General features: G+C 43.9%; 2 protein-coding genes across 7 annotated transcripts in view; both read right to left on the minus strand.

Moving 5' to 3' along the window:
* Nucleotides 1–4,303: 4,303 nt before the first annotated feature.
* On the minus strand, nt 4,304–106,553 carry LOC117883289 (vesicle-associated membrane protein 2-like). Its single transcript, XM_034782460.1, has 5 exons — nt 106,426–106,553; nt 15,001–15,124; nt 10,751–10,909; nt 8,845–8,896; nt 4,304–6,710 (listed from the first exon to the last, which is right to left on the minus strand). Coding segments are annotated over exons 1-5 (354 nt in total). The 5' UTR covers nt 106,428–106,553; the 3' UTR covers nt 4,304–6,693.
* A 20,980-nt stretch (nt 106,554–127,533) lies between these two features.
* The window catches only part of PIK3CB (phosphatidylinositol-4,5-bisphosphate 3-kinase catalytic subunit beta), a 205,981-nt gene continuing 189,335 nt past the window's right edge, over nt 127,534–144,179 (minus strand). For all 6 annotated transcript variants that reach the window (XM_034780765.1, XM_034780766.1, XM_034780769.1 and 3 more), the window contains 5 exons: nt 141,688–141,855; nt 140,479–140,602; nt 138,680–138,825; nt 131,839–131,971; nt 127,534–129,045 (listed from right to left, as the gene is read on the minus strand). In XM_034780765.1, the coding sequence (XP_034636656.1) occupies nt 128,908–129,045; nt 131,839–131,971; nt 138,680–138,825; nt 140,479–140,602; nt 141,688–141,855 (709 nt within the window). In that variant the 3' untranslated portion in view covers nt 127,534–128,907. The remainder of the gene's footprint in view (nt 129,046–131,838; nt 131,972–138,679; nt 138,826–140,478; nt 140,603–141,687; nt 141,856–144,179) is intronic.

Raw genomic sequence — 144,179 nt, forward strand, 5'->3', positions numbered from 1 at the left:
CAAATTCTAGTGCAGTGCCTGTGTAGGGAACGCTCTGAAGAATGCTGACAATTATTTTTCTGTACAGAGCTAGTTAAACTATAGGCTTTTAAAATGAATACACTTAGGGTTGCACTGTGCCCAGTTCTGTGTGGTGACAAAGGGAGGGAAAGTACAAAGAGCTTCCACTTCCTCTGTATGGCCTGATCCAATGGCTACTAAACTCAATGGGAATTTTTTTCCATTGACTTCAATGAGCATTGGATTAAAGCCCTATACCCCCGCACAGGTGATAGGAGACATGCTTGTGCACAAGGACAGGTGGAATCATAGGCTTAATATTGGATAGAGCCAGATGCCTAGCAACTGGTAGGATAGAGCTCCTAATGCAGAGCGTGGACCTAGATCCTCAAAGAGGGGAGTAAGGGCAGGGCCGCCCAGAGGATTCAGGGGGCCTAGGGCAAAGCAATTTCGGGGGCCACTTTCATAAAAAAAGTTGCAATACCATAGATTATTATATTCTCATGGGGGCTCCTGAGGGGCCCAGGGCAAATTGCCTCACTTGCCCCCCCCCCTCTGGGCAGCCCTGAGTAAGGGAGAGGGTGGGACTCTACACACACACCTCTCTCATTGGTTAGAAGAGCTAGGTTAGCATGTGGGTGGAACAGAGGCCAATTCACCCTGTAAAAGGGTGAAGAAGGGGCCACTGAAGCCAATACTTCCGAAGAGTTCCTGGAGGCATTCTGTCTGCCATAGCAGATATACACCTCTACCCCGATATACCGCTGTCCTCGGGAGCCAAAAAATCTTACCGCATTATAGGTGAAACTGCATTATATTGAACTTGCTTTGATCCACTGGAGTGTGCAGCCCCGCCCTGCCAAAGCGCTGCTTTACCGCATTATATCCGAATTTGTGTTATATCGGGTCACATTATATCGGGGTAGAGGTGTACTTCTGGAAGAGATCACCATTTCATAGCCCCCTACTTACCTGTCACCCGAATAAGGATAGCGGCTTAACGCCACAATCTTGCCCTAAAATGATAGCACTGAAAAAAGAAATTGTAATTTGAGCTTAATACAAATTCTATCATGCAAACGATGGCACACATCAGGAGCAGGGCTAGACTGCTAATAGGTTTGTGGGAATTCCCCTTGCTGTCAAGCTAGACATGTACTGGATTTTAATTTTTATATTTCTTTCCTACTGTAATTATTACTGTGTTGTTCACTCATTGCAGGTATTTTAATCACTCATTCCAGACCTTGGTTTAAAAAAAGAAAAAGTGCCAAGAGCTCTGCATGCTTATAAAAGACCTCATCAGCCTTGAACTGCTATAGGATTAACATCATACAAGATCCCAAGGAATTAAAAATGCCAGCTTTAAAAATGATTAAACAGTGTCTTTAAATAGGTCTTAGTCCTATGGGGTCAGGGCTATAGTTCGGATCTTTACAAGATTTTTTTAATTATGCCACTTACAACGTGTTGACAGTACCCTTGCCTAATACTATTAAGTGAAGAAACCTATGTTATAGCAACATATTTAGACAGACAAGTCAGGAAGTGCAAAGGTTTGGGTTCCCAGAGCAATGTTAACTCACTCACATTTTACATAGCATATATTATATTTTAGTGCCAAAGTAATGCAAGGAGAGTTGTGTTACAAGGGGAGAAAGTAAAATACCCAAGCAGGGATCCTTGGAAATATGATGTCTGTGCAGAACAGGAGCAGATACCACCACTGGGGTAATAACTGGAACAGCTTCAATGGCACCCCCTGTAACAGCTATGGAATAGGGGCAGAGCTGCTGTAACAGGTGCATGGTAGTAAGGGAAGGGTCCCTGGCCACACCCCTCCTCAGCCATCCACCCTCTGGTGTGGTGTACCCTGCTAACAGTGCTAGTTGGTCTTCAGGGTTGTGCATGTGTAATCCAATGGTCAGGGTCAGCATGTGTTACAAGTCCCCCTCTGCCTGATCCCCAGAAGATGAGCGTTTGGTACAATTGTCAGTTACAGAGCCTGACTCTTTAGCTCAAACTGTACAGACTCATACTTTCAGAACTGAAGTTCCCCACTTCAATCCCTCAGGTGGTGACCCTCACAAACAGCCAAATTATGGCTGCCTCCTATGTGGAATTGCTGGGGTGTGTATGGGGGAGAAGCGCCCCATGAATCCTTTTACCAGCCCCACCCATGCATATATGTGCTAGAGCAATCATAACTGGGCCCTTTACACTCTAACCAGTAATAACTCATCCTTGCTCATACATAACACTTATTGGATGTTCACATAGGCAGCTGTAGTTCTGGGTTGACTTATATTTTAAATTTAAATTTCTTTTTTTTAAAGACACGGTGAGTAGAAAAAAAATCATGGCTCTAAAACTAATGAGATGTGCAACTGTGGTTTGGTGGGTGCAGTGAGTTTTTTGTTTTATATCTTCATAGATTGTAACCTGCATCACGCTACAGCTGCAGGGTTCCACAATGCAGAAGAATATAGCATTTCACAGTTCCATGTTACCACCGACTGAGCAACTTCATCCCTCCATTTGGAAGCCATTCAGCAGTCCCTCTCTGTAAACTATGAAGATGAGCTGGGCAGGGAAGGAGGTGCTTGCTCACTCATCCAGTCATGAACTAGAAACATTGCTGTGCGACTTATCTTATCAATCACAACTAGCCAGTACAGCACAAATAGCAAGGGTCAAATACTCACAAGTGACTTATTCAGGATGAATCCATAGAGTTAAAAACATTAATTTAATACATTCAATTACCAAAGGTGAGGGTATTTTAATCTGTTGGCAGGCATTTTGCAAGACACAAGAGGTGACATTTGGTGGATAAACTGTTCACTGTGAATTATTTGCTTCTCTATGTGGGGAAACTGATAGGCATAGCTATTCCAGAGTATCTGCCCAGGGGGTCACTCTAATCCAAAATAAAAGTGACTTATTCCAGAATAATTACTCCACTTTCAAAGCTAAGTAATTATTTAGGAATAAATCACTTTTCTTCTGGAACAGATGGTCCACCTGGGGTTGTTATTCCAGAATAGCTAAATTATGCCTGAATAGCTATAGCAGTCATTCCAAAATAGCTAAACTGGTTAATTTCTACCCTTGTAGAATTCTACCATTGTAGACCTTGTAGAGGTCTAGCAATGATCCACATTACAGTACACTACTTAAGAGATGCAGGACACCTCCATACAAGGCCCGAAAGGAGAGCGAGTACACATTCTGCAATCCTGGAAATACAAGTCAGTCAGGATTTTCTAGTGGGATTTACAATGTGCATGAGCTACTCAGGAACACCAGCTCCCTCTTTCCACCCTCCCCTAAAGCTCCTACTTTGGTTCTGTCCCTAGTTGGGATTTGTTACCTTTTAGATTTATAGCTTTGCCTAGAGTAGTGGTTCTCAACCTTTCCAGACCTATACCCCTTTCAGGAGGCTGATTTGTCTTGAGTACCCCAAGTTTCACCTCATTTAAAAACTGCTTGCTTACAGAATCAGACATAAAAATACAGAAGTGTCACAGCCACACTATTACTGAAAAATGGTTACTTTCTCATTTTTACCATATAATTATAAAGTATATTGATTGGAATATAAATATTGTACTTATATTTCAGAGTGACACGTGAGCCTGTTTTTCACTTGTGAAGCCAAAGCCCGAGCCCTGTTGCCCATAATTTAGCTTTGCAGGGCCCCCTGTGGCATGGGGCCTTGGGCAATTGCCCTGCTTGCTATCCCCAAATGCCAGCCCTGTGTACTTTTCTGTGATTTTATTTATTGCCTGCATCCTGTCCATGCCAAAATCATAGCCTTATATAGAGAGCAGTATAAACAAGTCATTGTCCATGTGAAATTTTAGTTTGTATTGACATCATGAGTTCTTTTTATGTAGCCTGTTGTAAAACTAGGCAAATATCTAGATGAACTGATGTACCCCAGGGAAGACCTCTGTGTACCCCTGGTTGAGAACCTAGAGAGGCTAATTCTGCTATCCTTACTCACAATGAGCAGTAATTTAGGCCTGTGTATACAGGTTGGGGGGGTTCCCCTATTTAACTGTTCTCAGTGTAGATGTTCTGCACCAGTGCAAGCCACATTTTGTACCAAGGCAGTGTGGCTGCATTCAGGGCCGGCTCCAGGGTTTTGACCACCCCAAGCAGCCAAAAAAAAAAAAAAAAAAAAGCTGCGATCGCGATCTGCGGCGGTAATTCAGCGTGAGATCCTTCGCTCCGAGCCGGAGTGAGGGACCGTTCGCCAAATTGCCGCCGCATAGCTGGATGTGCCGCCCCTCTCCGGAGTGGCCGCCCCAAGCACCTGCTTGACAAGCTGGTGCCTGGAGCTGGCCCTGGCTGCATTAGGGTTTTCACTGGTATAGCTACATAGACATAATTACACTAGTGCAAATTTCCCTCCTCTATACAAGCTTTTAGCAGTCTCATGGAAATAAATCAGTTTACATAGGGAGTAATGTACTACTAAATGTTAGAGTGGCAGTTATTTTTTACAAGAGCCAGACAATTGTTTTTCTGGTTAAAAAAAAGTTTCCAAGATGGACTGCAGTCCCCTATCCTGCAGACTGCCAAGTCAATGGGAATGGCACTCAGCACCTCACAAGATCAGGTCCTTAATTACTTTAGAGTAAACAAACGTTCTATCCCTAGTCAATGAGCTTTTGGAGTTTGTGCATTTATTCCCTCACAAGATTGAAGTAAGCAGGACATATCATTAAGCCCAGTAATACATCAGTAGCTTTCAAAATGACATTTCCATTTCATTAAGGCTGTGGGCATCTGCTATTTCTCTATGTCATATGGAACATGTAAAAATAAAGCAATAAATAGACAGCAACCAATAAAGTAACTAGAGCCTTTCAACTAGCCATTATTTTCTCTTCAGAATTCTGCTTAAGTACAATTTGTATATATGTCCATTACAATGTCACATTAGTGTATATATACTGATTGGCTTAACTATCTGTTTTGGGTTTTCTCTAACACCATATTTAATGGTGGTTTACAATGAGAATATTTACAGGCGTATCAATACGTTTACAAATTTTGGCTATGGCAGCCAAAGATAAAAACAAAAAAACAAATACTTCTTCGGGTATTTATTCCAACAATTACCCTTTCAAAATCCTGCGGAAAACTTATCAGTTAACACTCTACATGGACCCTGTCAGGATCATTAGGCCCCAAATTTGACACGTCTTTATTTGTATTTGTTACATTTGTTTGAAAACAAAAACTAATATTCTCTCTGGATAGTATTCCCTCCCTCCTCTAAACAAATTATTCAGTGCTTAAAAAATCCTAATGCAAAGCCAGAAGCTCACCACTTGTGAGCAACCCTATAACAACAGGCCAGTGTGTGTGTCTGTGGACAATGGGAAAAAAATTTGAAATGAAAATCTATTTCAGTTTCAAACTTCCATAATCAACAAGGGCCATTGTAAACAGAATATAAACAGTGAGTTTTAAAAAAGTATAAAAAATATCTCAACAGAGCCCCTTTAAAAAGGGGATGCTGTCAGTTTAAGACACATATAGATTGCTTACTTGTGTTACTACTAACAATGCCTCAGATCAGCAGTTCTGTGACATTTTCATTCCATGGACCACTTTATAAAAGAACTGTCCTTTAATGGGTCCTCCCCGCCACAATTCTCACCCACAATCTCCCACTGATGGATTTTCAAATGGTTCATTTGGTGAGATTCCATGGAAAAAGGCCCCCAATCCTGAAAATTGATGCATATGGGCATATCCCTGCAACTGTGCAGAGCCCCCTGACTTCAGTAAGATTCTCATGTGCTTAAAGTTAAACATGGGCATAAGTGTTTGCAGAACTGGGGTTCAAGTGCCATCAAATTAAGCATAAATCTGAGGGCCGCCATCTTGGCTTATTAATGATCTAAGGTTTTTTTGGTTATTTATGATATTTGTTTTCTTGTCAGTATCATTCTTGCTTCTCATCGGTTCTCCTTCCGGTTCTCATACACTAGCAATGCTGCCACAGTGTTTGTATAGGAAACAACCCAATGGAAAGTTTAAATCCATGAAAGCATTCCTATTGTTGTACAGAACCTAGACCAAATAGTTTCAAACCTGGATGCCTAAAATTAGGCTCCAGAGTCCATATTTAGACACCTAAATACAAGTAATTTGATATTCAAATTCGTTAAACATCTGCAGCTCCCATTGCTAAAACAGAATCAGCAGGTGCTCTAGATGAATCGGGCCACATTTATTTGTATGTTTAGATATGGATTTTGAAGTGTAATTTAGGCCCCCAGGTTTGAAGATTTTGGTCCTACTATTTAATAAAAATCTTAATTTGGGGGCTAAACTACATGACAGTGTCCTTTTAAAGTAAGGACTTTCCCCATAACTGTTCTCTTATTATTCTGAAAAGTTTAGGATGCTTTTCATATATTACAGTTTCTGAAGGTCATTGCGGATGCATTTTAAGACTCAATGATAAGACAACGCATGGAATTACTTGGCAGTATTTAGCTGGTACAGTTTCATGTGGAAACAGCATAATACCAAACACACTACACTGAATGCTTACGGATTATTACAGGCAAAACTCCCCAAGACACCAGGAATTAAAAAGCAGAGTTCAATAAGAGAACATCAGAAAAGATGAACCAAGCCATGCCAAGCCTTCCCCTCGTTGTTTTTTCAAGTGCAGAAATAAACTAGGAAGGAAAGAAGGAAAAAGAAAACAACAAATGTTATCATATAGTTAATATTGGACTTCAGTCCACGGACATGAGCATATGCAGTCAGAGAACAGGCAAGCGCATTAGCACAGCCCTGCCTAAGGAGCACACTATGGTGTCATTACAACAACAACTTGTATTTGGTACCCCAGTGTCTGGGAATGGGCAGCGCTGGAAAGGGTGGTGGTCTGAGCTACAGGATAAATGTGCTGGGTAAATCACTGAAGGTGTGATCCTGTCTTCATTAAAATCAAGGGCTCCACGCCAATCAATTTCAATCATAGCCTGATAAAGCTCTAACTACACAGCAATATTTAGCCCAGTGAAATGGATGTGACTGCACCAGACACTGTGCTTTAAGGCACCAGAGAAGTCACTTAGATCCCTATTCAGGACAGCACTTAAGAACACACTTAACTTTAAGCAAGTGCTTAAATCCCTTCAATGGGATTTAAGTAGATGCCTAAGTGCTGTCCTGAATAGGGATGCTGTTCTGAATCAGGGCCTAATTTCTCTGCCCCTCGGTTCTCAATTTGTGAAATAGGGATAATATTTTCCTTTCTACCACCCATATCTGATTTGTCTATTTAGATTGATATTTCTTTGGGGCTTGGACTGGCTCTCATTATGTGTATGTACAGTGCCTAGCACAGTGGAGTCCTAAAGTAAGTTGAGACTTCTAAGCGGTACTGGAAACAACAACAACAACCTGGAGTGCAAAGAAGTATTTATGAAAAAATGTATGCCCCTGAGCCTTAAAGCATTGATTCTCTCAAGTATTGCACTAGGCCTAACAATTATATAAACAACCTCAAATCATAGCCTATGCCTACACTACGAGCTAGGGGTGTGATTCCCATGCTCGCATACACATACTCATGCTAGCTCTCGCTGAGTTAGCATGAGTATAAATAGCAATGTAGTCGCGGTAGGAGAGGCATGGCTTAGGGGTGTCGAGTACAAACCCACTGAAACCAGTGGGCACATACTTGGCATGGCTAAGCCTCCACTACCTGTGCTACCATTTCCATTCTTGTAGCTTCAGAATTATGAAACCCAAAAATCATTCTGGGTCACATTGGTGCCAGCTTTTATATAACCCATACATTACATCATGCACCTAACTCATGTTTACTGATCATTTGTAAGTATAACAGAAGCAAACATACACAGACTGAAGGTAAAGTAGGTAATCTGAGAAGAAGGTATTAGTACATGCCCATAACACAACTTGCTGTTAAATCTCTTTTGGATTACTGGCAGTATTGTCTGACTGAACAACCCCCCAGTTTTAATATGTAGTGCCATATTAAAGTTACATAAAAGAAAGCAACAGTTGTTATGAATGAAGTTGTAACACAAAGTTATATATTAAAAAGGAATCCTTCCTTTCTGTAATCCTTCTTTTGTGATACTAATGTCTCTATCTGTGTATGAAATCTGAACACAGAGTCCTGTTATTATGAGATCTCTGCTTTGCCGCCTTTACGATTGTGACCCGTTGTTCATATTCTATTTCCAGATGTTATATAGATATGCGGAATACAAGACACTCCCTATGTAACCGAGAATTCAAGGCAGCTTTGGGCCAGGTTTTAGATATCTAAAGATGCAGATAGGCACCTCGTGGGGTTTTCAAAAGCACCTACATGCTTAACTGCCATTGACTGGCACTATTGAAAAATCACACTAGGCACCCCTATGTACCTTACAATGTGGCCTGCTGTCCAGATTCTATAACAGAGAGTTAATTTACAGGACTGAGTCTTCTCCCGCTAATGTAGATAGGGTTTGTGTCATGGATTTTAATGATAGTAGGATTGAAGCTCTTTGAGATTGCATAAAAATTTACCTAATCCTGAAATGGTGACATTTAAACTGGGAGAAACTATGTAATATAACAGAGTGGGTGCCATTAAAACTCGGATGTTTCCAACCCATAGTCAATTAATGTTCAGTGAAATTTACAGTATATCTCCTTATAACAGCAGGACACTTGAAGGGGATATTCACAGTCAGACTATCTTCCTAAATGTTCTATTTTCTTTGACATGAGGACATTGGAAATCACAGAGCTATTTAGATTGTAAATAAAAAATGAATTACTTACTTATAATTACAATAAGAATGACTGCACATACTACACCAAGGATGATCATCATCTATAAAGAGAGTTAAAGAAAGAAAAATGTGGTCTTTGCACTGTAAAAGGTCGCTCCTGGTTTTGTCTTTAGGTGGGCTGTTCACTCTGTCCCAGTGTTCTTAGTCCTTGCACAGACACCCAGTAATCAATTTTTATAGGCCCCAAATGTAGCATTTCCTAGAACCGAGACAATCTGAGAGAGAGCATCTGTTAAGATACAGACTAACACGTTTGCAGCTGTGTTCGCTGGCTGTGTTGTAGCCTAAGTTACAACATGGCCAGTTAATATGGCTTCAGATGTATTCACCAGTATCTCAACAGGACTTTTAATCATGGTAAAATAACTGGATTAGACAACATGATTGAAAAGCACATACTTTGTGAGAGTCAAGATGGGCCCTAATGTGTGACAGGAAGAAAGAGCCAACAATTGGTACTGGCCACCTCTCCTCCGCTCTACTCCTCCTCTGACTCCTGAGTCTGGAAGCTTTCTTCACTTTACTTTCTTTTCAGGGGGAGCAGGGAGGACCTGGGGGGCCAGGGTAGGGGTCAGGATCCAGCCCTGGAGACAGCTGGTCTTACTTGGGAAGGAGGTGAATTGCCAGTAGCACCACAGGTTTCTAGGGGAGACAGAAATGAAGCCAGGCAACTGGGTTGGGGCTTGCACTGGGGAGGCACATAGATGGGTGTTTGGCATGGGTACAGGGAGAAGGAGGGCTGAGGGGTGGGGGTTGGAAAGGATGATACTGGAGTGGAGGACTAGGTGGTTTCAGGATGGGAAGAAAGAGGGGTCTTCCTTGTTCAAGGGAGAGGATGAGTCTGTTGAGGGGTAGGAGCAAGATTTTGCTGAATTTAATCTTTGCTTAGCCTTAATCTGGCCCTGCTGAAGAGATTCTCTTCTTCCTTTATTTCCTATGGTGGCCTGAGGAGGCCCTGGGTCCGGTGGCTTCCTCCTCCAGAAGCTTACCTCCATGAAGGAGAAAGAGGTTCATCAATCCCCACAAGGAGAAAAAGGCTCTTCCACCCCACTCCTCATGTATGCTATGCAGATACTGGCTTTGTGCATGTTTTCAAGTGTATTTTTATTGTGTTGGGACTGAGGTTTTTGCACGTTGTATCAATTTCTTCAGTTTTTGTGTCACATGCTCTCACACTTAGATTTTTATATTAAACAATTTTCCCCATAGAAACAGTTGGGTTTGAATTATGTGAGACGAGGGTGGGGTGGGAAATTCTTGCAAAAAAAAAATCTAAAAACTTATGAAACCCCAACTTTTAGAAAATGTTCTAGAGAGTTTGTGAAATCCAAAAGTTGGCTGGAGTTAAGATAGTAACTATTGACACTTAACAAGTGCTTTGGAAGGGATATAACTGCTCAAACTTCAGTATAGAAGCCAACTTCTAATTATTTGGGGGAAGTTAGAAAGAAACTGCCCCTTGGGAAAGCTTATTCCATAACTGCCTATTGCAGGGTTTCTTGTACCTTCTTCTGAAGCTGCCAGTGCTAGACAGTTTCAGAGGCAGGATACTGGGCTAGATGGATCCCTGGATTGATTCTGTATTGTAATTCCTATGTTCTCTCATTCCTGTCTCCAGAAATTGGCTGAAGCCTCATAATTACGATTCAAATTTCATATATCACAAAGATCTGTGGTTCTCTGAGCTACAGTGCAGGTTAATGCTATCTCTATTCAAAGTCACTATAGCTTCCAAAGACTATCCTATTGGTTTAAAGAGTAGCATATCTTACTTTTCAGCATTAAGAAAAAGGGTAATTTAAAGTCAACCTACTATTACAAGGGCTCATTAAAACAAAGTGAAAGTAAACAATTAACATGTGGCAGATTTAACAAGAGATACCTATCCTCTTTACCTTGCAGTTTTTCCACCAGTATTTTCTCTTCAATTTGGCTGCACTAGTTTCAAACTGTGAGGCACCAGCTTGTAATGCATCTGCCCGGTTGTCAAGCTCTGAAAGCTTTTGGTCTCTTTCTAGAACCTTGTCTACGTTCACACGCATGATGTCCACCACCTGAAAAGATAACCTTCAGTTAGCACACTCCATACATGGAAAGGCTGTATTCATAGGACTGACATATCATGGCAAGTGGGAAGGGTCCCTTTGCTATCAAAGTAAAAATTATGGCTTGCTGTTATATAGACAATTCCTCTATATCGGGGCTACTCAAGGGAGCCCTAGATAGACAGTAAGGTGCACATAATCATGCTGAGCTCAAGTGTCCTTACAGACTATAAAATACTAAGACATTAAAATGTACTCTAATTATTTCCATTAAGTTTTGTAGAGGAACATGCACTGGTGCTTTAACACAGTTAGCTGCTTTGCTATTGTTACAGGAAACTGGCTGACGTACCTATCACGGAGCAGACACCAGCACATTTGCAGTATGTGCTAGCTCATAGTGCTGGTTAGGAACACAAGCCTAAAACTATTGTTTTCACTGCTGATGACTTAATAATATAGTTGCCCTATCATAACTATAAATTAGGCTTGATAAGAACTTCTTATAGGAGCTACCACAACCTATGAGCTCCTTCTCAGACAAGATGATCTTCCAACTGTAGTCTGAAATCCTATTTGGTATTGGAAGAGGGGAGAACATTTTGCATAGAAAAACTCTTGTCTTTGTTAATTTCACCATGGACACCAGCACAAGCCTGATGCCCAAAAGAGCATAGCTTGGAAGAGACACACAGAAGGTACGGGGAAAGGCACAGTAATTCAGTTATTTTATACATATTGAAATATATTTTTACATCGATTGGGCATTTTTAGCCAATTAATGCTTAAAAACAGAAATCCTGATCCAACTTCATCAACGGCTTATATAGGCACAGCCTCTGTTGAAGTCAATAAAGTTGTGCCCACTTATGGCAGCAGTAAATGTGAGACTGGCTTGCAATTCTTTATAAATTATTAATACTGCAGACTATGTCAGTTGTACTTAATCTAATTCAATCTGTTCAAAATAATAATAATTAGCAGTAAAAAACTAGAGTCAAACACACACTTTGAACACAGTGAAACCCTACACGCTGGATTAGTTATAAAATGCATCTTGTATTTATGTACAAGAGAAAACAAAAAGATAGTGGGTCCAGTCCTGCTCCCACTGGAAGATAATGGGATTTTTACTTTTGACTTCAATGGGAGCAGGATTAAGCTCTAAGTGTGAAATCCTGGCCTCACTGAAGTCAATGTGAGATTTCACATCTACTCGCAAGTGAAGATTTGTTCCCGTCCTTGTGAAATGAAATGGCTAGTAAAACCATAACTTCTCTGCTGGATTTCCATAGTGCAAGTGTTTGGTGCCACCTAAAGGATGCTTTGCCACAAGACACACTGAAACAAAAATATTTCCTAGGAAAAGACTGCAGTAAATGGGCAAGATAAAAGTAAAGCATGATGAGTCAGATCCTCAGATGTGGAAATCAACACAGTTCCATTAAGTTCAAGGGATCTGGCTTGATACATATATCCTATTCCTGAAAATCCCAATAGAGTTTTGCCTCCTTGATTCTAGTCAGCCTGTGATTTAACCATTGACTGAGCTCTCCTCCCCCGCACATAAAACCTGAGTTCTGCCTGCTCCCTCATATGTCTCCTCTGGACAACCGACCTACAGCAACTTCTATCCCTCAAGTCTGAACTAACCATGGAAGTGAACCTGGACATTTCAAGTGCACCCTGGGATTGATGGTCACCTGCTGTCCACTTACCAGACTCACCAGGTAGTGACTTCCCTGACAATTGGCCTGATTCTGCCTCTCCATTCAAACTCCTCATCACTATGAAGCTGACTCCTGTAGGCCTGAGTTAAAACATATCAGAACTAAAGTGTGTCTCAAGCCACAAAGTTCAGAACCAGGTCTTCAGAATTTCAAAGGGTTCTAGGCTTTTGGTTTGGCCAGTCTATTATTGGGACCTATTTCCATTCTCCTGCTTGAAGAACCCCATTAGTGCGTTTGAAGTAGCTCCTTTTAAGCAATAAAATAATCACATTTTAGGAGGGCCATTTGCTCTGATGCTGAGCCATGTAAATGCTCACAGCACCCTCATAATGCAGTCTACTTGGGTAGAGAAGTTTATTTTATGATTCTGACCAGAGGTAGGGTCCCACCAGAGGCTGAGACACAGTGGACTTGATTCTCTTCTCACTTTCCACAGTGAGAATGAGAAGTCACTCCAGTAAGGTAAGTGCAATCACATTGTTGTAAAACCAATGGGAGAGAAGAATTGGGCCTAGCCCTTTCTGTAGCTGGATGCTATTCTGATCTGCCCCAAATATCGGCAGAGGAGCATCCAGGACATGAAGCTGAAGAAGGTTCTAAATGAGGCAAACTCTGTCTAAAATAGAACATTAGTTGTATGTGTAATGAGCAGCTCAGGTTAGATGATTTCTGTAAACATCTTTCCTATACTTGTTAGGTGCATTTGGAGACAATCCCAACACTAGCTGAATGGATATTATCTGGTGTTTGTACATCTGAATTGGCATTAAAGATCCACAGAGAGCAAGAGAGAGTTCTGTACAACTAGTTGTTCCTAACAATGTGGTGTTCAGTTAGGTAATGGACCATGACCTAGGAAGTCTTCAGTGTACTGTACTTAGTACACACATCTAAAGTCTGCACTACATAACTGGCCATACTGCCAGTCAGCAGCTCACCCATGATTAATCCCCAAGATTAGCAATCAAACCCCAAGATTAGCTGGAGGGGTTGCACCCAGGATTAGCTTCACTAGTTCAGTGAATATGGTGGTAAATGAATGCTGGCATGATGAGTGTGACTGAGTGGGAATTTTCTGTAATATTTGTATGAATCATGGGAAAAGGTTATTTACTCTTGGGCAGGCTACGACAAAGGTGTCAATGGCACCTAGGTGTCCTGAGTTTGGCCCATATCATTGGGGAATCCATGAAGCCAAACCTTGGGATATTTGCTACCTAGCAACTAATGACCATGGATGGTTCACTCCTCTTCCCTGTAGGAAGCCTGCTGTGTTTGACCAACTGGAGAACAAAGGGCTGAGGAGGGGCCAGGTAGGACTGGCCTGGGAACTTGAACAAGAAGGTACACACTCAGAGCAAGAGCCATTGGGGACACACCACTTTAACAGCATGGTCCTCTCTGATTAGCCCAGAGCCACTTTCTTTTCTCTATGCTAACCAAGGACTTTCTACACTAGGTTCCTGTTGACTAATAAACCTTTCTGTTTTGACAACACTGCATAAAGGTCACTGAAGATGCTGTCGGAGATGTGCTGCTCCCTAAAATTTACCAATCTTTCTTAGAGGTCCACCTCAGTGGGACTCACTGAAAGGAGTTAATGGTGGGAAGCAGGACTGCTGAAGGCCCAGAAGTCAAGGCTACGGAGGCAGTGAAGCCATACAACTTACTCTCAAGGAAGAGTGAGACCCCTAGGTGGTCTGACTCACTGAAGGGGTCCTCCCAGAAGCTGTTCCAAAGCAGGGGTCATAGCACTGATCCTGTGCATCCGTAACAAGGAGTAAGACTGTTAAGGGGAATTATCACCCCAGTGAAGAGGGGATCCATGCTGGAACCAGGTCTCATACTGAACAATCATTCAAAAAGTAGCTGGGGACTTCTTGGAGCTGTTGCTCTGTGGACATGCTCAACTGTTTGTCTTTGCCTGAATTTAGTTTTTAATAGTAACCAAATAAATTAAATAAAGCCCTTATTGCTAACTACAGTCCTGACCCTGGAAACTAACCCAGGCTTTCAGACACAGGATCCTTCCCACAAGGAATAGTTTGCAGGGGCAAGGCCTATGCCTTTATAATCCCAGAAAGGGTTTATATTTATATTGGGTAGTTGCAAACAATGACAGAGGTAACATCTAAGTCACCCTTGTTTTGTGAGCAGAGGTGTTAGGGGTATAAAGATTATGAATGAGCTCTTCTGCAATCTTCCTATTAAAACCCTTATCTCATGTAAATCTCATTCCATAGACGACGACCCGACCCGACCCCCCCGACTTCAGTTGAGTAAAGGTGCCAGGATCTTTAGCTGGGCAAACAGTCATTTAATCATCTTAAAAAATAAAATCTCAGCAGTGCCCAGATGTGTGCAGCTCACCTCATCGACCTGAGCTTGTGTCTGCTGCAATCTTCTGTTACTGGTCACATTGGGTGGGGGAGGAGGCCCTCCTGCCCCAGGAATTGTGGAACCTCCGGCACCTTGGGTGGGAGCTGGGACTGACCTAAACCAGAAGCACAGAAAATCATTGAGCATGCCTTGAATTTCATTCACCTTCACTTTTCTACCAGTCCAAGGTGCGTATATGCACAGATACAGAGCAGAGTTTTCTAGCCTTCCATCAATTGTCAGTTACTGCTGGTGTCCAAAGTTAGGCACTTAACTCTGTACTTAGACACTAGGTGCCTGACTTTGGGAAACCAAGTTTGAAAATTGGGGCCTTCTGATTTCTGTCCAATTTCCCCTTGTTTTCCCCATTAAACAGTTCCGATTCAGGCAAATCTACTGGAGTCAACAGGAATCCTGTGTGCCTTGGATAGGGCCCTTTGATTAGCTATCAATCATCTTTCTTCCCTGGCTGAGCAGTGGAAGTCAGGGAGGAGGAAATGCTGCTCAGAATGTCCATGGAATAATGCATAACGGGCATCTTACCAAGCAGTCCAGTTAGCTTCTGTGCAATTAATTTCCATGTTTTCACTGACCATAGTGTGCCCTGCTTGCAATGCAAGATACAGTCTAGCAAAGACCATCTGAGGGGTTAGGCAGATGCACTAAAGCTTTAGAAAACTCTCCCTTGGCAGCGAGGCTAAGTCCATTAGTTTGTCAACTGCAGAACTAGGCATCAAACAAACCACAGCAACAGTTCTGAATATGTGCTCCAGTGAGCATGTGTAGGTGGGGCCTAACTTCGTTACAATGGCTTAAAAATAAAAAAAAAAAGACTTGAGGCTTGGTCTCTAAACCACCTTGCACCGGTGGCACAACCAGGTGAACTGAAACAGTAGATTCAACTCTTTATAAAATGGCTGGGTTTGCAGTATAAAGAGCAAAACATGGGTGTGCCTAGTTCTATAAATCTGGCCCTAGGGTTCATAAATCCTCAATTCAAGTGATCTGATTGCAATCAATGCACTGGGGAGGGCAGTGACTCAGACTCTTATAAGCATTAGCTGTGTATAAAGTGAGAGAAAATACATGACATGCTAAGTTTTCCTTGGCTGTTTTGATTCTCTTTCCTCCCATCCTCTCCAGTTTTCTAATAGTGATTTAGAATAGTCCCTCCCTTCCTCCTCTCTTGTCCCGTGTTAGCTTATCTTAATTTCTCAGCTTCCCCATCCCTGTCTCCATCCTGACTCTTTACCACCAACCACCCATGATCCCATTCTCCATGCATATCCTCATCTGTCATTAGCCACTCCCATCCTGCATCACCCACTTCAAATGCTCCCCACCAGCAACCCTTACCCGCATTCTTCACTTTCTGCTCATCATTCTCATTCTGACTACCCCCACCGTCCAGTTTTCTTCCACTGTTATACTTTGCTTCACTATCGGCCCCTTCTGGGGCCTTAAGCTAGCTGGGCAATGTCAAGCCGTAGACCTACATTTCTCCTTTTCTCTCAGGCTGGGAGGATTTTGCCCTGCAGCTAGGCCTACTGACTTAGGTTACAGCCCAGCTCAGCAGTATGGCCAATCACCAGCAGACAGAGCTTTGGAGGCAGGGAGCAGTTTCAGAGCTCCTTCCCTCCTCCAGCCAGTGATCTAAATTAGTGATGGAGTGAGCAGGAAGAGAGCTGATGTGCTCACTCAGCATGGCTCCTCCCCTCATCTTTGAGCTGCTATGGGGAGATAGGGTTGAGACCTACCCCCTGTACTCAGTGTTGTGAATGTAAAACCACCCTGGTAAATCAGAATGAAGCTGAGAATGAGCTAAGCAAGGAGATACATCAAGAAAGAGGACAAGTAACAGCAGAGGAGAAAGGGCTGGGAGGAAATTTAGGCTGAGGATTGTTTATGGCAAGGGGGAGGATCTCTGAGGAACACTGTAGTACTTAACCAGCTCAGCCTGTGCAGTATCAAACACCAACTGCCACTCCAGAGCAACAGACCTGGCTAAAATCATTTGCCCAAGAGCACAGATTACGTGTGGCAGAGCTAGAAATAGAACCGCATGGGGAGAAGGTGACCAGCCCTCTGTGGAGAAAGAAGTGGTTTGGGACTATTTAGAAAAACTGGACGTGCACAAGTCCATGGAGCCGGATGCGCTGCATCCGAGGGTGCTAAAGGAGTTGGCGGGTGAGATTGCAGAGCCATTAGCCATTATTTTTGAAAACTCATGGCGATCGGGGGAGGTCCCAGATGACTGGAAAAAGGCTAATGTAGTGCCCATCTTTAAAAAAGGGAAGAAGGAGGATCTGGGGAACTACAGGCCAGTCAGCCTCACCTCAGTCCCTGGAAAAAACATGGAGCAGGTCCTCAAGGAATCAATTATGAAACATTTAGAGGAGAGGAAAGTGATCAGGAACAGTCAGCATGGATTCACGAAGGGGAAGTCGTGCCTGATGAACCTAATTGCCTTCTATGATGAGATAACTGGCTCTGTGGATGAAGGGAAAGCAGTGGATGTGTTATTCCTTGACTTTAGCAAAGCTTTTGATACGGTCTCCCACAGTATTCTTGCCGCCAAGTTAAAGAGGTATGGGCTGGATGAATGGACTGTAAGGTGGATAGAAAGCTGGCTAGATCGTCGGGCTCAACGGGTAGTGATCAATGGCTCCATGTCTAGTTGGCAGCTGGTTTCAAGCGGAGTGCCCCAAGGGTCGGTCCTGGGGCCGGTTTTGTTTAATATCTTTATTAATGATCTGGAGGATGGTGTGGACTGCACTCTCAGCAAGTTTGCAGATGACACTAAACTAGGAGACGTGGTAGATACACTAGAGGGTAGGGATCGGATACAGAGGGACCTAGACAAATTAGAGGATTGGGCCAAAAAAAAACCTGATGAGGTTCAACAAGGACAAGTGCAGAGTCCTGCACTTAGGACGGAAGAATCTCATGCACTGCTACAGACTAGGGACCGAATGGCTAGATAGCAGTTCTGCAGAAAAGGACCTAGGGGTCACAGTGGACGAGAAGCTGGATATGAGTCAACAGTGTGCTCTTGTTGCCAAGAAGGCTAACGGCATTTTGGGCTGTATAAGTAGGGGCATTGCCAGCAGATCGAGGAACGTGATCGTTCCCCTTTATTCGACATTGGTGAGGCCTCATCTGGAATACTGTGTCCAGTTTTGGGCCCCACACTACAAGAAGGATGTGGAAAAATTGGAAAGAGTCCAACGGAGGGCAACAAAAATGATTAGGGGTCTGGAGCACATGACTTATGAGTTGAGGTTGAGGGAACTGGGATTGTTTAGTCTCCAGAAGAGAAGAATGAGGGGGGATTTGATAGCAGCCTTCAACTACCTGAAGGGGGGTTCCAAAGAGGATGGAACTCGGCTGTTCTCAGTGGTGGCAGATGACAGAACAAGGAGCAATGGTCTCAAGTTGCAGTGGGGGAGGTCCAGGTTGGATATTAGGAAACACTATTTCATTAGGAGGGTGGTGAAACACTGGAATGCGTTACCTAGGGAGGTGGTGGAGTCTCCTTCCTTGGAGGTTTTTAAGGCCCGGCTTGACAAAGCCCTGGCTGGGATGATTTAGTTGGGAATTGGTCCTGCTTTGAGCAGGGGGTTGGACTAGATGACCTCTTGAGGTCCCTTCCAACCCTGATATTCTATGATTCTATGAACCCACATGTCCCACCTTACATACAAGACCAGCAAGGTCATTCTCAAAATTGCTTTTAAAAAACATTTCCTCAAGATGATCTGACAGATCCAATCTGTCCTGGTGATTGCACTTCAGCGGGCAAATCATCCCACTCGCCTGACAGGTCCTAATGATTCCTCAAGCCCACACATCAAACCTGTGACTCTCTCCCTTTTCTGAAGGTTCCCTATCAATTCCTCCTGCAACAGAAATAAAATCTTCCAATAACTGCTGAGGAAATCCCTGAACATTCGAATTGGGGTCCCCACCACAAATCCCACTCTTACATTCCCAATGCCTCCCCCGCAACGACAGCCTGAGGGAGCACAGTGTCTCTCTAAATCCCTCCTTTCTACCAGGGCTTGATTAATGTTACTGGAATTACGTCCCCATCAGAAAACTGCCACAACACCTTGCATTTCATAGAGATGTGTTGATTCCTCAAATGTACCCTCAGTGTTGATTTGTCATTATTTGTCAAGTCCAAGAGCCCCTCAGAAAGATTGTTGTTCACTTACTGAGATTAATGCTGCATATTACACTTCTTTTATTATGATAAATCATTTATCAAGCTTTGATTGAAAGGAAAGGGCTTGAGTCATATGATAAATAGCAAATCCTTTGCGAACTTCCCATCAGTTGCCATGAACACAAAAAGCCAGATTGTGAACTCATTTCACCAGCTCAAATCAAAGCAACTCCAATGAAATCAGTGGGGGTACTCTGAATTTACACTGGTATAACAAAGATCAGAATCTGGACCATAATGTACAACTGATTCAAACAATACACCCTGTATGGATAGTGTTTTGGGAGGATGTTTTGGGATCCTACAGTTGAAATTGTAAAATATCATCATGGCTCTGGAGGAAAAAACCCTTTTCCCCTCAACCCAACTATGCAATTTATGTGGAAAAATTGTGAGATACCCATTCGCTAGTTTAAAAAACACAATAACGCAGCCATCTCCTTGCTATATTTTGTTAAAATCTCTGAGGCTACAGAATGCTAAAACATGGAAAGAGGTATTATTTAAACCAGCCACTTGCTTTGGCTAGTAAGGGTAACCTATAGAGGAGACATTTCTTCAAGGACAAGCTGGGTAGGGTTGCTACCCGTCCCCCACACTGCACCCAGCCTCAATTTCTGATCACGCTTCTGCATTCCAATCTTTGTAGGACCCCAAAATGAAAGCACCCAAGTTTGGCTAAAAAGCTGGGTGGTCGGTTCTATACACATTTTCTGCCCAATATTTAAAAGGCACTTTTGCCTCCCTATCTGTGCTTAAAATGAATTTGCATAAATCAAAAGCACTCCCTAATTTGCTATATCATAGTCTTCTCGACAGTCTCATTGATGCCTCCTTATTTGGTTGGAATTAGAGTTCAGTTGTGTGTTCAGGGACCACACTGTCCCCTGTACAGGTTAATTCAGCCAAAAGGACTGGAAGCACTCACAGAATTTTCCCCACATCATTCCAGAGCTCCTACACTCCAAACACTGGCAAGAAGGAGGTGTTCTCTTTACTAGAGTTGGTCGGAAAATTTCCAGCAGAACATTTTTACACTGTAAAATCCTGATTTATCAAATGCAAAATGTTTTGTGGAAATGTGTCAATTTCAACCAATCTTCCAATGGAATACAGGCAGGTTTCAAAACTTGTCTGCTTTCCTGCCAGCTCCCCCACCTGGCTCCTCAGCAGCTCATGTGAAGGGCTACCTCAGAGTTATGACCCTCAAGGCTTCCTTGCTAAATGAAACAGCCCAGATTGGTCAGTTTCACTGCTGCTATTCAGTGTTGGGCAGCAATTAAACTGACCAGCCTGGGCTGCTTCACTTAGCAAGGAAATCATTTCTGTGAGGTATTAGTCAGCCAAAGCAATTTGTTGTGATACATGTCAGCACCCTGAGTTATATAACAGCTGAGGATTTATGTTTACAAGAGGGTTTTGGGTTTTTTTAATACATAAAATGTCACAATTTTTGAAGTCAAATGTCTCATTCCTTTTAGGGCTAGAAACAAATGTTGAGTCCTATCAAGATGCTGGGTATGTGGGATGAAGCTCTCATTTTAGATCCTAAATTCATTACATTTTTAGGTACAGAGAAGCAATCAACTGAGAAGCTGTTATTAATACAAGGCTGAATATTGCCCATCCCAGATCTTGGGCTAGATTGATTTTTTGTGGGAGGGAAATTTAAATTGCTGAGGGATAAGGAAGAAACATATCTTTGGCAGGTTGAGTTTAAAAAAATGGTATCTGCTCAAAGCCGCCCAGGGATTGGAATGTTAGAGTAAAAATCCAGGATGAGATGGATTAAGGACAGATGAGGTAGTCACAGGTATATGATAAATAGATGTATCACATAATATCTCAATTCAATCAGGGTGGATGTAGTCCACTCCCAATAATAGATGGGGAGGTGTCAATTCCAGGAGAGGAAAAGCTGCTTCTGTAGTGAGCCAGCCACTCCCAATCCCTATTCAAGCCCAGATTAATGGTGTTGAATTTGCAAATGAATTTTAGTTCTGCTGTTTCTCTTTGAAGTCTGTTTCTGAAGTTATTTTGTTCAATGACAGTGACTTGATTGAATTGGCCTTTTCAACACTGGTTCGCCACTTGTGAAGTAACTCCCTGCTCTCCATGTGTTTGTATATAATGCCTGCATCTGTAGCTTTCACTCTATGCATCCGAAGAAGTGAGGTTTTTACTCACGAAAGCTTATGCCCTAATAAATCTGTTAGTCTTTAAGGTGCCACCAGACTCTTTGTTGTTTTTGTAGATACAGACTAACACGGCTACCCCCTGATACTTGACATAATATCTCAGTATGCAGTATAGGTTTTGATAGACTTTAGGCATTTTACCAAATTAGTAGGTAATTCTTTCCATAATATAAATTATGTACATGCCACAGAATGCAGAATTTTGCTCTCGATAACACACATGCAACCCCATTGACAAAGAGCACACTTTGCCTCTGTGTCTAATTTAAAGCATTCAAAGAACATTCTACAAATTTGGTAGAATAATTCTAGTGGAAACAGAGATGTACTAGTTTTCTATTACATGCTGTAAATGTAGACACCAAGGTAAAGTTGTGACTAATTTCTCAGTCTACACAGCTTAATATGAAACCATTTTGCTTTGTTTCTAGAGCAATTTACCATTTATTTTTAGAAGTTAAACAGATGCAACTACAGACCCCTTGTGGCCAAGATAGAGTCTGCTCTTAAGTGCCTGTAGGAACACAGCTGGGAAACTCCCTTCCACCCCAAGTACACCTATTCCAAACCCCCTAGCTACACACACACACTATAGGAAAGGGAAATATTTATTTACAGAAGGATGAATGGAGAAAAACAACAGGGGGAAGACAGGGGGAGCAGTAAAACAGAAAGGACCCACAGGCCAGTGGTCCCACAATACGAAAGGGCAGACACCGAGCAATGCATCTATACTCAAAGTTCAGGAATCTTGGGCAGAGCTCCAGTCCATCAGTGAGCCTTGGGTACTCCTGCTTTTTCTTCAGTGCCAGTGAACTTTCCTCAACAAACCCTTCCTGTGCCCTCTTCTGCCGCTCTCTGCAAACCCACACAGAGTGACAACCTCCCCACTTAGCTACTATAGCCTCCCTCCTTATTCCCAATGCAAAGTCACAAGCCCCAGTACTCAAGACCCCAGACAGTTCTGGGTGACAGTGATACTGGGTCTGGCTCTGGTCTTTCTTGGGTGATTCCTCCCTGGCACAGTGCTCATGCTGGCTCCTGTCCTGGGGCATCCCTAGTCGGCTGCTCTGTTCCTCCTAGGCTTATGGCTGGTTCTTGCTGCTTTACTATGTGAGGGCCTGCTTGCTGTAGACCCTCTTGTCTGGAGTTACAGACACACACCCCATCGCTCTCCCTCTCTCGACGCCCCTGCCACAACCAGTACTTCCTCCACCTCCAATTAAAAAAAAAAAACAATTGGCGACACCCACGTTTCACTGAGATTTCCAATTCAGCTTTGGTTGAAGGAACAGTTCAAGCATTAAGGGAGGTCATCCATCAGATGTTTAGGAAGCTTTCTGACATGCACACTTTTGCTCATCTACAAGAGCTACAAAGGGAGAAGTTCTGTTTCATTTTCATTATCTGGTCCAGTCAAAAGAGGGCGGGTAAAAAAGGTAAATATGCCGACTTCCTAACAATAAATTTGTCCTAAATATCATTGAAACTGAGTGGCAGTTTTCAGAAATTTTGCTTTCTCTATAGACCTACGAGCATAGTAACTGAGCACCTTATGATCTTGACTATATTTATCCTCCCAGTTCCCCTGTGAGGGGGGCAGTGTGAGATTCCCCATTTTACATATGGGGAAACTGAGACTCAGAAAAACTAAGCAACTTTCCCAAGGTCACACCGGAAGCATGTGCTGGAGTAGGGAATTGAACACAAGTCACAGGCTAGTCTCTTAACCACTCGGCCATCCTTCCTTTCATTCTCCCTATGGTAGTAACTTTAGATAAAAGATAACCAGACATGCCGATGGTATAAATTATTTTCTTTCATATGTATTAAAAGAGGGTGAGGAACACAAAAGTTAACAAATATAGCAGAGCTGAGGCAGTAAAGGGTCTGAGGGCTTGTCTACACTGGCAATTTATAGCGCTGCAACTTTCTCGCTCAAGGGTGTGAAAAAAACACCCCCTGAGCACAGGAAGTTTCAGCGCTGTAAAGTGCCAGTGTAAAGAGTGCACCAGCGCTGGGGTCTCATGGAGGTGTGTTTTTTTTAGGGCTTTAGCATTGCCAGTGAAGACTAGCCCCGAGTTACAGTAGCTATACCTAACTGGGCCAGATCTTCAGCTGGCATAAATCAGTATAGCTCCAGTGAAATCTACAGAACTATGCCAATTTACACCAGCAGCAGATCTGGCCTATTGTTTTTATAGAGTTATACCATTTTTTTTTTTTTTTATAATTTCATCCTATTTGGCTTGTCTTGCCTCAGACCCTTCAGTTACTGTTCTAATAAAGGCAGTAAATTATTCATTTTCTCTTCATTATCATCAACCACATTTCTATAGGCAGTATTTATTTTTGCAACCATAGAGATTTAATAGTTAGGCCCCAGCCTATGTCTGCACAGACCTCCTTTGACTTTAATAGGGGTCTATCCATGTGGAGTTCGTGGCAGCATCAGAGCCATATTAATTGCAGTCCCCAAAAGGTGAAACAACCTTTGTTCAAATGCAGCAAAATCAGGACAATTCCTTAACACCATGTTCATGGAATTGGGAGGCTCTATCCCTTAAATAATGATGGCGTTAATTTTCTGATGTCATTATTATTCATATTAGAGCAGTGCTTATGGACCCAAAGAAGAATAAGGACCTCATTGTAATAGGCACTGCACAAACAACACAAAGTCAGTCTGTGGCCCAGAAAGCTAGGTTTTTTAACACCGGAAGGCTTTAATTTGGGATAGTTTCCAAAAAAGGTGAAGGTTACTTTCCTTTCCCATGGCATTCACTCTAGCATTTTGCTTTTAATTTGCTGTCCATTTTGTTTTGCAGGACTGGTGTGTGAAAATATCTAATCATAATTTTTCACCAGCATTCTCTTCATGATGGGGAATTTGTACTGCTCCTAATGGCTAACATTATGTCCTTCCAATCCTCTGGAGAGATTTCCTGGTTCATTTCCTTTTCCAAATAAAACTTCACTATGTTAGGAAGTTAAAAATAATCTGTTTGGTGGTAATGAGATTCAGATAAATTTTGGTGCTCAGTACTACGTGAGAAGGGACCATATATGCAGGGCTGCCCGGGGGGGGGAGAGGAGGGGGCAAGTGGGGCAATTTGCCCCGGGCCCCACAGGGGCCCCCATGAGAGTTTTCAGGTGCCCCCACGAGAGAGTTTTCGGTGGGTCTTCGGCGGTAGGTCCTTCAGTGCTGCCGAACACACTCGGAGCTAGTGAAGGACCCGCTGCCGAAGACCCGGAGCTTCTTCCGCTCCGGGTCTTCGGCGGCAATTCAGCGGCGAGGGCCTCTTCTGCTCCGGGTCTTTGATGGCAATTCAGTGTCGGGTCCTTCACTCACTCTGGGACCTGCTGCCGAAGTACCCCAAAGACCCGGAGCGGAAGGACCCCCACCGCCGAAGACCCCAGGCCCGCTGAATCCTCTGGGTGGCCCTGCATATATGAACCTAGATAGCTAGAAAAAATAACTAGGCTTTCCCCCCTCCCCCTCATGAGAAAATTAGAGGCAGGCCCAAAACAAGGTTGGGTTCTTTCCATCTTGTTGTTAATACACAGTAATTACATATAAAAATATGCTAAAAGAAAGTTATTCAGGTTACAAAGTCAAGTACTCTGAAGTTAGGAAATGCCAGATTTACAGTTGTCTGTACAATCTTAGTTCTGCCCTCTTGTGCCTCCAGCCTGTACACTAAATGAAGCAGGGGCCCTGTGGAAAAATAGCTTATTATCATGTAATTAAAAACTATATCAGAATGCATAAACATAAGAGTCACAATTAGGGTTTCACAAGCAACTGTAAATTGGCATTTCCCAACTTTGGAGTTCTTGACTTTATAACTTTCTTTTAAGATGGTTATTTGTATGTAATTTCCTATGTTGTGTGGGTGGTGGTGGTTTTTTGTTGTTTTGTATTTTCTGAAGAAGGTAAAATCAAGTTATATTAAGTATAACTAGTGGAAAGTCTTAGGCAACCCAAAAATAGGTGGTGTTACCAGCTCCACCTATAATCAAAACTCTGCAAGCCAAATAGTGCCTTGAGCTACACTTGGGTATCCTTACTAGCTTCAAATTAGGTTGCACAGGTGCCACAAATAATCTGAAGATAACGGGGTTTCACAGGTGGATTGGAAGAGCCTACCAGAATCTTTATTATTGGACATGATAGATGAGTAGGAAAGAACCCAAGTTAACTGTTGGAGCACCACATTAATTTGTGGAACCAGAAGGTAGAATTTTCTTTTAAATTGCAAACTGAGCAATTTAATATTGAAATCAGTGAGAATGTGCCAGTTTATCAGAGTTTCTTGTCAGAGAAAAAACACATTTTAATTCTGGCTCCCTCTGCTTAGCTCTTAAAATATGGTCTCTCTTCTTACTGTTATATTTATCACTTAATGCCTTCAGCAAGTTGGAATCAAGCACATATAGGCTTCAGACTTGGCTTGATTTTAATTCTCCATATGATTTACAAACCAAGTGAAGTTTATAGAAAATCGGTTCAGTATAAAATGATTACTGTTTAAAACTGAATGGTCTCAGCCAAGTTTGAGACTGTCTTGAGATGGAAGAATTTTCAATGTGTGTTTCATCTCCAACATTAGACACACACTCTTTTGAGATAGGCTGAAAGATTGAAATGATCTTACATAGCCATACATTCACACTAGCTTTGAATAAATCTGAAAACTGAAGTACAAAGTTTCAGCTTGCGGATTTAACTCATTCACAAGTGGAGTTAGTAGGAAAAAACAGTTAATTTTCACCAGTCATTTTGAGGTTGTTTCCCTTTCACAGGGTTTTAAATGGGCCCATTATCCATTTTGTATAATATTTTCCATTATATTTTTTACCAAAATCCTGGTTTATAGTAAGAAAAACAGTTTACTAAAATTATTAGCTAACTGGAAACAAATATTGTAGAACATTTTGTGAAAAAAGGAAAATTTCTATGATAAACAATTGTTTATTTCAAAAAACAAACAAACAAAACTTTTCACAAAGGCCACTTTTGGACAAAAGCTTTTTTGAGCAGCTCTATTCAGACCTTTAAAATAACTAGAGTGATTTTCTTCAAATTTGGCTTGTACTTGTATAAAAATAAATTTAACATGAAAAAGAAATATTGAAAATTTATTGGCATAAACCTATATGCCATCTTAGTAGGTAGTTTAATTAATATCTGTTCTTTACAGGACAATGTTGTGACACAGATAAACAAAGGGGTCAGAATTAAGATTGTGCCCAACTCTGAGTTGCTCATTTCCTGTCTTTCATGTTCTTAACTGTACAAATTTAACATTAGTATAGAATTGATATTCTGTATGTTAAATAGAGTACATATATATGGTTATGAATATATAGTAGACAAAGAGACACCTTATTTTAGCTCTCTGTATCTTGGCACAAAAGTGTCTGAAAACACCAAGACATGTTGTGCTTCTTCATAACTAGGTGTAAAGGCGACAAACTAAGAAATCCCTTCAAAGCAGAGACTGACTCTGCCTGATGTTTTTGGAAAGAAGCCAGTCATCAACTTCCAATTGACCAGATTCGATGGCCAGAAAGATTGGCTTTATGTTCTCACTTTAATACCAGGATTTTATTGTGCTCTTTGCTAATAAAGGTTAGAAGAAATAGATGTCAATGGCAATTTGTCTTGTAGATACAGATTCAGCCATGGTATTGTTCATTAGATAATATGAACTCTCCTTAGTTTGAGGTAGCAATATTCAATTATGGGCTTTGTAATTCACCACAATTACCAACTAATTGCACCTAACCATGAATTCTAGTTTATCATTTTCCTGTACCAAAGCACACACTTGCACTGTACCAATGTGAAGATCACTGGGATGCCAACATCTTGCAGCATGAGCCAAAGGGCTGACTTGTCAACCAAATCAAAAGTTGCTTTGTTGTCAATATATGAAGCAGTGCCATGTGAGAGTGCATGCTGGTCCATGGCTTTCCTCGCATTTCTACACAACCTCAGGTGTATGACAGGGATGATTCTCACTCTGGCACTATTCTGTCAAGCTATTGACTGGATATTAGGACTTGCTGCTCCACACATCGGAACCAAGGTTGGTCAAGAAGTGTTCTCTGACCAAAACTCTGGTGATGACACCGCTTTGCTTGTGGAGAAGCCAGAGAACTTCAGTCCTGTCCTTCAAGTTTTCCAAATCACCAGCCACACTATGGGATTGTACGTCTCATGACAGAAGACCAGAGTCCAGAACCTCACAGCTGGGCCACCAAAAACCTCAGTGCAGGTGGGGTCAAACATTGAGAAGAACATTGACAAGTTCATCTACCTAGGCTGCAACCAGATTTCAAGTGGTCGCAGTAAACTGGACATCCTCTGATGAATAGATCTCACTGACTCCTGAATTAACTCCATGTCTCAGCTATGAATGCAAAAACGTCTTTGCACTGAGACAAAGTTCAAGACCTGTCAAACCTGCCTATACTGCTAAACATGTCAGAAACCTGGCCCCTCCCTACAGGCAGACTTGGAGTGGTTAGAGGCAGTGCTGACAGTGACAAATCCTGAACATAAAGGGGTTTCATGTTGTGCAAAATGCCATAATCTCAGAGAGATCTGGCCTTCCTCCAATTGCTCACTACATTCAAAAGAGGTGTTTGTGTGCTCTTTAGCCATGTCACCAGGATGGACAAAAAAGAACAACATACAGTATTCTTAAACTCTCCATCGACAAGTGAAAGTGTACAGGCTTTACCTGCAGGGCTGCCCCCAGAGATTTTGAATTTTCTGATTGATCCAGATGTGGGAATTTCATTCTACAATGCCTAGTATCATGCCATCAACCACGGTCACTGTGGCTGGTGCAGCAGACCTCAGTAGAGTATGTGTGTTTGATGATCTTCCTGGACTTGTTATCTAATCCACTTTGAATGGTTCAAATTCATCGGTGGTTTAACTTCACTGGGCTTGCTTCTGATATCATATACATGAGTGTAAATCAGGAGTAAACTACTGAAGTCAAAAGGGTTAGACCATTTTAAAACTGATGAGTGAAAAGAGAATTTAGATCATTGAGACCAGTGGACTTACACATCAGGGAAGAAATTTGTGGTTATGATGGTGTCTTCTCAACACCCCAAGATATCATAGGAATGGTGACAATCCTTCCCAGTAAAGGGGCAAAAAATGGAAATTCCTGTGTTGTTAGGGAATTTTGACTATTTTAATGGAGACATATTAAAAAACCCTTTTTCCAATGTTCCATTAGATGCCTTCAGCAGGTCGGGGCTCTAAGGGTATGTTGATTTGTTCTGGTGTTAGTGTAGGGAGTGTCCTGAGTAGATGGTGCAGTTTCCTAGTGTATTCCTCAGTGGGATCTGAGGAAAATGGCCTGTAGAATTTGGTATTGGAGAGTTGTCTGGAAGCCTCCTTCTGGTAGTCAGACCTGTTCATGATGACAACAGCATCTACTTTATCAGCCTCTTTTGCTGCCAGACAATTCTCCAATACCAAATTCTACAGTCCACTAACACAGGAACAAATCAACATACCCTTAGAGCCCCGACTGGGGTTATTCTATCTACTACCCAAGATCCACAAACTTGGAAATCCTGGACGCCCCATCATCTCGGGCATTGGCACTCTCACTGAAGGACTGTCTGGATATGTGGACTCCCTACTCAGGCCCTACGTCACCCGCACTCCCAGCTATCTCCGTGATACCACTGATTTCCTGAGAAAACTACAGTGCATTGGTGAACTCCCATAAAACACCATCCTAGCCATCATGGATGTAGAGGCTCTCTACACAAACATCCCACACACAGATGGAATACAAGCTGTCAGGAACAGTATCCCTGATGATGACACAGCACAGCTTGTTGCTGAGCTCTGTGACTTTATCCTCACGCACAATTATTTCAAATTTGGTGACAATATATACCTCCAGACCAGTGGCACCGCTATGGGCACCCGCATGGCCCCACAATATGCCAACATTTTATGGCTGACCTGGAACAACGCTTCCTCAGCTCTCGTCCACTCACGCCCCTTCTCTACCTACGCTACACTGATAACATCTTCATCATCTGGACCCATGGGAAGGAGACCCTGGAAGAATTCCACCATGATTTCAACAGCTTCCACCCCACCATCAACCTCAGCCTGGACCAATCTACATGGGAGGTCCACTTCCTAGACACCACAGTACAAATAAGTGATGGCCACGTTAACACCACCCTATACCGAAAACCCACCGACCGCTACGCCTACCTTCATGCCTCCAGCTTCCACCCTGGACACACCACACGATCCATCGTCTACAGCAAAGTGCTGAGGTACTACTGCATCTGCTCCAACCCCTCAGACAGAGACCAACACCTACAAGATCTTCACCAAGCATTCTCAAAACTACGATCCCCACACAAGGAAATAGAGAAACAAATCAACAGAGCCAGATGTGTACCCAGAAGCCTCCTGCTACAAGACAGGCCCAAAAAAGAAACCAACAGAACTCCACTGGCCATCACCTACAGTCCTCAGCTTAAACCTCTCCAACGCATCATCAGTAATCTACAACCCATCCTGGACAATGATCCCTCACTTTCACAGATCTTGGGAGGCAGGCTAGTCCTTGCCCACAGACAACCCGACAACCATAAGCATATTCTCACCAGCAACCACGCTCCGCACCATAACAACTCTAACTCAGGAACCAACCCATGCAACAAACCTCGATGCCAACTCTGCCCACATATCTACACCAGCAACACCATCATTGGACCTAACCAGATCAGCTACAACATCACCGGCTCATTCACCTGCACGTCCACCAATGTTATATATGCCATCATCTGCCAGCAATGCCCCTCTGCTATGTACATTGGCCAAACTGGACAGTCACTATGCAAGAGGATAAATGGACACAAGTCAGATATCAGGAATGGCAATATACAAAAACCTGTAGGAGAACACTTCAACCTCCCTGGCCACACAATAGCAGATATAAAGGTAGCCATCTTACAGCAAAAAAACTTCAGGACCAGACTCCAAAGAGAAACTGCTGAGCTCCAGTTCATTTGCAAATTTGACACCATCAGCTCAGGATTAAACAAAGACTGTGAATGGCTATCCAACTACAGAAGCAGTTTCTCCTCCCTTGGTGTTCACACCTCAACTGCTAGCAGAGCACCTCACCCTCCCTGATTGAGCTAACCTCGTTATCTCCATACTGATTTATACCTGTCTCTGGAAATTTCCATTACTTGCATCTGAAGAAGTGAGGTTCTTACCCACGAAAGCTTATGCTCCCCATACTACTGTTAGTCTTAAAGGTGCCACAGGACCCTCTATTGCTTTTTACAGATTCAGACTAACACCGCTACCCTTCTGATGTTTGTTCCAAGTTCCTGCCTCTACTTTTGATTTTCATGTACCACCAAGCAATATTCTGCAAGGGCTTCCTCTTGTTACACAATATTTACTGTAAGCATCAGCCAAAGAATGCAACTCTACATTTTATGCACTACCAACACATTAATTAATATTTCAACCCGTTTATTATGACTGCCTTAACCATCTGGTATGCTATTAGTGCGGCTTATACAGTTAAATATACATGGAGGGGGGAAGAGATGTACCCTGAGACTTTTTTTTTAAATTTGATAATAATTTATTATGCTAGTATAGACAAACTAATTTATCTTCTCATTTGGTTTGACTGGAAAATAAACAAAGTATGATTTATAAGGCTAAACACACCCAAATAAAACAAATATTATTTCAGTGCAGTGTTTTGGGGGTTTTTTAGAGTCAAAATTTGCCACATTGATATCTGAGTTATTGCACTCATTTCCCTAACTCAGAGTTTCCAAAATCATCAGCAATTGCTTTTAGGAGGGGTTTTTCTTAGTCTGAAATTTAAGATGAGGCAGGATTTTTTCTTCAGAAGTATTAACTTTTAGATCTTTCATTTCCCTTGCTGTCATCATTTGCAAAGCCTGGGATTTAAGATAATCTGAATGTAAGGCGGGGTTTTCATTTACAAGTTAGATTTTGTGCTTTGCAAAGTACTGATGGATTTGTTCAGATAGCAATTAAGGTTCAGCTGGGAAATGGGTGAATTAGGTTTATAAAATAAAAGATCAAAACTATATGGTCTCCTTTATGCATAGAGGAATAACTGTGGCATCTCTGATCCAACTATGTGGCAAACAGTGATATTAAATAACTGTATACCAGAAAATAAGCTTCTGTAAATTTGAATTATTGCTATTATGTCTTCAGATTCTAATAAGACAGTCACGCCTTTATAATTAATTACAATGGCTTTAACTGGATGAAGCAATACAAATAAACCAAACTAGCAAAGTGAATGGTTCCTTGTTATAACCTACCCATACTGTGACATAGGACCTTTCATGGTTTCCCCACACAGCCACAACACCTTCCCATGGCTCTGCTCCCCACATCTGGAGTTGTGGTGATGGGGGTCCTCTTCCCTACTCAGAGAGAACTCCCCTTATATCCTTTAGAAGCAGCAGGGTCCCCCCCCCCCATGGGAGCAGTGGTGGAGAGCACCACAGTTTAACCTCAACCACCAGTATCTGGTTGAGCTGTGGGCTGGGTCCACTGCACTCCATTCTGCCTACCACAAATGCAGCCCTCCATTGGCGAGGTGCTGGCAGGATGTCCCAGAACAGTGGGCCTTGGACGGGGGTGAAAGTAACTTAAGGGACTTACCAGTACGCAGGGCCGGGGTCCTAAGCAAAGGGTAGGGCCTCAACTAGAATGGGCAGGGCCTTTAAATCCCTGAGCTCTTTAAATCACCACTGCTACCCCGGGGCTCCAGCAGTGATTTAAAGGGCCTGGGGCTCTCGGCTATTGCTGGGAGCCCAGGGCCCTTTTAAATTGCCAGCATGGGGAAGCTTCCCCTTGCCGGTATGGTTGGTTGTGTACTGGCTCTTGTCGGTGCACCGTACCGTAGCAGCTTACTTTCACCTCTGGCCTTGGGATAAAACACCCTATTCAGAAGAATGGAGCAGCTCACTCTTCTCAGAGTGATTGTGTCAGGCTGTCTGCAGTCTCAGGCAGGCATCGCTGTATTGGTTACACTTCTAAGATTTTCTTCGCAGCCATCAGGGCTAGTATTTTTTGTAAACTGAAATTCTGATGTAGCCACACTCTGGGATCTGAGGACCCATATGCCTGTTGTGTCCATGCCATAATCCAGCCCCGCTGTCAACTGACATGGCTTTTGAACTCTTACCACATAAAAAGTTCCAGACCTTAAAGGTGCAGTCGTCACACAGTCACCACAGTGAGTACAATTCCACCTACCACACCATCAACTAAGGCGACTTCACACATGAGGAAAAATAAAATTGGAACAGTGAACTTTCCAGTCAGAACTGGCTTTTCTCCAAAAAATGGAATAAAGAGAATTTCAATTTATAAGTAGATGGTATCCTTTATCCAGCTTTAAAAAAAAAAACTCCCAGCAAACCAAATCTAGTTTGGATAATACAAAACCTTCATTTTCTACCAGCTATTTGAATTACAGACCTGAAAAAGGGGAAGGAGATAAAACTATTTGAGAACTGAGACAAAGGTGGATTATAGCACAAAATCCCCCAAAGCAGACCAGATTTTGTAAGGAAACTTATAACCTAATAGAGTGAATGCCATTGCAGTAAATAGCTGAGAACAAAGTGATAACACATTGAAAACACAGTCAAGATAACTGCAGCAGATACTGTCCCCACATTTCTAGTAAATACCAGAGCAAAAAGACTAGCCCTTCTTGAGAGACACAAGGTAATCGTATCAAAGATGAATGAGGACTTTGCAAGAACGATCAGATATTTCATGAGCACAGCACTGACAGGCTGTGATTTTCCCACATTTATCAGACACAAATGTATTCATTTTTTAAAACTACACCGCTGAATTTTACACTCTGGAATGATCACTGTGGCCACAATTCAGCAGTCCATCCCTACTGAGCCAAGCACTTACATCAGTGCTTAGATTTAGGCCTGTGCTTCAAGGTAGGTGTATACTACAGTACATGTGGCGTGACTACAGCTCATGTAGACATACCTGAGCTAGTTTTAATTTAGCTAGCTCAGATACCAGAGCAGAGAAGCCGCAGTAGTTTGTACTGTACAAGCTTGCCTGGAACTGTGCGCAGTTACTCAGGTGGCTAGCCTGTGTTGCCATGGCTCACTGCTCTGGTTCCAGAGCTAGCTGGATTAAAGCTAGCTCAGGTCTATGTGGAAGATGGCTGTTCACCACCCAAGTGCTCCCTTGTGGACAGAGGCACCTCTGCAGTGCTCTGTTCTATATTCTCCCGCTTCCAGACCCTTTTATGCAGACTCCACACTTTTTTGCTCATCCAATCACAACAGTCCATCTTGGGATCTGGTTTGTTGAGATAAAATAAACTCAAAAGTAAAACTCAATGTCCCCAAACCAGATCCATCTGTTTTACTTTCTTGTTGGATCCTGCCCAAGCCTTTCCTGCCTGTTGCTTCAATCCCACATTCCCGGAATCTCTGCTAGAGCTCACTCACTCCTAAAAGTTTCTTACCTCTCTGATGTGTCCCTCTCCCTCCTCCCCCTGCAGCTTCCAGCTGGTCTTCATAGGGGAATCACTTGATGTGGCTTGTTAGGCAATCAGGCTGGCTAGCCCCAGGCTTTCCAGTGTGTGGGGCAAGTCATCTTGTTACACTACACAAGCTGCAGTCACACCCTGTGAGAGCAGTGTAGACATACCATCGATCCCATGGATGAAAAGGAGTTGACTTAAGCATGTGCTTAAGGCTATGTGGAATTGGTGTATAAGGGCTAGGGCTTGTCTACACTATGAAATTAGGTCAAATTTATTAAAGTCGACCTGTAGCCACCGATTTTACAAAATCGATGGTGTATGTCCCCACTATGCACATTCTGTCAGCGGAGCGCATCCCCACTATCATGGGTAGCATCGACTCAGGGAGCGATGCACTGTGGGCAGCTATCCCACAGTTTCTGCAGCTGATTGGAATTCTGGGTTAGGCTCCCAAAGCCCGATGGGACAAAAACATTTTCATGAGGTGTTTTGGGTACATATCGTCAGCCTCTCATGATGTACTTGGCTCCTCCCTCCTCGAAAGCAACAGCAAACGATCATTTTTGCACCTAAGCCTGGGTTACTCGTGCAGACGCCATACTACAGCAAGCATAGACCCTACTCAGCTGTACGCTGTTGTTGTGAGCATCACAAACACCTGGCGCATCGTCCTGCGGTATTTGCAGAGCCTAGCCGGGAGCAGCCGCACCGAAGAATGTGATGCCACACAAATAGCTGTGCTGGAAGCCATGGAATGGAGCAATTCGCACATACTGCCAATAGTTATCCTTGGAGACCCAGCCTACCCCCTTGCTCCTGTGGCTTATGAAGCCATACACAGGCAGCGTGGACAGCAATAAGGAGCAGTTCAACAATAGGCTGAGCAAGTGCAGAAAGGTGGTAGAATGTGCCTTTGGACATCTACAGGGGCACTGGCGCAGTTTACTCACTAGGTTAGACCTCAGCAAAAGCAATATTCCTATTGTTGTTGCTGCTTGCTGTGTTCTACATAATATCTGTGAAAGTAAGGGGGGGAAGTTTCTGGCAGGGTAAGGGGATGAGGCAGATCGCCTGGCTGCCAGTTATGAGCAGCCAGGGCAATAAGAAGAGCACATTGAGGCGCACTGCATCTCTGAGAGGCTTTGAAAACCAGTTTCATGAATGATCCAACACTGATGTGACAGTTCTGTGTGTTGTTCCTTACCAACCTGCCCCCTTTTTCGAATGTACTGCCCTGTAAACTAAACCCCCACAAACTACAGTGTTCACGGTGAATAAAGAGCCTCTTGTACTCAATTCATGCTTTTTTTATTATGCTAATAAACACGGAACAGAGACAGCAATGAATAGCAATGATAACCAGGTAAGGGCCTGATAACACAGGGAGGGAGGGGCAAGGACACATAGCTTATTACAATTGCACTGTCTAGCAATCAAAGCTGTGGGAATGGGAGCTTTCTGCTCCATGAACCATCCCCGGGAGTTGAGTTCAAGGGATAATGGAGCTTCCCCCTGCCCTGCATTCTAGGACATCTGGGAAAGGAGGATATGGAACTTGGTGAAGAGGGCAGCTCGTTCATCATTGGGTGCAGTGGGACTCTAAGGTTTAGCTGCCTTTCCTGCACCTCAACCAGATGCCTCAACATGTCTGTTTGCTCCCCTATAAGCCGCAGCATCTCCTCTTGCGTGTTACACTCTTGTTCCCTGCTTGCTTTCCTGCCCTCTTGGTCATGCAACTGGGCCCTGTCAGCCTCGGAGGAATGTATCAAATCACAGAACATATCTTCCCTTATCTGCTTTTTTCGCCTTCTAATCTGGGACAGCCTTTGTGCTGGAGTGGGGAAAGCACCAGAGAAAATGTTGCAGCTGCAAGGGGAAGCATACATTGTTGAAAACAAACTGTTGCAATGAATGAAACAATTCACAGCAGTAAATACATTCCCTGAGGTACTTGGCCAAATTTTGTGTTCTAAAAGAAGAGCCTGCCAGTGAGGTACAACACATGGCAGAGCGCTGGGCAGCAGATTTTGGTTTGCAGAAAGCATGGTAAGCACACACGAAAGGGTAGGCAGTGTGAGGGCACACCTGGGGAAATTTTTTAGTGTGGAAACTCTTGGCACATAAACAGGCTTTTCCGGGGAGCTGCACTTTGCGTGGCTGCACTGGCCGCCACTGCATCCCAATTGTTTACTTCAAATTAAACATTAACCACAATTGCATTTAACCCCTGTAGTGTTATTACAAGTGTGCACTCACCAGAGGTGCCTTCCCTGCCATCACAGTCCTGCACCAGTGGGTCCTGGGAGGGGATGGCTCCAGAGTTAGGAAAAGGACCTGGCTGTCGGGGAGAATGGATCCTCCGCTTGCCTGCTGTGCATTCTCCTCCTCCTCAACAGTGTCCTCCTTGTTGTTGCCCATGGCTGCCTGGGTCCCCTGGGAGGTATCCACGGAGAGTGTTGGGGTACTGGTGGGGTCCCTGCCTAGAATCGCATGCAGCTGCTCATAGAAGTGGCATGTCTGTGGCTCAGCACCAGAGCAACTATTTGCCTTCCTTGTTTTTTGGTACGCTTGCCTGAGCTCCTTTATTTTCACACGGCACTGCTGTGTGCCCCTGGTGTAGCCTTTTCCCCCCATGCCCTGTGCGATTTTGGCATAGATGTCAGCATTTCTTCTGCTGGTTCAGAGTTCTGCTTGCACAGACTCTTCTCCCCACATAGCAATCAGATCCAATGTCTCCCATATGCTGCACGTTGGAGACGTCTGCTTACCTGGGCAGCCATGGTCAGCTGTGGTGGTGAGCTCTCCACGCTGATCAAACAGGAAATGAAATTGAAAAGTTCCAGGGACTTTTCCTGTTTACCTGGCTGAAGTGCACTGGAGCACTCTGGGACACCTCCTGGTGGCCAAACAAGTCAAAATACACTGTACTTTTTCTACACTACCCCTAATTCGACCCAGGAAGGTTGAATCTAGTGCTACTCCTCTCGTTGAGGTGGAGTACTGGCATCCATTTTAAAAGCCCTTTAGGTCAGCAGAAAGGGCGCTGTAGTGTAGATAAGCACATTATAAATTCGACCTAATGCGGGAAATGTCGATCTAACGACGTAGTGTAGACCAGCCCACAGACTCAAACTACATACCTGTGAAAACGAGTAACAACTCCCATTACTCCCACCAGACCTCGGATCTGGGCACAGAGTAGTAAGCAGGCAGCAGGGGGTAGGAAGGGTCAGGGGACGGATGGACCCTGGGCTCTAAACTCCTCTAACTTGTAGCTAGCATAGCTAAACTGGTGTCATCATTTGCTGCTAGGATCAATAAATCACTATGGCACCATTCCCCGGAGCAAAAAAGAAGCTGGAAGGGATTGTAACTGTGTGGTGTGAACCTGTTTTGTGATATTTTGGGGGCTCCAATTACCTTTCGGCACATTTTTTGTAGGTCCAGTTTAGGATCCAGATTTTGAAAACATGTGTCTATGTGGTTTCTGGGCCTGATAACTACTGAACCACAGAGCATGCCTTCTTGTGTGGGTAAAAAGACACAGACTTTGAAAAAAAATCTTTTTAAATAACAAAAAGAAACTGTGGGAATCAAAGAGAAAAAGAGTTCATTGTGTGTTCTTCCATCTGCAGTCAAAAACCAGCAAGAACAAGAACACTCTTATATCTTAGCTATATATTTTGTAACAGGTGCTAAAACTGGTAGCCTACTTTAGCACCAGCTAATTTTATAAGGAAATTACCAATCTTATCAAAATTAGAAGATGATTACCAGAGACTTGTGAAGTTTAAATTCTCATTAGCCACTTGACCAGAGGTACCTAAACTGGACATTTTATCCTGAACAGCTCAGTATTTACTTATTTAGGTGGTAGTTACACAGCTTTTTAACAGTTATGAGTAAATAATTTCTTTAGGAAACAACCACCTTTCCCCTCTGGTCCCTGGCAGAATATGGAAGTATAGAATATTCTTTATCACACAAAATCTTATATATACCAATTGCATGTTCAGAGAACTGAATACAACAAAACCACCATTTGCAAGTGCCCTTGTATTACATTTCAAGTATTTGCTCCTTTTCCCCCTAGTGTCAGTGTACTTTAAGCTCATCTCAGAACATTAACATTTTACAGTTAGTAAGTTTTCTTCCTGTCACTGGATTTTATTTAACCAATTTAGTTATTTCAGAAAAGATAATGGCAGTTGTTAATTAGCAATCTTAATAACTCTTCCAAATTAAATTAACATTACAAAAAATTCCTTAGTTTGTCACAAAATAATCAAATAGTTAATGTCTGTCAACAGTTAATGGGACCACTGGATGACTGAGGTGCTAAAGGAGCACTCAAGGACAATAAGGCCATTGGGGAGAAACTAAACATTGGTCTTCACAGCTGAGGATGTGAGGGAGATTCCCAAACCTGAGCCATTCTTTTTAGGTGTCAGATCTGAGGAACTGTCCCAGATTGAGGAATCATTAGAGAACGTTTTGGAACAAATTGATAAATTAAACAGCAATAAGTCACCAGAACCAGATGGTATTCACCCAAGAGTTCTGAAGGAACTCAAATGTGAAATTGCAGAACTACTAACTAGTCTGTTACCTATCATTTAAATCAGCTTCTGTACCAGATTACTGGAGGATAGCTAATGTAATGCCAATTTTTTTAAAGGGCTCCAGAGATGATCCCAGCAATTACAGGCCTGTAAGCTTGACTTCAGTACCAGTTGAAACTGGTTGAAACTATAATAAAGAACAATATTGTCAGACATATAGATGAACATAATTTATGGAGGAAGAGTCAACAGGTTTTAGTAAAGGGAAATCATGCCTCACCAATCTACTAGAATTCTTTGAGGGGGTCAATAAGCACGTGGACCAATGGGATCCAGTGGATATAGTGTATTTAGATATTCAGAAACTCTTTGACAAGGTCCCTCACCAAAGGCTCTTACGCAAAATAAGTTGCCATGGGATAAGAGGGAAGGTGCTCTCATGGATGGTAACTGGTTAAAAGATAGGAAACAAAGAGTAGATATAAATAGTCAGTTTTCAGAATGGAGAGAGGTAAATAGTAGTGTCCCCCAGGGGTCTGTTCTGGGACCAGTCCTATTCAACATATTCATCAATAATCTGGAAAAAGTGGTAAAAAGAGTGAGGTGGCAAAATTTGCAGATGATACAAAACTACTCAAGATAGTTAAGTCCCAAGCAGACTGCGAAGAGCTACAAAAGGCTATCACAAAACTGGGTGATTGGGCAACAAAATGGCAATTCAATATTGATAAATGCAACTATACATATAAAATGATGGGGTCTAAATTAGCTGTTATCACTCAAGAAAGAGATCTTGGAGTCATTGTGGATAGTTCTCTGAAAATACCCACTCAATGTGCAGCGGCAGTCAAAAAAGCAAACAGAATGTTGGGAATCATTAAGAAAGGGATAGATAATAAGAAAATATCATATTGCCTCTATGTAAATCCATGGTATGCCCACATCTTGAATACTGTGTGTAGATGTGGTCGCCGCATCTCAAAAAAGACTTATTGGAATTGGAAAAGGTTCAGAAAAGGGCAACAAAAATGATTAGGGGTATGGAACAGCTGCCATATGAGGAGAGATGAATAAGACTGGGACTTTTCAGCTTGGAAAAAAAACAGCTAAAGGGGGGATATGATAGAGGTCTCTAAAATCATGACTGTGTGGAGAAAGTAAATAAGGAAGTTATTTACTCCTTCTCATAATACAAGAACTAGGGGTCACCAAATGAAATTAATAGGCAGCAGGTTTAAAACAAACAAAAGGAAGTATGCTGTCACACAACACACAGTCGACCTGTGGAACTCCTTGCCAGAGGATGTTGTGAAGGCCAAGACCATAACAGGGTTAAAAAAAGAACTAGATACATTCATAGAGGATAGGTCCATCAATGGCTATTAGCCAGGATGGGCAGGAATGGTGTCCCTAGCTTCTGTTTGCCAGAAGCTGGGAATGGATCTGTAGTGAGGCCGTATTGGCAAACCGGGAAGTGGGCGGGCTTAGCCGCCCACTACTAAAGGCCCCTCCCCCAGCCTAGCGGGAGGGACCACTGGACCCAGTACCAAATGATTACGTGGGACAAATAATAAAAAAACAGGGAGCGAGGTGACGGTCAGAGGTTCAAAATCAGGGAACCAGATGGGGACACCGAGCAGAGAACCCCGGACAGCGCCCACTGCTCCTCGAAGGTGGCAAGGGAGCCAGCGGACGCTGCCCAGTGGAACTCCGCACGGAGACGTGAGACCAAAGAGGTATAAAAGTAGGCCCCACAGTCGCAAAGCACCCCCTCGTCCAACATCTTCTCCCTGGTATTATAGATGGTGAGTTTGGCCAGGGCCAGGAAGAGGTTGACGAGGAGGTCTCGCGACTTAGTGGGGCCACGAACAGGGTGTGCATAAATAAACAAGTGCGGGGAAAAGTGTAGCCAGAACCTTAACAAGAGGTTCTGGAGAAGCCGGAAAAGAGGCTGCAGCCTGGCGCACTCAAGGTAAGCGTGCGCCAGGGTCTCCCTAATGCCACAAAATGGGCAGGCCTCAGGAATAGGGGTGAACCGCGCCAAGTACACGCCCGTGCTCACGGCCCCATGAAGGAGCCGCCAACCAATGTCCCCGGCGGGCCTTGGAACTAAGGTAGAATAAAGGCTGGCCCACCGGGGCTCCTCACCCTCCACAGGTAACAGATAGTCCCTCCACTTGGTGTCGGGGCGGGACACGAGGGTGAGGTGATGCAACGTGTGAAGCACGAGCGTGTACAGATAGTCCCTAGGCGCGGTTCGAAACTGAACCGGCTGCAAAGCGCGCAGCCGGCTCGGGTTATGGGAGCGGGGGAGCCGGGGGGGCTCATGGAACAGGGGCCCGAGAAAAAGGGCCGGGGGGCCCGGGGGGGGGGGGGGGGGGGGGAGCACCCTCCCGCAGGGCCCGCCACAGGAAGCTGAGAGCAGGAGGTGACAATGCAGCGCCCACCTCCTGGAGTACACGCAGAGGGGTCGCGAGGGTGGAGAGCCCCATGCGCCGACCAAGCGCGCGGGGATCCACCCAGTCCCCTCTGGTGTAGTCCAGGAGGTCTCCGACCCTGGTGGTTTCCGCCAGGACCAACCTCCGGCTCACCGAGGGCGACTCCGCCACCTGCACACGAAGATCGGGATTGTGCAGCAGGGGCTCCGCGAGGAGATCTGCGCCCTCGGTGGCCACAATGGACCTGGTCGCCGAGAAAAGCTTCCAGGTCCGGAGAAGGTCCTGGTAGAAGACCGGCAGCTCCGAGAGGTCTCGCGGAAGACCTCTCGGATGAAGAAAAAGGAGCTGCCGGTCGTATCGGAGCCCTCGGAGGCGGCGGAGGAAGGCGTGCGCTAACGTGCTCCATGCCGGACTACCTTCACCATAAAGGAGCCTCTGCAGGGCCTGGAGGCGGAAGACATGGACCTGGCTACGAAGGCAGACCAGGCCCTGTCCCCCCTCCTCCAGGGGAAGACTCAAAACCCCTGCAGAGACCCAGTGCAGCCCAGGCCAGAAGAACTCCAGGGCTATCCTCTGGAGCCTGGCCAGGAGTCCCGGGGTTGGGCTCAGGGTGTTGAGCCGGTGCCAGAGCATGGACAGGACGAGCTGGTTCAGCACCAGCGCCCTCCCCCGCAGGGAGAGACACCGGAGCAGTCCCGTCCATCTCCGCAACCGCGCACGCACCCTGGCCTCCAAATCCAGCCAGTTCTCCGGCGGAGAAGGATGCGTGGCGGAAAGATAAACGCCTAGATAGAGCAGCGGACCCGCGCTCCACCGAATGGCTTGAAGCGCGGGTGGGAGGGAGCCCGCCTGCCAACCGTCCCCGACCACCAGGCCAGAGCTCTTGGCCCAGTTGACCCGGGCGGAGGAGGCGGTCGAATAAACGGCCTGGCAGGCCTCCACCCGCACCAGATCCTCAGGGTCCTGGACCACGAGGAGCACGTCGTCGGCGTACGCCGACAGGACCAGCCGCAGCTCCGGCTCCCGGAGCACCAACCCTGCTAACCTCCGGCGGAGGAGGCAGAGGAAGGGCTCGATCGCCAGAGCGTACAGCTGGCCCGAGAGGGGGCACCCCTGCCGTACTCCCCGCCCAAAGCTGACCGGCTCGGTCAGGGTCCAGTTGAGCCTGACCAGACACTCCGCCTCAGCGTACAGCACCTGGAGAAAGCCCACAAACTGGGGCCCGAAGCCGAATGCCCGCAGAGTGCCCAGGAGGTACCCGTGGTCCATCCTGTCGAACGCCTTCTCCTGGTCCAGAGACAGGAGGGCGAACGACAGACCATCCCTACGTCCCAGCTCTAATAGGTCCCGGACCAAGTACAGATTGTTAAAGATGCTCCGGCCCGGGACGGCGCAGGTCTGGTCGGGGTGGACCACGTCCGCCAGTACGGACCCCAGCCGCAGCGAGATGGCCTTCGCTACGACCTTATAGTCCGTGCTGAGGAGCGAGATGGGACGCCAGTTTCGTAAATCGCGGAGGTCCCCCTTCTTCGGCAACAGGGCGAGCACTGCTCGCCTGCACGAGAGAGGAAGGACCCCGCTCTGCAAGGACTCGGCCCAGACGGTGACGAGGTCTGGGCCGAGGACGTCCCAGAACACGCGGTAAAACTCCACGGTCAGCCCGTCCATGCCTGGAGATTTGTTAGTGGGCATGATCTGGAGGGCCGCCGAGAACTCAGCCAGAGAAAGAGGCAGCTCCAGCCGGTCTCGGCCGCCCGCGCTGACCGTCGGGAGCTCGGTCCAGAGCACCCTGCAGGCCTCGGCGTCGGTCGGATCTGGGGAGAAAAGAGCGGCGTAGAAGGCCCTGGCCCTGCCACGCATCTCCTCCGGATCCGTGAGGGGGGCGCCGTCCTCCGCCAGGAGGCAGGTGACATGCTGTTTGGCCCCCCTCCGTTTCTCCAGGGCGTAGAAGAAGCGGGAGCCGCGATCCATCTCCCGAAGGAGACGGATGCGGGATCGAACAAACGCGCCCCGGGCCCGGTGGTCTTCCAGGGCCCGGAGCTCCTCCCGCTTCTCCTGGTACGCCGCGCGGAGGGGCGGATCCTCGGGGCCGGAGGCCAGACGCCTCTCCAGCTCCAAAACCTCCCACTCCAACTGCCCTAACAAAACATCCCGCCGCCGGCTGGCGCCCCGGGAGTAGTTCCGGCAGAAGAGCCGCGCGCGGACCTTCCCCACATCCCACCACCGCCGCGCCGAGGGAAAGGCGCGCCGCTGCCCCCGCCAGGCCAGCCAAAACTCCCGGAAGGATGCCACGAAGCCCACGTCCTCCAGCAAACTATTATTAAAATGCCAATAGGCCGGCCCCGGCCGCTCGGAACTGAGAGAGGCCGTCACGGTCACCAGGTGGTGATCTGAGAACGGGGCCGGCCGGACGCTGGAGGCATGGGCCCGCGCCAGATGAAAACGGGACAGATAAATGCGGTCCAACCGGGAGTGGCGCGACCGGTCGTCCTCCACCCGGACATAGGTGAAGGTGGTGTCGTCGTCCGGGTGGTGTTCGCGCCAGACGTCCACCAGGGAGTGATGGTCTACGATCTCCCTGAGGACGCCCGCGGCTGCCTGGGAAGACTCAGGCCCGGAGCGGTCCCGGTCCTCGAGGGTGGTGTTAAAGTCCCCGCCCAGGACCAGGCACTCGCGAGAATCCAGAGTGCCGAGGAAGGCCGCCGCCCGCTGATAGAAAGGCACGCGTTCCGAGCCCGTGGTCGGGGCATAAACGTTGACCAAGTTCAGAACCAGCCCCTCCACACGGGCCCGGACGTGCAGCAGGCGGCCTGGCACGACTTCGGCGACTCCCAGCACCTCAGGCCGCAGCCCCGGGGAGAACAGGGTGGCCACTCCAGCCGAATGGGCGCTGAGGTGGCTAAAATAAACCCCGTCTCCCCACTCCAGCCGCCAGCTAGCCTCGACGGCCGGAGCCGTGTGGGTCTCCTGCAGGAAAATCACAGAGTACCCCCCCTCCCGAAGGAAGGAGAGCACCTGGCTCCTGCGGAAACCCACCCTACAGCCCCGGGCGTTCAACGACGCAAAGGTGGTAGCCGTCATGCGGAGGGCTGGGGCAGATCCTCACGGGCGGAGGGACCATCGGCCCCCAGCGGGCCCCGCAAGATCCCGGTCTCGACTCCGAAGGACAAAAGGGAGTCGCGGAATTTGCGGGCCCGCCGATAGGCCGCGATGTCCCGCCGACCGGACCCTCGCCCCTCCCCCAAAAGCGCCTTCACGGTCCGGAGGACGAGATGGAAGTCCCCCCAGCGCTGAAGGGCGAGCTGCACCTTACCCGTGGAACCTCGGGAATCCGAAAGAAAGAGGCGCAACTCATCCCGCAGCGCGGAGGGGGAGGCAGCGGCCAAGCCGCCGCCAGCCTCCGGCGGGGCCCCTGAAGGGTCCTCGCGGCCCACGGTAACAGATAAACAAGGGGCCGAGCTCCGGCGCTGCTGCGCTAGGCAGCCCGTCCCCATCCCCGGCAAAGGAGAGAGCGGCTGAGGGAACAACACAGCCCCAACAGTGGCAGGAAGGGGGGGGCACGAAAACCGCCCCCTGAGGGTTGTCTGCAGGCAACGGAAATGCGACAACCCCGGGGGCGGCAGTAACACCAGAGGTGGCAGAAGGAGACACCTCGGGGACAGGATCTGGGGCAAGGGCGGGAGTAGGGGCGGGGCTCGAGGCGGGAACAGGGACTTGGGCAGGAGAGGGGACAGGATCAGGGACGGGAACGGGAACGGGCTCCCCATCTCCTGCTGCCAAGCCGCTAGACTGCGGCTCCCCTCGGCCAAGGTCAGCATCCGAGGGGACGGAGGCAGCAGGGACAGGGGAAGCCTCAGGGGCAGGAACGATGGAAGGGGCAGGATCGGGGGCAGGAACCGGCCGCTCAGCAACGGCCGTCGCCCCGAGGGGCTCGGCGGCCGTGCACGAGATGGTAGTCGCGGCCGGGCTGGCAGGTAGGGCTAAGGGTTCCCCCAGAACTAAATCGGGGGCAGCAGAGTGGGGCGAGGAACCGGGAGCAGGAGAAGGGGGCGGGACTAAGCCAGCACCCGGATCGGGGCCCGCTGGCGAAGGGTCGTCCTCCCCCTGGGTAACCGGGGTCAGACCCAGGGCCTCGATCTCATCAAAGATGGAGGCGAAAGCGGTCCCCTCGGCCCCGGCGACCTCCCCGCCAGTCACGGAGACAAAGGCCGCCCCGGCATCGGCGGCGGCGGCGGGGGGCACGGACGGAGCAAGGGCCGGGAGAACCGCTACAGAAGCCTCCTCAGGTGTGGGCTCAACAAAGGGGACAGAAGTTTCCCCAGCCGCTGCCACAGCATCCACGGTCTCCATGGCCGGCACCTCCTGCTGGGCACCGTCCGGGGGCGCGGAAACAGAACTAACAACGTCGGCCCCCCGCGGCATCTTTCGGGGGGCCTGCTCTCCCTCCTCATCAGAGGGGAGGGAGAGAGCCCGCGACCTGCGGGCGCCGCGCTTCCCCCGGACGGTCACCCAGCCCCCCGAGGTGGAAGAGGAGGTGGAGGGCCGGTCAGCAGGGGCAGGGCCAGAGGGCAAGGGCGATGGCTTCGGGGCTTGGGGCGGCAGGGTCGGAGGGACAGCAGGGGGGAGGGAAACCTCCCCCTGGGGCGGGCCCTTCCCCGCAGCCGGCGGAAGCTGCCCCGCCCTCTCCTCCACATGCCCCGCCGATCCAGGGTCGGCGACGGCAAGGCCCGCCAGCCCGGCCGTCTCCGCGGCCAGAGCGGGAACCGCGGCAGAAGGAGGAGGGGCGGCGGCAGCAGCAGTGTCTGAACCGCCAGGGTTGCCGGCGATGACAGGGCCGGCACCCTCCCGGGCCCCGGGGGTCTCGGACGCCCCTCCAGGCCGGGCTAGGGGACAGTCCCTCCGGACATGCCCCGGCGCCCGGCAGAGGAAGCACCGGGCCTCCCCCGTCGAATAGTGGACCCGATAATGGGCCCCCCGGTAGGGCACCAGGAAGGACCCCTCGAGCGCCACTCCGGCACCCGCCGCCGGTGGCAGCTGAAGCTGGACCTGCCGGCGGAAAGACAGGATGTGCCGGAGGGCAGGGTCCTTACAGCCCAATGAGAGAGAGCTCAGAATGGAAATGGGCTTCCCCAGGGTGGAGAGGGCCGGCAACAGGGCAGCGTTGGGGAGGTAGGGCGGAACGGAGGTCAAGAGCACCCGTACGCCCAGGTCCTCCAGGGGTTCCAAGGGCACAAACACGCCTCCCACCGCCAAGCCTCGTTCCACCGCCTCCTGCGCAGCGGCCACCGACGCCAGGAAGAACACGGCCTTCCCGTACATCTTGGAGGCCGCCACGATGGCCGTAGGCCCCACCACCCTCGCCAACGCCCGCACATAGGTCTCAATGTGGGGCGAGGCAGGCACCAAATGGCAACGGACGCCATGCCTCCTAGTCAGCGAGGGGAAGGGGCCGTGGTCACCAGGGACAGGTCCAAAGGCGGCGGTCGGGGCGGACGACGGGGCGGCACGCAAAGAGGCGGCGGCCACCTGGGCGTATGCTCTGGGGGCCGGAGGTGGAGCGCCACCAGAGCTGGTGGAAGGGACGGCAGGAGAGGGAGGGGCCGCGGCCGGTGTCGGGGCCGCAGCGGGGACCGTAGCCCCGCCCGCAGGAGGTCTAGCTCCACGGGCGGGGCCCTTGCCCTTCTTCCTCCCTTGGCCCTTCCTGCCGGTGGAGGGGGCAGCCGTGGCAGCGGCGGTATCCGGGACAGGGCCAGCCGAGAGGCCGGCCACTGGGGTGGGCGGGGACAACAGGGCAGGGGCAGGGGCAGGAGCAGGGGCAGGGGCAGGGGCAGAGTCCCCCGCCATCACAACCAGCAGCCGCTCCTCCCCTCTAGGCAAAAGACAAAACGAGGGAAAGGCAACCACTCCCCCCCGCTAGGCTGCAGGCTGGGGAGGAGGGTGCCAATGGAGAGGGCACACAGGAGCGAAAAGAGAGGGGTGGGGCACAGGTGCCAAAAAAGAAAGCCGGCTCCCCCGGCTACACTGGGGCGGGGGGGGGACTACAACAACAGTAAAAGGGGGGGGGTGAACAGTGCAAAAGGGGGGGGCAACAAAACGGGGGCACAAGCGCGCGCGGGGGGACGAAGGGGGGGGGGTGCACCGGAGCAGCGGCTCGGAAACAGAATGGAATGTCCAGCCAGCTGCAGCCCAAGGACAAGGAGGGGTAGGAGGAAAAACTCCAGCCAGCCGCAGCCCAAGGACAGGGCCGGGAACACAGCCAGCAGGCTAGGAACCAAGGGGGGGGGGAAATGGGCACCAAAAAAATAAACCGAAGGGGCTCAAAAGGAGGGGGGTAGGGTAGGGCCAACTAATACAAAGGGGGGCTACAGGGAGGGGACCCCACCAGCGAAACGTAGTTGGGGGGCAGGAGAAGTCCAGGGCGAGGGAAAAGGTGCACCCACAGCGCTCGCGAAGCGCAGGCTCTGCCGTTCACTGCTGCAAGTAAACAGTCCCGGACGATGGAAATGGCGGGGGGAGCAAACAGCCCCGCCGAGGGGCGAAAAGCAGGTCCAGATGGCACGCGGGGCGGTGGAGGGGTCGTCGGCAGCTGTCGGCGGTGGGGGTGGTGGCAAAGGGGGAGCAGATGGACGAAGGGGGGGCACCGCACCCCCCCCCCCGCGTTCCCTTCAACAGTCCGCTACGGGGGACGGGACAGCAGGCTCCCAAGTCGACCTCGGAGTTTTCTGGCAAGCGACGGCTTCCACTCCGAGGAATCACGAGCGAGAGGCTCAGGTCCGTCCGCACTCCTAACGCGACCGGGGGCACCACCACCCCAGGAGTAAAGATGGCAAAGTCACTCGAAACACAGTCCTCAAACAACCCCCTCCACAATCTCTCGAACCAGGGACGCAGTCTCTTCGCTCTCCGCGACGGAGGCAGCGGCTCCCACACAGGAACAACAGCAGCAGCGAGCGGCAGTCAGCCGGCCGGGCAACCGGCCAGGCAGGCAAGCAAGCAGGCAGGTGGGCCCCCAGATGGTATCGGTGTTGGCGTTGGGGGGCCGATGCTTCTCCCTCCGGAGGCGAGGGCGAGGGGGGGGGCAGGCCGGCAAGGCCCCCCCCTCCGCACTCACTCACTCACTCACGCAGCAGCAGCGGCAGCGGCAGCAACAAGGAGAGCAGCAAGCAGCAGCTGGAGAGGGCCGGGAAAGACCAGAGGGAGAAGGGAGCACAGAGAGCTCCTGCAACCTGTAGTGAGCCGGCCTGGGCCCCGACGGCCCCTGAGGGAGAGGAGCCTGAATTGGCACCCAAGTGGGCGGAGCCACCGCCACCTGTTCCCGCCCCCCGGAAGTCAAGGGGCGGGACAGGAAGTATAAGAGCCAGGCCCCAGCTCTCAGTTAGAGCCCAGCGGCCGGAGAGGCCAGACGTGCCGGTGCGAGCTCCGGCTAGACCGAGCCTTTCCAGAGCCAGGTACCCCGACGCGGACGGACCGAGCCTCCCCAGAGCCAGATACCTGGACGCCGGCCGACCGGACCTCCCCAGAGCCAGGTACCCCGACGCGGATTGGCCAAGCCTTCCCCAAGCAAGGTACCCCGACGTAGACTGGCCACCCTTGCCCCGAGCACGGTACCCCGAGGAGGGGCCCGAGCGCCCCCCTGACTGGACCGGAGGAGCAACCCGACCCGGACGACCCTCTGCGAACTGAGGAACCCATGGTGTGGGACCCCGCTGCCGAGCCCAGCGGGGAGCAGGTACAAATGGAGGGGGAAATGGAAAGCAGCCCGGGGGTAGCTGACACCAGTCTAGCTACAACAGAGAGCGAACCAATGTTGGTGTGTTGCGGTCAGGACCCCACCAACACAGCGGCAGACTGACTGCCGCTCTTAGGGCCCCGGGCTGGGACACAGTGGAGTGGGTGGGCCTGTGTCCCCCCTGCCACCCCACTTAACGGGTGGCAGCCTCCCCCTCCAGCCAGCGCTCTGGCACCGCAACTGAGCTATTGCTTGCTGCCCTGAACGAGTGCTTGTTGCCCCACCCTGACTGAGGGTCTGGGGCGTCCCGAGTTTGTCCGTGCTCAGCTCCCGATACCCAGGTCCTGAGCCCCTGAACTATTGTTTGTTGCCCCGCCCTGACTGAGGGCCGGGCCTTAACTCCTGACTTTACGGCTCAGCCTGAAGGAAGGTTCTGAGCCCCCTGGACTATTGGGGGTTGCCCTCCCCTGAATAAGGGCCTGGGACGTCCTGAGTTTGTCAGGACTCAGCTCCTGATCCACGGAGCTGAGCGCCCGAACTATTGTTTATTGCCCCGCCCTGAGCTAGCGCGGGGGCTTGACTGACTTTGTAATCCCCAGCTCCGGCAGTGAGGACCGGAGCCCGGGCCTGAGTTACTGCCGGACCCTGACGGAGAGCAGGAGCGCATTGCAGAGGCCGTGTACCGTTGGCCTAGTCCCTGCCAGAGGGGCGGAACCCTGAGACCGATCCAGGCCGTGTAGTGAGGCGGCCTGGCCCCCGACGGCCCCTGAGAGGGCCCGACCCCCGCACCGGACGTTTACAGGATCACTTGATGATTACCTGTTCTGTTCATTCTCTCTGGGGCACCTGGCTCTGGCCACTGTCAGAAGACAGGATATTGGGCTAGATGGACCTTTGGTCTGACCCAGTAAGGCTATTCTTATGTCTGTCTAAAATAATCTACACTGACTTACACCATTTCTGTTAGAAAACGTAAAGTGAGGCAGTATTCTTTTACAGACGGATCCACCATACTGACGTTTGGCTCTTTCATTCCTCTTTACTATAATCATTTGCAAAAGCAGGGATTCAGGTCATCTCAAAACAATGTGGCATGCAAATCAATACTCCTAATCAGATATTTGCTTTGCAACATTTTCTGATGGAGGTGTTCAGATGGCAATTCAGGGTCAGATGCCAAAAGAATTGGTCTGAGATTTGTACGTTAGGTGTGCAAAATAAAAACATCAGAACTAACCATCTCAGATGCTTCTCCTCGGCCCCTCTATTTTGAGGTGTTCACTGATAGCCCTGCTCAAAGTTTCTCTCAACCCATCTCTGGAATGGCCACCAGCATTCCCCATTATATCTTAGTTTCTCCTCTTGATCTCACAACTGTTGGATCTTTGTCACATCCAAGACTTTGCCTTTACTTGCCACTAGTACATCTTAACTGTTTTACGTATAAATCATGCACTCCCATTGACCTCAATGGGATATCAGCAGCTCTGATTTTCAAAAGGAGCCTAGGAGTTTAGATACCTTTTAAAAATTCCAGCCATCAGGTATAAATATGTCGTTAGTTGAAACCATACAAAATACGTTGCATATACCCAAAGATATTTCTGTGTTTACAACTGCTTAGAAATCTGAGCCCTCATTCTGGCTAGATTTACACTCAAAAGTTAGATCAACATAGCTACATCCATTAGGGGAGTGAAAACTGTACCCCAACGGATGTAGCTATGCCAACCTTTATCTCTAATGTAGATGCAGCTATATAAACAGAAGAACACTTCCACTGATGTCGCTACCATCATTTGGGGAGGTAGCGTTCCTACACCACAGAAAGAAACCTTCTATTGGCTTAGGCTGCAGCTATACTACTGGGTTATAATGTAGCTAATCCGGTGTAGTGTAGACATGCTCTCTGTCTTCCTTCCCAAAGCAATACAGGGATTGTAGTTAATTTTAAAAAGCCAGATTCATCTTGACACTGTATTTTAGGTTTGTGAAGTGGAAAGGAATGCCATAACAGAGAAACACGATAGGTTAAAATGTTTAGGCACTTTGCTAAAAAACTATGCAGGAATTGTATATTTACAATTACATCATTATCAGAAATGTTTCAGGTTCCTATTTAGATGATTTCATTTATCCTCTCTCATTCTAATTAACAAATATTGCCATTCTGACTTGCATTTGACTAACTTTAATTATCTCATCACTAGATCAGTAAGAACCATCTCTCTCTGTCTCTCTTCCTTCTAAAAGGATCACAAATTCATGAGATTCACAATTTCATGTTTCAGTTTTGATCCTAAGCTTAATTTATTGACGTAGGTCACATTCATTTCCCCAGTTCACAAAATAAAGACCTGATCCTTCTTCCACTCCAATGAATGGCACCTGTGCCAACGGGAACACGTCTTTGTGAATCTGCAGTCCGTTTTTACATCATTGTGAACTCTGACACACCACATACTGTAGCATTCAGATAAATGAGATAGTGGAGGAAATATATGTTGCAGTACCCAGTTGCCTAGCAACAGAAAGAATTTATTATAAAAGGGAAAGCGACACTGCAGTGGATTAAAAAAAAAACCCAACTTGGCCAGTTTACCAGGATTTAACATGTCATGGAACTAGACTCTAGGGATATTAATTCATGCACATCAAATTCTGACCACTCATTTTCTCTCTTTTCACAAGTACTTTTTAAGCAGCCAAGAAACACTCTGCCTCCTCTGGCCTGACTCCCTTACCTCACCGCTTTTCTAACTTGCTTGAACATTGCAAGCAACAAGAGGTTGCAGGGAATGACTCACTCTCATGTGGCTGATGGTCTGAGTGCAGAATGGAGATTAATGACCTGACACTCCACAACTCTGGCATTATCATGTTTGCACACAACTAATGTGTTCACTGAATGCAGTGAAACTTAATAAATATAAAATGCCTAAAAATTATACAATTACAGAGGCAATGAGCGATACTTGCTGATGGACATGTTATCCTGTCCTAGCTAGAGAGAAGATTGTTACCCATCAGAGAGTACAGTATACACATATATTAAGTAGTCTATAAAATCAGGTGTTCCTCTTAAGTTAGCTAGCAAGTTTTAAAATTCTATTCCATCTACACATTGAGATGAAAAGATGGGTTCACCCTTTGGACTGGGTTTTAATTTAAAGGACTTGGGTGTCAGGAAGACAGGGGCAGGGCAACTGGAGCTTGTCAGCTGATTACTGAGTACTAAGGGCCTTTCCATTGGTCAAGGTAGGAAACCTCCCCCCAATTGCTGTTTTAAATTTTTTAAAAGAATGTAGGTTGAGCTTTCTAAGCAGTGCAGAGGGTTTAGCCACACATGTTCCAGTACAGTTAGGTGTGGCTAAAACCTCTGGACTGCTTTGAAAATCTCTTGTCTCTCTTTTAGGCCCAAAGTACCTTTCTTGCTGTTGCTAGCTAATCTTCAGAATAGAACAATCAAGCTGGGGGGAAAAATCCCAATATCTTTGGGCCATAGCTGTTTTTAAAATTTATTCTCCAGCTGATTGAATTTCAGTGGGCAGGGTCTGCCGTTGGATTAGGCTATCAGGGGGTACCTTGAGCAGGCCCAGTAGAGCCCCACAATGCCATTTCAAGACCAGCTGCCATAATATTTGAAGTTCTACAATTCCTTCCATCAGAGGAACCCAATGCACTGGGGTCACTTTTCTACAGGTTTCTGAATTACTCCATAGCGTTCTATAGAAGGGATACAATTCTCTACTAAATCCTATAGATGGTTCTCTAACAAAGCTATCATTTTCTATTAAACTGTATTCTGTAGGGATGTTCCACTGATTCTAAAGTTCTTTTGTTACATGTTGAGGAAGGAATTATTTATTGCAACCTTGACCCCCTGCGAAATAAAGATAAACCTTTAGATCTTCCTCACATATTCCTTTTCATTGCTACAGACCATCTGCCAGGAGCAGCTGCCCTGGGGCCGGCGATTTAAAAGGGTCCGGGGCTTCGGCCGCCACTGCTGCTACTGTGGCCCCAGGCCCTTTAAATTACCGCTGGAGCCCCAGGTGGCACGGATGGGCTGGCTGAGGGATGCTGACCCCCTCGCCCCGCCCCTTCTGCCCGAGGCCCCACCCCTTCCAGGGGCTGGAGTCGGCCCCTGTACCAGTAAAGTCCTCTGTGTTACTTTTACCCTGGTTCTGTCCCCTTTTTATATCTCATGACCAAATGTACAAAGGGCCAAATGTGGGAGTAAAATCCAAACTGAAGAATTACAGTAAGTTGTAAGCCCAGGAGTACAGTATTAAAATCAGAGATGTGCCCTAAGTGCAGAGGTCTATTCTAAATGCCAGTGATTGATGGTGAAGTTTTTGATCTGGGTCTTGCTTAGCCACTATGACAATCTAGATTCAGATCTCTGCTTTCCCAAAGGTTCATTTCTAACTAAAAGGATGTGGGATTCATTTCTCAGACATTAATAACATTTTCTACACCCCCAATGGTACGAGCTGACATTCCTGATTTAAAGAATTCATAATAAAAGTGTTATAATATCAGGATTGCGAGGGATGGAGATACATTTGACTCTGTAGGGACACAAGATAAAGCAGATTCCTCCCACCTTTGAGAAACTGGTTTAGGGACTCAAGGGGGAAGTGGTAATTCCGCACAACCACTGTTTAGAGCAGATGGGCTTTCTTGTCATCATTTCTTTGTGAGTTGTGACAAACTTTTAAAAAGGGTATTGCTTGGATTATGTTGAGCTACAATAAAGATGTATCCTTCAATTATCCTAAAAGAATAATGATGTGTTTTTTTTTTTTCCTGTGGTTAGATAATGGAAGAGGGTAGGGAATTACTGCAAAAAGAGAATTACTTGTTATATAGAGTATAGGCTGTGGCAGACAGCTACTGTTCTGGCTTTATTTAAGTCAAGGAGTTTGTATTTCCCTCTACCTGGAGGACTCTTAGACTATAAGTGCCTTTCTTAGCCCTCATCCTGCAAATATTTCCTGCAAGTAACTTTAAAAATTCCCATTGAATTTTATTCAAATATGTAACGTTAGACATATGCACAAGTATTTGCAGGACCTGGGTCAGACTCAGACCATAAATCCCTGGGGGCAGGGATAAGGACTTCCTATATTTGTACACTATCCAAAGCAGTGTGGCCCTGATCCTGATGGGAGCCAACCCAGGTGCTGCCACAATACAGATAGTAGATTCTAATGAGACAAATCAGGCTCATTCCAATCCATCAGACCGAGGAGGTGACCTAATCTAGCACATATGGGGTTTTTTGCCTAATGTTGGGCAGTTGTAGGTCGGTCTCAGGATTCAGCCTGCTACAATCATTCCTCACTTGGATAATCAGTTTAAAAGGAAATAATAATAAAACACCAACAGCATTTCCTATCTTGTAGGGTCCGGTTCAAAGCCCATTCAGGATTCACATTAACTTTAATGGGCTCTGGATAAGACCCTATTCATTCCTATGAGATTTGTTTCACATGAAAGTTAGAAGAGTTTCTAACAGGAAAACTAACAAGACAGCAGAGACAGCTTGTAATGGGGAGGAGTGACAGGTGGGAACAAGGGGGCTGATTTCCAGCGGTGCTGAGCACAGACGACTCCAACTGAAATCAGGCCCAGTTGCTCTATTTATTGATTTGCAAATAAATAAATATTCTTACTAGCAAGAACACTTCAAACCAATACTTATATCTAGAATGTCCTAAAATACACCTGAAGTCATTATTTCTGGATCAGGCCCTGGATGAAAAACCATTGAAGTCAATGGAAAGACCCCCATCAACTTTGGATCATGCCTTTAGTAAGTGCTAAATCCCACTCATTTTATTAATCTGAGTAGACCTGTTGAAGCCAATGGCTGAGATTTTCAAACCACCAAGGGCATTTAGGCATACAATTTCCATTAGTTTCAATGGGAATTGTGTGTCTCAGCCAATGATTCTACTCATGCGAGTAACGCAATCAGGATTTAGCTCTAAGTGTGGCTTCAACAACATGTTACCCAAATTAAACAAAAGAATACTCCATCTTATCTGTCTTCATTTTCCATGAAATCTATGTGAGAGAAACCCCTCTGTAACCACCTGTGGTATGATTAAAAAAAAAAAAAAAAAGAGGTGAACAAATATAAATCATATGTAGAATCAGACCTGACTTGCAAAGTGAAATAAGTGATTCACATATATAAGTGAGACCTCAAAATGATTCATAAGCAGAAAAGATGATATGCTTTACAACAACTAACCACATGTGATCCACATTTCCTCAGTTCACAGCTGGGTGCATTTCTCTGCCTGATAGTGGGAAATCACCCTATTTAACTTCCTACGCTATAAAGATCAGAAAGAGGTACTTTAAAAAAAAAAAAAAAAAAAGGAATACCTTGGATACCTATAAAAATACCTTATTTATTATAGTTATTGTTGATAAAACTAACATCAGACATTTTAATGCACACAAATGCAGTGCTGCTTAAAAACAATGACTGTTCACTTGTATTAATTTCTGTTTTTTCAACTGTGTATTAAAAGCTATATCTAGTGAGAGGGTTTGTAATCAGACATACTGCAATGCACGAAGTAATATTCTTCGTAGAACTCTTACAGTAAGACACTAAAACCTGATGTTACCCAATGATTTTGTATAACAACATGACTACCTGACCTTCACTGAATAACTGTATCTACTATCTGAGCTATTTATATGCCCTCCATTACCACAGTATTTGAAGGTCATGCAATCCTAAATGTGTTTATCACCACAGCACCCCTGTGAGGTAGGGAAGGGTTATTGTCCCCATTTTACAGATGGAAGCTGAGGACCAGATTTGTAAAGGTATTAGGCATTGCTGCACTCAGAGTTGCAATACCTAACTGATTTAGTAACATAAATTTCATTTTCAAAAGAGATTTAGGCACTTAGGAGACAAAATCCCATCAGCTGCCAAATCAGTTTGAGTGCCTAAATACTTTTAAAAACCTTGGCCGAAGTGACTTGCCCAAGGTCTCACACACACACAGCTGCTTGGAAAAAATCCAAAATATTTTTTGTTGTTGAAATTCACTCATTTGTTGAAATCAAACTATGGAATTGATTCAATATATAGGACTTTCCCCTGGCACCCAGGCAGTAGTGTGATGGAACCTTGCCTGTCACTCAGATTTTAAAAGCTGCCTGCCTGTTTTCCTGCTTGCTCTCCCGCTTGGATGCATGACAGCCCGCTGAGCCAGGAGCTTCAGGGCTTGGGAGGAGGTATTCAAATTAACAAGAGTCTGGTTAGTTTCATCAATTCTATTCAGTGGTGGGCAGCAGTGAAAGGGTCAAGAATCAGGTCAATTTCAGTCCGCCTGGACTTCCAGGGTCCCTGGTTTGTTGCAGCCTGCCAGGCAGGCAGCTGGTGATCCCAGGGAGCATATCTCTTTTCAGAAAATCATGTTTCAGGGTTTCCGCAACAAAATACTGCAGGATTTCAGTTCTGTGAATATTTTTGAGTTTTTGGCTTTTTGTCCCAATTTGGGATGAAAGATTTCTGAAATTGAAAATTTTTCTAAGAACTAAAATTCAGTTTCCCAGCCCGTTCTAGTTACATTGGAAATCTCTGGCAGAGTAGAGCAATGAACTGAGATCTCCCAAGTCCCAGCCTAGTGCCCTAATCACAGGATGGTCTTATTCAGGATTCACTTGAATTTAATTTAATTCAGATACACTTAACAAAATCTTCAATCCTCTTGTCATTGATAAAAACCTCACACAGTGACAAATGGACCCAGAACGTCAGAGAAAATGGAGCACAAACTTACTGCACTTATACACAATGGAAGCCTTGCCATTGAATCCTGCAGCAGCAGGGTTGGGCCCAGGGTCCCTACCATCGAGTTTATTTTTAAATGCAATATGTGTAGAATCATACGTCTGGATCCCTGACTGAAACTGGAATACTATAATACTGCTGCTCTATGGTGAAGTGGGTAAACTCAGGGATGCAACCAGAAGAATTGGCCAAAATTACACCTACCCCTTGGAATCAAGAGTGTAGTCCATTTACTCCTTCAAGGAATTTGGCCCTGCATTTTTAATGTATGTAACAGACGTAGATCTTGGATCTGTGCCTTTTAAACATATTTTATAAATCAAAATAAATAAGTTACAAAATATCTGATGCAAGAAGATCACCCTACGGTGCCTTTCAGCCTTCATGAGCCCACAATTTAACACTAGCTTTCTTCTTTTGTAACTGCAACAGGTCTGACTGTGCTGCCTTGGTCTTTGCTGACTAATATAGGACTTCATTCACTCCAGCCTACCAACATTGCTTCATTTGTACTCATTTTGACATTTTAATGTTTAGTTAGTTCACCCTGAAGACAGATTAAGTATGATACTTCTTAAGAAAAAGATGTCACAAACAAGGCCAAGTCACAAAAGCATATTACTTCCTGGAAATGCTGCTAATTAGTTTAGAAAGAGATGACAAAAGTCCCTGTACTAGAAACAGTTATATAATGTCTCATTATCAGCTGTTACTAGATGTTATATCAGGTCTTTTATAGGTGTAGATACTAGGGTGAAGACTTACTCTTTGGACTGCTGTGATCTTCTCAGGTCTCACAAGTTAAGCCATGTTGAGTCAGGGTAGTACGTGAATGGGAGAGCAGCAAGGAAAACTCCAATACTGCAAGGAGTAGTGGTGATTCAGGAGGAGGTGTTTTTCCCTGTGGTTGCTCTGGCAGAGGGTTAGGAGGCAATGTAATGTTGGAAGTGACTTCATTTGGTTGAGATGTAAAACTAAACTCCTCTTAACTTCTACTGATCATTGAAGAATTGATAGTAAATTTTGAAAATATTAAGAAAGCATGTTAACTTGAGTGTCCTGGCCAAATTACAATCTCAGAAATTACAGTATCCCTTTCTAAATTCCTCCTGCAATTTCAGCCAGATGCAAAGTTCTCTACTTTAGGCCTGACTCTGTGCCTAAAAGTCAGCTGATCAGGATCTGTTGCTTAGTTTCCTAAACAGTCATGTAGTGTTGCTTTAAAAAACAGCTGTTACATTTGACCCTCGAGGTAGGTACTTTTCAGTGTGATTGAAACAATTATACATGACAAAAAACCTTTGCTGTGAAATAAAAGTTAAGCCACCTAACGACATCCATCATTTTCCCCTTCACCCACAGACACACACTTTACCACTACCACAATTACATTCCACTACAGACCACATACAGCAACCTTAATACTGCCCCTGTATGGATGCTAATTTTTCATTACCCCATTTAACCACCCATCTGTACACAACCCTTTTCCAGATCACCCCCTCCTAACACAACCAATTATTCCATTAAACATCCACAATTACTTGTGTTGGGAGAAAAAAACCCTCTGGTAAAGGGGTATATGCAAAAAGAACCAAAAAGGGGCAGAGTTAAGGTTGCAACAGATGGTCTGAGGTGTACTGTAGTTGTGGTAATGGGGAGGTGTGTGCTTGTGAGTGAAGGAGAAGAGGATGCATATAAGTGGCTTAACTTCTCATACTGACTTTTATTGGTGTGGGTCAGATATATTGTAGATCCAACTCTCTGCCAAGTTATGTGTAGATTTTTTTTTAAAGACTTATTTGTCAACAATGAAAATAGGTCTGCCAGAAGAAAACTTCAACCAAAGCCATATTTCAAAGAATTGCTAAGGAAAACTAACAAACTTCATAGGAAATTCAAAAGGCATTAAAACAATCCTGTCCAAAATTTCACCTCAAATGTCCAACTACTTTTAGAGAAAATAGGAATTTATACTCCATTTTAGACTGTAACATTAACTATGGAATCCCTACCAGATACTGCCATAATAAAATGGGTAAGGTATTTAGGGATATTTCAGAATAAATATCATATGAGTGTAAGGTTGCGTGATATTAACAACCCCTTGCTCAAAAGCCTAATTTAGCTGTATTGAAAAAAAAAAAACAACAACCAGAGAAATATTTACACAAAACCATTGTATCTCTGTAGGCCCAAGATATGTTTAAGGTATATAAACAGAGGTTCACTTTGTGCATTTTAATAATTGATATTTCGTCTTTTCCTTTTCAATACTTACTTTAAATTATATATATGTAAAAGGGGTGTTTGAAGATGACTTTGATCATTTACAGTTCAATTTAAAACAAGAAAATGTTCAGCCTTTTGAATCTTGTTTGGGAGACTACTGCTGAAATAAAAGAACAGGTTACTGAGGTTTCCAGGTCTAAAGGGGAATGTATTTAGCGGAGATGTCTTTTCATGTGTGTGTGTCCTTCAATTTTATAGAGGCAATGTTGCATCTGGAAGTAATTAGTGGTGTCATTTATCTAACTACATGATTGCACATGTAGAAAGATTAGTATTTTCTATTAAAACATACAGCATGTTTCCTTAAGATTTTTTCACTTTTCTGGAAATAAGACAGGGTAATTTGGTGCTGGAACTTTGCTTATCAATAATACCTTGAGAAACTGAACTTAAAAAGTGATATATCACTGAAATTCAGAGTTTTCTCAAGTGAATTTATTTTCATTGGTATAGAAAAGCAAAATAAATTACTGTGCAACAGCTCTATTTTAAGAAAACAATTATAGCAATGTAAGGTGTTTATTTCCTGTGCCACATTCCATCAGAATCCAAGAAGTTTATACTTGAAAAGGACTTTATTCTACAAGGTGCTGACCACTCTTACCTGATCCCACAAAGCATTTAAGTGCATGCTTAACTTTAAGCACATGCATATGCCCACTTGAGTCAATTGGATTGCTCACATGCTTAAAATTGCTTTGCTGGGTCAGGACCAGAATGTGCAACACCTTGTAGGAGTGAGCTCAAACTGCATCTTTTAAAATCACAACAGTTAATTTCCTTGTTTCTTTCTTGCAGTCCAATGGTGGGGAATAGAAGGGGAAAGAAATATGCAAATGTCAACAGAAGCCACTACAACAGACCAGACCTGTAACGACACTTACTGAGTAGAAAAAAAATTAAAATAGCAGGTTCACTCACTCACAGAATAATCACTGGTTAGGCTGGTAAGTATAATATAATTTACAGAAGCAGATAAAAATGAACAGGTAGTATTAAGTAGATGCCAAATCACAGCAAGAGTAGACAAGAATGAAGAATGGATAGGAAATAATATATTGCAATACCTATATGCTGCAGTAGCTTTGCAGGTGAATCATCACTACCACAGAACATGCTGAGGTGGGGGTGGGTGAGGAAATGAGCAAAGTAAAAAATAAATCCTTCTCTCAGCTTCTTGTAGGTTACGTGATCAGAATCCCAATGCTGCTCTCTCTGTGCTTTGCAGGTTATGTTTTGACTAACCAGGAAGCAACATTATTTGATTCATTAAAGAATAAGAAGGGCGGTAGCAATTTACATGACTGTTACGATTATAAAAAACAGAAATACAAAAGTGCATTAATGTTGCACAATACTCCTCCCTATTTAACTCAGTGGGTTTTTTTTTCTGATAGAGTAGTTCAGAAGATTGGGCCAAATGTGGTCTCCAGAAATGTGTTACTGCAAGACAAGGCCTTTACACCCAGTAAGCATTATTATAAACATAAAGCAAAATTTTGGAATGTGCCTAAGCCACTTAGGAGCCTAAATCCCCTTGGCAACGCTCTTTGAAAAATATTTACTATTTTACCTCTGATATTCTTGTTATCTATATAAATATCTAATCTTTTTGAATCCTGCTGAACTCTTCACTTCAAGGATACCTTGTGTCAAGAAACCCCACACATTAGCACTGAGTTATTCCAAAAATTGTTTCCTTTTGTCAGTTTTGAATTTGCCACATATCAATTTCACTGAATATTCCTTTGTTCTTGTATTAGGAGAAAGTGAATAAAAGGTGCCAATCTATTTTCTCAATACCACTCATTGTTATATACCTTTTCATGTCTCTCTTTGAGAAGCTGTTATAGGTCTTCCCATCTGAAGGATTCCCATGTCCTGTAGAATTCCTGTCACCTATTTTTGAATTCCTTTTATATCTGCTTTATCCTTTAGGAGATGGAGTGACCAGAAGGAACATAGTATTTCAGGTGAGGGCATAGCTTTCATTTACATAATGGCATTCTAATATTTTCCATCCTATTCCTCCTATATATATGGGTTTTATACTGTCCCCATCACTGGAGTATCTGAGCATATTCCATATAAAAATCAGTAATAATAGCCAAGTCCTTAATGGGCTTAATGGACTGTCTGGCACTTGACCCTATTCAGGGTAAAAACACCATTTTGGGAAGAGTTTTTTGTTTGGTTGGTTTTAGGGGAGCTTTTTGGGGTGGAGTAGCATGAATTTGGAAATAAAAAAAGTGTTCATATTGTGAGTCTCACAGTCTAAATAAGAGTATAAATATGAACAGTATAACACTATTGCAAACAAAAAGCAAACCTCATTCTGCGATGCATTTGTAGGAGTGTTGCAAGCAAGACACAAGAAGTAATTCTTCCACTCTACTCTGCGCTGAGTAGGCCTCAACCGGAGTATTGTGTCCAGTTCTGGGCACCACATTTTAGGGAAAGATGTGGACAAATTGGAGAAAATCCAGAGAAGAGCAACAAAAATGATTAAAGGTCTAGAAGTCACGATCCATAAGGGAAGATTGAAAAAACTAGGTTTGTTTAGTCTGGAGAAACGAAGACTGAAGCTGGGGACATGATAACAGTTTTCAAGTACATAAAAGATTGTTACAAGGAGGAGGGAGAAAAATTGTTCTCCTTTACCTCTGAGAATAGGACAAGAAGCAATGAGTTTAAACTGCAGCAAGCAAATTGCGGTTTAGGTTGGACATTAGGAAAAACATCCTGTCAGAGTGGTTAAGCGCTGGAATAAATTGTCTAAGAAGGTTGTGGAATCTCCATCATTGGGGATTTTTTTAAGAGCAGGTTGGACAAACACCTGTCAGAGATGGTCTTGATCATGCTTAGTCTTGCCATGAGTGCAGGGGACTGGACTAGATCGGGGTAACAGGTTTGTATAATTTTTGGTCGTGCCCAAAACAGGTCCAAGTCCCCCCCCCCACCCCCACCCCCGCCTAAGGCTCTGGGAGGAAGTTTGGATGCAGGAGGGGTGTGGACTCTGGAACGGAGTTTGGGTGCTGGGTGTGGGCTCTGGGCTTGGACAGCAGGTTGGGGTGCAGGAGTGGGGGTGGACTGTGGGAAGGAGTTTGGGTGCAGGAGAGGGTTTGGGGTGCAGGCTCTGGGCTGGGACAGGGGCTTGGTGTGTGGGAGGAGGTTTGGGTTTCTGGGTGTGGGAGGGTGTTTGGGAGCTCAGTGCAGGCTCTGGGAGGGGGTTTTGGTGCTGGGTGCAGGCTCTGGGCTGGGGTATGTGAGGGGGTGTGGGGCTGGGCTGTGGATGAGGAGTTTGGGGTGCAGCAGGCAGGCTGCCCTGGGGCTAGGGTGGGAGGCCAGAGAGGCCGATTCCTCCCAGCCCTCTCCCCGCTGGCAGCAGCAAGGTCAGGGGGAGCGGGGTCAGGGGGCCCTCCCCCTCCTCCTTCCTGGCATGACACTCACCCAAGCCTCCCCAGGCTGCTGCTCAGGAGGTCCAGCCAGGATAACCCTTCCTCCCCCCACCTCGGAGTGGACTCAGTCACCTGCTGGGTCGGGTGGGGTGGGGAGCTGCCATGTGCCTCCTCCCTCCATAGGCGCAGCAGCTGCCTCAGCCTGCCCCCAGCACCACTTCCTTGTAGCCGACAGGGACCGTGGCCTGCGAGGGAGTGCAGCGCGAAGCTGCAGGGGGAAGCCACCCACTGCCCAGGGCAGGCAGGGATGCTTGGGCGAGGTGCACAGGGGCAGCAGGTGGGGCTGGGGGATGCTCCAGGGGAGGCATGCAGGGGCGGCAGGTGAGGCCGGGGGAGAGACCTGGCCATGAATATTGGTGGACCCGGGCTCCCCGGTCCCTGAATTTGCTAGAACTCAGGCATCACGGGCCCCTACAACTCACCGCCCCTGGACTAGATGACATCTCAAGGTCCCTTCCAGTCCTACAATTTTATTCTCTCAAAGAGGAAGGTTTTGCTACAATTCCTCAGAATGGTAAGAGTCTAGATTTGCCTGATCTCCTCTGGAAGACTGTTTCATAGCCAGAACCCCTTGACCAAGAATGCTTTGTCCCCAGCTCTCCTATGCTTCGGCTTCTGCATTATTTCAGAGAAGATCAGCTGTCACAATGGTTCACAGATGGAAATTCAGCAGCTGATGTGGCTGGGGCTTGATCTATTAGTTGCTTTGAAAGTTAGGACCAAGTCCTTAAACTGTCATCAGAATCTGACTGCGAGCAAGTGGATGGATTTGAGGACAGCCATGATGTGCTCACTAGTGGTCTAAGCCCTGGAAAAGGCAAACGGACACATTGTCTACCAGTTGTAGCCTGTGCATCTTCAATTTCAGCTTCAGATACAATCAGTTAAAGTAATCCAGCCTGCAGGTCATAAATGCAGGGATCAATGTGGCCAAGTCCTCATCTAGGAGGAAGGGACAAAGTTTCCTAGCCAGCTGGAAGTGAAAAGGCATTTTTAGAAACTGATGCTACTTGGACATCCAAACTAAGTGAGGAATCAAACTAGATCCCAAGACATCACATCACTTTCACAAAGTGGGCAGTATGCCTTCGATGGAAAATGGAGACAATTAATAGATTCTAAGGCCAGAAGGGACCACTGTGATCATCCTCCAGTGTAACACATAGAATTTTCCCAGAATAATTACTAGAGCAGATCTTTTTTTTTTTTTTTTTTTGGGGGGGGGGGGGGGAAAAAAAACAAAAAAACCCCAAAACATCCAATTTTGACTTCAAAATGGTCAGTGATGGAAAATCCAACATGTCCCTTGGTAAATTGTTACAACGGTTAATTACCTCACTGTCAAAAATTTACACCATATTTCCTGTCTGAATTATCAGTTCTAGCCATTGGATCATGTTATACCTTTCTCTGCTAGACTGAGGGTCTCGTTATGAAATATTAAGTCACCCCTTAAATTTCTCTTTGTTAAGCGAAACAGATTGAGCCCTTGATTTTATCACTATAAAGCAAGTTTTCTAATCCTTTAATCATTCTCATGACTCTTCTCTGAATCCTCTCCAATTTATCAACACCCTTCTCGAATTGTGGACACCAGAACTGGACACAGTATTCCAGCAGCAGTTGTATCAGTGCCAAATACAGAGGTAAAATAACCTTTCTACTCCTATTCAAGATCCCATTGCTTATGCATCCATAACAGGGCAGGCTCCTCTCCTGCCCTAGGGTCCTTCACAAACAGCCTTGGACGCCTCTTGCTTGTCAACACCTCTGAGTTTTATTGATGTTTCCACAACCAAGCCACTGTCACAATCCATGTTACAGCACTTCTAACCACAGTGTCCTTCTATCTTTAGCCCTTTCTCCAGTGATCTCACCAGCCAGAGTTAGCTTTCCTTTGGCCCATCAGCCCATAGTCTGATTAGATAATTAAATCATCTGCCCCTCAATCAGGGCTTCTCTGGGGGAACTAGTTAGTGCCTAAATGACCTGAGTGTTGGGTCAGTGGCTGACTCTCAGCATTCTGTCACAGCAGAGTGACACCAAGGATCACATAAGCCATCTTGCCACAGCGTCACACTGGGAACTCATGTTCCACCATGACCCCCACATTTTTTTCAGTCACTGTTTCCTGGGATAGAGTTTCCACCCTCTAAGTGTGGCCTATGTGGCCCATGTTCTTTGTTCCCAGGTGTATACATTTAGCTATATTACAACACATTTTTTGCTTGCGCCCAGCTTACCAAGCGATCCCGGTCACATTATCGGTGATTTGTCTCTCTCATTATTTATCACTCCCCAATTTTTGGCTCATCTGCAAACTTCATCAGTGATTATTTTATGTTGTCTTCCAGGTCATTGATAAAAATGTTAAACAGCATTGAGTCAAGAACCAATCCCTGCGGGACCCCCCTAGAAACACCCCCAACTCAATGAAATTCAACATTTACAACTGCATTTTGAGACCTATCAGTTAGCCAGCTTTTAAACCATTTAATATGTGCCATGTTAATTTTATATCTTTCCAGTTTTTTTAACAAAATGTTATACAGCACCAAGTCAAATGCCTTACAGAAGTCTAAATATATTACATCAACAGCACTACCTTTATCAACCAAACTTGTATTGTCATCAAATGTCTTGACCTGCTCTTTGATGTGTTTCTCCTTTCCGATCAGCAATATTTCAGTTTGGCCTGAAGGACTTTTTCTTGAGTTGATACAGTTAAAGTAGAAGGGGCATGAGTAATTCAAATTATTTCCTCCAGCATGCATTACTTTATGGTTTGCCTATATGCATAACTCTATTTCAGATGAAAGAACCTTTTTAATTATTGATCTCTATCCTAATTAGATTCATAACATGTATAGGTGAAAAAACACTTTCTTTCAGCATACACAAAGTCCAGAGAATCCAGCTATACTTAGATGCCTTGGATTGAACTAAAAATAAAGTATCAGGATCAATTCTACCAATTCTCTCTTTTGTTGATTTGCCACTGGGGTTTGGTGGTTTAACCAGGTTTGCATAGAACATATTTTATGTTAAACAGTGGAATGAAGTGCACATATCAGAATATGAATGACAAAAATATATTTGCAAAAAGAAGAACAGGAGTACTTGTGGCACCTTAGAGACTAACAAATTTATTAGAGCATAAGCTTTCGTGGACTACAGCCCACTTCAAAAATATATTTGTGACTCCTTCCTTTATTCTATCTTCCACATGTTAATTTGTTTGAAAATTAGTTATGTCAATAAGAATAACAAAATCTAAGGCCTCAGACTAACACCACAGAAGTTTGATCTACAAATCTTACAATACGATTACTGTTTAACTTGGCCTCTTTGTGCCTTCTGCATGGTGAGTTTTCCCTGAGGGGGTTTGTTGTGGACGTGAGATCTTCAGCTTATTCCCTTTACACTGATTTTACACCAGTATCACTCTAATGATTTACATGGAGTTACTCCTAACTTATGTCACTGTGAAATCAAAGTCAAACTCAAACCCAGCATGTTACAAAAGAAGTACTGTTTTAATACTTCCATCTAACAGATGAGAAAAATCTCTGAAAAAAACAGCTTAATGGCAGAATCAGGCACTATTATATTGTATGGTAACTCATGCCTCAATATCAGTTAGGGTTACCATATTTTGAGTGTCCAAAAAGAGGACACTCCACAGGGCCCCGGCCCCACTCCCAGTCCCGCCCCCACTCCGCCCCCTCCCCTGCTTCCCGCAAACATTTGTTTCGCGGGAAGCCTGAAGCAGGTAAGGGGGGGGGGAGGTGTGGCCCAGTTTGGCCCCCCCGGCGTCTCCAGCCTGGGTTGGCTCAGGCCCTGGGGTGCCAGCCCCCGGCTGAGCACTGCCGGCCCGGCCCAGCAACGCCAGCCCGGCCCCCGGCCCAGCACCGCTGGCCCAGCACCGCCGGCCCCCAGCCCAGCACCGCCGGCCCCGCATGTCCCTATTTTCCCGGACATGTCCGGCTTTTTGGGATTTCACCCCGGACGGAGATTTGAAGCCCAAAAAGCCGGACATGTCCGGGAAAATCCAAATGTATGCTAACCCTAATATCAGTGGGTCTTCTATAGAGGAAGGCACTATTCAGCTTGAGGCCAGGTAGCACAAGCCAGCTCTGAATTAGCGGAGGACCATTCAACATTCACAAGGCATCCTGGGTTGTGCTTGGTTTTACTGTGCTGTGTTCAGTCATTCAGCATGCTCTGAATGGTTATAAGAGAACAGTAGGAATAAACTGGCACCAAATGTTTGTTTGTTCATTCTACCCTGTGATGAAACTGAATATTTTGTCTGAGGGAGAAACTGTACGTATAAGGCAGGCAAGTAACATTTAGACTAGGCACATACCACATAAAAACTTCCTAACACCTGGTCCTATTGAAAAACTTCAGTAAGCAGTGCAAGTTCCACATACTTAAAGTGTTTTGAGTCCTGCAAATAAATAGTAATTTATTTAGCATACAGTCTACTCAGTAGTCCTGTACGGAATCACATTAGTTGGTGAACATTTAGCTTTAATGTGAGAGAAAATGGATGAGGAAAGTTTAATAAGCTGTGTGCTTGCATTACTTGTCTTCCCCTTCTCACCCCCTTTTGCTGATCGCTTTTAAAGGTCATTTGGGATTTACTTTCCAACACACACACACACACACACACACACACACACACACACACACACACACACACACACACACANACACACACACACACACACACACACACACACACACACACACACACACAGTTATTTCTTACCACTTTTTTCATTGATCTGCATTATTTATCTCAGCATCTGCAATTTAGGTATATTATATATCATTTAAAATAATTTGCAGATACCACTAAATGATCTCCTGACCTGCCAACTTGCCCCTATTAAAATACCCTGGAGGTTTGCTTAAAAAAAAAAAGTATTCTAGAAAAATTGCAAAGTTCAATCACTGATATCCAAATCCCCAGCAGGTATAAATTGACAGCTCCATCAACTTCAGAGCTATACCAACAGACAACAGCTGAGGATGTGACCCAGAATTTTAAAAAAACCTTGGGAACATTGTTAGAAAGTTTGTACCTTACTGAAGTCTATGCAATTACTGCAAGATGCAGAAACAAGAAATAGAGGAAGGAGAAAGAAGGCAGCAAAAATACAAGTAGTTGCAAATTGGTTTCCAAATAATGGCATTCTCCCTATAGCCCATCCATTGGAAAAAAACTGTGCAAACTGATTATGGTTCAGTTCACAGTTATCTACAGGCAGAACCCATAAATTACAATTTCTGTATATCAGGTGCTCAGTTTAACCAGGCAGCAGCCCTACTCTAATTCAGTTACATGGCACAGTTCTCAGTGAGGAAAATTTACAAACTATAGATGGATAATGTTTATTGCCCAGTGTATACTGTGCAGTGAGATGCTGGAAACATGGGGTAAGGTACCCTTATTTTAGAAAACTGCATGTATCTAAATCAGACCGCATTTGTAGATAAAATGCTGAATGATCTGAAGTAGGGAGGATTATGTAGATTTCAGATGCCACTAATCTGGTGGAAGATTTATATAGGAAGATCATGCTGTTGAATTAACTTAAATTAAATTATTTGTAAATTACTGAATTAGTTAAAGGATACAAAGGAAGACTCATGACATATCTGCATTTCCTCTAAATTTTTCATTCCACACCACACAAAAGATTGATCAATATAGTTAGGAAACATCAAAGCTGTTTGAATTATTCATTGTTGTTTGTTAGGAAATTAGCACCTTATTTGGTACTTTAATTTCTCACAAAGCAAATTTCTTTTAACATATCCATTATTCTGAAGTGTTTGCCAAACAAGCTGGCCAAATACATTTAAGCCTATGGGTTGTTTGCTATTGGTGTGAAAATTTTAAGAATCAGGATAATGAGCAATATACTCTTATTCAAGCCAAAATTCATAATACTTTGTGAATATTTGGTACCAAATACTGAATAATACAATTCACTGCTAGGCAAAATCATTTCCCCCATCTATAACATGGAGATACACTTTTTCCCTCTCTAACCTTTTGTCTGTCTTGTCTATTTAGATTGTTAGTTCAGTGGGCCAGGATCTGTCTCCTACTCTGTGTTTGTACAGTACCTAGCACTTCAGTTCCCCTAAGAGTGACTGTAATACTGAATAAACACTAACACCAGCTCAAGGCAGATCTATTTTTCCTTTCATGCAAATATTGAAATTACACACACAGAGAGAGATCTATAAACAGACACACTAACCTTGTGAAAGCAATGACTCATCTAGTAATAGTTTTACATAAATTATGTGGTTAAAAATGTAAGAAAGTGTGAAGACATTAACGCTTTCTGTAGTGTAAGTTCTCTCTCTGCATACAAAGAAAACTGAGGCCAAAAAAAAAAAAGTCTAAGCTGTCAACACCTGTCATGTTTAGAAAAGTCACTAATAATCTAAGCCTTTCCTGGTTTGAATGTATGGGATTAGAATTAATCATTTATTCCTGCTTTAAATTTTTCTATTTTTCAAAATAAAGATGGGGTATTTTGTCTGATGATTTTGGATGTTTTCTTTTGCCAGACTTTGATTTTTTTTCTCCCTGACTATTAAATAGAGATGAAATTAACATGATTATTTTGGTCTGCAAACATTATCAACTCATAGTAGCGCCTTACTATACTAAAGTATTTTTGTGGACTAGCATCATCTACCATGCCAACAGATCTCTGGAAATAGGACACCAGCCATGTTTTATGGGAAAAATTGATGCTATAAAAAATAACCAGTTACTCTGTATAAAGACTCTGGGAAATGGAGAAAATTGGAAGAGATTGGGGATCCTGTCCCTTTTGTAGCTGCAAACTGAGCTCAGTGAGTGGGCGTCTACCCTGAGATACATTTGTGCAAATCTCTACACGGTCCATAGGAGTTGTGTGTGGACAGAACTGAGCACAATGTGTTTTCTACTGCATGGAAAGGAAGCATGAGAAATAAATGAGTTGAGAATTGCTACCACTGTATTAACAAAACAATGATCAGAACTTGTGGGTGGTATTCAGAGCTGATGTAAAGAAATCCCCGAGGAAGCCATTTGCAGTGTACAACAAGCAGTTTTATTGGTCCAGCAAAATCCAGGAATTAGGCTATGTACTCCTGTGCCTACTCTAACAAGTTTTGCAGCTAGTGACAGCTGCAGTACTCTGTGTGGTACAAATATTCAAAATTTCTATTTCAGAATACCAAAGGAGGTAAGCAGGTGCCAGACATAACACAGAGGGTCTGATTCTCCTCTTACTTACACTGGGGTAAATCAGGAGTAGTTACGATGAAGTCAATTGAATTACACTGGTGTAAAACTGCTGAGAGAGGAGAATCCGACTCAAATGCTTATGGGTAGTGGCCACAATAACATAACAAACAGTTCTTGTAATAGTGCATGGAATTGCCAGTTGTCCCTGAGTTTATTGCTTCTACAGTAAAATCTACTTGGTAACCAAAAATACCAAGAACTGTAATATATATAGTGAGTCATTTCAGGGGCCACTACGCTAAAGACAACTAACTACGTGTGTGCGGAGGAAAAATGGCCAGCAAAAACAGTTGAGAAACTGGGTGGGATTAACTTGGTTTTGAAGTCATGGTCCCTGTGACAGAGTGCTAGTTGTAGCACCTTGGTCACTGAGATTGCTGGAGCACAGAGAAGGCTGAAGGTTTAATTGGAATCAACCAACCTATTTGTGGTTGGGCGGGGGATTACTGACACTTGATGGGCTAATGAATTAACTGGCTCAGGGTAATGGGGAGGATCTATAATTGGGAGGAAGAGGAAGTAAGGGAGGAACTCAGAGGGTGAGCTTGGTGGAGGAGAGAAGTTTAATGAAAGGTGTCTCTGGTTGTATACCTGTGCTATGTCCTGCCATGTTTGGAAACTGAAAATTAAAAGACATATGATGAAAATAAAACAGACTGTATTTGTGACTAGGAGACCATGAAAACAGGCTAGGCAATCCTGGGTCACTGGGTATCTGAAGAAACACCCTGTGCAATTAAACGTGCTTGGGAAATTGTTGATAGATCTTTCTTAGGACAGAGATCCAATATCAAGTGTTTAGCTCAGGCTACTTTTTGCGTGTGTATGCACACAGTAACAAGATGCAGATCTGCCACAGTTGTTCCACCAATGCCAGCCTTGCTCCATTTAATTCTCATCACTTTTTGTTATTTACTTTCCTTCCCTCTTGTTATTCGTACATCCAGCAAAGTAAGATCTTTAAAAGCAGTTTCATTATCCTGTTCTAGGGAAAAAACAGTGGCTGCCTTGGTGTTTTCTGTCTATATAAGCAAAATTGGAGTGATATGTAAATATGATGAATATTTCCCCCCCCCATAAGTTTGGCAGAAAAAATACCCATTTTCTTATTCTATTCCATTTTGTAGCCATAAAATTCAACTTTTCATAAAGTGGCTGGATTCCCACTGAAACATGAGGAAGTTTGCATATTTCACTCCCATAATCTGTCCTTTTATATTTTCAAACTTCAAAACTTGAGACATTTTATGCTCAGAATGCTTCTGTTGTCACTCAAATTCCATACAAAAGCCAGACTTTTCATGAAATTAAACAATTCTTGTAATTTGCAAAGTGCATTGCCAATACCAAGCATATTTGTTAGTGACAGCTCCACTGCCTGCAGATAATATTTAATGGTGAAATGCCAGGCAAGAGTGAAGGACGGCCATTGTAGGCTCTTCTCCGGGAACTTATACGGCCCCATTTTAGCTCCTCCTAGGCATTTATGGATGTATCCTCATAACAATCTGTGAGGAAAGGATGTATCATTATTCCAGTTTTACAGAGGGGGAAAATGAACCAGAGAGGGATTAAATGATTTGCCCAGGGTCATACAAGAAACCTGCAGCAAAGCTGGGTAATGCAGGGTGCAGTCACAGAGCATGCCACCCTCTGGCATGGCCCAGGAGACCTCCTGCATCAGTTTCCCTCTTGGCTGGCTCTCCACTCCAATCCACTCACATCAATCCAGGAATTTTAAAAATAAACATAACATTTCCCTTCCTCAGGTCTAATTTTTCAGGTGCTCACCCAGTAAACACAGTTGGCCCTTTCAGGCTCACATTCTTCCTGCTTCAGGTCCTGTCTCTCTTGGCTCTCCCTCTGAGCAAAGGAACTCTGCTATTCCCACCCCACCCCTGGCCTCTCTGGAGAGATCTTCCCCTAAGCCTGTTGCTAGCCCCAGACCCTGGGCTCAGACTCCTTCTCCCATGGAGCAGGGCAGTACTGACAAAGCTAAAGGTTCACAAATCATGAGTCAGATTGAAAAAATTGTTGTTTTTTTTTTAAAGAAGCTATGTTGTGGGGTGGGTTTGGTTTGTCTATGATTTTTGCACTCCCCATACCCATCTCCAGTGCGTGACAACTGGTGTTGCCCACTGTCCCAAATGCATTGGGTATAATGATTCTGGCCCCTGCTGCAGGAGCTCTGACCCCCACTTCTGCCTGACCCTGTCCAGCAATTAATTCTGTTCCTTAACATCCAAATCACTGCTGTCTCCTCAGCCCTGCTCCCATGTCTTCTTCCTCCTGGGGTTCTTCACTCCTCTCTCCCAGGCCTGGGGGGCTGCAGATACAACCCCTCACTCCCTGATCGACTGCAGGAGGCAGGGTTTTGTTCAGCCTCAGAAGAACCATCCACCCCCTTTTGCTCACAGGCAGGGAGGAGGGAACAGAGCTGCCATGAGCTTCTGGACTCTTTCTGCTCCCTTCTCCCTTTTTGTGGGAATGGTGCCAGGTTACTGAGGGGAGGGGAAGGGGGCAATGCCTGCAGCAGCCTTGACTGGTTACCCTGGAGATGGATAAGTGAGGAAAGACAGGTTCCCCCAATCCGGCAGAGCTTAAATTTGCCAGCAGGCAGGAGCTTTTTGAATCATAGCAGGACTGGCTCCAGCCCCAGTCAAAACCCTGTCACTCATGGGGGACAGAGGGAGAATTCACAAGAGTAGGCAGCACCGCAGGGTCTCAGAACCCTCCATCCTGGGGCTATGCTTGGACCCTGGCAGACTCCCCCAGGCCACCAATGTCCTGGTTCAGCCACAGGAGAGGCTCCTGCAGGTCTCTCCTGATGCCAGGTTCCACGTGACTGAGCCAAGAGGCCTTCTTTATAATCCTCAGCAGGTAGTCACATGGCTGAGGCAGCACTCTCCCCCCAAATTCCTGTCCAGGCATGGTGATCCTTCCCAGAATTGCCTGTTCTTAAAGGGGCCACCATGCCTTGAAACAGGGCTGGCTGGCCTCATTCCCTCTGCTGCCCTGGAAGGGGACAGACCACCCTGTTACACCTGGCTGGTGCTTTACTCACAAGACCAGCCTTCCTCCTCTTACCTGAAGATTTATAGTATGCCTTTGCAATTAGAAAATATCTCTGCAATTCTTCCACAGACACAGAGAGTCTCTGCTAAACAATGGATACATTGGATGTCATGTGTGATTTTATATGGTCTTGAAGGCCACTTCAAATGTAGTTGCTCATACGAATAAGGGCTACAGGATTGAGTTCTACATGTAGGACAAAGACAACCTCTTTAGTAACTTACTGGTTTGAGTCTGATCTACAGGAAAATCTGAATGTTTACTTTAAGTCATGATCAACAATACATTAATTCCACCATATAGACTGGACTCTACTTCACCGTTTAAGAAGGCATTTGCACATCAATGAATGAACAATTTATTTTAAAAATGGATTTTAAATGAGGACAGAGGAATAACAAAATAACTGCCTTTAGAAGAACATGCTTTATTACCAACAGGTGGAGCTGCGTGAAACTATTTCACTTTTATAGTTGATTTCTGCAGATAAATAACTCATGCCTTGGATTTATTCTTTTTATTGTAATTGGATCTTGTCACATGGAGACATTAAAAATGACCTTTAGATCTTATAATTACTGTGGGCTGGTCCACACTAACCCCCAAGTTCGAACTAAGATACGCAACTTCAGCTACGTGAATAACGTAGCTGAAGTCGAAGTATCTTAGTTCGAACTACAAGGTACTTACCGCGGGTCCACCCACGGCAGGCAGGCTCCCCCGTCGACTCCGTGTACTCCTCTCGTGGCACAGGAGTACCGGTGTCGACGGTGAGCACTTCCGGGATCGATTTATCGCGTCTAGACAAGACGCGATAAATTGATCCCAGAAGATCGATTGCTTACCGCCGAACCCGGAGGTAAGTATAGATGTACCCTGTGAAAGGAGAAAATTACCAAATGTTTTTAAATACTGTAACATCCACAATCTTCCCATTTTTCTATCAGAGCAGCATAAGCTTTAGTTACATATCTTCAAGTTCAGCTGAAGTGAACAGCATGAGCCAAAGATCATCTTATTCACACAACCTCTCAGACTGGTTTTAATGGAACTACTTGTCCAGTCACAGTGAGCAAGATTTGGTCCTATCCGTAATGGCACTGGGAACACAGTTCGTTCTTAAAATGCTTTTATTTAATAATCTCCAATAAGATAGCAATATTACTTTGACATTACAAGCTACTGACGCTGGTTAGATGATGTGAAGATGTTGATAGATAAGATTAGTAACAAAAATCAGGCTCCTTCTATTAGATGTGGGGCTTTGTGGGTGTCATTACATAGGTGACAGGGAAATAATAGCCAAGATTCCAAACACTGTATTTTACATATTCTCTTGTTTAACAGAGGCACATGGAGAAATAAACGGGAACTGAAAACAGCATGTCCAGTATTCCTACAAATGGTTTGGGCTAGTTCCCAGTGACTCCCCAAAAAAGAACTCAGCTTATTCTGCACTTCAGACAAACAAGGCTTGTGCACCAGTTAAAATTCCATGTATGCCTAAGTTTCACCCTGAGTTAGGAAAGGAAGGACGGACAGTAGTTAGGGCACTAGCCTGGGACCTGAAAACCCCGGATTCAATTCCCTGCTTTTCCACAGACTCCTTGTGTGACCTTGGGCAAATGATTTTGGTTCTGTGTGCCTCCATTCTCCAACTGTACAATGGGGATAAGAGCTCTGCCCTTCCTAACAGGGGGTTGTGAGAATAAATACCTTAAAAGACTGTGCAGTGCTCAGATGCTCCAGTAATGGAGCCCACAGAAGCACCTCTGATAGAGTGGTTTAAAAGGACTACACTGAGGCCTTCAAAAATGTAGGCAGAAATATTCCACCTGTGAGCCACCCCATCTCCACAAAATATCTTTCCTTTTATCCTCAGATAACCTCTTTTTATTCCTAGTCCTACAAGACCTTAACAGTCAAATCACCCCTTCTGAAGTCAATTGGTCCTCCAAAAGTCATTGCAATTGCAGCTATCTTGCATGTTTGTGGGCTGCTTATATTCCAACAGGGTATTTCAACCTATAAGCGGGAAACATTTCAAATCGATCAAAGGTGTCAGTTTGTTTTATGATTTCAAGACCCGTTAGGCAAAATATAAATCTATTTTTCATTGTAATCTAAGATTGACCCAGGTATGGGAACAGGGCTTCACATCCATGGACAGCCCTTTAGATCTTTTTTTTATTCTATTATAACTCATTAGTGTCAGCTGATGGGCATTCCATGTGTGTTTATCAATCCATAGGAAAGATATTTTTGCTCCAGGAAGTCTCCTTCCAAGGAGAAAAACACCCCAATCTATTTCTCTCATACAGTCATAGTATGAGATAGCACTTTGTTGTTAAATATTTGAGAAGACCCGACCATTTAAAATTAAAAGTGAACAGGCCAAGTTTATATCTGATGTAACTCCACTAATTCCAGTGAAGTAACACCACAGATTTGGCTCAGGGTGACTGTTCACAAAGACAATATCCCACACAAGAGGCTATTAAAGAAGCTAATAGTCACGGGGTCAAAGGCAAAGTATTGTCATGGATCAAAATCTGGCAAGGAGACCAAAATCCAAGAGTAGAATTAAATGTTAAGTTTCTGTCATAACAAAAGGTTACCAGCAGGGTGCCTTCAAGTTCCTTAGTAGGTCCTGTAGCTGTAATATTTATTAATGATCTGGAAATGGGAATGAATAGTGAGGTAGACAAATTTTCAGATGAAGAAGTTATTTAGACTAGTCAGGACCAGAGAGGACTGTGAGGAACTTCAGAGAGACCTAAACAAGGTAGGTTAATGGGAACATGATGGCAAATGAAATTCTGTGTCGGTAAATACAAAATAATGCACTTTGGAGGGAAAAAATTAAACTACTGTTAGATTTTACTAATTTATACCATTCTAAATTAACTGTATCAACCCAAGAAAGGGACTTGGGAATCACTGCAGAAACATCAATAAAAACCTCTGCTCAAAGATCAGCTGCAGTCAAAGAAGCAAACAAAATGTTGGGATGTGTAGGAATTGGAATGGTGAATAATTCAAAGAATATTATAGTGTTGGGTGAAGCCTCATCTGGAATACTGTGTGCATAACTCTGTCTCAAAATAGATGTTTCCTTTATTTGAACACCATTTAGATCAGTAACAAGAATGACCAAGGGCGGGAAAAGGTTTCATATAAAGAGAGATTGAAAAGACTAACAGGAGTACTTGTGGCATCTTAGACACTAACAAATTTATTACAGCATAAGCTTTCGTGGACTACAGCCCACTTCTTCGGATGCATATAGAATGGAACATATATTGAGGAGATATATATACACACATACAGAGAGCATAAACAGATGGGAGTTGTCTTACCAATTCTGAGAGGCCAATTAATTAAGAGAAAAAAAACTTTTGAAGTGATAATCAAGCTAGCCCAGTACAGACAGTTAAGAAGTGTGAGAATACTTACAAGGGGAGATAGATTCAATGTTTGTAATGGCTCAGCCATTCCCAGTCCTTATTCAAACTGGAGTTGATTGTGTCTAGTTTGCATATCAATTCTAGCTCAGCAGTCTCTCGTTGGAGTCTGTTTTTGAAGTTTTTCTGTTGTAATATAGCCACCCGCAGGTCTGTCACTGAATGACCAGACAGGTTAAAGTGTTCTCCCACTGGTTTTTGAGTATTTTGATTCCTGATGTCAGATTTGTGTCCATTAATTCTTTTGCGTAGAGACTGTCCGGTTTGGCCAATGTACATGGCAGAGGGGCATTGCTGGCACATGATGGCATATATCACATTGGTAGATGTGCAGGTGAACGAGCCCCTGATGGTATGGCTGATGTGATTAGGTCCTATGATGATGTCACTTGAATAGATATGTGGACAGAGTTGGCATCGGGGTTTGTTACAAGGATAGGTTCCTGGGTTTCAGAGTAACAGCCGTGTTAGTCTGTATCCGCAAAAAGAAGAACAGGAGTACTTGTGGCACCTTAGAGACTAACAAATTGGGCTGTAGTCCACGAAAGCTTATGCTCTAATAAATTTGTTAGTCTCTAAGGTGCCACAAGTACTCCTGTTCTTCTTCTTGTTCCTGGGTTAGTGGTTTTGTTCAGTGATGTGTGGTTGCTGGTGAGTATTTGCTTTAGGTTGGGCGGTTGTCTGTAAGCGAGACATTGAATCTATCTCCCCTTGTAAGTATTCTCACACTTCTTAACTGTCTGTACTGGGCTAGCTTGATTATCACTTCAAAAGTTTTTTTTCTCTTAATTAATTGGCCTCTCAGAGTTGGTAAGACAACTCCCATCTGTTTATGCTCTCTGTATGTGTGTATATATATCTCCTCAATATATGTTCCATTCTATATGCATCCGAAGAAGTGGGCTGTAGTCCACGAAAGCTTATGCTCTAATAAATTTGTTAGTCTCTAAGGTGCCACAAGTACTCCTGTTCTTTTTGCGGATACAGACTAACACGGCTGCTACATTGAAAAGACTGGGATTGTTTATTTTACAATGGATATGAATAAGAGGAGACATGATAAAAGTATATAAAATAACAAAAGAACAAAAGAGAAGATAGATCAGGAGCTTCTGTTATCCTCATCTCATAACACAAAAAACTCAAGGGGACAGTCAATGAAATTAAAAACCAATACAAGGAAATACTTTTTCCATACAAAGTGTAATTAAACTGCAGAACTCACTGTCATAGGAAATAGTGACCAAGAACTTAACAAAATTCAGAAAGGGACTAGACATTTATATAGGTATCCAGAATATCCTGAGCTATCATAACTAATGATCACAAATTTTGTGGAAAGGATATTAAATCTTATGCTTTAGGGTGTAAACCAATCTCTGGTAGAATAGGAAGGAGACCTAATATGGGGAGGAGCACATTATTCTCCATCTGCCTACTACGGGGTTCTTACATGTTCCTTTGTAGCATCTGGTGTTGGCCACTGCTAGAGACAGAATATTAGACTAGGTGGACCTTGGGTCTGATGCAGTCTGGCAATACCTGTGTTCCTCAATTAGACACAATTACAGAGGCATGAGTCCAGCACTCTCCATTCCCAAAACTAAGAAAATACTTAATTGAAGCCCAATCTGTACTGAGAAGGAAACTGGAGATTAATGCAGATATTTCCCTAGCCTGGCATATGGGATGGAGGCCCCCTTATGCTAGAGTCTTCCATTTCAGTCAATCATTCTCCCTTAAGGTCACAGTAGTCCTAATGACCAACATATTTCCCCTCCACATTGGAAAAATGGCCATGTGTCCTTTTTATCATGGATCTACTGACCAAACTCACTTAGGCTAAGTCTACACTACCCGCTGAATCAGCGGGTAGAAATCAACCTCTCGGGGATTGATTTATCGCGTCCCATCGATCCCCGAATCGACACTCTTACTCCACCAGCGGAGGTGGGAGTAAGCGCCGTCGACGGGAAGCTGCAGAGGTCGATTTTGCCGCCGTCCCTACAGCGGGGTAAGTCGGCTCCGATACGTCGAATTCAGCTACGCTATTCGCGTAGCTGAATTTGCATATCTTAAATCGACTCCCCCCCCCTGTAGTGAAGACCTGCCCTCAGTCTCCTACAAATGGAGAAGAGGGAGTCCAGACAGAGCAGATCTCTGAGGCATGCAGAGAACCACACACCCTGTGGGGGTATGCCCATTCACCAGCAAGTCATAATCCTCCCGTTATCACCTCACAGGGCTGCCGAGAGTGGGTTCGGGCCCTGGTGAAAAAAATTTTTCGGGCCCCCCAGCAAGGGTGGACCGGCTAAACAGGGCCAACGAGGGGGGGGGGGAAGCCAGGGAAGCTGGGCCCCATGCCCCCTTCCAGAATTTTTTGGGCCCTCCAGCAAGGGCGGACCGGCTAAACAGGGCTGATGGGGGAGGGGGCGGGGGAAGCCGTGCCCAGGGCCCCCTTCTGGACCACCAGGCCCTAGTAATTTGTACTGACTTCTCCCTCCTCTCGTCAGCCCTGTCACCTCACAATGAATTGCTGTGGAAACAGTCACTAAGAAATAGGAGGTAGGAGAGGATTTGTTTTTCCTCCAAAGAAGTCTGATTTCATACAAGTTATCTGCTTATCAATTGTCATTTTCTCAAGCAATATAAATTACACCAACTCCAGCTCAGTCCACTCCATGGCCTTCTCTGGACTGGGCACGCACACACCCTTCTTTGCTCCTGCTGGTTTGGTTTGCAACTGGTTCAAATCGGACTATGCAGTGTTCCCTGTTAACGCTTCCCATGGCGCTTTTCTAAGCTTCCAGATGTTCAGTTTCTAGGCACTTACTTGGAGTAGCTGCAGAAGAGCCAGATATAGCATTCTTTGAGACACGTTGGTTTTACACAGTTTAGAATAAGCTTTAACAAGGTTACTTTGAGTCACAGGGAAACTTTCACCCAGTGAGAGATTTTTTCCCCACACACACACTTTCTGCCCCAGTGACCAAAGTGTAGGCTTCATAGGAAATCAGTTGAGATGTTTACAACTCTGATGTTTTAAACCAACCAATTAGTGCTCACAGGTGACTGAGACAAATATCTTTGGGGAAGGTCAGAATCTGAACAGTTCCAGAGCAGCTGGATTCACATATAAATCAAATGTGGTTTGAGTAGTCATCAAATCCCTAAACTCACAACACAATCTATTCTCTTTGTCCTTGATAAAGAGTCTGTGCCCCAACTATCCCCATGGGTAGGGCCCTACCAAATTCATGGCCATGAACAATGCGTCATGGACCGTGAAATATGGTCTTTTGTGTGCTTTTACCCTATACTATACAGATTTCACAGGGGAGACCAGTGTTTCTCAAATTGGGGTCCTGACCCAAAAGGGAGCTGCAGTGGGGTCACAAGGTTATTTTAGGTGGATTGTGGTATTGCCACCCTTACTTCTGTGCTGCCTTCAGAGCTGGGCAGGTGGAGAGTGGCGGCTGAGGGCCCAGCTCTGCAGGCAACAGTGCAGAAGTAAGGGTAGCAGTACCACAACATCCCCTACAATAACCTTGTGACTCCCTCCAAAACTCCTTTTTGGGTTAGAACCCCTACAATTACAACAAGCTGAAATTTCAGATTTAAATGGCTGAAATCATGAAGTTTATGATTTTTTAAATCCTCTGACCGTGAAATTGACTAAAATGGACCGTGAATTTGGTAGGGCCCATGTGCCAACTTGGAGAAGTTATACTATGTCGTAACCATGTGTGAGCGAGACAAGAGAGGAAAAATGTCAGATTAAGTCGAATCAAGATGGGTGCTTAACTGTCTCAGCAACCACAATTATCGTAAGTTAGTTTGTACTACAGTAGTGCCTTGTGCTCCCAACTACACTAGGCACTGTACAGACACACAATAAGAGATGGTCCCTGCCTGGAAAAGTTTACAATCTAAATAGATGAGATGGACAAAGGAAATAGTATTGTTCCCAGTTAAATGATAGGGAACTAAGGTACAGATCGTTTAAAGGACTTGGCCAACATCACAGAGCAAGTCTTTGACAAAGGTTGGAAATGAACTTGGATGTCTTGAGTCCGAGTCCAGTACCTTAACTAGATGGGAAGGATAGTCTGATGGTTATTTCAGCTTTTGTTATTATAACTCTTAGCCTTTCTTCTCCAACCCCTTTGTTTTTCATTTGCCCTATTTCAACTATAAGTTCTGCAAAGTGCTTACCACGTTTTCAGGTGCTATAAGAGTGATGAACAACCACCATCACCTTGAGGCAAACCTCCCCCTCCTCAGCATCACAGCGTTTAAGGGCTTTCCACATACTGTTTTATTTCAAAGTACTTTGACATCCTTGAGAGAAGACATTTTCAGGAAGTGGGTGGAATTCTTAAACTTCTTTAAAAAGGTCAATCTTTAAAGCGTTTAGATGAAGAAACAACCCCATAGTAACTCAGTTGTGTGAACCAAATTTGGAAAACACCAGGGAAGGAAAGACATTCATTATGCTCTGGGATGATCACTGGAACAGAAGAGAATTATGTGGCTCACTTTTACTCATTTATGCCTATTTATTAAATTTAAACCAGGAAGTGCCATCTTCTGAGAACATACCCATCAGTCATTATTTCCTGATCAGAATGGTCTTTTTTAATTTTAAACCAGCAAAATCAGAAAAATATTCACAATCCCTGGGGGTTGTAAAAAAATTCCCTACAAGGTTTTAAGTCTCCCTTGATCCGCTAGTCACCATTTAAACAATGCAAAGATATGTGGGTTTCTCTTTGTATCATGCTGAGATTGCACATTTTAAGTATTTTAATTTGGTTTAGTCTGGCTATTAAAACTTTTCAGTTAAAATCATGCTTTATTTCTCCCTTTAAATTCTTTTAAATCTCAGGCATTTACAGAAGACAAGCTTTTACATTCATTTCTAGACGTTTTAAACCTTGGGCATTCATTGGCTCTTTCAAATAAAAATAAATGTATCGTTGCCCCTTCTTCTGGTACCAGTGTCCCGTTCGGACACCTGCTACTGCTCTGCAGAGGAGAGAGGCTGATGTCTGGGGCTTTCCAAGTCAACTTCCCATGGAAGGAGAAATTCATGATATAGAGTCTGGGTAATATTTTGTGTGTAACTTGTTTTATTTACACACATACCTCAGTCCTGGAACATAGCTGGCCAGATTGCTCATATGCTATCCCTTCTTCTAGGAATCTCAGCCTAACACCAGTGCCCAATTCCCAGAGAGCAACTCCAGCTCAAGAACTGACACTGATCAGAGACCTAGGCAGAGAGCAAATTCTCCAGCTGTCACATAGCTCCCTCCCCAAGGACCACTGCCTCTACACAGAATGTTGCATGACAAAACTAACACAGCACGTCTTCCCAAGACTAAACATTTGCTCACACTCTGTGGAAAAGAACTTGGAAGATTACGTGTAACAGTGCCACCTGGTGACACCTGCCAGGACAATATAATACAATTTGGAATGAACTACAATGGGAAAGCAAGTAACTTGATAACATCAGATAAGCCTCTCAACGACCTATCCTGCCTTGCCAGACCTCTCTCTCTCTCTGTTGTGGTCTTCTTCTAAAAGCCACATAGAATTATTACACTGATTTCACCAATCATACAGGATCTTTGCACTTGTCTTGCGTCCTAGACACCCTCTCCCAACATTCACTTCATGGGTTCTTTCTAAGCGACTTCCTTCTCAGAATCCCAGCCATTTACAAATCAAATTCATAACTTACCTTTAGCTCATGGAAGCCTGGTGGGGGAGGAGGGTGCTGGATATATACAATATGTAATCCTTGAAATCCCTTCTCCCTTCTGTAACATTAGTGTTTAAATAATAGTTCTCTGATCAGTGATCTTATTACAGCAGTCCAGACTCTCCCCTGGTGTAAACTGATCTAGCTCCAGTGCAGTCAATAAAGCAACACAGATTTACACCCATTAGAGGACCTGGCCCATAATGTCAGAGAGATGCTTCAGTAATCTAAAATATTTGTTAAAGTTTTGCTGCCATTGAAGTTGGTAATGTGGTGCTCTCCAAACATACGTGTTTTGGGGTCATATGGCTGCATTGGGCATCTAATATGAAGCAGGTGACTCAATCTGATCCATACTGGAAATGCAATTAACCAGCTTAAAGTGGTGTTGATTAGGGGTCGCTGCTATAAGAACCTGATCCAAACCCCACTGAAGTTAATGAAACAATGGCCATTGACTTGAGTGGACTGTAGATCAGGCCCTAAACACGCAAATTTGTTTTTACAAATTTAGTCACTTTTCTGATTAGCCATTCAGAGATGGTCAAATGAACACTCCTTTTGCTAAAGATATTCTGGAAGAAAAAACCCCTCAAGATTTTATTTCCAAGGATACAGCAAAACATTCAGTAATCAAGTGGAACCTGCTTTGAGTCAGTGTCCATATGTTGAACAGCTCTTGCGGAGCAGCAAAGAAGTGTCTTAATTGCTACTTGTCTGTATACATTTGCACAAAGCACCCATCATTAAAAACTGTGACAATCTGAAGATATCTGCATGCTGTTAGGCATAGGTGTTGGTTTAAGCACTGAATATATTCTCACCTAGGGATCTCACACATTTTATATGGTACATTTATATCTTATCATGTAACATCCATGAGATTAAATGTATTGATCTTTTTAATCCTTTAAGTTATAGAAAACTTCAGAGTTTTAAGACACCTAAGAGCAGCTCTTTACTGAGTCCATTTGTATTTATAAATATAACACTGGGCAGGTTTATAGAATCCATTTGCATGTGTGTGAGAGAGAGAAAAATCTCTCTTCTTTTTCTGTGCTAGAAAGGTAAGGGACAAACTCATTGAGATAAATCTTTTTTATTCCTGAAGAACTCCACACATCAATGCCTGTCAGAGCTAAACAGGGATTCCTGATGCCCAAAAGGGCCTTCTAAATCAACAGAGGTCCAGTAGCTACTGATCCACTGAGAATATACAGGCCTTGGGGTTTTTTTCCCTCCCATGCCACCCTTTGGAGTGGTCTATAACTTTTCCCACTGGTCTGCTTTGAAAATATGGGGCCAAATTTGGCACCAACTTGCATCCCCCATGGAATTCATTTGGTATCAGTGAGACTGCGTGTTGTGCAATGCAGCTGTGGGTTAGTGTGTGTCTGTGACAGAAAAGAACCATTGATGGTTCACTTCTCTGTGTCAGCAACTTGTCAAGCCTGACATACTCACTACACCAAACACTGTTGTCATGATATAGATCCAAAAGGTGGCATGTCATACATCATTGGAAAACTAATAATTGACTGGTCATTAATATTCTTGGGTAATGTATGTGCAGGGAGTGTACAGAGAGTTATGGCTATATGTTAGAACTGCGGTCTTAAAATGTGTTTGGCAAGCAATGCCTAAACCCAGTCTGCCCTGGGAACATATATTTGTTTGTCTGACCAGCCTGATTCTCAGGCAGAGACAATGAAGGTACATTTACATAAAAGGTAAAGCCATCAACCTAGCGAGTGGGGAAAATAGCCTCTGATGGGGGTCTGAACCTCAAATGAAAAGCAATTGAATAAACTGCTTGCAGACAATGTTACTGTATTATAAAAAGTGTGTCAAGTAAAGTCTTTTATGAAAGCTAATAACACATTCGCATTTCATATCACTGTCAAATGTAGGTACTAACACTATATGAGGAATTATGAATACTCACTGATATTGGGCTTTAGCGTCTGTTACCAAACAAAGGAAGAGAAACAGGTTCTCCCATACAGGAGGGAAGGCAGCTATCTACCCATCTCCAGTAAAATTAAGTAAGGTGTGACCAAAACCAATAGAAGCACCATTTACACATGAATCTACAGGAGGATGGTGAGTCCACAGGAAGGAAAGAACAGCATGATGTCACCTTGACTCTGGAGACAAAATAGTAAGTTTGGGAGATATAAGGAAAGAGAAGAAACCATGTTGGCCTCCATCACTCAATGGATACAAAGGCCCAGAGCTCTTGCAGGCTGAGAAAGAGGTTTCCTTCAACTAGGCGGGTTGAGGCCTTTGGGAATAGAAGACTGGTGAGAAAACTACCTTGAACAAAGATTGCAAGCTGCTGAAAGTAGGTCTTCACCATTAGAAAGCACACTTTTACTTTTGTTTGTAACCCTTTCTAACTGTTTTCCTTCTACTTGGTATCACTTAACCTATGTCCTTTTGTTAATAAACCAACTCAATGCTGTGCTTGAAGGGAAGGCTGTATTTTCCCCAGTTAGAGTAATAAGCTGTAATGTGCTTGTGACTCTTTAAAGGTGCAAAGGAATCTTATTACTTCTCTGAGTGGTCCAGGAGAGGGCTGGACATTTCAGGCAGACAGCTCTGGGGTCACTGGGCCAGGAGTAACCAAGGCTGGTGGAGATGAGCGTTCGGCAGTGGTGTAACACTAGGGTCAGAGTTGCTGACCCAGGGCTACTCAACACACAGACACTCAGTGCAGGTTTGCATGTTGGCTGGGAGTGTACAGACAAGAAGCTACAAATAGATCATGAGATTCATTAGATCAATCGGTGATCTCTGCCTGGTGCAAAAACACACATGGAAGTATTGTCCTTAATAAAAAAAAACTGAAGTTACTAGTGAACCGGAGAAGACAAAATATATTGGGACACAATGGGCTATGGACAACATTTATGGTTTCCTCTAAAGCATCATGCTTTGCTCACTGTTTGGACAGGATATCGGCCTATACAAAACATGTGCCTCAGTGAAGCAGACCATATATTCAAAAACTATATCCCAAACCCCAATCCAAAAGAAATCAGCCTGAGAAACTCAGATGGGTTCTGGCTTTTCTGGGCTTCAATTCTGCACCAAGCTTTCCGTGGAGAGACTTTGCACCCAGATGGAACCCCATGAAAATCAAGGTAATGGACATGCATAACACACATAACCAGATAACGAACTCAGACAACCAGAGGTCCTCTCCCCAGGAGAAGGGAACCTACATTTAATTCCAGCTACATTTCATTATTATAGCAATGATGCTGATGACATTAAACAAGCATTCAGCACTTATGCTATTGGGTTCAACTTTTAAATTCCTGAAGCCACGCTTCTTGAAGCTCCCAGTCTCTACCCTCTATGAAGGCTTCAAGTCATATTCTCTCATCTCATCAGAAACCTTCTCAGGCCCCTTGGGTTAGCATTGGGACAGGTCACCAAGGGGACTTTCAATGAGACTGAAAGGTGGCAAATTCAAAAAAGGATAAAAATAAATACTTTTTCACTCAACACTTAACGGTGGAACTCTCTGCCACAGGATGTTGCTGAGGCCAAGAACTTTGATTCCAAGAAGGACTGGATATTTATATGCATAACAAGAATATCCAGGGTTTAAATATTCAATGAAAAATATTTTGGAAGGGATAGAAACCTCATGCTTCAAGGCTTAAGCCAATTTCTTAAGGGGTTAAGATGAGAACTTACTGGAGGACAGATGATCCCATATCTGCCTACGGCGGGGTTCTTGCATCTTACTTTGAAGACCCTCGTGCTGGCCACTGTCAGAAACAGGATATTGGATGAGATGGGCCCCAGGTCTGATCTAACCTGGCAATCACTAAACACTGATTCCAGGTTTGGAGGACTGAGAAGGACAGCAGAGAGCAAGTGCTTGTCTGGAATTTCAGAAGTACCCTTGGCTTGTGGAATAGACTAGGCTCTCATCCCAATCTCACCATTGCCTGGATCATAACTGAATATACTTCTGACTCTGTACCCCACAACCAGCCTCATACCATACTAAGGAGTGGAACAGACTATTGCATTTTCTCTTCGGAGACACCCAAGAAGAATGCTATTCAGTTTTGACCAAATGAGTGGCAATAGCAGCTAAGAGTGAAGGATTTCCCCTGGCTCTGTCTGACAGAGAACCACAGCAGTTCTGTTTATACTGTCACCATTGGCAGCTGTAACATATTAACAGAAGTTCTAGAGGCTCAGAATGGAGGATTACAGCCTCCACACAGATTCATAGTTCAGTGCAACCACAAAAATATCAAAGCAGAGAATGCAACTTTCATGAGGAATTGTTCTGATAATGTTCCATCTCTCAGAGACTGTAGCTAAAACGTGATGGCTGGTAGGGCCGGCGCAACTCATTAGGCGACCTAGGCTGTTGCCTAGGGCACTAACATTTCGGGTTCGGCGACCGCAGTGGCCGGATCTTCGGCTGCCCCGGTATTTCGGGGGTGGGACATTCCGCCGCCTCTGTCTGGGGCGGTATTTCGGGGGCGGGCGGCGCTCCAGATGGCTGGAGAGCATTTAAGAACTGTAATCAAGCAATCTCAGAAGAAGTTGGGACCCCTTCAACCCAGATTTATCAGAGTTCTGAATAAGGACAAGTTACCATCTGGAAGTTACAGTGAAAGGAAATTTCTAAGGTAGACCATCAGCAGGATAACAAGCTGCCACTACGAAAATAATGACTGTCATATTCAATCAGTGACTCACTGTCTGGGAAACACTTCTGGCATAGATTCTGTTAGATGATTGGCCTATGAAGCGATCAAAAGAGACTTGGTGCTGGCATGGTGCAGTGAGTTATGGGTCTACACTCCCACCTTTGCTCCCACTCACACAAGAAATTGTAAGCAGAGGCTGATATTAACAATATTTCCCTACCAGTGTCTGGAGTGTAAGAGTCCCTAATTTATCTGATCTTTTTTCCTGATATGAATCTTAGAAACATTATTAGAGATCATGAAATCATTACACCAAAAATCTTTGCCACTTACTTATAACATTTTATAAGCAACGTGCAAAATCATCTTCCAAGAGGCACAAAAAGGAGAATAATAGAAATAAATATTTCCCTTTATGTAAATCTTTTTCTCGAAGACCCTTTAAGGGCTTGTGTACATATCATGGTGTACAAATTTACTGAAACATATCCATCCCCCTTTGGGTTTGGCATAGCAGCCAGCTAATGATACTTACCTCCTTTGTATGTCACTTTGAAATATAGGGATGAAAAGTGCTAAATAAAAGAGTTAGGAAATAGTTTTGTTAACCTATGAACAGACCACTGCACAGTGAAGGAAGATGGTTTTGGCCAAAGTCACCAGGGACAACCGCTAACTTTTTAATAAAAGTGTCATGGGAATTTTAATCTTCATTGCTAGATTCCTCAAAAACTCTTCTCCAGATCAAAATTATGCTAATTTGAACTTTGCTTTCTTCCACCAAATGCTACTAATAAAACATTACTCTGTGCTGTACTATGTACCTATTGCTTGCTTTTTTCAAATTATCTAAACTAACTTATAGTATGTAAGGATGGCCATACTAGGTCCACCAATGGTCAATGTAGCCCAATATCCAGTCTTCCATCAGTGGCACAAGTCCATGGGGCCGGATGCGCTGCATCCGAGGGTGCTAAAAGAGTTGGCGGGTGAGATTGCAGAGCCATTAGCCATTATTTTTGAAAACTCATGGCGATCGGGGGAGGTCCCAGATGACTGGAAAAAGGCTAATGTAGTGCCCATCTTTAAAAAAGGGAAGAAGGAGGATCCGGGGAACTACAGGCCAGTCAGCCTCACCTCAGTCCCTGGAAAAATCATGGAGCAGGTCCTCAAGGAATCAATTATGAAACATTTAGAGGAGAGGAAAGTGATCAGGAACAGTCAGCATGGATTCACGAAGGGGAAGTCGTGCCTGACTAACCTAATTGCCTTCTATGATGAGATAACTGGCTCTGTGGACGAGGGGAAAGCAGTGGATGTGTTATTTCTTGACTTTAGCAAAGCTTTTGATACGGTCTCCCACAGTATTCTTGCCACCAAGTTAAAGAAGTATGGGCTGGATGAATGGACTGTAAGGTGGATAGAAAGCTGGCTAGATCGTCGGGCTCAACGGGTAGTGATCAATGGCTCCATGTCTAGTTGGCAGCCGGTTTCAAGCGGAGTGCCCCAAGGGTCGGTCCTGGGGCCGGTTTTGTTTAATATCTTTATTAATGATCTGGAGGATGGTGTGGACTGCACTCTCAGCAAGTTTGCAGATGACACTAAACTAGGAGGCGTGGTAGATACACTAGAGGGTAGGGATCGGATACAGAGGGACCTAGACAAATTAGAGGATTGGGCAGAAAAAAACCTGATGAGGTTCAACAAGGACAAGTGCAGAGTCCTGCACTTAGGACGGAAGAATCCCATGCACTGCTACAGACTAGGGACCGAATGGCTAGGTAGCAGTTCTGCTGAAAAGGACCTAGGGGTCACAGTGGACGAGAAGCTGGATATGAGTCAACAGTGTGCTCTTGTTGCCAAGAAGGCTAACGGCATTTTGGGCTGTATAAGTAGGGGCATTGCCAGCAGATCGAGGAACGTGATCGTTCCCCTTTATTCGACATTGGTGAGGCCTCATCTGGAATACTGTGTCCAGTTTTGGTCCCCACACTACAAGAAGGATGTGGAAAAATTGGAAAGAGTCCAGCGGAGGGCAACAAAAATGATTAGGGGTCTGGAGCACATGACTTATGAGGAGAGGCTGAGAGAACTGGGATTGTTTAGTCTCCAGAAGAGAAGAATGAGGGGGGATTTGATAGCAGCCTTCAACTACCTGAAGGGGGGTTCCAAAGAGGATGGAGCTCGGCTGTTCTCAGTGGTGGCAGATGACAGAACAAGGAGCAATGGTCTCAAGTTGCAGTGGGGGAGGTCCAGGTTGGATATCAGGAAAAACTATTTCACTAGGAGGGTGGTGAAACACTGGAATGCGTTACCTAGGGAGGTGGTGGAGTCTCCTTCCTTGGAGGTTTTTAAGGCCCGGCTTGACAAAGCCCTGGCTGGGATGATTTAGCTGGGAATTGGTCCTGCTTTGAGCAGGGGGTTGGACTAGATGACCTCTTGAGGTCCCTTCCAACTCTGATATTCTATGATTCTATGATTCTATGGCTGGGGCCAGATGCTTCAGAGGGAACGAACAGGAAAGAGCAATATTTGAGTGATCTATTCCATCATCCACTCCCAGCTTCTGTCATTCAGAGGCTAAGGGACACCCAGAGCATGGGGGTGCATCCCTGCCATCCTGTCTAATATCCATTGATGGATCTATCCTCTATGAACTTGTCTAATTCTTTTTTTAACCCAGTTATAGTTATGGCCTTCACAATGTCTCCTGGCAACAAGTTCCACAGGTTGACTGTGCACTGTGTGAAGTTCTTCCTTATGTTTGTTTTAAAACTGCGGCCTATTAATTTCATTGGGTGACCCCTGGTTCGTGTGTTATGTGAAGGGGTAAATAACACTTCCTAGTCACTTTCTCCACACTATTCACAATTTTGTAGACCTCTATCATATCCCTTCATAATCATGTCTTTTCTTAACTGACCAGTCCAATTCTTTTTAGTCTCTCTTCATATGGAAGCTGTTCCATACCCCAATCATTTTTGCTGCCCTTCTCCATATTTTTTCCAATTCTAATATATCCTTTTTGAGAAAGAATGACCAGAACTGCATGAAGTTTTCAAGATATGGGTGCACCATGAATTTATATAGTGGCATTATGATATTTTTGTCTTACCTATCCCTTTCCCATTAGTTCCTAACATTCTGGAAACAATAAGGCTTCTTGCATGAGTCTTTTCAATATGTAAGTGGCTGGAATACTGAATAAACCACAGCTATGGCAAAACCCCTTAAAATGTACTGGGAGTGAAGCCTGATAGCTGTGCAATAGTCTTCCAAGAGAATTCATGGCTGATGGCTACTTTTCACCTTTAAAACAGCTAAAAGTTTATTTTTTCTGTCTCTGCTAACACCAACATTGAGATACAGTAGGCAAGTCCTTAAATATGGAGTAAAATGTCACTTTCTAATCATTAAACATCTTATTGTGTTAATCTTGCCTTTAAATGAGTTTGGATGCTATTATAAGCAGGATGCTGATTTTGGATGAATCTGGAGTAGATTTGCTCCTCAGTGTAGAGTATGTCACTTCCACAGAGAATATTTAAATTTTTCTTTCAACACTACAATCATCCCTAATAGTGTAAAATTATAATTAGGCAGGCCAACAAATTTGAAGAGCAGCTAGCAAAAAGCCTAACAGCAAACATGTAAGTACATCAGAAGCAGGAAGGCTGCCAAACAATCAGTGGGGCCACTGGACAATCAAGGTGCTAAAGGAGCACTCAAGGAAGAAGAGGCTGTTGTGGAGAAGCTAAATGAATTCTTAGCATCAGTCTTTACTGCAGAGGATGTGAGAGAGTCCAATACCTGAGCCATTCTTTTTAGGGGAGATGTCAATAGAGGTGGTTTTGGAACAAATTGGTAAATTAAACAGTAACAAGTGACCAGGACCAGATGTTATTCACCAAGAGTTCTGAAGGAACTCACATATGAAATTGCATAACTGCCAAACTATTGCTTAAATCAGCCTCTGTACCCAGATGACTAGAAGGTAGCTAATGTAACGCCAATTTTCAAAAAAGGCTCCAGAGGCAATGCTGGAAATTACAGGTCAGTAAACCTACCTTAAGTATCAGGCAAATTGGTTGAAACAATGGTAAAGAACAGAATTATCAGACACATAGATGAATGCGATATATTGGGGAAGAATTAACATGGCTTTTCTAAAAGGAAATCATGCCTTACTAATCTGTTCGAATTATATAAGGAGGTAAACAAGCATGTGAGCAAGAGTGATCCAGAATATCACTTGCACTTTCAGAAGGTCTTTGACAAAGTCCCATACCAAAGGCTCTTAAGCAAAGTAAGCAGTCATAGGATAAGAGTGAAGGTCCTCTTATGGATCAGTAACTGGTTAAAAGATAGGAAACTACGAATAGGAATACATGGTTGGTTTTCACAATGGAAAGAGGTAAATGGTGGGGTCCCCCAAGGGTCTGTATTGGGACCTATGCTGTTCAACATATTCATAAACTATCTGGAAATAGAAGTAAACAGTGAGGTGGCAAATGTTGCAAACAATACAAAATTACTCAAGCTAGTTAAGTCCAAAGCTGGCTGTGGAGATTTGCAAAGGAATGTCCTAAAACTGGATGACTGGGAACAAAATGGCAGATTGAATTCAGTGTCGATAAATGCAAAGTAGTGCACACTGGAAGGCATAATCCCAACAATACAGTAACTCCTCACTTAAAGTCATCCCAGTTAACGTTGTTACGTTGCTGATCAATTAGGAAACAAGCTAATTTAAAGTTGTGCAATGCTCCCTTATAACGTTGTTTGGCAGCTGCCCGCTTTGTCCACTGCTTGCAGAAAGAGGAGCCCATTGGAGCTAGCTGGTGGGGGCTTGGAACCAGGGTGGACCGGCAGCCCCCCCATCAGCTCCCCACTCCCCTAAGTTCCCTGTGTGGCAGCTCCCCAGCAGGCTAGCAATTGCTGGGCAGTTCAGCTGTCCCTCCTTGCCACTGCCATGTGCTGCTCCTGACCTCTGCCTTGGAGGATCCTCCTGCTCCTGACCTCTGCTCCCGGGATCCTCCTGCTTGGTGTGTGTGTGTGTGTGGGGGGGGGGGCTGTCAGGGTGTCCCCTGGCCCCTACTCCTGCCCTCGGCTTACCCCATCTCCACAGAGCAGGGGAAGAGATAGGGCTCAGGATGGAGGGAGCGTGCTGGCAGAAGCTGCTGTCTCAACTTGCTGATCTACTTAAAAAGGCAATGTACTTAGAGTGGGGTCAGTGTACTTAAAGGGGCAAAGCGCATCTCTCTCTCACACACAGGGTGTGTGTCTCTGTCTGCCATGCTGTCTCTGCTCCCTCCATTTGAGCTGCCTTGTAGAGGCATGGAAAAGAAGCCCTTGAGGAATTTCACCATGATTTCAATAATTTCCATCCCACCATCAACCTCAGCCTAGATCAATCCACACAAGCGGTCCATTTCCTGGACACTACTGTGCTAATAAGCGATGGTCACATAAATACCACCCTATACCGGAAACCTACTGACCACTACACTTACCTACATGCCTCCAGCTTCCATCCAGGACACACCACATGATCCATTGTCTACAGCCAAGCTCTAAGATATAACCGCATTTGCTCCAATCCCTCAGATAGAGACAAGCACCTACAAGATCTCTATCAAGCATTCTTAAAACTACAATACCCACCCACTGAAGTGAAAAAACAGATTGACAGAGCCAGACGAGTACCCAGAAGTCACCTCCTACAAGACAGGCCCAACAAAGAAAATAACAGAACACAACTAGCTGTCACCTTCAGCCCCCAACTAAAACCTCTCCAGCCGCATCATCAGAGATTTACAACCTATCCTGAAAGATGATCCTTTACTCTCACAGATCTTGGGAGACAGACCTGTCCTCGCTTACAGACAACCCCCCAACCTAAAGCAAATACTCACCAGCAACCACACATCACTGAACAAAACCACTAACCCAGGAACCTATCCTTGTAACAAATCCCGATGCCAACTCTGTCCACATATCTATTCTAGTGACATCATCATAGGACCTAATCACATCAGCCATACCATCAGGGGCTCGTTCACCTGCACATCTACCAATGTGATATATGCCATCATGTGCCAGCAATGCCCCTCTGCCATGTACATTGGCCAAACCGGTTAGTCTCTACGCAAAAGAATTAATGGACACAAATCTGACATCAGGAACCATAATACTCAAAAACCAGTGGGAGAACACTTTAACCTGTCTGGTCATTCAATGACAGACCTGCGGGTGACTATATTACAACAGAAAAACTTCAAAAACAGACTCCAAGGAGAGACTGCTGATCTGGAATTGATATGCAAACTAGAGACAATCAACTCAGGATTAAATAAGGACTGGGAATGGCTGAGCCATTACAAACATTGAATCTATCTCCCCTTGTAAGTATTCTCACACTTCTTATCAAACTGTCTGTACTGGGCTATCTTGATTATCACTTCAAAAGTTTTTTTTTTTCCCCCCTCTTACTTAATTGGCCTCTCAGAGTTGGTAAGACAACTCCCACCTGTTTATGCTCTCTGTATGTGTGTATATATATCTCCTCAATATATGTTCCATTCTATATGTATCCAAAGAAGTGGGCTGTAGTCCACAAAAGCTTATGCTCTAATAAATTTGTTAGTCTCTAAGGTGCCACAAGTACTCCTGTTCTTTTTGCGGATACAGACTAACACGGCTGCTACTCTGAAACTTGTAGAGTGTGAGGCTACATTAACAATGTGCTAACCCTTGAGGACTCAACTGTTCTAGTTCATCATTTAGCAGTAAGGGATTCTCTGGGAAATATCCCACCCTCTGACTTCACCACTTCAACCCAGTTTCCCAATCATTATTGCTGTGTACAGTATTAAATTGTTTGTTTAAAACTTATACTGTGCGTGTATATATATATAGTCTTTTGTCTGGTGAAAAAAATTTCCCTAGAACCTAACTCCCCCTCTTTACATTAATTCTTATGGGGAAATTGGATTCACTTAACATCATTTCGCTTAAAGTCGCATTTTTCAGGAACATAACTACAATGTTAAGCGAGGAGTTACTGTACATACAAAATAATGAGGTCCAAACTTTCTATTATCACTCAGGAAAGAGATCTTGGAGTTGTTGTGGATAGTTCTCTGAAAACATCTGCTCAATGTGCAGCAGTAGTCAAAAAAGCTACCAGAATGGTAGGAACTGCTAGACTTGTGTTCCCACCTCAGTCTTCTGTTCTCCAGATTAAACACACTCATTTTTTTCAATCTTTCCTCATAGGTCATTTTTTCTAGATCTTTTATTGTTTTTGTTGTTCTCCTCTGGATATTTGAGTTTGTCCACATCCTTCCTGAAATGTGGCACCCAGAATTGGACACAATAGTCCAACTGAGGCTTTATCAAAATGGAATAGAGAGGAAGAATTACTTCTTCATGTCTTGCTTACAATACAATACATCCCAGAATGATGTTCGCTTTTTTTGCAACGGTGTCTTACTGTTGACTCATGTTTAGCTTGTGATTCACTATGACCCCCAGATCCCTTTTCACAGTACTCCTTCCTAGGCAGTCATTTCCCATTTTTATGTGTGCAACTGATTGTTCCTTCCTAAGTGGAGTACTTTGCATTTGTCCTTATTGAATTTCATCCTATTTATTTCAGATCATTTCTCCAGTTTGTCCCGATCATTTTGAATTTTAATCCTATCCTCCAAAGCACTTGCAACTTCCGCAAACTTTATAAGTGTACTCTCTATGCCATCATCTAAAACAATGGTGCCCAACCTTACTATACAGGAGGGCCACATAAACATAAGCACAAACTTCTGTGGACCAAACAGATTCTACCTATTTTAATAAGATTTAAAATATAAATCAATATAACTGACTTTAAATTCAGCTGTTTTGTATGTATTTAGACAGAAACAAGCTATGTACACTATTGTCTATTTACACACTGGTGTAAACTAAACTGATGTAAACACAATGATAAATGCTAATGAACTGGCCGTTAGTATATTGTGTTGAAGTAGACTGCGGGCCTTATGAAATGCTCTGGTGGGCTGTGTATGGCCCACAGGTCATAGGTTGGGTACCCCAATATAAATCATTTATGAAGATATTGAACAGGACTGATCCCTGTGGGACTGTATTCAATATGCCCTTCCAGCTTGACTGTGAACCATTGATAACTACTCTCTGGGAATGGTTTTCCAACCAGTTATGAACCCACCTATAGTAATGTTAACTAGGCTATATTTCCCCAATTTGGGGATGAGGAGGTCATGTGATACAGTATCAAAAGCCTTACTAAAGTCAAGATATACCACATTACCCCTATCCACAAGACTTGTTACCCTGTCAAAGGAAGCTATTAGGTTGGTTTGACATGATTTGTTCTTGACAAATCCATGCTGACTGTTACTTACCACCTTATTATCTTCTAGGTGGTTACAAGTTGATTGTTTGATAATTTGCTCCATTATCTTTCTGGGTACTGAAAGCTGACTGGTCTAATTCCCCAGGTTGTCCTTATTCCCTTTTTTATAGATTGGCACTATATTTGCTCTCTTCCAGTTCTCTGGAACCTCTCCCGTCTTCCATGAGTTTTTCAAAAATGGCTAATGGCTCATATCTCCTCAGTTAGCTCTTTGAGCATTCTTGGTAAAAGAGTTATTGTGCACATCTGCCATTTCCATATTTTCCATTATTGCCCCTCCAGATTGAATAATGGGCCTACCCTGTCTTTGGTCTTCCTCTTGCTTCTAATATATTTACTTGTTGTTACCCTTTGTGACTCTAGCTAGTTTAATCTCATTTTGCACCTCGGCCTTTCAAATTTGTCCCCACATGTTTGTGTTGTTCTTTTAATATTCATCCTTTGTAATTTGACCTAGTGTTCACTTTTTATTAGACTCTTTTTTGAGTTTCAGATGATTGAAGATCTCCTGAATAAGCCACAATGGTCCCTTGCCATACTTTCTATCTTTCCTACACAGTGGGATAGTTTGCTTTCATGTCCTTAATAACGTCTTTTTGAAAAACTGCCAATTGCCTCAAAACTATTTTTTCCCCTTAGACTTACTTCCCATTGGATCTTACCTTCCAACTCTGAATTTTGTAAAGTTTACTCTCTTGAAATCCATTAGGTTTATTCTGCTGTTTTCTTTCCTACCATTCTTCAGAATCATGAACTCTATCATTTCATAACCACTTTCACCCAAGCTGCCTTCCACTTTCAAATTCTCATCAGTTCCTCCCAGCCTCTCCCCTACTTGCTTTCTCCACTTTCTAAAATAAAAAATGGTCTCCAATGCATTCCCAAAACTTCTTGGATCATCTGTGTCATGCTGTATTATTTTCCCAACAGATGTCTGGGAAGCTGCAGGCCCCCATCACCACTTCTTTGGATGATTTTGTTAGCTGTTTAAAAAAACCTCATCCATCCCTTCTTCCTGGTTAGGTGGTCTGTAGTAGGCCCATACCGTGACATCACCCTTGTTTTTTTATACCTTTATCAGAGACTTTCAACAACTCTGTCTACTATTTCCAACCTCAGTGCAAGTGTATACATCTTTGATATACAAGGCAACACCCCTGCCCTTTTTTCCCTGCCTGCCCTTCTTCAGCAAGCTGCACTATAACAGAGTTGGCATCAAGGAGATTTGGTGGGATAATACAACTGAATGGAATAGTTCTATATGACTATTCCAGTCATGTATATTATCCCACCATGTCTCTGTGATACCAACTACATCATAGTTGTGTTTATTCACTAGTATTTCTAGTTCTTGATACATACTCGTGTATTATTCTTTCCACCTTTTAACAATAAGTAGGTCTATGTATTTTGTGTCTGTAGGAGACTTACACTAGATTAGCCCCATCTTGAAAGATGTTGAGCTACCTCCAATGAGGTGCTCAGCATTGTCAATGCTAAGTGAAGTCAGTGCCAATAGGTTTTCAGCACCTTACAGGTTTAGGTGACTAGTTTGCTTTCTGTGTGTTTGTCTAAATCCTGGCCTCGAGTGGGATTTCCCCTTTGGTCCCCCACCCACAAACTGAATGGTCACCAAGAACTTGTTTGTGACTATTTTATCTTTGTAAAGTGCCAGGGCTGGATGCTGCCAAAGTATCTGAAGGAAAGAAAGAAAATCCCACAGATTCTTCAGCCAATCTAGCAGCAAATGGAGAAAGCTTTCCCACAGACCAGCCTCCACACAGTACTTAAAAAAAAAAAAAACCACACATTTTTAACTACTACTTTTTTGACATCTTTATCCCACAGAGTGGTAACAGAAATTTTCAGTGCTGACCTCTGTGCTAAGCCAGACACTGAACTGAGTCTGTGACAGACGTCAGCAATAAAAACCCAACCCTAGAACCACATTTGTGAACGTCATATTATGGGCAAAAGATTTTTGCCCATGTTAGCAGCCTTTTCATGCATTAAACGGCACACAGATGGGTTGTGGTAGCAAATAAGGCAAATACTTGCACACAGCATTGCCTTTGCCCAGCTGCAGCATGCTGTAATTAAGGCCCTTCCCTGTCTAAGGCCAGATTCATAAAGAAGAGTTATTTTAGTATTTGAATGTAAATGAATAAATGGAATTTCTATCCATTAACCTTTGGAAGTAAAGAATAAGTGGTTCTAGGCACAATTAATTAATTTGTTTCTAGGAAATCATTAGTGAGTCTGTGTATTTATAAAAAGCTGCAATTTATGCACACTGTGCAACTCAATATTTCAATGTATACTAGGGCATTTTGATCTTTCTGTATTTGGCTGGCTTCCCCCTCAGTCTTTCTGCAGGACCAGATCCTGCCTAGCCCTTTTGTGGGTGCCCAGGAGTTGTGGGGAGGCCTAAGGAATGCCCCCTGCTCCCTACACATCTACAGCCCCTCTCTCATTTACACAACTAAATCAATGGTGAGATTTTCCAAAGAGTTGGGCATGTTGGGTGTACACTGGATGTGGAGTTCTTTTGAAAATTCACCACAAGTGTCACAGGAGGAACTGTTGGGTGCCGAGCAACTTAAAAATCTGGCCCGCCAGACATAGTTGCAGTCTCTCTACCCCCTGACTTGTTTTCCTGAGGCACAAGTAGCCCTGAAGGGGTAGGTAGGAAGTGGGGCTATGGATTCATCCTGTCTTCTCTGCAACAGCCTATATCAAGTGCAGTAAGCTGCACCATGTGAAGGAGTGTAGCAGTGGATGGACTCCTCTGTGCCCCACGGAGCTCACATTGGGTTCGGTCTCTTGGGGATCCCTCTTTCTTTGCTCCCTTTGGAGTTGTGGCATTGTGCTAAAACTCTCCCCTCCTGAGCTCCACACTGCTGCAGTGCTTACTTTGAACAGTTGTCCAGTGACTACCACCCTTCTCTCTGACTGCTGAAATGCACCCACCTCTTGAGGCAAATCCTGCCTATTTCAGTTTGCAGCATTTGGTATCACTAGGATTTTCTTCTTTGTCACTTTCCCCCTTGCACATGCAAGATCATTGCTCTGTGAAATGCCTGCACTCTCCATTAGTGAGACAGTGCTGTATTCCCACTGCAAATAGAGGCTTCAAAACAAGTAAACCCCAGTAATTCAGAGAGATGGGGGCTTTTAGCTAGTTAGAAGGAGATTGCCTAGAGTTTGTTAGATGTTTGGCTGCATGTGTATGTTCTCCCTGTATGCTGCCCATAGCATGGCACCATGGTGTAGACATGGCCTAACTCGAGACAATATAGAATTTGACCCCAGCTATACAGCTATGCAGCGTCAGTGCATAAATCCACTGGGCTAGCTGGCCTATATTTAGAAGATACTGCAACACATTAGAATGCATTCAAAGGTGCCATTTATATTTAAAAGTTCAGAGATGTTTCTTGAAATAATGCCCTTCTGACCGCCCAAAACATAGTCATATGAGAATCTCAACATTTTCCATAAGAATTCACTCAGTGATGACTCAGTGATGCTTCTGTTTGAGTCTGGCAGAGGTACGTCTGTTGCTTTCATTAGCATACAATCTGTAAACCAGATTTTTGCCTTGTTTGCTATGAGACTAAAAAAAGACACCTCTTTCCCACGTATTTTCTTCTAAATATTGCATCTGGAAAAAGTGAGAAACTTGTTCAAATATTTCCAATTATTTGGACAGGAACATTAGAGTGATGAAGTCCATTCTAATTATTTCATCCAGTACAGAAGTGATGATATAATTGCAAATGACAAAACAGTTATAAATGTACAGTCAGATCTCTCAGTAAATTACTACTGTGTGCAGAAAACATATGGTTGCCATAACTGAGTAGTTAGCTTTTTTAAGTTGGCCATCATCTTGTGCTTGTTCAACGGGTTATGGTGAAAAGAGCTTGGAGGGCTCCAAACAGGCACCAGGGGAAAAGCAACCACAACATTAAGGAGACAATCTCAGTTAATTGGGGCTAATTAACAACTGTGATGAGTCTCAGGGAGGTCAAGTACCAACTGGGCCTGAAGACAATATTCTCTCACTCCTAGAATTGCTGTCTCCTAGTCAGGGTCGAGTTGGATCCTTAGGACAGCTACAGGGAAAACATACATTTGTTACTACAGTAATTCAAAAATCCTTGGGGGAGGGGGTCACCACCTTGTTCCTCTTTCTGGATGTGCTGTCTCTCCATCTCAGTACTAGTTCCACGAGCACTGGAGTAGCCCTTCTTCCCCGTTCCATTAAGTTACATGATCTTTTACAGAACCCACCTGCCTTACAACATCCACTTCTTCAAATCCATTCATTCAGTGGCTCCATTGCCTGGGTAAAAGAGCAGATAGAAAAGGGAGCTGCTCCTAAGCCAGATGGAGTCAAGCCCATTCAAATAATACAGCTCTTCAAATGGCTCTAGAGCTTGCAGTCACCACATGGTGAAAGAAAGCTACTCAGTAGCTGGAGTTCTCTGAATAGATTAAGTTATGTCTCATGAGTAGGACCCTACCAATTTCATGGACAAGAAAAACGTGTCATGAATCGTGAAATAAGCCCTTCCCCGTGAAATCTGATCTCCCCCTTGCTGCTGGGAGCACCCGAGCCAGGGGGCTCCTAGTTGTAAGTCCCAGGTGGACTGGGGAGAGAGAGGACTTATCCTTCCCCTGCATGGCCACTATCACTCTCAGACCCACCTTGAAGTGCCTCCCGTTGCTACAGGAAGCTCCAGCACCGGAGTTTCCTGCAGCTGGAAGTGACTTGTGGAGGTGGGTCCAATATCTCCCTGCTGGGTGCGCCCCAGCCAGGGGACTCCTAGCTGTGAGTCCTTGTTGGAATGGGCTGGGGAGGGACAGGACTTGCCCTTCCCTTGCATGGCAGCTGGGAGGAAGTGGGGGGGAAGTTAGACCCATTTTGGGGTACCTTTTGGATTGGGACTCCCACAGTTACAACTCTGAAATTTCAGATGTAAACATCTGAAAACGTGAAATTGATCAATTTTAAAACCCTCTGGCCATGAAACTGATAAAAATGGACTGTGAATTTGGTAGGGCCCTACTCATGAGGCCACAGAACCATTAAGACACAAGCATCAACCAGAGATAGAGTCACAACCCTGGTTATAAGAAGTACCCAATCACCTATGTTCAGTTTTCTCTGCCTCACTGAAGTTTGTTTAAATGCTCTTGAAAAAGGTCATTGGTCATTTGGTTTTGTTTCCAGTTGCAAACAAAATAATCTTCTTTGCCCCACACAGGAAATATTTAGTTCACTTCTGGGTTCTTGAAAGGTCTTTCATGTTCTCAACATCTGCAACTCAGATCATCTGCCAAAATATTTTTTAAATTCTTTCCAGATACTACTGTCATCTCAATACAACATTTCCACAGACAGATCATCTCTCAACATTGTGGCTGTACTGTCTGAGTTTCTGCATGGATTTCCCTCAAGGAAGGCAGGCTCTGAGGACAACACTGGTAGCCCTGATTTCCAAAAGATTCATGAACAATCTATTTCCAGATGCTGTGGACTAGGAAGTGATCCAGACAAGCACCCTAATCAGCACTGGAACCATTTCCTCCTATTGCAAGAGACAAAATGATTGAGTAAATTGCACACCTTTGAGAATTATGACTGCAAGAAACCAACACATCAGAGAATCTCCGACTGTAGGGAAGACAAGAGATCTGAGACCGAATTAATTGTATGAAAAGTGACTCCTGTGCAAAAAGCCATTGGCTCAATGATTCAACTGGAATCTGAAACGGAATTCTTCTGTCAGCCCCAATTCTGTTTTACTGAACACGGATCTGTGCAGGCAGCAAGCTTGGTTGGCCAGTGCAAGCGATCGGAAGCGTGTATGGCTCTTCCTCCTCTTCATTCCCTCCCTATCCCCTTTTGAGCAGCTAGCACCTCCAACCAAGCGTCACCCAACTCTGCTAACAAAGAGCTACTTAAATACTTACAAGAGGCTAAATTCTACTCTGATACCAGTGTAAATCCATTGCCTTCTGTGCAACTGCCCAGAAATTGGCCCAGTAGGGTTTTGTTTTGATTAACAGAACCAGTTTCAGACTATCCATCCAGTAAAAATCCCTACCAAGGAACAGAGAGACACTGTGGCACCTGGGGGAATTCTAGGGCTTTATTTTATTTTGCGTCTCAGAAAAATTGTGCCCTGCAACAGAATTCATTTGTGCTAGAGCAGTGATCCCCAAACTGTGGGGTGCTCCCCTTAGGTGGGTGCAGAGGAACGTTCAGCGGGGCTTGGGTCAGCCCCCACAGGGGGCAGGGAGGGAGCAACACCCAGCTCCGCTCCCAGCTCCACTCAGCCCTCATTCCCTCTCCGCTTCCAGGCGGGTTCTGCCTCTAGCCCCAAGTCCTGCCCCTTTCACAGTTCTGCCCCCAGCTTCACCTTTAGCCCAAGCTCCTCTGCTGAGCCAACTGTGCAGTAATGTGTGTGTGTGTGTGGGGGGGGGGGGCCGGAACAGCATGACAGGAAAAGTTTGAGCATCACTGTGCTAGATTAATTTAATTAGCCAGTGATGTGATTATCGAAAAGAAACTAAACCATTATCATCTTCTACTGGCATTCTTCTATTTTCCACAGACAAACAAGTCTCTCTCCACTTGCATTTTCTCTTACCCAGTGCTCTCTCCTGGAGATAGGATGACAGACATCTAGCAAGCTTGGCTTTGATCTATGGGTGATCACAAAGCTCAGTCAAGTTGTTGGGCACGCTGTCTGCCTTCCATTCAGGCTAAATGAGTGTACAATTAAATGTCCTTTTGGTTAGTGATAGCTGGAAGCCACCACCAAAGGACTTGACTGAACACAAATGCAGGGTCTGGGGTCTGATTGTTATTGCTGCTGTGTGTGCATGTTTAAGTCAGAAACAGCCAGAAGAGTGAAAAGCCCAGGAGACAGCAAGAGAAGCCCTTGTAACAAGAACCTGAGAGAAAGCTAAGAGAGACAGCATAAGAAGGCAGCCCATCTGGGATGCACTCCTGCAGCAGGCCATGGAACTACACGTGCATCTGACTCAGTTTCTCCTCAGTCCAACCATAAAAAAGAACAAAGTCTCTCCTAGTGTCCACTCAAAACATCACTTCTGGGTATAATTTATTCATGTACATATAGAATAGTCCATAGAACCCTCATAATAAAGCTGTTCTCCCAATTGCCACAGTAAAACAGAGAAATGTCCAGCAATTTTTCAAGCTCCTCACCCATGAGCCCATCAGCACTCGCTCTCAGTTCTTTCCTGCTCTTGTCTCAGAACCTCACTCTCCAGACCATCCAACTGCCGAGGACCAGTCCCATCACTCTTCCTCCCAAAACACAGTCCAATGACTCAGCCCTCTTCAGCTTCCAGCACTAGCTCTCTGGCTCAGGAAGGTCAGCAGACTAACTTCTCCACTGGCTCCTAGCTCTCAGCCCTTTTAAGCTCCCAGCACTGACTTTCTACCTCAGAGCAGTTAGCAAACAGCCTCTCCACTAGCCTCCTAGCCAATTCCTCTCTCTTTCCATGGTAGGGTGACCAGATGTTCCAATTTTATTGGGACAGTCCTGATTTTGGGGTCTTTTTCTTATATAGGCTCCTATTACCCCCCCACCCTCTGTCCCAATTTTTCACATTTGCTGTCTGGTCACTCTGTTCCATGGAGAGCATGCAGAGCCTTCTACTCTCTGAAGACTCAGTCTCCTCTAGATAGCTCTTACCTGCTCTTTTCCTTTGTTCCATTCATCTGTGTCCTCACATTCCCCCCCACTCACCAGATCTCTCTCATTTATATGGCTCAGGTGCTCTCTCTTAAAACCCAATTGGAGTGAGCTGATAAGTCAGAGGTGCAGTGGTCCTGCTCTTAAAGGGCCAGTGTCACACTCAGAGAGAGCTTTTTGGCCAGAGGGCTGATTGGAGAGAGGCTTGGAACTGTGAGCAAACAAACTACCTCCTGTTTATTCATTCTTTGTATATAAACAGGATTGCATCAAAGATATGCCTGATGCCATCATCATTTTCTCCTTCTACTGGAAACAACCCCCCAAGAGGTAACATTCAAACTCCTCCCCTACCCCCGACTCTCAGTTCATTTCTTATCCTTATGCTTGGAACAGTATCCCCCTCTTCTCAAGCAAGAAGTGACCCCTGCTCTTCCTTCAAATCCCTCCTTTTAAAGCTGCTTCTTTCATTTAACCTCTCAGTACTGATCCTCTCTCTAATAAGGTTTGCTCCCACTTTTGAGCCTGCTTCTTTATCATTTGAATTGAACCACTTAGACTGTAATCTCATATGAGGCCAGATTCCCAGTTGTTGTAAATTAGCATCTCTCTACTGAAGTCACTGAACCCAGTTGTACACTAGACATATATTGGTATAACAACATCGCTCAAGGGTGTGAAAAATCCACAGCCGAGTGATGTAGTTATAACCGACCTAACCCCCTGTGTAGCCAGCACTATGTTGCTGGGAGAGCTTCTCCCGTCAACAGAGCTACTCCCTTGGGTAGGTGGATTAACTACACCGATAGGAGCAGCTCTCCCATCAGCATAGTAGTGTCTTCACTAAAGCACTGCAGCGGCACAGCAGTATGTGAAGACAAGCCCTCAGGAGCCAGCTCTTTGTCTTACAAGTGTGTGAAGTGCTATGCATGTTTATGGTGCTCTACAACAAGATGAAAAGAAACCATTTCCTGGTATTTGGTGTTCACTAGCAATAAGCTTTTGCAAGTTGATGAATACCATTAGTTGTTGCTACAGATAGTTAGTTAACACACATTTACCTTCTGGCATTCATCAATAACTCAAAGTTAGATAGTGGTGACATTCATCAAGGAGTTTTAAATTCCTTTTCTGTACATCCATTTCCCAGAGAAACAGAAATCAACTAAATACATCAATATCTGCCTAAAGCAAGTTGCTGATTTATCCTGGCTTTGTATGATTAGTGTGTTGAAAGATTATCCCACCAAAAAACAGTTTCCCTTTTCCCCTAGATCAACAAAGAAACTTATGCAAGCTTTTCTACAAAAGATCCAGTCATACTAATATTGAATCAACCTTTCTATTTTTAATTAAAAAATCTGTTATGAATACACACTAGTAAGACAAAGATAGTATGAAAAACTGTTTCTTGTTTGAATAGTTTAGATGATAATTCTGCAGCAGGAAACTGTTGCATTAATCATTGAAGAACAGCTCACATACAGATCAAAAGTATTTGACGTCATCCTCTGACTCCTGATATAGACACAACTAGGCAACAGCACCAATAGCATACAATGAGCTGGCAAGCTCATAACCATTTGGAGAAGTTCAGAGGTGCACATTAAACCGGGATATTTTTCAGAACACAATTCCTTGGCTTGGAGACATTCTGGATGTTGTAGATAAAAGCTTGTTTTCTGATATTTTAATAGGTAAATAAGCAAATGAAAAAAAATTCTAGATCTCAGAATGAGATTCTGGATGTAATTTTTAAAAAAAATTTTGTATTGAAATAGTTTACAGTAGGACACAACTTTTTATTTACAATAATCAGCATAGCTCCATTCGCTTCTATACCAGTAGGATCCACCTGAGGATCTAGCCCTATGTTTTTCCGCCCGCGTATGTTATATAGTATTAGAATTATTTGACTTTTTTTATACTGCTGAGATGTTTGCAGCTGGTTTGCGCTGACTAGTCAAATGAACATTTATGCAATCATGTTAATAGATTCATAGATTATAAAGCGAGATAGGACAATAGTGATCATCTGGTCTGACCCTCTGTAGAATACAGGTCATGGAACTTCCCTGACTTAATCCCTGTTTGAATTAGAGCAGATCCTTTAGAAAAACATCCAATCTTGATTAAAAAATTGTTGGTGATGGAGAATCCACCACAACCCTAGGTAAATTGTTTCAATGGTAAATTACCATCATTGTTAAAAATTTGCACCTTATTTCTAGGCTAAACCTGTTCAGCTTCAACTTCCAGCCACTGGATCTTGTTATGCCTTTGTCTTCTAGTTTGAAGTGCCCTCTTCATCAATTTCCCCCCCCGCATGTAGATTGTTATAGGTTGTTATCAAAGGATGCATTTCAGAATCTAGTTATCTAAACTACATGGGCAGATCCATTCTCCTTTACACCAATGTTTTTCCAGAGTAACTATTAACTAAATAGGTTTTATTGTTGTCTAAAAGAGCAAATTAATGCTGTCGTTTACACCCCAGTTAAGGACATGGACAGCTATTTAAAGATGGAATAAAATAATTCTGAAGTGATGGGTTAGTGTCATCCACTGCTGCACAGAAGCAGATGGGTGCTGAACACAAATTGAGTTGAAATTATTTTATATCTAATATTTTATTCCCATATTGCACCGGATAGTGAGGACAAAGGTCCAGATCCCCAGCTGGTATAAATCAGCATTGTTCCATTGTGAGTTACAGAACTGTACTGATTTACACTAACTGAGGATTTGGCCCAGCGTTTGAAGGGTTGGTTTCAGCACTATTTTGAATTGTAAACGTGTTAGTAATTCTCTTTACTGCTGTCCAACAGCTGGAAAAACTGCACCGCCAGCCAGAGCAGAGTTCCCACTGTTTAAGAGCCACAGCAGACTGATTAGACTTTGATTCTGTTTTAAACAAACTTTGGCTCTCTAATATACACAAGAGAGGTCTCACACTCAGCAAATGCTCCTCAGCGTCTGGCACTGATTCACACAGATACACACACATGTAGTTTTCATGTGACAGCCAGCCACACCAATGTTAAAGTAGCTTCAGACGCCTTATTCACATAGCCAGCCTTTCACCACACCCACACCCCACATAAACTTAAACATTCATAGTAAGAGTTAATTTGTACTTGGTTTTGAAAACAGCAGCATACTACTTGGCTATTTCTCCAAAACCCAAACAAGCAACTTTTCATGTATCAGAAACAGCAGTGAACTTTCCAGCCACAGTATTGTGCTTCTATAGAGCAAGCATTTAGGGGGAATATAACTGTAAACAGATATACACAGATATAAAACAGAATCCGTGACAAAGCACAATATACAATCCCATAACCCAATCTTGCTTCAAAAAGGATCTCAGTCAGCTTAAAGCCATGCTGCTATCATTTCTTTGTGAAGTAAGAAACACACCCATTCATAGCTGAGTATTCAGAGTTTCAGCACCACAACTGATGGAGAGTGCTTTGACACGGATTTAGCCCAACTCCTTCCCTCCAGACATACTAAACCCTCATTCTCATACTGCAGCTCATTTTCATTAAACTCCTATGACAAGGGATACTCACATTGTTTTCTGTCAGACAGTCTGCGGATCTCCTAAGGTTCTGCTGTTTCTCTCACTCTCAGCAGCTAGCAAAGATGGCTTTCCAGCTCTGCTTCTGATGCAACCAGTCTCTTAGTATTGTAGGCACTGTTACTGAGATAGGAGTGGTAGGCATAAGCTACTGAGCATGCCTGCACCTCACATCACACACTAGGAAGTAGAGGAAAGCCACAGATGCACACCCTCTGTAATTCTAGGCAGAATAAAGTCCTAGAGTGACTAATATAAATGGAACTTCCCCCCAGCTGTCTGCATCCTGACTCCTCTAGATTTAATAATAGGGCATTTATTCTCAGCTGTGTTGTGAATGGAAATTAAGCATATTTCCATCTTTGAATTTAAAGAATCCTTTGTATCTTTTCCCCTTAAACAATGGAAGCATTACTGTTCTATGTCTGTAGTTAAATTATGAGTGTAAAGATCCAACTGACAGATGAACACTGTTGGATTAAGAGAGGGGGAGCTTGAATAAATATCAGCTAGGCCAGGAAAAAAAAATTTCCCCAATACAGTATTGCATTTGCCTCTGGACCATCCTGGCCCTGACTGGAGACAGGATGCCAGACTAGATGGACCAATTTTTTTTTTCTGATCGGGTGCAGCAATAATGCCAGATTGCAGAGGACTCTCAGCACTTGCCAAAGTACAAGGAAGAATATCTACTTACCTCCACATGTGTGCAATTTCTTATGCCTTCCTCTTTTTGCTCCTCCTACTGTGAGGAGTCCAAAGTCCTTCTTGAATCCCATGTGTTTTCCTCTTTGTCAGTGCTTCTCTCTTTGGTTGTCCTCCTGACCATGCAAGTGAAGCCCATTCTGGAAGAGAAAGCATAACAAAACATTTAAATCCCGGTCACTCTGTAATCCGATAAAGGGATGAAATGGTGCAGAGAGATCATTTAACCAATGTAAATCCAGCACTGTCTCCCCATGACATGAATTTTTGTTTTAGTTGGTGTGTTATCCAACATTCCATGTAGCCAAATAGAGTCTTTCTACTCACTCTAGTGGGCGCTGGCTCAGAACAGATCTATGCCCGGATAAGGGAAAATTTTAAACAGCACAAACATGGGGATATTTGAGAATCTAGACCTCTGAGATGGATGGGCTGGTAGTATGGAGAAGCATCTGGTCGGTCTGGTGGCAGTGGCGAGTTCCGAAGAAAGTGTTTCAGATGCAGGACTTCACCAAGGCTCCTTTTCATGTCAAGTTAGTGAGCAGAGGTAGAGGTCTTCATCCATCCATCTACCCACATATCCCGCTAAACCCTGCCAGTTTGTAACCCCACATTGTTCCCAGGTGAGTGGAGCAATATGTGCCCCATAATAGTTAGCTAAAGAAATAGATTGGGGAGCATATAACACACCAGAACCCAATCCAAGGGAAACAGAGTGCTATGAAAAAGCCCAGCTTTGGGGTCATCTGATATTTGCTTAGATCCTAAGTGCCAAATCCTGCTCTCATGTGTATCGCTTTCATAGCAGTGCTTTGTACATGGGATCTACAAGGAAGCTGAGGGGGTGAAATCCTCCTAGCCCAAATGTTACACATGTATGGCAGCCAGGGGATCCATATAGCAATGGACCCAACAGCCACAGCCTCTTTTTCCCCATGCGTCAGTATTTAAATCCCTGCTGGCCACTGACTTGAAGACCAGGATATAGAGAGAATGAAGAGCAATTCAGAAAAAAAAAGCAAGTGAACCTTTTCCAAATCTAAAAGCTTCAAGCAGGCTCACGTTTGCATTGGAGCTTGAACGTAGGTCCAGAATGGTTCATGTTTTATCCCAAACAATTAACCCATTTCTAATATTACATATTACAAAGCATGTTCCTTAAAAAGAGAAAGCAACCACCCATAAGTGTCGCAAGGTAAAATGATCATAGCAGCAGCATGTGGGTATTAAGTCCAGCGGTGACTGTATCAGGTAATTGCTAAGTCACTTGCTTGCCCTTCAGCTTCATTTCATTGCAAATAAACACTACTTTAAACCTATATTAAGGACAATTGAACAGATCTGCTAAGGTGTGCAGTCCAATACTTAGTGCCATTATCCTGGCAAAGCTATTACACTGATTGCTTCGTCAAAGACATTGGCATATAGACATTGGTAAATATGGACATTGAGAACTCAGTTCTGCTCTCAGATGCACGGTGCAGCTCAGATGAAGGGTGATGAATGATCAGATTTCAGTTACCTGATCATCCTTGTTTCATGAACTACAAGCAGCTACCCCATCAAAACATCTCCAGGTTTCAAGTATCTTCAGCCACTAAAAGAAATAAGTTCTCGCTGTCCAGTGAGAAGCACCGCCTATTGTAACAGCATTCTCAAACCAGACATAGTTCTCTGTTGCTGAAGAAAATCCACAGAGAAGTGGGTAATTTTTTTTGTTAGCTTTTAAAACACAAATTGTGTCAAATACACTGAAAGGATTGGAGCTCTGTGTTCCAAAGGTGGAAGAGCTTGGTGTAGCTCGAAAGCTTCCCTCTTTCTCACTAATAGAAGTTGGTCCAATAAAAGATATTACCTCCCTCCCTGCCATCTTTCCAAAGGTGGGGTGTTCCTGGCTACTTTGGGCCAGGCTACTAGAAGCAGGGCCAGCTCCAGCTTTTTTGCCCCCCAAGCGGTGAAGAAAGAAAGAAAGAGAAAAAAAAGAAAGAAAAACCTGATTGAGCTGCTGCCGAAGTGCCACCGAAGAAGAAGGGGAGTGAAGGACTCGCCGCCAAATTGCTGCCGAAGACCCAGACGTGCCGCCCCAACAACGGACGGAGTGCTGCCCCTTTCTATTGGCCGCTCCAGGCACCTGCTTCCTTTGCTGGTGCCTGGAGCCGGCCCTGACCAGAGGCTTTTGTCTTTCTAGGAAGAGATGCAGAGACACCCTGTGGTGGCTGAAAGAATATGAGAAGAGTAGGTCAAATAGCTTATTTGATGATTTTTTGCCATGTTTCGAATAAAATCTTGTATTAGATTAGAGAGGAAGGATGATCGTGTGGTTAAGGGGGAGTTCCTGTGATGCTGGGAAAGTCATTTCATCGCCCTGTCTCTCAGTGGGATGAGGATACTTTCCTGCCTCTTACCCTTTGACTTGCTATTTTGGACCAGTGCGCACTTTCACTACATATACATGCAACTCCTAGCACAGTGGGGCTCCTACCTTGTTGAGGGCCTCTGAGTCCTACTGAGAATACATGAGGAAAGGCAGATGGGCTGTGTCTGTAGGATAGTCTTCTGTCTTGCGATCCTGACAGTCTTCCCAAGCTGGGGTAAAATCATACTTATGTAACAACAGTGGTAAAGCTGGTCTGTGAATGTTTTTAAACTCATAAATAAATATTTCTTTCCTGGGCTGAGGCCACATGTGCAAATGTGGCAGTGTCAAGGCCACTTGCTAATGGACATATTAGCAGCACACAGGCTACACAAGTAGAAACAAAGGTATCAGTCTAATAAAATAAAAACTCATCTCGCCGTGTAACACACACTCATGTCTTGTAGTGCTAGTATAGAGCCATTTACTTAGGCATTTTGCTCCAGAATAGCTAGAGATGGAAGAGAGTTATCAATTTGGTCCATGTCACTTTGCCTTAGGCAATATTATATATCTGTTCAGAACTGGATGTCCTTAATTCCCCCTAAACTAATACCTGGATAGCACTCCTTAACCAACAAAGCAGCTATATCAGGAATTATGAAGAAAGCCTTCAGATGGAATCACTAAGTATCAAAGGTGACATAATGATCACACAGCATTCGAAGGCTCTGAAGGTACTATGCCTTTCTTGCTATTACTTAGAGCGAATACAGAATTATAGCATTTAATTACTTGGAAATGCTGTTCTATGTCTACCTCCCCAAAAATCTGTAGTTGTTCTGCCTGGAGACCATTAGTCTCCTCCTAGCTCTTTTTAAGTAGGATCCAGATATTAGAGATACTTTGCAGGCTGAAGTGCTGAACTCTAATTGCTTTCAATTTTGTTTTAACAATGATATTTTGGAGATTTTTGTGTGTGTGAGAGAGAGAGAGAGCACCTCTGAGGTAACCAAGAATACTTGGCTGTTATTTCTGTGTATTAGGAACGCCATCAGTAAAATCACACAGACAATTAATTACAGTGTTAAAAGCAATGGAAAGCAAAAGACCCTGAAATATAAATGGGGTGGAAGAAAAGAGATAAGTGTTCAGTCATACAGAAGAACAGCACATAATCATATACATAACCGTAAGGACAAGAATAGTTCCATCATAAGGATTAACTACATTAAATTATTGAATACAGATAGTAAAGAGAATATGGGCAATTTAATCTTACTGGGCCCAGTCCTGTAAAAAAAATCCACATATAGGACCTGGCCAAAGTCTTTTGAAGTGGGAGTCTTTCCACTGACTTCAATGGGCTTTAGAACAGGTCCACTTTGAGTACTTTCACTTTTTCCATTACCTACTTTCCCAAACATTTACATTGATAACCTTAATGTTACACTTATCTTCTATCTCCTGTTTAAAGAGAAAAACAACAAGCTACCTGACTTCAGCATTAATATTAAAATAGCTTTTCTGCAGGGTCCTGAACTCACCACTGAGAGAGAGAGGAAATTCCTGCCTCTCCAGCTGCTGCCTCTTAGGTGGAGATTATGGTCTACTCTTCAAAGCTGGTTTAATAGGAAAGCTTCAAATTGACACTGCTGTATCCCTGCTACAGCAAAACATGTCTTTTTCTACAGGCAGGCCTTGAATTTGAAGAAGGTTGTGGAAAGCATTAAAAGCTACAGAGAGACCTTAAAATGGTAAGGTCTGTAAATTTCTGACACCTGCAACTTTCTTCTCTCCTTGATGTTGGACCACTTTTTTTAGAGAATGTTTCCTTGTGCATTTTAATGAGATATTCACAGCCTTTTTCATCACAGTTTACCTCTGTTCACTCTACACAGAGAAAACACACCATTCCCCAAATTAATCACAAAAAGGGAGGGTCTTCCCTGGGCTCTGCTAAAAAATGTAGGCAGCTGCCTACAAAGCATGAGGGTGGGGTTAACTGCTGAGTGGCTGTGTTCCTTTTGAGTTCTTCTACTTTCCTCATTCACACATGTCATAGTATTCTTGGTAAACAATTATAATTGAATTAATAAAAGTGAGAGCTAGATTGGTTCTGATTCTGCAATGAGAACTGTACATAGTGTGTTGTAGGATCTGGGCTGTGGAGTATTGTATGTGAGGACAGAAAGGCTAAAATTAAGGAAAATACATAGCTCAGCCATGATGGATTTTCTGATCACTCTCTAACTCAATAGAATGCTACCTCATTTGTGTTTATTCCTAAAAATTAGGGTTATGTGATTTATTTTAGAAAACAATTATTGGGAAATACTTCAAACTACAACAAATGGGCAGGATGGGCCGAAGCTGCTTCCCAGCAATTTGGAGCAAGTGAAAACTACTATGTGAGTCAATCAACCAAAATTAAATGCAATTACTGAATATCAAATGTAGAGCAGAGAGACTAATTTAATCACAGAGGCCACAGGGATAGTGCTTGGAGACAAAGCAGCACAATGCGGAAATTAAGATTAATCAAATATTTTATCAGGAAAAAGAAGAAATTATTTTCAAGCAGTTACCAAGTGCCTTCCCCGCCTGTTACTTTATGTTTGTGCCATCTCAAGAAATCAGTTTGCTGTTTCCCTTCTCTGTACAGGATTGTTTTGTTATCTCCTAATATTTGCTTTTATCAAGTGAGCTTCTTTCTATTTCTTTGGAAATTAGTTTAATAGTACATGATAGCATCTAGAACAGAGACATTTATCTTACTTAACAGCCATGCCTACTAACCATAGCTTAGTTAAGTAAGAATAGCCATACTTACCTCTTCTTCTTCCCTTAGGATTTTTCAAAGCAGGCGTTTGCTCCATCTGATGGAAAGTGCCTGCTGTCTGAACTCCACAAAACCAGCTGCATTCCCAGAACATCTCCAGGTTAGTACAGAAACTTGTCTATATAATTCAGTTGCACATTGTTACTCGTGTTGTTTTGTGATAGTGGCATAGATTTGTGAACTTGCTGTCTCCTGCTCTCATTTGTTTTATTGTTTCTGTTATAGTTAAGATGAGTTGGCAGAAGGCAAAGAGGGAGAGTAAAGATGACAGCGTAGGTGATATGAAACATGGAAGGAAAAAGAGAGAGCGTCTGTTTAAGAAAAGGTTTTCTGCACTGAATTTCTTCTCTGGGCCTTCCAAGAGTAAACTGTAAGTATGTCGGAGGCTGAATGTTCAATGACTCATGATAAGCAACTGTAATAGACACAGTGAAGGGTTCCATAGCATAATCTTTAACCAGTGGCGGTTACTTTGCACTTTTAAAGCATTATCCAACCAAAGCCCACAAAAAGCTTTACAAACAACCCTGTGATGTGTTTTTACAAACCAGGAAACTGAGGTATAGAAAGGTTGAATGACTTATGGGAATTTGTTTCCTGGTACCCTCGTACTGTACTTGTCAACACTGTGAGTTGTGACAGCCCTGGAAATCACTTCCAGGAATAACATTATTAAGCTGGTGAATCAGTGTTTGCACCAGTATTGAATCCTAGAATCACGGCAGAAGACATGGTATGATAGCAATATATGGGTAGCAGCTGAAATCAATACTCAACTTTATAGGTACTTGAAAGTTGCAAGTATGGTGGGGTGTGTGATACCACATTCTGAGTTGTGGGCTTAAATTTCAGTTCTGCCCTCTGAAATATGATCATATAAAATTGATGCCTCTTTACTCAGCAGGCTTGCTCCTTGTGTATGCTTAGACTCCTTTCTGCTAACTTCACTGACAAAAATGATTAACTGCTTTTTGTGCATACTTGTTAACCCCATTGGAATGTTCATTGTTATTACCTATTTGAGATTCCATAAATGTGTTAGTGTCATTCAAGTCACTCCAGATCCCCCTCGGATGAGATAAACTGAGTGCATGCACAGTGCAGAAATGATTGGGTATTACTAATAAATTAACTTTAAAAAATGTCCTAGCCCAACCCATAACTGCTTTCTTTACAGCTCTGCTAAAAGCAGTCTGTCTTTGGTAATTAGACCCAGGCAATTATCTTAGCAAGAAGAGCATGTACGTATCAGCATGAATGCATTAGGCTTGATAGCCACATCAGCTTATTACATGCTTGGCACAGATTAAAATAAACTAGCCAGAAATGACACTGAGAGCCAAACTCTGTTCTAGATTACACTGGACCAAACATGGAATAACTCTAATGCCAGTAGGGTTACACTAGCAGAATTGGACCCTGAGACGAGTTGTGATGGAACATTGACAGATTTTGTAGGTTACATTTGCTCTTCATGACTTCTCGGGAGCTTGTTTTGGGGACAGAACAGGGTAAGAATTCAATTTAAATATAATGATAAAAACAGGAAAATCATTCTTTCCAAGACAAGGAGGCCTCAAACTAATCTGAAAGTGAGGATAGTTGAAAATGGAATAGAGATTTTTCCAAATCTGCTATAAAAAAGCAGTACTGTTCTAGCTGCCCACTCTCTCAGTATTTTACTACACCAACAAGCTGACATAACAGAGCCAGTCCTCACATGGACTGAATGTATTTCTAAGGATTCTCTTATCTCGGTACATAGAAGTACCGATAGGCCCCAATCCTGCAAACACTATTTGGGGACTATTCATGTAAATGCTTGCAGGACTGAGACCTTTAGTTAGTATTCAACTCAGCAGAAGGGCACTGTTATAAAGAGATACTCAGGTCATTAGTATTAATTTTCATGAGTGCTAGCAGTGTCCCTTTTAAGCCTTTCCAGTTGTCTCTGTCCAAGGACAGAGCATTGTCATGTTTTCTGCTAGTTTTCAAGCTGCATATGGAGTTCACAAATGCAAACAGGCACTTTGTATGATATATTTGGACTTTGTTTTACTAACTAGGGCCTGATGCCTGCAATGATCTCTGCACAGCAGACCCCTGCACCTGCACAGAGCCCTGTGGAAGTCTCCACATGGGACTTATTGCAGGATCAGCTCCATGGAAAGTGCATATGTGAGGCTGTGTGTAGTGCCAAAGAGAAACTGCTGTTCTAAATTACAGCCTCTTTCAAGATACCTGTAGTAACTTCCACTGAAAGAGGACATTCAAGGCAGGTTTGTTTTACAATTTTAAAACAGGCAGATAAAATCCTCACTAATTCCAGCTTCTAAAAAGCAAGGCCTGTGACCTGTATCATATTGTAAGTACCAGACTCTGCTTATTCCTTCCACACTCATTCTTCAGTAGTGTTTAAATATGGCACCTGTTGTTTAGACTGTGCCACAGAGAAAACCTCAGGGGCGTTTTAAAAATAGGGCATTAACTGCTTCTGCTGACCTCATTTAGCTATCAAAACTTTATAGGTTAAATTTGTCACCATTTTCCTTCTGTTGTTTCAGCCCTCAGGGGAGGAATCGGGTTTTTGAAGACAAGAAGAGATGTTTACACAGGAAAGGTTCCAAAAATATGAAGCCCCCAAGGGAGGAGATGTGTTCTCTAAGGCAGCCACACTCAGGGAAAATGTGTCCGAAATGTGAAATCCTCATCTGCCGGAAGTGTGAGACACTGCACTCAGAAAGCAGTTTCATTGCCCACAGCTTATTGGATCACTATGACCGAGGAGACAGCCGCTGTGGCACTGTACTCCCCAAAGGCCATCATGGATGTAGGGGTGATCAAAGACCCACAGTAGATCCCTTCTTTATGCAAGATGTTGCAGCTTCAAAACATTAAAACTTCAGCTCGGAGTCGGCATGGATCTGAAAGCAGGACTGGGGTCTATAATTGCATTGTATTGCATGCTTGCTACATATACTAGCTGCACACTGAATAACCTAAATATTGTGAGCTCTTCATATGTAAGGTAGTTTATAAGTGTGTGAACTGAAAGCTTTTTAGGCCTACCAGGACCCATGTTTGCTCTGTAATAGCATACCCTTAAAACGTGTAGGGAGCAGCTTTCTCCATGCCATTCTCGATGAAAAGATTAATCAGCTGTAGTAGTGCAGAATCCTAAATGCAGATCTTGACAGTGAATTAAGAATTTTTGGTTTGTATTATATTTGTGGGTAAAGTGTAGGTCTGTTCAGAGGTTTTTTTATTACTGAACTGGCATATTAAACAGTTTTTATTTATTTATTAAACTGCGTGAGCATGCATGTGAAATCAGAGAGACCGCCTTAGTGGCTCAAGTCCTCTGTTTATCCTCAGAGAGCCTTACATCCCTCCATTTCCCTACAAGCCATCCTCCCATACCCTCTATTTCAGGGACTCTCTGTAGCTTCTGTCACCATCTTTCCATGCCTGGGGCTCTGTCTGGCCATTGCCTGCCCCCACTTGGCAGACAAGGTGTATGATCTCCCAGGTTCCCCTCCTATACACCATCATTCCCCACTCTTCCCTCTCCTGCCAGCAGCTGTGTACATCCCTATTTCCCCTTATCCCTCAAAGCAGGTGCTATCCCCTCCCTATACAAGGGTCTCCCATCTCCCCCCTCAATGGCAGGGGCTGGGTGCACCCTCCATTATCTCCTTTCTGTGACAGCGATGAGTCATTCAGTATGTCAACATACTAAACTCTGTTAGGAGGATAGAGACTGTTATGGTGGAAGGTGGTGTTTGTATTACTGTAGGACCTACCAGCCCCTGTCATGGACCAGGATCTCACTGTGCTAGGAGCTGTACCAACAAAGAATAAGAAAGTGCCATCAGTATGATGTACAGACAATTGTAAAGGTGCTTGAAGCTGGGGTTCTGCTAAACAAAGGGCAGGGGCACTTCCTATGTCGCACCCATGTGGTTTTGCCCATCCCCCCCCTCCCCCCAAAAAAGAGGGTTCTGACCTGTACTACCCTAAACATTCCTTGAAATTGTAGAATTGAGTGGATGTGGCATTCAAAATTTATATGGCAGAAAAACAGAGAAATGGTGTTGTGTAAAGCCAAATACTATGTATCTGTTCTCTTGAAGTGAAACAAATTACAAACAGGGCCCAGCTGCCTGTCATACTAGGATAGCCATATCCCATCTCAGATGCTCCCAGCAGCAGTAAAGGCTTGATCTTGCACCTGTAAGACACCCTGCATTCCTACCACTGTCTGTGGGAGTTTAGAGCATTCAAGCACTTGATCAGATTAACTTTGTTTAAATGGGCATCTGTGCAAAATTCAACACGGAGTGAGCGCAGGTGGATGTAGTTGTAAGGAGCCAGCATCTGAAGAGAAGTTCAATTATATGCCCAAGCAGTAAGAGTTCATCTGTGATCAACTTAACAAAAAGGTTGATATTCCCCTAACCACACACAATTATTCTAAGACATAACATGCTGATCGGCAGGGAGCATCTAGAACTTATCAGCTTTCTTTCTAATTATTAGAGCAGACAAAATGTACCCAAATGCACCTTTGCTTTTGTGCCTGTAGACTTGGTCAATGTTATTGTTTGTATAATCGTGGTCATGATCATGGTACAGAAGTGCAGCTTGCAGCTACAATATGCCTTGCTATCCTAGCCAGGAGCAGAGTGGTTTGCCAACCACCTTAAAGAAATGACTTTAAACACTTACTAAGTAGGGGCAGTTTTGAGAACTCTGTGTGAGGGAGATCCAGATATACAGGCTATCCCTTGTAAGTATGTAATTAATAGCAGTCAGTAACTGCCACTGCACTTGTGGGGGGGGGGGGGGGGGGGGGGAGTTCTTTAATAAAGCTGAAGCCTCTGTGTATGTCAATGGTGTAGTTCTTCATCTCAAAAATCTGCATGCTGCATTTTTCATAAGTGCAGGTTCTTCAGATGATAGACAAACATCTCAGTCTATAGACACTGACCAAAGCCCTGAGTTATGAAAAGACAAAATGTGAAAGATTCAATTTTGTTTCCCATTTAAATGTTCATGGTTCATTTTTTGCTATCCTAGTTAAGAATTTCAGGTGGGGTTGGAGGATTTAATTCCACAGCTTCACTAAAGGGAGTTGTGTGGCCCATGACAGCTTTGGAAAAAACTCAGCCTCTTGTCTTATTCACAGAAAAAAATCACTAGAGAGATCACATGTATATTTCTAAAAAAAACCTAAATAAGTAAGTAGACATGGAGACTACCAGCCTTGTAAAATCTTGGGGGAGGAGCTATTTTCTTTACTATTGTGCCTGAATTGGGGTTCCTAGTTGCTACTGTAATAGTTATCCTTATCCCTAGCAGGTGTCCTCTTAGGTCAGTTTTGGGGTACAGTGGGGCAGCTTGTACTGATGCATCTGCTCTACCATGGTCTCCTACTAGAGAATTTCACTTTCCAAGACCACTACTCATCTCCCAGCACCACTACTCAAGGTGAATTATTGTAAAGGTTACAAAAAAGGTTGACATGTCTGAAGATATAATTTTATCTTTAGTATTAACAGGTGAGTGTTAGAGTAATACAGTATATTATAAAAGATTGATAATAGGAATACTGATTGCACACATTAAGAATGACATTTGAAATCACATCCATTTTACTCAAAAGGAATAAAATGATCAGTCTGACACTAATAACAGAGTCCGTACTAGTTATCTGATTTCAATAGTTCAACAAATTAAATAGGATCAGATTATATTATAAATAGTCATATGTAGCAGCTGTTCATTAGGAGATGATCTGAATCAATTCAGACTGTTTAAAAATGATATGTGGTAAGACAGTTATGAAATCAAAATAAATATACACAGCTGTGAGGGAGTGAAAGCAAGGGATGCTGCCTCCCTTGGAAAACAAATATGAGTTGGTACTTAACAAGCAAATACCTGGATGGACAGTTGGTAACATCTGCCATCATCAAGCAGTGATAGTGAAGGAAGGAATATTCAAAAGATGAAGCACCTTTAGGGAGCAGCATACACACCACACAATTATGAAGTCAAACAAGAGAGGAGATGACAAAACAATTTACAATGTATGCTCTGGAAAAGGGTGCAATTACAGCTTATTTATCTTAGATTTGGGTGTCTAGGTGTATCTTCTCTTCTACAAACACAATAAGAGAATGCAGCTAAAGGGGCTGCTTTAATGAAGGGGCGTTTTTTTTTTTAAAACGGGAAAGAGTGCATAACAAGGTAACTTATTACAATGACTCTCCGCAACGTCTACTTAAAATAACATGAAACTTCATGAATCAGAAGATGTTTCAGTCTCATAATTTGTAGTTGGGATTCCATGTTTTCAACAGCAGTGGACTTTAGGTCATGCTGTAGATTTAAACTATACAATCTAAGCTTTCCCTTCACCTGATAACTATGTCAAGTCACCTCTCTCTAAAACTGAGTGTGTTAACAAACATGTGCAGAAGGTGATCCAGTGGATATAGTGTACTTGCACTTTCAGAAAGCCTTTCACAAGGTTCACCACTAAAGGCTCTTAGGTAAAGTAGACCATTAAGGTGTAAGAGGGAAGGTCTTCTCATGGATCAGTAACTGCGTAAAAGCTAGGGAACAAAACGTAGGAATAAATTATCAGTTTTCACAGTGGAGAGAGATAAATAACAGGGTCCCCCAAGGATCTGTACTGGGACCAGTGCAGTTCAACATATTCACAAATGATCGGGAAAATGGGGTAAACAGTGAGGTGGCAAAGTTGGCAGATGATACAAAATTACTCAAGATAGTTAAGTTCACGAAGAGTATAAAGGGGTCTTCCAAAATTGGGCAACAAACAGGCAGATGAAATTCAGTGTTAATAAATGAAAACTAATGCATAGTGGAAAATATAATCCCAACTCTACATACAAACATATGGGGATCTAAATTAGCCATTGCCGCTCAAAGTGCTCTTGGAGTCATTCTGGATAGTCCTCTGAAAACAGCTGCTCAGTGTGCTTCAGCAGTCAAAAAAGCTAACATGTTAGGAACTATTAGGAAAGGGATAGATAAGACAGAAAGTTACGAAAGGTAGGTAACTGTTTTTTCTTCTTCGAGTGCTTGTTCATGTCCATTCCATATTAGGTGATTCACAAGCTTACCATAGGAGGAGGGAAGGAGGCATGGAGCAATTGATTGAAGAACAGCCCTGCCAACCACTGCATCATCTCTGGCTTGATGGTTGACTGCGTAGGTGGCTGTGAAAGTGTGCACCGATGACCAGGTGGCTGCTTTACAGATCTTTACAGGAAAGCTGTTGAGGACGCCTGTGCCCTCGTTGAATGAGCCGTGATCACCGGGGCTGGACCCTTGGCAAGCTCATATGCAGTCCGCAATCCACGATGAAATGTGTTGCACCGAGACCGGAAGCCTTTTCATTCTATCAGCTATGGCGACAACTGCGTCGACTTGCGGAAAGGTTTCATTCACTTCAAATAGAACGCCAGGGCGCTTCAGACATCCAGAGCGTGCAGGCTACGGTGACTCGGGTCAGTGTGTGGTTTAGGAAAGAATACTGGCTGGTAAATATCCTGGCCCATATGGAATTGTGAGACTATCTTAGGGAGGAAGTTTGGGTGCAGTCTGAGTTACACGGTGTCCCTATAGAAGACTGTATAAGGAGGCTCCGAGGTTAGGGCTTGTAACCCTCAGATACCCTCCTCGCCGATGTAATGGCCACCAGGAATGCCACTTTCCAGGAGAGGTGCAGGAGAGAGCAAGAGGCCAGGGGCTCAAACGGGGGCCCCATAAGCTTGGAAAGGACCAGATTAAGGTTCCAGGGAGGGACTGGCAGGCGTGAGTAGGGGAACACTCTCTCCAGTTCTTTGAGGAACCGCCCCACTATGGGGTTAGAAAACAGAGCATCCGGATTCCCCCAGGTGGAACGCTGAAATGGCAGCTAGATGCACCCTGATTGAGGAAGGGGCGAGACCCTGATGCTTGAGGTGCAGGAGGTATTCTAGGACGACTGGGATAGTGGCCTGGAATGGCTGTATCTGCTTAGGCTCACACCAGCAGGAAAATCTTTTCCACTTAGCTAGGTAGGCCGCCCTAGTGGAAGGTTTCCTACTGCCAAGGAGAATTTGCCATACCGGAAGAGAGCACTGGATCTCCACAGCGTTTAACCAGAGAGCTTCCACGCCATGAGGTGCAGAGACTGCAGATCCGGGTGGAGCAGACGCCCTCTGTCCTGCGTGATGACGTCCCTCTGTAGGGGAAGGGCAATTGGAGTGGCCACTGACAGCTCTAACAGGGTTGTAAACCAGTGCTGCTGAGGCCAGGCTGGGGCGATTAAAATTATCGCCTGGTCCCTGCGAACTTTGAGGAGGACTCTGTGGATAAGCGGGAGCAGAGGGAAGGCGTACTTCAGACTCCCACTCCAAGGGATCGCGAAAGCATCTGCGACTGAGCCCGGACTGTGGTTCTGAAACGAGCAAAACCGCGGACATTGGCTGTTGTCCTTGGTGGCAAAGAGGACCATTTGGGGAAACTCCCACTTCTGAAGACTGACTGCAAGAGTTCCGATCTTATTGACCACTCGTGCATGCGGTATGACCTGCTGAGGCTGTCTGCTAGCTTGTTCCATTCTCCTGGGAGATATGACGCTACGAGATGAATGGAGCGGACTATACAAAAGTCCCACAGAAGAAGGGCGTCTCAGCAGAGGGGAGAGGAGCGGGCTCCGCTCTGCTTGTTTATATAAAACATGGCGGTGGTGTTGTCTGTCAGAACTGTCACATTGTGACCTTCCAGAGTAGCGTGAAAGGTTTGGCAGGCTAGATGAACTGCCCTGAGCTCCTTCACATTGATGTGAAGCGACATCTCGGCCTCGGACCACAAGCTCCGATTCCTTAGGTCCCCTAAGTGAACTCCCCAGCCAAAGTCTGACGCGTCTGTCACCAGCATCAGAGCAGGCTGTGGTGCGGTGAAGGGGATACCCTCACATACTACCGGCCGATTGAGCCACCAGCACAGGGAGTCCAACATCTGGGCCGGGACCGTCACGACAAGGTCTAGGGGATCGTTGCCCAGGTGATACGATCGGGCAAGCCACGCTTGTAAAGTCCTGAGCCGCAGTCGAGCGTATTTGACTACGTGGGTGCACGCTGCCATGTGCCCTAGGAGCTGGAGGCAGCGTCTGGCCATGGTAGTGGGGAACCTTAGCATCGAGTCTATGACACGCTGGATGGCCAAGAACCTGGATTCTGGAAGGCTCGCTCGCGCCTGCACCGAGTCCACCACTGCCCCGATGAACTCTAGCCTTTGGGTTGGTATCAGGATAGACTTGGGCAAGTTGACTAGAAGGCTCAGCTTGCGGAATGCATCTAGGGCCACCATCACATGGGAGCAGACCTCCTCTTCTGACCGACCCACGAGGAGCCAATCGTCTAGATATGGGTATACCCGTATTCTTCTCTTTCGCAGGAAGGCTGCAACTACTGACATGCACTTTGTGAAGATGTTGGGGGCTGCCGCCAGGCCGAACAGGAAGTCTGAACTGGTAATGGTGCTGATCTATGGCAAACCATAGGAACCGCTGGTGAGCAGGGTGAATAGCGATGTGAAAATATGCATCTTTCATATCGAGGGCAGCGTACCAATCCCCCGGATCCAGGGTTGGGATAATAGTGCCGAGGGAGACCATATGGAAGCAGACCTTGACTAAGAATTTGTTGAGCCCGCGAAGGTCTAAAATGGGCCGGAGGCCCCCCTTGCCTTTGGGATGAGAAAGTAGTGGGAGGAAAACCCCTTACCCCTTAGATCCAGAGGGACTTCCTCCACCGTCCCCGCCTCTCGGAGCAACTGTACCTCCTGCATAAGGAGTTGCTCATGAGAAAGGTCCCTGAAGAGGGACGACAAAGGAGGGAGGGAAAACTGCAGTGTGTAACACACTAGTACCGTGCGTAAGACCCAACGGTCCGACGTTATACGGGACCATGCCTGGTAGAAGTGGGACAAGCGGTCCGAGAAATGTGGGGAAGGATCCGGGAGCTGAGTTGGTACGCTGTCCTCAAGTGCACCTTCAAAACCCCTGCTTGCTGCCAGGCTGGGGCTTGCCCTGGCCCTGGCCTTGACTAGGCGTGTTATTCCGCCTCTACCTGTTGTCTCTGCCTCTCCTGCCGTAAGGCTCCTGCCTAGGGCGGGGCTGGTACTGCCGTTATTGTGATGGTTGGGGCTTGAATGGCTTCCTCTGAGTCACCGGGTGTGCATGCCTAATGGCTTGAGGGTTGCCCGAGAGTCTTTAAGACTATGCAGCCTGACGTCCGTCTGGTCAGAAAAGAGACCAAACCCTTCGAAGGGGAGGTCCTGGATGGCGTCCTGGACCTCTGGCGGAAGGCCTGAAGCCACACCAAACGCCTCATCACCACACCTGAGGCGATTGTTCTGGCTGCTGCGTCTGCTGAGTCCAGGGAGGCCTGTAAAGAGGTCTTGGTGACTGCCTTTCCCTCTTCTACGAAGGCTGTGAACTCAGGCTGAGAGCCCTGGGGCAATGAGTCTTTAAATTTGGAAACTGCTACCCAGGAATTAAAATTGTGCCTGTTTAGGATCGCCTGCTGGTTCGCAATCCGTAATTGGAGGCCCCCAGAGGAGTAGACCTTCCTGCTAAAGAGGTCCAAACATTTAGCCTCCTTGGCCTTGGGGGCCAGGGCTTGCTGGCCATGATGCTCCCGTTCTTTCACGGCTGAGACAACCAGAGAACAGGGGGTCGGATGAGAAAAAAGGAAGTTGTATCCCTTGGACGGGGCGAAGTACTTCCTCTCCACCCCCCCTTGCTGTCGGTGCGCTAGAAGCTGAGGTTTGCCAGACCGTCTTGTAGTTAGCTTGGATGGTTTTTATGAGCAGGAGTGCAATTCTGGAGGGACTTTCAGGGCTTAGTACATCCACCATAGGATCCTCCTGCTCCACCGTTTCCGCCTCCTGTAGGCCCAAATTTTGGGCGACCCTGCAGAGCAGCTCCCGATGTGCCCTGTGGTCGATCGGGGGAGGCCCTGACACCGCCATGCCTGCCACAGCCTCATCGGGGACGATGAGGAGGTGAGGGCCTGTTGTGCCTCCTCCGTCTGTTCTTCCTGCTCTTCGTCATATGTCGGGGACACATCTGTGCCCTGCCTGGTAGATTGTCCCCGGGATGGCCCTGGGCTCGGTGCCGCTTCCACTCGCCGGTGTTCCGGAGAAGCATCTGGCAGCCTGGATACCGTAACCTCCTTGGGCACGGAGGGGTATCTGTGTGGGGACCAGGACCGGTGCACCGAATAGCCGGACCTCAAAGCTCTGGAGGAGGTCCCCTGCTGATGATGATAGGCCCAGGATGTCCAAGAGGGCTATTGTCCCAGCGGTCCCCATTGGGGATGCCACGTGGTCTGGGGCTCCCTGCTAGCTGGTGTCCTGTGGGCGTAGCTGGAGTGGCCTGAGTTTGACATCCTCGGAATCCGAGGATGTCAATCTCGAAGGCCAAGGTGGTGCCGTGAGGGGCTGGAGAGCGGCTTCTCCCCAACCGGGACCGGGATCGGTACCAATGCTCTCGGGACCAGGATTGCTGCCTTCTACCTGGGGCCGGGGATTGCAGCCTTATGTCCCTTTGGTGCCGGCTTAGTGTTGGTGCCGGGGAGCGGTGCGCTGGCTCGGTTCTGGTGTCATCGAGTCCCACTGAGTCAAAAGGTAGGTGGGAGTCCACGGAGGCCGAGCTCAACTGGGACCGGTGCCGGGGAAGTGACCTCGAGTGGTGCACCATTGCCGGCTTGCCCCTGGACAGCACCCTTGGTGATGGCACCGGAGGCTGCTCCTTGCCAGGGTGGGAGCTTGCTGCCGATAGCTCAATGAGGTCTTTTGCTGCCTCAAAGGTGCCTGGCATGGAGAGTTGTTCTAAGATGTCCTCCAGCCCTTCTTCTGCACTCGACCCATTTAGCCCGGGGCTTGATGGGCCCTGTGGCTCCGGAGCCACCTCTGCCGGTGCATGTCCTGGGGCCGCACTGCCCTTTTGAGTGCTTGGTCCCTTGGGAAGTGCCACCTTCTTATGTGGGGAGCGCCCTCTATCGCCTTTCGGCTGCCCCTTCGACCGTACTGGAGAGGTCGAGTGATGCCTGAGCTTGTCCTGTTTTGGTGCCGCATGCTTGCGGTGCCCCACCAGTGCTGGATCATGGATTGATGCCGGGGCACTCTGCACCAAGGCCGCCGGCACCAATGCCAGCTGGTCCGAGGCCGCAGGTTGCAGTGCGGCCTCCATGAGCAACTGCTTGAGGCGAAAGTCTCTCTCTTTCTTAGTTCTTGGCTTAAAGGCCTTACAGCGCTCAGTCTGGTGCACTTCCTCCAAACAACGGAGACACGAGTCATGGGAATCACTAATCGGCATGGGCTTGCGGCACGTGGCACAAGCCTTAAACCCTTGGGCCTGCGGCATGCCCAGCAGCCCAGGGCTGGAGCTGGAAACGACTTCCAGACACCTAAAACAAAGGCAGCTTAACTATCTACTATTAAGAAGTGCTCACTACTGATAACTATTAACTACAGATAACTGCTAACTACTGATATGCTAAGGGATCACTCGCAAGTGAGAAAAGAAACAGAAGGTCCTGTGGCACTTTTAAGACTTCTGTTAGTCTTAAAGGTGCCACAGGACCCTCTGTTGCTTTTTACAGATTCAGACTAACATAGCTACCCCTCTGATAAGTGAGAAAAGAGTTGTTCCAATGTTGCCCCAGACAGTAAGAAGGAACTGAAAGGGGGGTCAGGTCGGCAGGGGTATATATGCACCGGCATGGCGGCGCCACTCTGGCGGGCTCCCCTGGCGACCCGACGGGAACCACCAAGGGAAATAGTTTCCGACATCCGTGCACGCAGCGCGTGCACACTTGATGTGGAATGGACGTGAACAAGCACTCGAAGAAGAATAGTTTCCTTATGACAAGAGATTAATAGGATAGACTGTTCAGCTTGGAAAAGAGACTACTACAGGGGGATATGATAGAGATTTATAAAATCATGAATGGTGCAGAGAAGGTGAATAAGAAAGTGTTATTTACCCCTTCACATAACACAAGAAGCAGGGGTCACCCAATGAAATTAAAAGTCAGCAGGTTTAAAACATAAGGAAGTACTTCACACAATGCACAATTAACTTGTAGAACTCATTGCCAGGGGATGTTGTGAAGGCCAAAAGTATAACTGTGTTCCATGAATTCATCTAATTCTTTTTTGAAGAGAGGTCCATTTATGGCTATTAGCCAAGATGGTCAGGAATGCAACCCCATGTTCTGGGTGTCCCTAACCTTCTGACTACCAGAAGCTGGGACTGGATAACGGGATGGATCACTGGAAAACGGCCCTGTTCTGTTCATTCCCTCTGAAGCATTTGGCATTGGCCACTGTCAGAAGACATGATACTGGGCTAGATGGACCCAGGTCTAACCCAGTATGGTCTTCCTTATATTCTTAGTCCTCATCGTTGAGGAAAATCTTGAAACTGTCAAACAAGTGTAATCTGATGCTGTGATTTCTCCTGGAGGCTGCAATCAGCCTAAAACAGCAGCTGTCTTTGAGTGAATGGCCATTTACCTCAATGGGATGTTTACACCAAAACCTAACAAATGACTATTTAAAATGTCAACGTAGCTAATTACTTCTCTGCTGATGATTTTAGCAGAAATTAGCTTCCCCTTTGTCAAGGTCCCAAGAATTCCTACCTAGATGACGAAATCTCCAGCCTGTCTCTCCTGTCACCTTCTCTAAAGCAGGTATGCTTTGTCAGCAAAAAACGTGCAACACATTAAAAACTGAAACTTGAAGGACTGCCTAAAATTCAATTTATGAGCATAAATAGGGGAGACTAATTTATCATTCTTATTTAGTTAATTAAGACACTCAGTTTTTAAATTTAAGTGAAGCCATCACAAAGGTCTCCAGGTGGCTGAGGAATTCAGGAACCCTGCTGCAGCCTTTGACTCCAGTTCACTGGAGTGCATTGGGTCTTTATTTTTTTTCAAGTTGGCTCAGTTTACAAATTGAAAGATATGATTTTTCTAACTGCTAGTCATGAAAACAAACCCAGTTTGCCTCTTAGATTCCAGAGTTTTCTGGCTCATTCATTGCCAACAACAAGTATGGGGAAGATAAAAGATAATCATGAAGGCAGGGAGGTACAAGGATGCTCCAATACAAGCGCCAGTACAAGTGCTAGTGCTCCCTGCGGTGCTAGCTACACCAAAAGGAAGCAGGGAACAGATGGGGCCCATCTATCCATCTCAGGTACTTATATGCCTCCATTAGTAGTATCTGACTGCCTCACAATCTTTAATGTATATATGCTCACAAAGTCCCTGTGAGATAGGGAAGTGTTGTTATCCACATTTTACAGATGGGGAATTGAGGAAGAGAGAGAATTAGTTATTCATGCAAGGTCACTCAAGAAGTCTATGGTGGACCAGGAAATTCAATGGCTTCCCAAATCCTAGGCTGGTGCCCTAACCAGTGGGCTATCATTCCCCCTGTCATGGCCCTGCAATCCTTCTGCACTAGCCAGGAATGATGCAATATGTGTATTCCCCACTACGCTCTTGGGAGTTTTCGGAGAGATTGCACCTCCTTGAAGCTCAGTCCCTCCCAGAGGTACTGCAGTATGGCTCCAAATGACCTCCAATGCAGGCTTCTACCCATCAGACCTACATTAGCCCTAAGTAATTTGGGTAATTTGCCTTGTTGCATAGCAAAACTAAATGTGTCCAGCAATGGTTCTGCTGACTCAACTGAGCAATGGTTACAGATGTTAATTTTTAGGCAGTGAATTGGTAGAGGCTGATGATAGGTCTTCCTTTACTGTGAAGACAGATTTGTGGCTAGTGGAGTAGTTTTTCTTCTCCCTTCTTCCTGTCTGCTCCTAAAAGCAGAGGGATGATATGGTACACGGTTACCAAAAGTGGATAGGAAACTAAAACAATTGATATGTTAGCATAATAACACAACAGGCTTTCCCAGAAACATCAGTAGCAGCACAGAACATTGAGGACAGAGTATACCCAACAGTTGGGGCAAAACAACATTTCAGTCTTTTCATATCTGATAAAAAAGAAACCAAGTAATTGTGTAAAATGCTGTACTTCTAACTGGCTTAGATTTGGTGTTTGGTCTTTAAAGAGGACAAAACAATTCACTCTATGAACAAAGTAAAATCATCTTTAATGAAATTCCTGTGTAAAACAATTGTTTAGTCCAAAGGTAAATATATATTTAATTCTCTTTCAAATGTCAACACAAATTGAGAGCTACCAGTGGTCTTTGGAGAATGAACAGTAGTTAAGTTCTATCTTGCTAATGTTCAGAAACAGTATATGTTACACCTTTAAAACAGCAGTTTCTATTGCACGTATCACAATTGCTCTCCATTTAGGCACCTAAAAAACGGATACCTCACTAAATAAATTAAAACAAATCCAGTTTCTTTAGCAACCATCTTAAACTGAACACAAATATCCTGGAAAAGTAATATTACTGCAGGCTTTTAATAAATACAGTAAGAACAGATTTATGACTCCTCACTGGTGTTTTATAACATGTTGAATTTTAAGTATGGACTTTATTTTTATAAAATCTTAAGTACCGACTTGGTGGTACAATTTCCTTATTATTTTGGTACATAGGCTCTGTTAATCAGTATTTGTATTATATTTAAGTAAAATTTTCCATATACTGTACATACTTTACACCATGTGTTTGTGTGCGCATCAGTGTTATGAACTTAAATGGAAGACTGAGTCAAGCAACTCTTTGCAGACAGATGAAATAACTTTGCTTTTTGCAAAGAGTTAAAAAACAGATTGAATTGAGGACAATACACCTTTTGGGAGGGATTTTCAAAAGCATTCAGCATTGGTCTAATTGCTCCTAGTGAAGTCAGAGGGAGCAAAGTTAGGCCAAAACTAAGTGCTTTTGAAGAACTCCCATTAGAAAACTTACAAATATCTGTATACTGTTCTTTCAGCAGCTGTACAAGACTTTAAGCACCTCCCTGTAGTACAATAACTGTGGCTACTCTTTACAGTAGAATTAATTAATGCATTTATGCAAGTAGGGCAGATTTCACATGAAAAAATATATATACAGTATGGTCATGTTTAGCTAGAATTAAGATATCAAAAACTTTCACCCTTCTTTTAAGCCCCAATTTTAAAATAATGAGCAGTTTCATAAGAGGTCTCCATACCTCCCGAGTGTGTAAAGTACATGACCCCAACATACAAAAACAAATATTTACACTTTCTTAAAGTACCAAATAATTAAAAAAAAAAAGTATCTAGTAGCTCTCAGCGTGCAAAGTCAGCAGGAACTGATTATCCAGGATATTTACTATTTGCTCAGAAAGTCTTGGGATCAAGCATTCAGAAGCAGAGTGCAAAAGAATCAGCAATTCTCCAGGCCACTTCCTTTTTTTCTGTTTTGAAATACATTTTGTTGGTCAAGCCTACAGTTCCCTTTTAAAACACTTATTGTCAGAGTAATATTCAGTTTAGTGCAAATCTAAACACCACCTAGGATCTGTAATCTTTTCTAACAGTGTGAGCCATCCAGTTCACTTTAGTAGTCCAACTTTCCCGGAGCGCTTCATCAAATTTTTGCTTAAATTGTTTTAGCGCTTCTTCCTCAGTCTTCCCTAAGGCAAGAGAGTCCTAAAAACAAAAACGAAACAAAAAGGTACTGTTGGGAATTTAAAATCCAGTTATGTTCCCCCCATTCCCAGCATTTTTAATTTTTCTAATTCACATTCTTCTTTTTCTACTATAAATCTCTTAAATCTATTAGCCTTTTATCAATATACAGTGATATTTTCTGGACTTAATGATAAAGTTAGAAAGAAAAAAGAGGAAATCACAGGTGTTTGAGAAACTAACCAACTCTGGCCAGTGTTTGCTGTTAAAGCAACAAAACAACTACTGAAGAAGAACATGGCACTAATTTGCAGTTCAGTAACTAGAAGTTATGAGTAACATACAGGCAGATGGCAACTCAATGTTGGCAAAAAAGAAATGAACTGACGGAGAATCTAAAAAAGTGACAGCCAGGAAAAGCTGGTATGAAAAATGTACTTTTACCTGAGTGAAGCAATGTGCAACATGCTGTACTGTTCTGTTGTGAAAAACATTCCATTAGCTCTCTCATATGAACATGAACTATCTATCTAGATGATAAGATACTTTTAAAACTATTTTTTTTATTTTGACCCAGAAATTAAGAAAAGCCTTTTTCTTGACAGCACTGTGCTCCTTGGCCAATTTGTGAGGTCATAAAAAAAACTGAGGGTATGCAAGCACCCTCACCTCCCACTGATCTTAATGAGATCAGCACCGCAGAGGATCAGAATCTGATCTCTTGGTGCCAACTGGCAGAGGGCACAGGGGTTCATAAGAGTCACAGAGATTCTCCAGGTCTGTATCCACATACTAGTTTGCCAAAGAGTGTCATGTAAGGTCTCTATTGAAAGCCTGAGTCACAATGGTCCCCATAATCATTGCAAAATGTACGTATGGATAATATGTAAGCAGTTATGTATGTATACTGCAAATTATATTCTTAAGATCTGTGCCTTGGGACTGGTAACCAGAAGGTTTTAAACAAGTTACTTTCAGGCAGGAGATGCTTATCTACCTGTCTGGCTATATGCAAATTGTGTACTGTGTACTTATCATAGAATCATAGAATCTCAGGGTTGGAAGGGACCTCAGGAGGTCATCTAGTCCAACCCCCTGCTCAAAGCAGGACCAATCCCCAACTAAATCATCCCAGCCAGGGCTTTGTCATTCCTGACCTTAAAAACCTCTAAGGAAGGAGATTCTACCACCTCCCTAGGTAACCCATTCCAGTGCTTCACCACCCTCTTTGTGAAGGTACCACTGAGAACAGTCTAGATCCATCCTCTTTGGAACTCCCTTTCAGGTAGTTGAAGGCAGCTATCAAATCCCCCCTCATTCTTCTCTTCTGCAGACTAAACAATCCCAGTTCCCTCAGCCTCTCCTCATAAGTCATGTGCTCCAGCCCCCTAATAATTTTTGGTGCCCTCTGCTGGACTCTTTCCAATTTTTCCACATCCTCCTTGTAGTGTGGGGCCCAAAACTGGACACAGTACTCCAGATGAGGCCTCACCAGTGCCGAATAGAGGGAATGATCACGTCCCTCGATCTGCTGGCAATGCTCCTACTTATACAGCCCCAAATGCCATTAGCCTTCTTGGCAACAAGGGCACACTGTTGACTCATATCCAGCTTCTTGTCCACTGTGACCCATAGGTCCTTTTCTGCAGATCTGCTGCCTAGCCACTGGGTTCCTAGTCTGTAGCAGTGCGTGGGATTCTTCTGTCCTAAGTGCAGGACTCTGCACTTGTTCTTGTTGAACCTAATCAGATCTCTTTTGGCCCAATGCTCTAATTTGTCTAGGTGCCTCTGTATCCTATCCCTACCCTCCAGCGTATCTAACACTCCTCCCACTTTAGTGTCATCTGCATAATGAACAACTACATACAGTCTGAGAAAAATGCAAATCAAATGATAGTAATGTCTCCAGGGGAGATTCTAGATAGGAAAAAACAAGCAGTGGGGGTTACCCATTTTACAAGTGAAGACAATGAATCATTGGAACTATATCTGAAGGTGCAGAGATGCACCCAGTTATCCTTCGCTGAGAGGACAAGCTGCCAGCACGCTTGTCTTCTGAATGGAGGATCACAGCCTGTCTGGCTGTTTGACACTGGAAGAGAAACTTTGGGTGAACTAACCTTTGAGACACATCGGAACATCCTGTTAGTTAAGCTTAGGCTCTAGAAAGCGTATTATGATTTCGTTTGAAATGTTTGTATATTTTATATGTTCTACTAGCTTCCTGAATCTATTCTTTGCTAAATAAACTTCTTGTTTTTACTTTAAACATATCTAGTATTGTGTGGTAAGCAGAGCCGTGGTCTAAGATGGAACTGATAAGCTGGCTGTACTGTACCTTTGGGAACAGAGAATTTGGGAGTTCTGCGAGTGTCTAGTGGATCATGGGCTGTGCATTCCAGGGGGCCACTCAGAGGTCTCAGGGGTTGGAGTGTACCTATCATTAACTAGTAAAGGAGAGTGGGGCTGATGGAGGCCTGGAAGGCAGTGCTTGCATTGCCAGAGACTGGTGGAGCTGGGGAACAAACCCACAGCAGGCATATACAAGCGTTCCTCAAAACGCTTTGTACCCCCAGGATGCATCAGATCTCTCGAGAGACAGCAACTAGTCATTCCAGGATCTTACATACAAAATAGTTGAGGGAAATGGGTCTGTGCCTCAGTACCAGATACCACTTGAAGAAAGTTCTATTATATGGATTGGAATCCTAGGGAAAGGGCTTAGAAAAGTAAGGAAATGCATTTGCTATGTGACCACAAATTCATGTACAGAAGAAATGCTAAGTTATACGGAGATGTAGTTCTGGTTTTTACCTTGAGATACTGGATATCCTTGACAGAGGTTAGCTCTGGAAGCCCTGCAGTTAACATCAGTGCAAAGAGTGTGATAAATAGATTTCCATGTCTTCGCAGTATCAAATATGCATCTTCACAACACTGGCGGAACCTGAACATCCATCACAAAACATACATGCAATGGACATGAAGCAGGAGAAGATACAGTGAGATAGCTCTTCATAGGTCATCTGGCCCAATACATATTTTTTCAAATGAAATTAAGTTTAGTATACAATTACTGTCTGAAATGACACTTGTGAACTTTTATTTAACCCTCCAGCTGTTCCACTTTCAATCCTGCATTTGTTTTCCAATATACATACAGTAAATACTGACATTATCAAATGGAACTGTGGGCTAACTACTTATTCTACAGTAGAAAAATGGCTCATTGGCATTTGGTTGGTTTTCTATTTATCCAGCAGCACCAACTACAGACAGCATTGTGGCTCCACTTACCAGAAGCAAGGAGGCAAAAGGTCAGTCAAACTGAATGTATGAGCATCAATATGCCCACTTCTTTGCCAATATGGGCTTCTGTCGCAAAGTGATAATTTACATCAAAGTAAAATCTCTGAGAGACTCCTCCTAAGAGGAGTCTGCACACTAAGCCCAGGTCTGTGGGACCCGGGCTTGTGGACTTGGTGTTTCCAAGCCCACGCCTGACAGTCCACACTGCATTGTAAACCTGGGTTTACAATTGCTGGACCTTGCTAATGCATCAATACTGCACTACACAGACCTTCTGACTTGGGTCAGTGGCTTGAGCTGCATCCACATTTCAAAATGACAGGGCCTGAACCCAAGTGACAGTAGAACTCTATATTTGACCGCTTCTTCTCCCCCCGCCCCCAGCAGGATTCTAGGTCCTGAGTGCTTGCTGACCTGAGTCCGACCTATTTGTGTATGGATAGAAGGGGAACAAGTCAGAGTGGGTAGGAGTCAGGAACGATGTAGAAAGGGAGAAGAAAGGACTTTGACAAATAGAATTACTGGTGGGCAATTTTCCCTCGTTTCATGTACCTTACCTTTCACACTAGCCAATGACAGTAAACACAGTCAGTGGCTGTTGTAAGCAATGGGTCGAAGGACTGGCAGCCAATCTGCAGAGGCCCAAGCTGGAGTGGCACAAAGAAAGAAGGTCTCCACAACACTGATAGCCATGGGGGCTATGGAATTGGCCAGATTTCAGAGACAAGCTCTGTGTGACAAGCTCTCAGGTAGGTAGAGAAGTCAGAGCGATGAAGTCGAACCTCAGGGACATTACTGTGTCCCTGCCAATGAGATGGTTCAGAGCCCCTGAGTGGAAGGTTTGGTGTGGAGGATGGTTTATTCCTGCTGGCTCCCTGTAATTCTTGCCTACAGAGTCTTTTAGCTGTGAGCTGGCTTGGAGGTATCCATACAGATATTCCCTCCTTCTTCATTCTCCTGTAATTAGATTTTTTCTTCCTTTTTCTCTTCTCTTTCTCATTTACGTAAATGAGTTGAAAGACAATTTAGAAGAAACTGAAGAGCTAAGAAAGTACTGTTACTTATCTGATAGTAACTATGGTTCTTTAAGAGGTGTTGTCCAAGTGGATTCCCTTCTTGGGACACACACACACCCCATGTAGCGTCCAGCAGTGCCTACACCCTATATATGTCCTGTATACACTGGCCCAAAGGAATAAAGGATGGAACGGGGCCAACCATCCCTCAGCTCCTTTGAGAATCCAGAATCCCAGAAGAGCAGGACTCTGTAGTTGCAGGGAAGGAGGGTTGGCCTTGGAATCCATGTGAGTAACATCTCAAAGAATCTCCATTCTTTCTTGTTCAAATGATTGTCCACATGTATTCTGCTCTTGGTAACCAACAACAGTTGTTTGTTTGCTTGGACCTGGATACTAGGAGTCAACAAATAATGAATGCAAGACAGCCCTACCAAACGGGTATCCAATCTGGAAGCTTCTGCCAAGGAACAGTGTCTCGTAAAGATGTGAACCAGCTGATTGTGACCTAGCTAACTTGGCTATCTCATAACATGTTGTTATACAGTTGGAGACCCATTTTGATAATCTTTGTAAGGATACTGTCTGACCCTTAACACTATCAGGGAAAGCCACTAGCAGTCTAGGTGTGTTCCTGAATGATTTTGTCCAGTTAAGATAGTATGACAATGCCCTTACTACATCAAATGTATGAAGTTTAGCTTTCCCTGGGTTTGAGTGAGGCTTAGGAAAGAAAATAGAGATGAATAAACTGGTTCATCTGAAACTCTGAAAGAACTTTGGTGAGGAACTTGGGATGAAGCCTGAGAGTAATGTTGTCCTTATGAAAAACTATATAAGAGACTCACCAGAAGGGCCTGATTTCCCCTACCCTTTGAGCTAATGCAATGGCTACTAAAAAAACAGTCTTCAGTGATACACGGTATAGGGTACAGGTTGCTATGGGCTCAAAAAGGGAGCCATCAACATTTAATACTATATTGAAGTTCCAAGAGGGACAGGGCTCCCAAATTGGGGGGAAAACATGAATAAGGCTCTTAAGGAATCTAACTGCTGTAGGATGAGAAAATATTGTGTGGCCCTGGATAAAGAAGGTGATGTGCAGATATTGCTGCTAGACTGACCCTTCAGAAACTAAAAGTCCAGATTGTTTCTGAACTAACAATAAAATACTACTGAAACAGGTGTTGAGGGAAACGGATGCTGATGAAATGCCCACATAGAAATCCTTTTCCACTTATCAAATAGACTGACCTATAAAGCTAACAGTCTTTCTATTCAACTGGTATCTCAGGAGGATGTTTAACAGCAACTACTGAAGTTAGACATTTTTAAATCAGCAGGTCCAGATAACGTGTATCCAAGCATTTTAGAAGAGCTGACTTGGAACATTGGGGAAGTCCCAGAAGAAATCTAATATTGTGTCAATATTTAAAAAGGTTAAATGGGATGTTTTGAGTAATTATAGATCTGCCAATCTGGGCATCAATCCTGGGCAAGGTAACAGAGTGAATGATACAGGAGTCGATTAATAAAGAATTAAAGGATGGCAATATAATTAATACAAATCAACATAGGTTTATGGAAAACATTTCCTGTTAGACCAACTTCATACTTTTTTTGATGCGATTACAACTTTGGTTGATAAAAATAATAGTGTTGACACAATATATTGAGACTCCTGTAAGGTGTTTGACTTGGCATCACTCAACATTTTCATTAAAAAACTAGAATGATATAAAATTAACATGGGACATATTAAATAGATTAAGAGCTGACTAACTCATAGGTCTCAAAACTTAATTGTAAATGAAGACTCATCATCGAGTGGGTATCTTTCTAATGGAGCCCTGCAGGGATTTGTTCTTGGTCCTATGCTATTTAACCTTTTTATTAATGACCTGGAAAAAAACATAAAATCATCACTGATAAGGTTTGGAGATGACACAAAAACTGGGGGAGTGGTAAATAACAAAAAGGACAGGTGATTAATACAGAGCGATCTTGATCACCTGGCAAACTGATTGCAAACAAACGAACAAACAATATGCCTTTTGATATAGCTAAATGTAAATGTGTACACCTGGGAACAAAGAGTTTAGGCCATACTACAGGCTGGAGGACTCTATCCTGAGAAGCAGTGACTCTGAAAAAGGTTTGGGGGTGGTGGTGGATAATCAGCTAAACATGAACTCCCTGTATGACATTGGCCAAAAGGGCTAATGGGATACTTGGATACAAAAACGGGGGAATCTTGAGTAGGAGTAGAAAGGTCATTTTACCTCTGTATTTGGCACTGCAACCACTGCTGGAATACTGTGTCCAGCTCTGGTGTGCACAATTCAAGATGTTAATAAACTGGAGACGGTTCAGAGAAGAGCCACGAGAACGATTAAAAGATTAGTAAACAAGCCACAAGGAGCTCAATCTATTTATCTTAAAGGGATGGTTAAGGTGTGAATTGATTACAATCAATAAAATACCTATTTGGGAAACAAATAATTGACAATGGGCTCTTCACTCTAGCAGAAAAAGGTGAAACACGATCCAATGGCTGGAAGTTGAATGTAGACAAATTCAGACTGGAAATAAGGTGTAAATTCTTAACAGTGAGAGTAATTAACCACTGGAACAATTTTCCAAGAGTCACAATGGATTCTCCATCACTGGCAACTTTTAAATCAAGACTGGATGTTTTTCTAAAAGATCTGCTCTAAGGAATTATTTGGGGGAAATTCTATAGCCTGATCACAACAGGCCCTTCTAGCTTTGAAACTTATGAATCCAGTTGAGGCTTCCTCCTTTGGACCGAATGTTCTGAATGCATGGGGCACATGCACACAGAATGGAATCCATATGAACAATCACTAGAAGAAGAAATGGGGAATCACATTACCATCTATGCATTTAAGTCAGGCAACCAAAACAAATGGAAAAGTGGAGCTTAAAATTAGAAGCCTTGACTGACAGATATATTATCTTTAGGATTCTGGTAGGAAAACCTAAAATGCTCTCAATAATTGCTTGTTGCGGAATACAATGGTACATACATTTACATTTAGCCATTTGGCAAAGATCAGTAGAAAATTAGTTTTAGAAATATCACCAAAAGTGCTAAATTGTGCTATAAATCCTAGAATTTGATGACCACAGAATTGCAGGATAATTTCTGGCAGTGATAGAAACAGTGCTATTTCTCAGTACTCAAGGGGGGTGTTAAAATAATTGTGTGTTTTAACAATGGGTGGGTTTTAAGTTTAGGAAAATCATTTATAAAAATATGAACGTGAATCAGATCTATATACAACCAATCTATATTATAAAAGCAATCCTTCCTCATTTTTCTCTTCCACCAGGCCCCCCACTCCCCGCAACAAATCAGTTATATCACGTGGCTAAAGATAGCTATGTTTCATGGTTGAGACATCATTGCTGTGAATGCAGACTTAAGAATGTAAGAATGGCCACACTAGATCAGACCAATGGTCCATCTAGTCCAGTATCCGGTTTTCTGACAGTGGCCAGTTTCAGATGCTTCAGAGGCAATGAAAAGAACTAGGAAATTTTTGAGTGATCATGCTGTTGTCCAGCCCAGCTTCTGACACCCAGAGGCTTCAGGACACCCAGGGCATGGGGATGCATCCATGACCAACTTGGCCTATAGTCACTGATGGGCCTATCTTCTGTGATATTAGCTAATTATTTTTTTAAAACATAGTTATGCTTTTGGCCTTCACAACATCCCTTGGCAACGAGTTCCACAAGTTCACTGTGCATTGTGTGAAGAAGTACTTCCTTATGTTTGTTTTAAAGCTGCTGCCTATTAATTTCATTGGGTAACTCCTGGTTCTTGTGTTATGTGAAGGGGTAAATAATATTTCCTTATTAACTTTCTCCACACCATTCATGATTTTGTAGACCTCTGTCATATCCCTCCATAATCGTGTCTTTTCTAAACTGAACAATCCCAGTCTTTTTAATCTCTCTTCATACAGAAGCTGTTTCCTAACCTTCATCATATTTTTGCCGTTCTCTATACTTTTTCCAACTCTAACATCTTTTTTAAAATGGGGCAACCAGAATTGTATGAAATATTCAAGGTGTGGGCGTACCATGGATTTATATAATGGCATTATGATATTTTCTGTCTTATTATCTATCCCTTTCCTAATATTCAGGTAGCTTTTTTGAGTGCCGGTGCATATTGAGCAGCTGTTTTCAGAGAATTATGCACAATGTTTCCAAGATCTCTTTACTGAGTGGTAACAGCTAATTTAGACCTCGTAATTTTGAATGTATAGTTGGGATTGTGTCTTTCACTGTGCATTACTTTACATTTTTCAACACTGAATTTCATCTGCCTTTTTGTTGCCCAGTCACCCAGTTTTTGGAGATCCCTTTGTAACTCTTCACGGTCAGCTTTGGACTTAACTATCTTGAGTAATTTTGTATAATCTTCTCAGCTTTTCCACTTCACTGTTTACCATTTTCCAGATCTTTTGTGAATATGTTGACCAGCACTGGCTCCAGTACAGATCCTGGGGGGACCTCATTATTTAACTCTCTCGACTGTGAAAACTGACCATTTATTCCTACCCTTTGTTTCCTGTCTTTTAATCAGTTACTGACCCATGAGAGGAAATTCCCTCTTATCTCATCAGTACCTACTTTGCTTAAGAGCCTTTTGTGGGGGACCTTATGAATGTTTCTGAAAGTCCACGTACACTATATGCATTGGACCACCTTTGTCCACATGTTTGTTGACATGCTCATACAATGCTAATAGATTGGTGAAGCATGATTTTCCTTTACAAAAGCCATGTTCTTTCTTCCCCAACATATGTTAATCTGTGTGTCTGATAATTCTATTCCTACCAGCAATATCAATTTGCTGGTATTGAAAGTAGGCTTACTGGCTTGTAATTGCCAGGATCACCCATGGAGCCTTTAAAAAAAACAAAAAACAAACAAAAAACCCCAACAGTGTTACATTAGCTATTTGCCAGTCATCTAGTATAGATGTTGACTTAAGCGATAGGTTACGTACCATAATGAGTAGTTCAGTTCATCTATATACACAGGATGTACAGTGTTTTCTTAATATTTTGTTTTCAAATTAAATGAGTTAAAATTACTTCTCTCTTAAAAAGCAAAAATGTTTCAAGTTTGCTAAGGTGTATTTTTCCTTAGTCTAGGTCCACTTGGATGGGTGATCACTTTGCATTATTTTACTGCATGCTGATTATGCATAGGACTGTGTGCTGGAACTGATCAACGTAAGGTGAGGAAAGAAGTTATGACTTTATCTTAGACATCAAAGCAATACTTACCGGCCGAATTTCTCAGTATTCCCCGTTTTGCCTTGTTGAATGACATGAATGAAATCATAGGTAAGAATGAAAGGCACTCGTTCCCTTTTAATTCCAAATTTGGATTTGAAGTTCCCAAGAATGTGTCCAAAATCTATGTGAAAGAGCTAAACAAAAAGAAATAAAAATTAATTTCTCCAGAAAAGTATTCTATTTTTTTAATTTGTTTAAAAAACTTAAAGGGGACCTTGGCTAAAATGAGACTCACAGTAATCCCCCATTCCTGCCCTAACACCTCATCTTTTGTGTCTCTCTGAAGGAGATGTAATTTCTTGTTTAGGTTTTTATTCTCAGTGTTTCAAAACTGAATAGAAATATCAGTGCCAGCAGCCTGGCTCTTCTGGCCACTCTGAGTACAAAGCAATGTCCACACAGGAGGAAATATTGTCAGTCAGAAAGGAAATTTCAGTTTCAAGCTTCCGAGGTACAGTAATAAACATTATTTATCTGTGTTAGGGCTTTACCATGATGCCCAACATCATAGTATCTGAGTGTCTTCCACGTGAAATCCATAGCAATAGTGAAGTCCCCTGTAGACTTCAAGGAGTCTCTGGCATTCTACCTTTTCAGGGTTGAAACTCTGTCAGGTAAGGGTTTCTTTTAAAAAAGAATTAATTATTATTAAAATTTAATTTATTTCATGTTTTTGGTGATGGGGCAGTGTCGGGGATAGTAGAGGAAAATTATTCTACAAATTAATAAAATACTGACAACATTGTTCTAAAAATGAGAAAATGTCGTGTAGATGGAAGAGTGATGTCACTGAAATCTGGATAAGGCTACATTAGAAATAAAAAAAATTCATTATGAATAACATTTTTATTGAGAGTATTATTCATGTCTAACCCTGATGGAACCATACAGCTCAAAACTCTATACTTGGATTTTCTAGGTTGCTCATTTGCAAGATACACTGAGATCTGATCATAGCTATAAACATCTAGGGCCATAAGGAGTAGCACCGTGTACATAATTGATTTTTCTGCTTTGGTGACCAAACCAAAAAATAACTTAAAAACTTCTGTTTGGGCTGACCCAAAACACAAATGTTTCAGTTTTTCGGGAGGAACAAAGAAGATGAAAAAAAATCTGTTTTAGGTTGAACAAAACATTTTGCTCAATCTGAAACTAAAGTGTTTTGTTTTCAAGATTACCTTTCCAACATGTTTTTTTAAAACAAAACAGTGAAATTCTGAAACAAAATGTCTTTCTGAAATAAGACGTTAAAATATTAAATTGTAAAAATGCTGAAAATGAACTGTTTGCACATTTCACAATATATACAGTTGACCAAATTTTTTTTCTGAAATAGACTTGAATGTGTGTTTCGCTTAAACAGAATCAGCATTTTTCAGCAAAAAAATTATTAGCATGAAAAAAATGTGCCTAACTCTAATAAGGAGACTTATTGGGTTTTAGGGAAGTGATGAATTATTCAGGACAAATCTTACTTGACAAATAATTATTTACAATATATGCAGTGGTCTCTAAGCTGCTATCCTCTCGATTAAAATCTTCTCAAAACTCACTTTCTCTCTCCATCTACCAGAACCGAGTTAACCATAACAACTACTATATGGAATATTTAGTTCCATATTTATATGTTTTATTCTAATAAGACACCAAAGCTAGAATAAGACAAATGTACCTGAAAAAAACTCAAAATAAGCTTTGTACAAGAACCACAATGGCAAAGACTTTTTTTTTTTTTTTTTTTTTTTTTAAAATAGAGTTCATCGAACTGCTAACAGGATTCTTACCTGACCATTCTTCCTGACCATGATATTGTCACTATGTCTGTCACCAATGCCCAGTACGTAAGTAGCTACACAGTAGCCAGCACAAGACAGAGTGAACTCCTCGATGGCTCGATCCAGGTCATCTCTAAAAACACAAAGGCAAACAATAATTCTGCACATTAGCAATAATTTACCTTCTATTTTCACTTTAAGAAAACACACAATTTTGCTTAAACTAGGATCAGATATGGATATTTTAAAACAGCCCAACTGCAGGATTATTAAACCATTTCACTATGTAGAAATGAACTGTTACAATAGGCAATGGCATTGAGCCATTAAGTATGTGTAATTATTATTTTCTTTAAATTATGTTTCATGACTTATCCAATGATTTACAGCACAGATTGCTGCCAGTGTTAGAATTCGGTGTTTGGACTGCTGTTTGAACTCCAAGAGAAACCTGAATCTGAATATGGATCCAGTATCTAAAACGAAAAAGGCAACAAACTTGCAAAGACAGCTATATATAGGTATACTTGTGCATACATGCATGCACACAATGGGCAAGATCCTCACTCCGCTGAGCCCTTTTACATTGGGTAAAAGGGACAGAGCAATGTAAAAGGAATCTAAAAGTCTTGGAACCAGCCAAGGGAAGACTTTCAAGGCACAGGAACAGTGAAAGACAGCAATGAGATTGCTGTCTGAGGACTCCCTGGCAAGCCCTGGCATACAGGGAGTGATGGAGGCAGGGCTACAGCACACAGTGCTTGGAGATTCCAGACAGCACTGTGGCCCAATGGGCCCCAGACAAGTCCTGAGAGCTGTCTAAATTATGCCTAAGACTGCAGAGCTTACAGCCACCTTAGCCTTTCCCAATCCCTGGGCTCTGAGTTTTCTTAGCGGTGCAGTGCAGAATCTCACCCAACCCTTTTGGATATGCATTAGGGTGATGCTATAATGGCTCCAGAATTAAGGTTGCTTTGAATTTAAAGAGGGGATCAAACCTATTTATTATGTGTGGCTAATACAGTGTATCCTCTATTAATTCTGAGTACAGAATACGTTTTCTGAAAATTGACATGAAAAATGGGTGCTCTGCATCACCATGCAGGATTGGACCCTAAAATGGGATTGGTGTTTTTTTTCTTAATCCTCAAAACAGAATTTCACCTTGTAAAAAATTTTATAACAAGTTATAAGCAAGAAATACACATGAAAATTTACCCTAAATTGTATTCCTTTAGCCAGTTTAAGAGAGCATCTTTGTTGAATGCAGCTGCAGCAGCAACATTGCTACTATTTAACTGAATATCTGCAATGGTTTCTGAAGCAGAAACAGCCTCAATAAGGCCAGAATGGTCTCCTGTTGCTAAACAACCATATGGCAACATCCTGAAACAAAACAGAGACACTATTAAAAAAAAAAAATAGGAAGATGGTTTCTTTCAACACAAACATTCTTGGGCTGAATGTCTATGCTAATTTTAAGGCTAAACTCTCAGAAATTAATATATGGACATGTTTCCAGAGTGAAAACGTCAACGCTTTATTTACAAATAGTATTTTCCCTCCACTACATAAATACAGAAACTGCTGTAAAAGCTCACTTTTACAAATACCAATCTTACAAAATGGCCACTTATATGAAACAATTTCCTGATTTTTTTCGGGGGGGGGGGGGGGGGTGGGGGGGGGGGAAGGGTAAGAAGGGCAGGGAGGGCAGATATCACATAACAAAAATCATGTAGATGAAGAACAAGTCAACATTCTTTCACATTTCGATGCCTTCAGGGGAATTGGAAATTGCTTTGCAATGCTTGGAAGGACAAGAAGAAAATGATGTAGTGCACAATACACTGTACCTACTGTAATTCTTGGTGCTTAATTTTAAGACCTTTTCCACTTTACACACTCCTCAGTCCCCAATTAGTTTGTAAAACAGGGATTCTTACTATATGGGAAATAGGCAACACTTTGCTTTTTACTGAAGTGTAATTCTGTTAGAAAAACAATAGAGGGAGCCATTTCATGTCAGTTGCTAGTTTAGAGTGTAAACGGGCTGTAAAGAGGAAGTAAATTACATTCACATTCACTTTAAGATTCCTTTATACTGTCAGAGTGGTTTAAAGGTGCCTGAGTGTAAATGAAAATCCAGCCCCTCTGGTTTAGCACAATATTTATCGGATTTCCATTCTTCCTAGTTCAATTTAAAAATTTCAAGAAATTAATAAAGAGGTAGCACAGTACCTCCCCCAGAGTGTTTAAGAATGACCACTGTAGGATACTTGGGTGCATTACAAAGAGATAGAAAATAATGCATATCTATTCTGTTAGATATGTTTTGTTTTTAACAATCTGTGCCATAGGTAAGCTAAAATTCTGAAAGTTGGTACACACCTTCATTATGGACTGCTGATTACAGACAAAAACCCAAATCCGGAATTTCTTTTACAGGACACCAAAAGGTTATCGTTCTACCATCCACCACCACCACCACTAATTTAAAATCAAGAAAATTGTCAAATACAAGCAAGTGTACACCACAGGCACTGACGTTGATAGCGAAGTCCATCTAGAGACGAGCATATTGGCAACACATAATTACGTTATACTCAACAATGGTAATCTATTCTGTTTTCAGTTTTGATAATTCATATTGAAGTAAATTAGAGCTAAGATTGAACTGGACCAGACAAATGCAACAAATATGGTGAGAAGGTATGGACGGGGATACAAAAAACAGGATTAGGATTATTTAATGCAGAAGTAATTTAATTGAGGTATTTACAAGTATGGAGAATAGGGTCACATAGATATTAGCAATATTTACAACACAAATAACTATGAAGCAGTTTAATCAAATCTGGAGTTCTAGTTGTACACTATTCCCAACACTAACCCTAAGATGACTGCTATTTTATACATCTTCATTAAAGTAGCTGATTCTAAAACTGAAATTTACTATATTAATTATAACAGAAATTACAAAATATTCATAAATATTAAAAAGCTGGTTACTGATTTTAGGATTTATTTAATTAGACCAAAATATGGCACCAAATATAGTGGACACGAGCTGAATAGTATATAGTTACAATTACCACCCACTGGTCTTGACAGGTGAACTGACCTTCTTGTCCATTAGGGTGAGGGCAGAAGCTGAATTAATTCTGCTCCTACCAGTCTCCTCTACTTTCCCACTCACACCTTTCCCTTCTCCTCACTCCTAGCTGCAGAACAGTCTCCCCCCTCACAACTTCTCTAGCCCTCTCTTACTATGTTAGGGTGACCAGATGTCCCGATTTTATAGGGACAGTCCTGATATTTGGTTTTTTTTTTTTTTTTTTTTTTTAATATGGGCTTCTATTACCCCCTTATCCCTGTCCCGATTTTTCACACTTGCTATCTGGTCACCCTACACTATGTAAATGTTTGAATTCTGGACTGCTATGAGCAGGTAGAATGCCTCCTGCTGCCAATCACCCATATTATCTCTTCATGCAGGACCATTTCAGAATCTGTGTCAAGAATTCACCGCTGAAAGCCACCAACCCCTTTTATGGTTTCCTAGTTAAGGACAGGGATAGGAGCAGCAGAACAACAAGTTGGGGCACAGCTAGAAGGCAGGCTGAAGAGAATACATGGACTGAGAATCCCAATCCTGGCCCATCCACAGACTATCCCCCCCTCTTCCCCTCTCTCATAAACATCTCTTA

Source organism: Trachemys scripta, chromosome 9, assembly GCF_013100865.1.
Source record: "Trachemys scripta elegans isolate TJP31775 chromosome 9, CAS_Tse_1.0, whole genome shotgun sequence".
Lineage (NCBI taxonomy): Eukaryota > Metazoa > Chordata > Testudines > Emydidae > Trachemys > Trachemys scripta.

Bases quoted from the DNA above. Each gene is read 5' to 3' on its own strand.
- LOC117883289 (XM_034782460.1), bottom strand. The intron at 10,910-15,000 runs GTGAGCTGCACA...TTATCTTTTCAG, and splicing joins CACAAGCTCAGGTCGATGAG to GTGGTGGACATCATGCGTGT. The intron at 8,897-10,750 runs GTAAAGAGGATA...CTCTCTTTATAG, and splicing joins ACTGGTGGAAAAACTGCAAG to ATGATGATCATCCTTGGTGT.